The sequence below is a fragment of the Danio aesculapii genome, chromosome 3 (assembly GCF_903798145.1).
Source record: "Danio aesculapii chromosome 3, fDanAes4.1, whole genome shotgun sequence".
Classification (NCBI taxonomy): Eukaryota; Metazoa; Chordata; class Actinopteri; order Cypriniformes; family Danionidae; genus Danio; species Danio aesculapii.
The window spans coordinates 35,419,410-35,531,864 of NC_079437.1; the positions used below are offsets into that span (position 1 = coordinate 35,419,410).

At 35.9% G+C, this 112,455-nt stretch overlaps 7 protein-coding genes across 11 annotated transcripts; 4 read left to right on the forward strand and 3 right to left on the reverse strand.

Annotated features, from left to right (window-relative positions):
* Nucleotides 1–3,241: 3,241 nt before the first annotated feature.
* Nucleotides 3,242–17,136, forward strand: dus1l (dihydrouridine synthase 1-like (S. cerevisiae)). Its single transcript, XM_056451586.1, has 14 exons — nucleotides 3,242–3,298; nucleotides 3,650–3,891; nucleotides 4,246–4,354; nucleotides 7,141–7,191; nucleotides 7,270–7,382; nucleotides 7,570–7,652; nucleotides 9,131–9,234; nucleotides 9,339–9,486; nucleotides 10,114–10,210; nucleotides 10,317–10,402; nucleotides 10,793–10,959; nucleotides 12,357–12,394; nucleotides 12,512–12,587; nucleotides 15,937–17,136. Exons 2-14 carry the CDS (start codon nucleotides 3,655–3,657, stop codon nucleotides 16,065–16,067), a joined length of 1,440 nt encoding a protein of 479 aa, XP_056307561.1. The 5' UTR covers nucleotides 3,242–3,298; nucleotides 3,650–3,654; the 3' UTR covers nucleotides 16,068–17,136.
* A 1,326-nt stretch (nucleotides 17,137–18,462) lies between these two features.
* gps1 (G protein pathway suppressor 1) lies at nucleotides 18,463–30,353 on the reverse strand. Of its 2 annotated transcripts, none has more exons than XM_056453863.1 (14): nucleotides 30,255–30,353; nucleotides 27,871–27,963; nucleotides 26,075–26,256; nucleotides 25,804–25,968; nucleotides 25,575–25,710; nucleotides 24,405–24,482; nucleotides 24,270–24,330; nucleotides 23,703–23,788; nucleotides 23,474–23,568; nucleotides 23,259–23,364; nucleotides 23,097–23,177; nucleotides 22,183–22,320; nucleotides 21,139–21,273; nucleotides 18,463–18,879 (listed from the first exon to the last, which is right to left on the reverse strand). In XM_056453863.1, exons 1-14 carry the CDS (start codon nucleotides 30,285–30,287, stop codon nucleotides 18,805–18,807), a joined length of 1,464 nt encoding a protein of 487 aa, XP_056309838.1. In that variant the 5' UTR covers nucleotides 30,288–30,353; the 3' UTR covers nucleotides 18,463–18,804. The 2 variants fall into 2 exon arrangements, with proteins under 2 accessions (XP_056309838.1, XP_056309837.1); XM_056453862.1 differs by having other exon boundaries at nucleotides 21,122–21,273.
* A 2,223-nt stretch (nucleotides 30,354–32,576) lies between these two features.
* rac3a (Rac family small GTPase 3a) lies at nucleotides 32,577–44,377 on the reverse strand. The gene is made up of 6 exons (XM_056453864.1): nucleotides 44,086–44,377; nucleotides 40,387–40,458; nucleotides 40,158–40,275; nucleotides 36,752–36,814; nucleotides 36,497–36,656; nucleotides 32,577–33,686 (listed from the first exon to the last, which is right to left on the reverse strand). The coding sequence occupies exons 1-6, from the start codon at nucleotides 44,118–44,120 to the stop codon at nucleotides 33,556–33,558; spliced, it is 579 nt and encodes a 192-aa protein (XP_056309839.1). The 5' UTR covers nucleotides 44,121–44,377; the 3' UTR covers nucleotides 32,577–33,555.
* A 1,413-nt stretch (nucleotides 44,378–45,790) lies between these two features.
* prkar1aa (protein kinase, cAMP-dependent, regulatory, type I, alpha (tissue specific extinguisher 1) a) lies at nucleotides 45,791–55,998 on the reverse strand. 2 transcript variants are annotated; one of them, XM_056453865.1, is made up of 11 exons: nucleotides 55,900–55,998; nucleotides 52,144–52,323; nucleotides 51,868–52,035; nucleotides 50,791–50,882; nucleotides 50,632–50,693; nucleotides 50,502–50,548; nucleotides 49,953–50,111; nucleotides 49,522–49,582; nucleotides 49,234–49,355; nucleotides 48,967–49,048; nucleotides 45,791–48,677 (listed from the first exon to the last, which is right to left on the reverse strand). In XM_056453865.1, exons 2-11 carry the CDS (start codon nucleotides 52,315–52,317, stop codon nucleotides 48,505–48,507), a joined length of 1,140 nt encoding a protein of 379 aa, XP_056309840.1. In that variant the 5' UTR covers nucleotides 52,318–52,323; nucleotides 55,900–55,998; the 3' UTR covers nucleotides 45,791–48,504. The 2 variants fall into 2 exon arrangements, with proteins under 2 accessions (XP_056309840.1, XP_056309841.1); XM_056453866.1 differs by having other exon boundaries at nucleotides 52,144–52,326.
* A 3,212-nt stretch (nucleotides 55,999–59,210) lies between these two features.
* Nucleotides 59,211–66,985, forward strand: zgc:86896 (uncharacterized protein LOC415190 homolog). 2 transcript variants are annotated; one of them, XM_056453868.1, is made up of 10 exons: nucleotides 59,211–59,343; nucleotides 59,630–59,764; nucleotides 60,053–60,157; nucleotides 62,572–62,794; nucleotides 62,925–63,032; nucleotides 63,107–63,313; nucleotides 63,499–63,574; nucleotides 66,122–66,315; nucleotides 66,427–66,517; nucleotides 66,603–66,985. In XM_056453868.1, the coding sequence occupies exons 2-10, from the start codon at nucleotides 59,701–59,703 to the stop codon at nucleotides 66,606–66,608; spliced, it is 1,074 nt and encodes a 357-aa protein (XP_056309843.1). In that variant the 5' UTR covers nucleotides 59,211–59,343; nucleotides 59,630–59,700; the 3' UTR covers nucleotides 66,609–66,985. The 2 variants fall into 2 exon arrangements, with proteins under 2 accessions (XP_056309843.1, XP_056309842.1); XM_056453867.1 differs by having other exon boundaries at nucleotides 59,684–59,764.
* Nucleotides 66,986–67,675: 690 nt separating this feature from the next.
* Nucleotides 67,676–89,583, forward strand: wipi1 (WD repeat domain, phosphoinositide interacting 1). Of its 2 annotated transcripts, none has more exons than XM_056453869.1 (13): nucleotides 67,676–68,050; nucleotides 71,711–71,793; nucleotides 74,798–74,967; nucleotides 77,000–77,096; nucleotides 77,191–77,288; nucleotides 77,424–77,516; nucleotides 79,163–79,233; nucleotides 79,387–79,494; nucleotides 82,013–82,177; nucleotides 82,264–82,371; nucleotides 83,640–83,770; nucleotides 83,848–83,948; nucleotides 88,983–89,583. In XM_056453869.1, the coding sequence occupies exons 1-13, from the start codon at nucleotides 67,971–67,973 to the stop codon at nucleotides 89,031–89,033; spliced, it is 1,356 nt and encodes a 451-aa protein (XP_056309844.1). In that variant the 5' UTR covers nucleotides 67,676–67,970; the 3' UTR covers nucleotides 89,034–89,583. The 2 variants fall into 2 exon arrangements, with proteins under 2 accessions (XP_056309844.1, XP_056309845.1); XM_056453870.1 differs by having other exon boundaries at nucleotides 74,801–74,967.
* A 7,865-nt stretch (nucleotides 89,584–97,448) lies between these two features.
* On the forward strand, nucleotides 97,449–110,916 carry slc16a6b (solute carrier family 16 member 6b). Its single transcript, XM_056453871.1, has 6 exons — nucleotides 97,449–97,763; nucleotides 98,811–99,053; nucleotides 100,581–100,724; nucleotides 102,432–102,560; nucleotides 105,151–105,972; nucleotides 107,346–110,916. Exons 2-6 carry the CDS (start codon nucleotides 98,828–98,830, stop codon nucleotides 107,603–107,605), a joined length of 1,581 nt encoding a protein of 526 aa, XP_056309846.1. The 5' UTR covers nucleotides 97,449–97,763; nucleotides 98,811–98,827; the 3' UTR covers nucleotides 107,606–110,916.
* The last annotated feature ends 1,539 nt before the right edge of the window (nucleotides 110,917–112,455 follow it).

A 112,455-nucleotide genomic window follows, 5' to 3' on the forward strand; every position in this document is an offset into this window, starting at 1 on the left:
CAGCTGAACTTTATTAGCTCCATAAAATAAAATACTTATAATTTTTCCAAGGTGTTTTCATCTTAAGTTTAGTTTAACTAGTATTTTAACAAATAGACTCTTATTGTAAAATGTTGCCAAACATTAAATAAGCATATAAAGATTAACATGGGTTAATGTCATGTTTGATATGAAAAAATATATAATTCTGATGATATAATATAAATATTTTTGATCATTTAGTTTTTATTGCAGTTTCCACATTTACATACAAATGAACAGTATAATGAATTTTAAACAACCAAACTTCAGAATGCAGAAATTGTAGAAATAGATAAAATTGTAAAATACAAAAACATTTCCAAAAAAGGTTACATTAATGATTCAAGGACATTAAGAACGATCAAAACAATACGCTAATAACTGTTTTGTATATCGTCAAAAAGAAAACAAATGTAAACTGATTTGTTGTTTTTCAGTTCAATTATGTACTTAAAAAAAAACATATTGTGGCACCCAGTCTACCTTATATATATATATATATATATATATATATATATATATATATATATATATATATATATATATATATATATATATATATATACATTTTTTTTTTTTTTTTTAAATAGGTATTGTTATTCTCACTATCTTTCTTTTACGTTTTCTCTCATTACAACAAATAATACACAAAATAAACAATTCACATCTTTCTGACTATTTATTCTATATTAAATCTGGTCTTAATGGAAGAATATATTCTACCCATTTTCTCCATGTCTCATTAAATAATAATATGATTAATTTAATATTGAATATCGACACTTGGTAACATTAATAATGACATTTCAAATTAATAAGCATATCATACAAGCTGAATATATTGAAAACGTTACTTAATATTGTATCAATTTAGCACCTAAAGGCATGTAAACAATCACATGAAGCAGAATATTGACTCATATAAGCACGAATCATTTCAATAAGTGGAAAGAGTCAATAGTTACAGGAATGTATGGCTGCACATTTTCCCCCCTCATAAACATATTATATAAGCATTTAGTTAAATTACTTACATTATCTTTGATCAATAGCTAAACGTATTATATATTTTAGAGTCGTTTAAAGTCATGTAAAGAGGCATTTGTACAGTTTGATGCGATGCTAACTGTGTTAGCTTAAAGAACAGTGCTTTTTCATACCCCACATATAAACATGTGAAAAACAACTTTTCAGTGTGTTTTGAGGCCTCTTTCTGAAACATGATCACTTTGACTGATAACGCCTCCTGAAGCTGATCTGTATTCGGTGCGCTGTGATTGGCCAGAGCACAGCCAATGCTCGAGGCTGTATAGGTGAGAGTCACGTGACTGAATTACTCAGCTTTCAGTTGCATGTGCTCAGTCACGTTGAGAGCAATGCGCCAGGAAAGTCTGTGACCGCCCACTCTTAACAGCCCAGCAGATTGCTAAAAAAGCTCTGTAGCTCCACACACACATACACACACACACACTGCAGTGGTGCTGCTGTGACAACAACGCTCCTAAAGAGGAATACAATAAAACAAACTTTCAAAACAAAGAACTGACGAACAGACTGTGATCTTCATTCACAGCTACACTTAATTAATGGTGCTTAACTTTGTGGAACAAAAGTTTTCACCTGTGATCCGTCAACATGAAGGCCCTGAAAGATGAGGAAACTTTTGCAAGCTTGTTGATTTTATTCTTAATATAAAGAGAAGTGTCATTGTGCCATAGATTAAAGTGTCATAGATTAAAGGGGGTTTTAATATCAATCATGTTTGGTAAAGTGGGACAACAAAAATGTTTGAAAGAAAAAAATCTAAAAAACATTTTCAACACTTTAGTTGAATAGATCACAACAAACATAATTGGACAACAAATGGGAACAATTGTCTTATTCATGACAGGTTCATGTCCTTAACATTAATCTAGTCAGAATCCTATGTCATTGACCCTTTCCTCTAATTTTGATGAGAGCTTCCTGATTGACAATTGCCCTGTTACTTCCAGGGAAGTTTGTTGAAGGAAGTTCACCACTATCTATTAGTTTTACCAATATGTTAGCAAGACAACTGTAATAATTTAAAATGTAATCATACATATTTACATGATATATACTGATTACTCTGAATGATAATGGAACATTGTTTCCCCATATTTTGACATTTTCCACCACAAACATTAATGGCATTATACATGTATTTAATGTGTTTTCTTTATAAAATCCCTTTTTTGAATATTTAGTTTGAAGAGGACAACAAAAAAGGAGAAAAAAAATCTCGACATCGACCAATATTTAAAATGTAAAATTACGTGGTTTTCCTCATTTATTTAAACAATTTTAATATATATCATGTGTTTTATATTAGACTTTTTCTATAAATGTGTATCTATCTATCTATCTATCTATCTATCTATCTATCTATCTATCTATCTATCTATCTATCTATCTATCTATCTATCTATCTATCTATCTGTCTGTCTGTCTGTCTGTCTGTCTGTCTGTCTGTCTGTCTGTGTGTGTAACAATAAATGTGAACATGTTATCTAAGTTCTTAAATGTAACCTTTATTGTGATAATAATTATTAAAGTTAATTAAAATTTTTTATTTTAATAACAAACAGTTAATAAATTGTGTTTTGCAGTGTTACATTTGTTGCATTAGGTGTAAATACAGAATTTATTATTATTTATTAGTTGTGGTAGTAGTAGAGTTGTTATTTGAATCTATCGTAATTTCTTGGTAGAGAATTAATTAATTGCTAAAAACTGAAGTGCATTACAAAAAAAAAAGACATTGAAAATAATAAATGAAATAGGACCCACATAGGGTCCATCTCCACAATATGATTGAGTTTACAGTGACACCTAGTGGAACGTTATGAGTGCAGCACGATGGTGCATGTTTTAGTATACAGATATCTGTAAACAATAATAAAAAAAAAATACAAAAACATATAAAATAAAGGAAAAAAATATTTTCTAAATGCCTATTGCCAAATTTCTAATACTCTCTCCATTAAACTGATGCAAATATGGACATATACGAACATGATCATTAATAAAAAGAATACATCGGTACATTAGTAATATGACAAATGCGTCAGGTTTTACAAAGACACGTCATATTTACAGTCCACTGATTGACAAGTCTCACCAAAAGAGATGCGTGTTTGATCGCACCCGGAATAATTCAATCGGTGCATTGTTTCCTCACGGCTGTATTTCACCGCGACACATACAACAGTTCATGTGCCGCATATATCGCTGTCTGGCTGCTCCACAAGCTACTGTAAGTTCTTAGTTCTCATCTAAACACAGTGTAAATTAAAATAATGGCAGCTCATGGTAATATAAAAGCCAACTCAAGGGGTTGCCTTTCGTGTGCATTAAGGTTTATTTCTTTCTTTACATCTCATTCAGTGATTTCAAACTCTTCAGTTAATTTGCCGAAACACATTTTAAATTGTTACGTAAACAGTAACTCTGCAGATCTAAATGTAATGCTAATGTTATACTCTTTTAACTCGTATTATACACGTTTAGCTAATACGTTATGCTAATATATTAGACATGCAAGCAAATATTATCCACGACTGTGACCTCATTGTTTACAATAGTAATCATGTTTCACCCGATGTAGGCAGCATGACGAAACCCCTCGGGTTCGAGTTCTGGAGGTGCACTCTGAAGGGCGCGCGCTTCGTGGTCGCGCCCATGGTGGACCAGAGCGAGCTGGCGTGGAGGCTGCTGAGCCGCAGACATGGCGCTGAGCTCTGCTACACACCCATGCTACACGCCCAGGTCTTCGTCCGAGATGCCAACTACCGCCGGGAAAACCTCTACAGCGAGGTCAGCCAGGAGGACCGACCCCTCATCACACAGGTGGGTCTGTGGAAAGTAGAGCACGTGGAGAATTGAGGTGAAGTTGGTTTGATATTCATAGACTTTCTCCTTAATATAACAGAGAAGTGTTCTGTTCCAATTCTGCATAGTGAAATCATATTAGCAGCTAGTAACTATCAAAGTACAACATTGTTCATAGTCAAACAGATATTGCTGATGTTGTTTTGAATTCATACTCGCATGTGATTTCAGACTGAATATTCAAAGTACCATGGTAAACAAAATAGGGAGCATGTCACAATGTGTGAATATAAAACTATCTTCACCTCAATACAAGCCGATGGAGATTATGTGGTGCATGAGTGTCACTTTCGTGTTGGTGTCTCCATCCAGTTCTGTGCCAATGATCCTGAGGTGTTTATCCAAGCAGCTCTGCTCGCCCAGGATTACTGTGATGCTATCGATCTGAATTTGGGTTGCCCGCAGATGATTGCTAAAAGAGGTACTGAAACTTAGAAGGCAGATCAATTCTAATGTTGTATGTGATGTAGCACAGTTAAAGATAAAAGGGGATATTAAATTGATCAGATCTTTTGATGGTGGAAAAAGTATAATGTTCAAACAATAATTGCTGATTTTGGTTCTTTTTGGTATTTGTCTTTTACACTTGCGTTATTTAACACTGAGCATAAGAGTACAAAACAGAAAAAAACAATTACCTAAAACATCTGTTTGCTAAGCTGAACATGTGCATTAAACACTCACCAGCCACTTTATTGGGTACCTGGCTGGACCCCCTTTTGCTTTCAGAACTGCCTTAATCCTTTATGGTATTGATTCAACATGGTCCTGGACATGTTCCTCAGAGATTTTGGTCCATATTGACATGACATGATAGCATCACACAGTTGCTGCAGATTTGTCAGCTGCACATTCATGATGCAAATCTCCCATTCCACCACATCCCAAAGGTGCTCTATTGGATTGAGATCTGGTGACTGTGGAGGCCATTTGAGTACGGTGAACTCATTGTCATGTTCAAGAAATCAGTCTGAGATGATTCATCCTTTGACATTAAATTATCCTGCTGGAAGTAGCCATCAGAAGATGGGTACACTGTGGTCATAAAGGGATGAACATGGTCAGCAACAATACTCAGGTAGGCTGTGGCGTTGACATGATGCTCAATTGGTACTAATGGGCCCAAAGTGTGTCAAGAAAATATCCCCCACACCATTACGCCACCACCACCAGCCTGAATCATTGATGCAAGGCAGGATGGATCTATGCTTTTATGTTGTTGATACCAAACTCTGACCCTACCATCCGAATGTCGCAGCAGAAATTGAGACTCAGAACAGGCAACGTTGTTCCTATCTTTTATTGTCCAATTTTGGTGAGCCTGTGTGAATTGTAGCTTCAGTATCCTGATCTTAGCTGACAGGAGTGGCACCCGGTGTGGTCTTCTGCTGCTGTAGCACATCCGCCTCAAGGTTGGACGTGTTGTGCTTTCAGAGATTCTCTTCGGTTGAAACAAGTGGTTATTTGAGTTACTGTTGCCTTTCTGTCAGCTCGAAACAGTCTGGCCATACAGTCGGGCCAATTGCGCCCACAGACCTGCCATTTACTGGATATTTTCTTTTTTTTTTTACCATTTTCTATAAACCCTAGAGATGGTTGTGCTTGAAAATCCCAGTAGATCAGCAGATTCTGAAATACTCAGACCAGCTTGTCTGGCACCAACAACCATGCCACATTCTAAGTTACTTAAATCACCTTTCTTCCCCTATTCTGATGCTCGGTTTGAACTGCAGCAGATCGTCTTGACCATGGCAGTTTTTCAATTCCAAGAACGCAAAGAACGGACTTGCGTTCTTGTGGAGACTGGTCTTGCTAGGTGTCCTCGGAAGAACGAACTCGGGAGACCACGAGGGCAGAGAACGCGTCCTCTGAGAAATGAGATGCTGCGTTCTTCCTAATGGTCACATGACCTTCACGCGTTTTAAATGGTAAATTTAAACATTACAGCATTCACACACCAATTATTTTTTTACCCCCTTTTCAAAATATATACTATGCATAAAAACATGATAAATGAACAGTAAAAATAACAGATTTTAATACAAATTTTAACAAACAAACACCCTTAATGTGTTTATTCCTTTATTAAGATGTTCATGGTATTGTTTACTTTCGCCGTTTCATTTAGGGAAACTCCTGAGATAAATAAATGATATCTCTGAACTTTAATAAAAAATCTAAATAAAATGCTGCGCTTCCCACCTCCAGTCGCAATGACTTCTGGGACTTCCAGAGCAAGTTTGGTGCTCAAGTTTGTATTGGTGCGTCCTCGATATCAAGATCATATCCGGAAAGTTTCATGCGTCCTCTGTTCTTGCGGTCTTGAGTATTAGAACTGAACTTTGGCAGCTGATGATGACGTTACACAAGGACGTAAGACCGCTGAAGAACGCATATTGAGATACAGCCCATGTCGACATGCCTAAATACATTGAGTTGCTGCCATGTGATTGGCTTATTAGAAAATTACATTAACAAGCAGTTGGCCAGGTGTACCTAATAAAGTGGCTGGTGAGTGTATGAGGTACTACATTTAATAATATTGTTTAACATCAGAGAACTTGTGAAGAGCTTTCAAAATGTGTATAGAAATCTCAATACAACACTGGAACTTCCTTTGTCACAACAACATTTTTGTCAAAGAGGCGCCTTTCTGATGCCTGAATTAAAATGTAATGGGCAGAAACACAAGAAAACCCCTGCATGCTTGTGAAAAAACTGTGCTTTATATGGTCATATTGTGTAAATTCAGCAGCTGTTTTTGATTTGTATCATATTTAAATCATATTTCTGTCAGATATCACCAGAGTTGTCTCTTTGTCTACTTTATTTGTTGAATGCCGTATTTTAGAATGCACATTTCAAAATAAAAATAAAAAATAAACCACACTCACAGAGCAATCGCACCAGACAACAAAATCTACAAATGTGAACACACACACACTTATTTGAGGGATATTAGAAAATGAATTCATTATTTACTCTGCCTCAACGTTTTTGAGTTTTGAGATTTCTTTGAAGAAAGCTGAAAACTGACACCCATAGTAGGAAAACAAATGATACAGAAGTCAGTGGTTACAGGTATACAGCTGTCTTCAAAAAGTATTTTTTGGCTGAACTATTCCTTTAATTTTCCTCCATGAAATATTGAGTTTAAGGAAGTGCATAACTGTAATGGTTGATTTAATGTCTTTGACTCTCACCTAGGCCATTATGGAGTCTTTCTTCAAGACGAGTGGGACCTCCTTGAGAAGATGAGTAAGTCTTATTGCAATACCTCAATGTGGACATGAGTTCTGCCAACTGTATGTTTTATTCAGACGCTGTTATTTACAGTTAAACTGGCCAATGAAAAGCTCTCCGTGCCCATTACGTGCAAAATCCGGGTCTTCCCAGAGATTGAGAAAACAGTGAAGTACGCCAAAATGCTGGAAAAGGCTGGATGCCAGGTAAAGTGGTCTTGATACTTGTGTAGTAGATGCTTTTTGCCTGGAGTGATGTCATGAAGGGGTAGTTAGTTTGATATGGCTTATGTTACTTGCTATAACCAATTCATTGCGTCTAAACTGTAATGCAGTTTGTATATTCCTGAACCAGCTCCTGACAGTTTTGTATCTTCTGCTTTTTTTTGTACAGCTTCTCACAGTTCATGGCAGAACCAAAGATCAAAAGGGGGCTATGACTGGCATTGCCAGCTGGAAGCACATCAAAGCTGTAAGGTAGGGGATACACTTGCAGCTGTTGCTAATTGTTCCAAAAACATATTATTTTATTCACCTTAAGGCCATTTTTCTTTCTCTTATGTCTAAAAAGTATTTTTGGATGAAACTGATCCTTTACAGTCCATGAAATCGAAGTCAACGGCTACTGGCACTTTTGGGCTGCATGTCCACTGAACTGTTTTCTCAAGATGAGCATATTTTTTCAGTTGTTGGCACATATCTTTTTAGATTGCCAGCAGCATGGCGAGGAGCTGAGCTTTTCATTAACAACAATAAGCACTCACAGAGCATTTAAAAAAAACTATTCAGATTCGCAAAAGTACTTTGGTGGACACCAGTCCTTAGAGTTAAATGAACATTTACAAGCAGAAAAAAATGAACACTTGTGACTCCTGATGACACAATAATGTCTTCAGATGTGAAACTATCAGTCTATGCAAGAACATTACTGAATGATGGTGTCATAAGCTACGTTTCCATCCATCTATTTTTATGCGTATTTTGGAGTTGTGCATAAAAAATTGGTTGATGGAAATGCCAAGATGCGCACACAAACGATGTGCATAAAGTACGATGGGAACACTTTTAGCGAACAAATTCCAGTATGCGCATTAAAAAAGTAGTGTGATTTTGTTATAAGAGATCATGTGATGCTAAAAATGTGGGAATGGACAAACCAGCAGGCTGAGCACATTGTAAAACATCTAAAATCTTGTTTTGATCATTTTAAAACGCTTTAACCGTTTCAGTATTAGTGTTATTATATTATTAATTACCTTTAGAGCTGTCAAGAGCATCTGTGCTCAGCATCTGATGCCTTCAAATGTCACCTCGCGTTCATTGCCCGTCTGCGTTTGTCTTCTGAGGCGCAAATCATTTATTAAATAAAGAAAAGATTCTTGCAGCTTCTCCTACCACAGCAATGTCTGTTTTTACAGTTGATATTTGGCGCCAGTTAATCAGGAAGTGACGATTTTGTTCTGTTTGACTTATTTGAAGGAAACTCTGCTTTATTCACACATTTTTTTAAATCCAATAATCCAGTTTTTCACATCTTTGAATGGAAACATAGCTATAGACTGCTGATTGTGTCAATTCATGAGACCCCAGTTTATCACCAGGAGCCACGAGTGTTCTTTTTTTTTTGCTCGTGTATGTTTCTTTGAGCCTTGAATTGCCAGTATTGTTCACATTTTGTGAATCAACAAAAATCACAGTTTCAGCTTAATCTTTAATGTTCTGCTAAGGAACAAAGTGACTTCTTTGGAGATGGGCTTAGGGTGACTAAATAACAGGTGATGTAAATTTTTTGAGGATGGCTGCCTATCCTTTTAAAGTGTGGTCACTTTTGTGAAATAATGTGTTTAAATTTGGGTCCAGTTGTCAGTGTTCTGGAAATATGTTAATCAATGCTCACATTTTGAAGCCAAGTTAGTGTTTTTTTTTTTTTTTTACCTTTTATTTTTCTTGTATAGGGAGGGGGTAAACATACCTGTGTTCGCCAATGGAAACATCCAGCACCTGAGTGATATTCACCACTGCATGGAGGAGACTGGAGTACAAGGTGTAATGAGTGCAGGTAACGGCTTCAGTAAAACATCCGATTAAAAAAAAAACATGCATAAAATACAGGAAGACACTTTGAAATTTAGTCATAAAATTCTTAATGCATCACATTCACAGAGGGGAATCTCCACAATCCTGCACTGTTTGAAGGGCGCAGTCCTCCTGTGTGGGAAATGGCTGAGGAGTACCTGGATATCGTGGAGAAACACTCGCCCTGCAGTCTGTCTTTTGTCCGAGCTCACATCTTCAAGCTGTGGCACCACACGTATGTCTGCTCTCTTTTAAAGCTTTGGAGGAAATCTCTATTGATGACATTTCTTGACAATTTGCTATAAAACATAATTTAGAACAATTAAAGTAAAAACATTTTATCCTCAAAATGTCTTGTTTGCTTCAAAATGCTTTGTATTTCCCAGAAATTTTCTGGGTAAAGCATTGTGCATTTCTGAGTGTGCTTCACGCAGGTGAGAGGACTTGAAAAACCACCTGTAGAAGAAACACTCTTTCCTCTCCATATGCACCAGACACTTTATATAATATTTATTGATCTGTCTTTCTTTCTTTCTTTCTTTCTTTCTTTCTTTCTTTCTTTCTCTTTTTCAAATCCTCATTTGCAGGTCACTCTGGATAAAAGTGTCTGCTAAATGAATACATATAAATAAGTGGCATGACTGTTTTCCACTTTGAAAATAAATAATAAGATTATTTTTGCTGCATATTTATGATACATGGAAAAAGGAAAGAAAATGATTGCTATATGATTTCTGAAGGACTATGTGACTTTGAAGACTGGACTGGTGGCTGCTGAAAAATCAGCTTTGCAATTCTAGGAATAAAGAACACTTAGAAAAATATTAAAACTTAAGTTATTTTACATTTGAATACTTCACAGTCTCCAGATACATCAAGATCTGAGAGAAGAGTTGGCCAAAGCAAAAAATGTAGATGGCATTGCGGAGGTCAACAGACAGCTGAAACAACGTTGCCAGGTATTAGTCTATTGCAGTTCAATATTAGTCATTAATTGCAGTAATTAATTGCACGAGGGCTTCATTTAATGAATCACAGTGATTTCTTGCTTTTCCACTATTACAGGAGGAGATGGCAAAGGATAAATCTGAATGGACTCAGACTGGACTTCCCTTCCCACACTGGATTTGTCAGCCCTACGTCAGACCACCGTGGGTTTGATAATAATGTCACCATCACAATTATTTATTTATTGGTTTATTTGACAGGGACAGAGTGTACATTTCATTATCATTGCTGCAAATGCACCAGAATTAGCCAAAATGTTATTTTTTATTGGTTGTCTATGGACAGCTGTCTCACTAAAAACCATCTGTTTTATAATAGAGCACTAAAAATGGCATAGCTTTATAAGTCCTGATAAATATAGTGTACATTGACAAATTGTAGTACAGCAGTATAATAATTATAGTAGTGTTTGACACTTATAAAATTTGCCAAAGCCAATGTTCATTTATTTATTGTGTGTTGAAAAAGTAGTTTGAATGCTACTGAGCACATATTGGAACTGGTATGTGATACAAACCTAATATATTTTGCAGACCCAAGGATCCAAACACTGAAAATGGTCAGAAAGCACCAGAAACAAAGGCTGTAAGTGTGAAGAGGGCGCTGGAGGACAGTGACGGCCCCAATGATGCCATCTCTAAGAACAAGCAGAAGAAGAAGGCCCGCAACCCACACAAAAACTTCTGTCCTGAGCTGAAGCGTAAGAACTGATCTTTTAGCATTATTTCCTAAAGCCTGTGGACTTGATGGTGTCACGAGTGGATTATTTTCTTAACTATAATTCTGCACAATATATTAAGTTTCAAATATTTATTTTCATTTAGTTTTTTTATAAACTTTTAGAAAGAATATTCATGTGTTATCAAAGAGTAATTTTCAGCAATATTATTGTAGTGTTCAGTATCACATGATCCTTCAGAAATCAGTCTTTGGCATTGATATTTCTGCTCAAGAAACATTTTTTTATCGATTTCGAAAACAGTTGAGATAAATGAAGTAGGCATTATGAATCAAGACCAATGAGTTCAAATATATGCTGTCCTACACACCTCAACAAGATCAAGAATAGGGCGTGTGTTTTGTTGGAAAAATTAGACTAGATTTATTACTCCAGGAATTAAATCATTACAATCGGGGACTCCTCATCCTTGTTGGAGGAACTGTGGGATAGAAGAGGCACATCATGCGTATATATTCTGGCAGTGCTCAAGAATTCATAGTTTTTGGGAAACTGTGCACTCCGCCATCAATAATATTTTTGATCCAGAATATTCAAGGTACTTTATCTAGGAGATATTCCTATTAAACTTTTTAAAGAGGATAGACATCTATTTAATATATTACTAGCAACATGTGAAAAAAGCTATAACCCACAAATGGGATAAAGAAGACCCACCAACTAAAGATGAATTGTTCAATATAATAGCAGAAGTTGAGGAAATAGAAAAAATGACACATGCACTTTGATAACAAATGGAGATCTTTGAAAATAAATGGAGTAAATGTCTAGCTTTCTCAACAACGACAATATAATTGAACCTTTACATAGTTCTAGTGGTTAGGCATCATTAAGAGAATATGTTTGGCAACCTTTGATTATATTTTATATTTATTCTATTTATTTGTGTATTTTCTTGATTCGGTTAATGTAGTATATCTATGTTTGTATGTATATATGTGTGTGTGTGTGTGTGTGTGTGTGTGTATTTAAATATATTCAAATAGACACACACACACACACACACACACACACACACACACACACACACACACAATTTTATATATATAATATTTTTAAATCTATTATTATTTGTTTGTTTTGTTCCCACTGGTTATATGTTCTTTAAAAAATCGAGAAAAAAACTAAGTATAAAAAAGAAAACAGTTGAGTTGTGGATTCTGAATAAACAAAAATCTCTTTTTTCAACATAATAAGTGACTTCACTGTCATTTGTTGTTACTATTTGTTTTATCAACTCTGTAGCCTTTCAAAATACTTTTTTTGTGTGTAAATTTCTCAAACCTTTTCTCAGCGTCATTTCTAACATAATTTAAATACATTTTGGATGTTAACAATTGTCTTTTGTTGTTTTGCAGCAAAATACATAAAGTGTGAGCAATGTGGAAACCCTAAAGTAAGACTTCAAGATCTTTTCTTTCATTTGAACTGTTAATGAACTCATGTAAAAAATAGAACCACCATGTAAAAGCTTTTAATTGACCGATTTTGTTTTGTTGTACTACCTCAACAGGGAAACAAATGTGTCTTTAACTTGTGCCGTGGCTGCTGTAAGAGGAAGTCTTTCAAGGAAGTGGCTGATTGTCCTGGTTAGTTTATTTAGTTTTTTTCAGCTGTATGTTTCACTGTGCTTGAGCCACAAGTGAAGCTAATCTGAGAGTTTCTGAACTAATTGCATTGTGTACACTATGAAATTTTATTCAATTCACTTTTATCTGTATCACATATTTCATGAGTGTCCACTGGGTCTTAAAAAGTATAAAAAGTTGATAAACCAATTATGAGGAAAATGAGGGCCCTTAAAGGTATTTAAAAAGTCTTAATCGGGTTTTTACGAGGTCTTAAGTTTTGTTCAAGAGTTGTCCAAAGTGTTTGACTCCAAAAAAAGCATACATTTTTTAATTTTCCTCCTGATATTAACAACGGTGTGCTCAATTGGTTTGGACTGGGCGCGTTTGGCCAAGCTCCTCCGTCCTGGTAATGTCAATTAATTTGCGACAAACTTGGGAAGGTGATGCGACACTCTCCACATGTAGCGAAACCATAGAGCGAAACAGACAGCAAAATGGGGAAATGTAAGTTTGCATACTCCTGTTTGGAGAAAGAGGAGTTTAAACATGGGCTGAAGCCTGCTGCTGAAGTTCTGTTGCATGGTTGTGCTCCATTGATTTATTAAACTACAGCTGTTTATTAAGTTAAAGGTTTGATACTGATTAGAACTTGAAGTGGCCTTAAAATATTCTGAGATGGTCTTTAAAAAGTTTTAAAAAGGTAATGAAATTATCTTTAGGATTCCTGCATATACCCTGCATGATGTGTTTCAAATAGCAGTGAAAGTAATTTCTACTTTACAGTCGAGAGCAATGTGGTAAGTAAAGGTGACCGTTAATTGGCTGGTATGTACAATTTTAGGATAATGCAAATAGAGATAGTTTGGAGATGGTTATTTATTGAATTTATTTGTGTGAATGGTTAAAATATCGTTCAAACTAGGCATGCATGATATTGGAAAAAACTGACATTGCAATATATATGTTTTCTGGGATTTATACATTGCAATATGAATAATTTCAAGATGATTTGAGTAACTCTTTGGAAAGAATTCATCGTTTTACATTGATTGGGATGATTTTGTATGAGAGTGCATCTGCATATAATTATACAAAAACAACCAAATAAACAAAAGCTCAGAAGAAAACAATAGAACAAAGATAAAGCGTTAAACAAACATTTGTAGATTTCTATATCAATGCTGAAGCAATATATTGTGCTGCCCTATTTCAATAAGTTGCATCAACTAGTGATGTGACGTTGTGCGCCGAGGCTTCGAAGCATGTATCAAAAAAATGATACATCTCGCAGTGAAGCAGTGTGCCGGAGCTTGATTCGTTTTGCCATCATCACGTGATCAGTGACGTCCGAAGCTTCACTACTACACTACTACAACTACAGTAATTGAGTTATTTGTTTATATTACTCTTGTTGTATTACTACATGAATGAGTCGGGCAGTTGTGAACGTTTGACATTATTCCAACACAGTGCTTTCCCACACTTTAACCAGAAGAGGTCCTCATCGAGCTCTGATTTGGAACGCTTCGAGTAACGGATCTTTTTCCGATACAATTGAGTCGAGCGCTTCACTGGTTCAGAAAGCTTCATTTCACCATCACTAGCATCAACCAAAGTAGGAGTGGGCAATATTGACAAGGTTTTTTTTCATCAACGCGCTTTTGCCAATCTTCATTTAGTTTTAAATACTAATAAAACAAAATGAATGGTTTTTAATAGAAATTTACCACATGTTGAGTTTCCTCCAAATTTCCTAATGGGACGTTCTGAGATTGATTATTTTGACTGCTACAAATATCTTGAAATCTGGTTAGATCAGGGGTGTCCTAACTCAATCCTGGAGGGCCGGTGTCCTGCAAAGTTTTGTTCCAACCTCAATCAGACACACCTGGGCTAGCTAATCAAGCTAGGGCTTTCGAGAAACATCCTAGCAGGTGTGTTGAGGCAAGTTGGAGCTAAAATCTGCAGGACACCGGCCCTCCAGGACTGAGTTTGGACACCCCTGGGTTAGATGGTAAACTCATTTGAATCTCGTATAAATAAATTGCTCAAAATGATTAAAGCCCTTACTGGTTTTCTTTACAGAAACAAATCTTCCTTTACGCACTCTTCAAAGCAGCATTTGGTCAAATTACCAGTATTACCAATTCTGGATTATGGGGATTTCATTTACAGATCATCTTCAAAAACTCTCCTTCATAAACTGGATGTTATTTATCTTGCAACAATTCATTTTGTTACTGGTGCGCCATTTAATACTCATGACTATCAACTGTATTCTTTATTGAATTGGCCTTCTCTTTAATCACATCGACAAATTCATTAGTTTCTGTTCATTTACAAAACTCCTATTGGAAAAACTCTAAAACATGTGGAAATCTGCGCTCTAGTTGTTTTATTAATCTTTGCGTGCCCAAAGTTGGCACCTCATTTGGTCACTACTCTTCAGTTTTCTGCTGCTGATGCTTGGAATCATCTGCAGACATTAAAGCTCAACACTTTTACTCCACTATCATCCTTTCTAATTCTATCCAGTCAGTAGTACAAGTTCACGGTGCTTGTTTTTAGTTTTCCCTTGGTTTTATATGTTATTATCTGCATCTGTGAAATTGTATTGTGTCCCTGCTGCTTCGTATCTTTTTATGGTGCCTCTTGGCCAGGTTGTCATTGTAAATGAGAACTGGTTCTCAATTGACTTACCTGCTTAAATAAAGCTTATTATCATTATTCTTCTTCTTATTATTATTATTAATAAAGTGATGTCAAAACTGTAGGGATTTGCTGAACCCATTGGTTTAGGCCCATCGTTGATAAATATATGGCACTAAAACAGTCAGTCGGTGATTGATTGAATCAGTAATTCAAGTGATTCAGTCAAAATGGATGGATCCGTTTAGAAATTAAGCAAGTGACTATTAATAGAATATTGAATCATGAAGTCAAATAATTGGTTCAGGAATAAGAGTAGTGTTGCTCTGAGAAACAAATGCTCTGCCTCAACCTTTCTTTAGAACTACATTAGAACTGAAAAAGAAAATGCAACTTATTAATATTATCTTCTTTTTTTACTGATATTCTGGAAAGTGGCACCTGAGTTTGTGAATTTACTCTCATACTTATAAAAACCTCAGGGATTTATTAGTTTTGCAACTTGAATTATGGGTTCTAGTTCTAACAGGCTTTATCGCAGCTTCAGAATGCATGTGTTTGGTTTTTTTCAAAGAGAGTGATATACTCTACAAAGTCTGCTCTTACACTGGTAAAATAAGACAATCAATGTAACACATTCATTGTTCAAATATAAAACACCATTGTTCTGTTAATCTCTTTACCCAGCATCAATCTCTATGCATTTCCTCTTTGACAGGACACGGATTGAGGTTCAAAACCAAGGCTTTAAGACAGTGCAACTCTGATACGGGTGGAGGAGGCTTGACTAACGGAAAACCCAGCACTCAGACAGTTTCCACTGCAGTCCATGATCCATTACAAGCTTGAAGCAGACTTATGGAATGGACATGGGAGACGGCGACATCAAGACATGTTGATTGTCCATTAAAAAGCTGCTGCACTGAATTGAAAGTTGAAGAACGCAGTTGAGGTCCAAACTGTATTGAGATGGATTTGGCACATCTGAAATTGTGGATGCACACGACACCAAATGAAGAGAACATGTTATGCAGAGCGCTGGGTTTCTGTGAAGTACCATTTTCTGGACTGCTGTGACTTCCTCAGATTGCTTCTTATAGTTTTGTGTATTTTGATTATCACTGGGAATGCAGTCTGTGAAGCAGACGCACTGAACGCACAATCTTTAGCCCCCCAAAAAAGAGCTGGACTCTCTTGTGTATTTCTCTAGACCTTTGTGGAACTACACTGATGAACATCTTTATTCAAACATTCTGGACTTCTGCATTTTTATTATTTATTGTCTTCCTAAATGAAACAGGGTTTTGTTGCAACCAAAATCTCAATCTGACTTTAGGATTTTTACAGTCTTTATTTTTTCACACCTGTATAAACATTTACGAACACTGACTATGATTTCGTGCAGTCATGGATGATCACTGTAACAATTTCACACACTTACTGACGTTCATTTTGAGGATGGTTACACAACCCCAGGGGTGTCCCAACTCAGTCCTGGAGGGCCGGTGTCCTGCAAAGTTTAGTTTCAAACCCAATCAGACACACCTGGGCTAGCCAATCAAGCTCTTACTAAGCTTTCTAGAAACATCCTTGCTGGTGTGTTGAGGCAAGTTGGAGCTAAAATCTGCAGGACACCAGCCCTCCAGGACCGAGTTTGGACACCCCTACACTACACAGATTCCTTATCAAGTAAATATGGGTTTTTATATTCTGATGTTTTATCATTTATTGTGCCGTTTTAAAGTATGTATACATTTTAGAAAGTATGCTGGTGTAACAACTTCCGTTCAACAATTTCCACACATTACTTTTAAGCATCAGGACCCAGAACTCAGTGCCTTAATGTGTCAGTTACTTAAAACCAACACAATGAATCTGACTGTACCTAAAAACATTCAGCTTTTTGCTGCAAACTGGCTTCTTAGATTTAAACAGTTTGGATTTGTTTTTCAAATAAATTTAAGACAAAGAAAAGCAGGCCATCTTCAGTTTCTAATAATGCAGATTTTGCAGTTTATTAAAGGCCATAAATGCTGGTCTACTTGTCATTGACCAGATCATGATCATTTACTGGAGTGAAAATCTTACCATAGCTTAATTTAGCCACTTAGCAAAACAGGAACAAAAAGTTTACAAAAATGCAAGCATCAACTCTAATGCTTTAAATAGTTTATGGTAAGAATGGGCTACATGCACAGCTAATGTTCTTCAACCAATGATGAACTTCCGGTGAAAGTTTTGTGTGACTATTTTCATGTTCATATGGTTCTTTTTACAGCATCCATGTTGTAATGTAATTACTATACATTCAGTTAAATAGACATAGGGGCCGATCACACCGAACGCGCATTTACATTCCAAAAACGCGAGGCGCGCCTCACTGCATTTTTGTAGACAAGGAAAAAAATAGTCGCGGTGCACTTTTTGTAACTAGGCAGCGATTGAATCAGCTGGGTATTGTGTGTGTGTTGCTGTTGATATTAATATTTCATAATATTGTGATATTCTACATTTGTGAAGTCATATAGCTCCAGATAACTCAAAACGGCTACCACTAGTCTCCTCCATCTTCAAGTCTCGTTGTTGTCTTGACAACACAAACACTGCAGGCACTCAACGGAAAACCCGCCTCTGCTTTCATTTGATTGGAGAATGAAAATGACGAGTGACGTAAGGCGCTTGTCCTGCTCAGTTGACTTTTTTTCAACTGAGGGCACAGCGTGCGCGCGCACTCAAGCGGACGCGTCGAGTATAAACCTATGGTATAAACTAGGCTTTACGCGTGAGGAGTGCTGGGCGCATAAGCAGCGCGCAAAACGCTCGCGGCCGTTAGTAAAACATTAAAAAAGGCGCCTTTCAGCGCAAAAAGCGCGTTCGGTGTGATCGGCTCTTAAAGCATCCATTTGGTTGTTAAAAGAGTAAAAAAACTTACGAAAGACCGTTTAAACAGGCGCTGGAAAAATATAATTTAATCCAGTGCTTCTAGTTTGGTCCGATATCCACTTTTAAATCGTATCTCAGTCAGGCAGTGAAGATCACTGATTTGTAAAGAAATCAGATCTTAAACGGGGCCATTCTGTATGGGATGACAATTAACCGGGGTCTCTGGGGCTGGCTGACTGAAATCAAAACTCCGTTTGCATATACCCCTTTAAACAGCAAAACACAATCACGAGACTCGAGTAAGAAAAAACATGGGTGTTATAAATCTAACTGAAAACAAGGAGCTTTCTGAGCCGAAGCGTCTTTTTGAATGTATGTTTATTTTAAAAGCATGTTTTGTGATGAGGTTTCTCAATGTGTAATCAAGGTTTGTCACAAGATACAGAGGAAAGTGCATTCTTTACAAAGAACAACAGGCCAGTACAGCTTAAGTGCCGCGTTTCTCTTTTTTTTTTTCCTTTTCGTTTGAGCAACAGGGTGTGCTTGTCTTTAATACAGACAACAGAGATCTTCTTCCCAACTTAAAGTCTTTAGATTGTGATTTTTCTCTCTTCAGCAGGGAAATAATTGATTTCTAAACAGGGGGCCTAAGATGCGGCAATGGCCCCGTGTACTTTCCTAGGAGAGGCATCTGGTCGAGTCTTCACATGTTGGTGCTCATTCGTGTTTGGCTGTTGGCAGGTGTGAGCTCCCCTTGACTGCCTTCTCTTGGAGGGGACTGTGAAGGGAAGCAGAGGGTCAGTCGCTGGTGTAGCAAGAGAGTAAATAAATAAATCAACTAGACTGAGAAGGGAAACATGCTGGTGTTCATTAAGAATATCAGGGATGAAAAGGAATATTCCAGGCTCAATTCAGGTTAAGCTCAACTGGCACAATGTTGATAAAACAGGTTGCAGAAAAGGGAAGCTTATTTACAGTTTAGTAGGGTTGGGTGTCATTTGGGGTTATTTCGATACCGTTGATAAATCAATGATTTTTTTTTAAATACTTTTTAGCCACAAAATTATGGTGGATGACTCTAGAAAAGTCTTTTATTTGACATTTTTTTGTTATATTAATTGAATAATCAAAGTATGAAGTACACACCAATTCATATTTTATATAATTGAATTTATCTGGAGTTTCATCTGATTTCGAGTGCTTCATTTTTAATTTTTTGACCTTAACAGCAATTCAGTGGTTTCACATTCATTCAGCAACATATTGTTCCTGAGGGGAGTCGCTCACTGGATGTGCTGTACTGTGCGCATTGCATACATGTATGCCTTCCCTAGCAACAAGTACAAACGCCTAACATCGCAGACGGTGTCCATATCCCTCAAAGTTGTTTACAATTAAATGTTTAAAGATGGTGTAGCACAAGGTGTACCCATGTGTGCATTTGATGTACCCCTTGATGCTGCTTACGTCTTTGTCACAGCACCAGTGGCACAGAATTTCATATGCTTATTCGGTCTGGTGCATACCGGTTACATTGGTACCAGTGCCATTCAGTACCCAACCCTAGAATTTAGAGCGTTCTGTTTTCTTGCCAATTAAATGACTAAAATGAGCATTACCATTTTAAAAGCTTTTTTTCTTTATCATTTTAAACTTTCATACTCATTTATGCATTTATTTGTGATCCAGGACCACAAAACCAGTGTAAAGGTGCAGGAATAGTCAATTTTGACCAATGCTTCAGGCTACTTTTGGCCAAAAATACACTATATGGGCCACAATTATAGAAAATCATTATTATTAAGTTAAAGATCATAAAGAAAATAATGAAGAATTTTCTACTTTAAATAGATAAAAACTTAATTTTTGATAAGCACTTAATTTAGAGTGTTTTTTACAGTATTTAAATAAAAAACTTTAGATTCCAGATCTTTAAATAGTTTTTCCTCCTAAACTAACAAAGTGTACATCAATGGGGGAAAAAAGACTTATTACTGGCGTATTATTACAGGATTACATCCAATCAAATACAGTATAAACATTAATACTGCAACTTTAAAAACCTTTAAATTCTGATATAAAGCTGAATTTTAGGCATCATTATCCGTCTTCAATGTGAAATGACCCTTCAGAAATCAATATGCTGATTTGCTGCTCGAAAACATTAATTTTTTGTTTATGTCGACGCACTACCCACTACGCCATTAGCGCCGACCTCAAAAACATTTCTGATTTACAATGTTAAACCCTATTAAACTTCTAAGCATTGTGAAACTATTAAAAAGTTTTAAAGCTTCTCTGAAACGATCTAAAGTTTGTCTGAAACAGAACATCAAACATTATTAAATGCTTTTATTGTCACGTATGATAAATTGAATCCATCCTTTCAAAAATTAAAAGGTTTTTAAGATGCAAAAAAGCACTTTAGTAACAAATAAGTTACTAAAATCATGTTAAAGCACAGTATATACTTCCACATCATTTCTGCCCCAAAGTGCCTCAACTGTAGCCTAGATTTTTGCCTCAAAAAGACAATTTAATGCCTACTAAACTTCGCAAATCTAAAGCTGAAAGAGAGGACAGCTTTTGTTTACAACTGTATTCATGATGCAGCTGAACTAAAGGTTTTCTGGTTCTAAATAAAATAAAATCAGAGTTGATAAGTAATCACTGCACTGCAGAACGCTTTGTAACTCTGACTACTTGCTATAAAGCTGCTTAAAAACGATCTCTCTTGTATAAAGCGCTATAAAAATGAAGGAGACTTAACACTTGTGCTGTTGAGCCTTAAACTTAAATTGAGCCAGTACTTTAGCATTCACTTAATACACAACAAAACTCATGCAGATTGTGATGTACACATTAAAACAATGGAGACTCCATAAGATAAATCCTATATAAATAAATCAGATGTGATTACTGCTTCAACAGATAACGAAACACAGAGGAGTGTATGGTGCTCATGCTGATGGGACGGGATGGGAGATGGTTAGGTGAAGAGCAGAGCGAGGACACGTTACCCTGGAGACCCTGTTACCTTGACGTGTATCTGGTTACGAAGCACAGCCGCTCGCAGGATCATGGCTTTCGCTCGTCTCTGAAACTCTTTGCCCATCTGTAGAGACTTCTCGAATGTTGTGCTTCTCTGATCCACATCCCTGGCGTACAAGATCTACAAACGTGAAGAGAATGGCTTTCAGTTCACAGGCATGGTAAGTTTCATTCCAGGTCAAGGTATTGTCATTGCCTGCATGATCCTAGAACTGATCATTTCTCTGTACATGACCTCTGATAACCACATTACTCTCAATTGTAAAGCAGAAATCATGCTTGAAATAGATTTGTAATTGTATGCATCATAAAGTACTTTCCACCTTTTTCCGCATATAACTACTGCGTTCCAAATTATGGCATGCACTTCCCTTTTGAGACATTTCCTTTCAAAAGTGGGGAAATGAATCATTTTGAATATGGTTGTGATCAAAATAATTGATATAGTGTGCTTTATTTTGTTATCCACCATTAAAATAATAATACGTTTTGGTATTTTAAAATGACATTAAAAATCGCAACATTGTCACATATCAGTGGCCAAAACTGTTGAGCTCACTGTGTTTTGTTTCTAAATACGATTTTCTCCTTGTTTCCCTACCGTTTTACCTACAGTTCACAACAATTTAACCCATCCGTAACACTGCAGTGGAAAGATTTAGGGGTTATTCTTGGTCTGCTGAATGCAAGTTATTCATTACTTTGTGTACTTTACTACATCAAACTTGGTTTTAAATATTTAAAGGGATAGTTCAAACAAAAATGATGAAAGAATGTTGGAAAGTGGCAGCTACTGACTTCCATAGTTTTTTTGGTACTACTACGAGTGTGAATGACTGTTTTTCAAACATTCTTCACATAACAAGATCTATTTTTTGTGCCAAAAAAATAAAAAAGTAATTGAAGTTTACAACCACTTGAGTGGGACTAAATGATGAGTAAAAGTTTCACCTTCTCAATTTGAGAAGAGGAAGTATCAGGATGACAGGAGAGAGTGAGAGAGCGAGAAAGAGACAGAGCACAGGCTTGCCTTGCTGTGGGAGTCGATGCGAGCATTGATCAGGCCCTCCAGGATCAGCTGGGTCAGTTCGTCCTCCAGAGCTGCCACTGTGGTGTTAAAGGCCACGGCCATTTTGTTCATGTCTGCTGACACATAGGGGCTAAAGTACTGCCCGTGGGAGATAAAAGACTCAATTCAATCAATCGGCCATATAAGCGCAACTCCAGAGCAAACGTCATCTTATGCCCATTCAGTTTTCAACTTTAACCCACATTCTGCATTTCATTTCAGCATAACTATGCCAAATGAGACTTGATGACAAAGCTGCCCTGACATTTATTGATCGTATACATGTGTCATGATGGCTTACAAAAACGTTTGGTGACATATTGAACACAGCAGTTACGAATCCTATTGATTTAAATATACAGGGTCATTCAATCTCAACTTAACCAGAGGTCTCCAGCTCAAATTTTTGGATTTTGTTAATATATTTTGTATATATATACATATATCCTAATATCCTTTTAGATTTGATTTCTCAAACTATATTTTAGGCATATTATGTTGTTTTTTTTAAACATTTGAAATGACCAATAAACATGACAAACCAAAGATATATTATATATTAAGACACAACAACAACCAAAAAGACTAAAACTAACCAAAATCATTTTACAATTAAAAGCCCATTCAAAATTATTTAGAAAAACAATACTAAAGAAATAAATAATAAAACTGCATTACTTTTTTGTAAGTTCTTTTGTGTTTAAATAATTTTATAAATATAGTAATTGCTAATAATAATAATAATAATAATTATAATAATAATAATAACAACCTCTTACTATAAATGCAACAAAAATCTAAATCATGTTAACCTGAAGTTGAGGTCAACATGTAAATCAAGATCACAAATAAACACAAAATATCCTTTTACGTACCTGTATGAGGGCTCTGTTCCTGATTTGTGTGTACAGTGTTCTTACATGAGGAGCCAGATACATGTCTAGGAGGAGATTATCCTGAAATACAGAAATTAAACACTTAAGAATCACAATATTCCAACTACAAGAGACAGAAATCACTAGCTTAGTCAAACTTACCTTCATTTCATCCAGCATTTTCAGACAAGATGCATACTTTGACTCGTAAAACTTGAAGATAATATCACGGACTTGAGGTTCCAACTCTAAAAATAATTTAAAGGAGCTGAAACGAAAATGAAGGGAGAGTAAAAAACAATCAGTGAGGTTTGATCCACGAGCAAAAATATACCTCATATATAAAAAGACTAAAAACGCTAAACATATAAATTCACCTGCTTGAGATGACATTTCGCTGCAATTCCTGTCTGTCAAATGTCGCCAGGGCACAGAGCCCCCCGTACACTGCTACATTACTGGGAGAAAGTAACTGAAGAGAGCAGAAAATAATCATTACAAACTGTAGAAAAACAAGCACTGCATTCTATTCATCTTCATTTCAACTGGTAATATAATTCAAAATATGTGATACAGCATTAGAAGCGGGTCAGAAATGGCACAAACCTCAGGAAAGTCGCAGTGGTCAAAAGAGGCTTGCAGGAAGCACTTGGCAGCCGGTTTATACTTTCTTGATGCAAGTTCTGCCAATCCTAAAGCGACCAGAGAAAGATGTTGACATCATTTCATACTTCCACAATAGTTAATGCAATTTAAACACCAGTAAATTTATCCAGTGACATATTAAAATGCTATTTTACGATCACATTGCAGCCCCAAAATACAAAATTATCATCATTTTAAATCTTTATAATTTGTATCAATGCTTCAAACCAATTGGTTTTACCAATTTGAATCCAAGCAGATTTTAGTTTAATATAATAACATTATTTAAAGTAGAGCTCTCACATTAAGTCTGTTGTTTCATATTTGTATAATTATTTCAGTTACTCGATATAATGTCAAAGTGTTTCACATATTTCAAAAGTGAATTTTCATGCAAGTTATTTGAAACAAAGCAGACACTTTATTTACATTTAATGTGCTTTTATACAATTGTTTTCTATATTTATATGTACTTTTTTGTCTAAAAACAGATTCACAAAAGACTAGAAACACAAATAATGTACTTGCCTGCAGCACATTTGAGTTTGGTTAGAACAGCTTGGTTTTGACTATCTCGTTCTCCTCGTTGCTGGATTGCAAAAACATAAAATGAGTCAGACTGCTGAAATCTCACAGTAAACCAGAATGAGTGATGGCACTTACCTCTGCTATCTCTGGAGTGGATTCAGCCTTGCTGACATAGCTAAGTACATGGGACCAGTTTTGGAGGTAAACGCTAACCTATAAAAGAATTACATTTGTTTAAATAGTCGTTAAAAACAGTGAATCTTTAACGAGGTCTTTAAGAGAATTAATTCTTAAATCTTTATATTGCAGAGTTACCATGCTTTTATGAACAGCAGATTCAAAGACTTTTTTAAAGCACCATTAGTTTTAAATCACCTTAATGTAATATCCCAGCATATGTAGCGACCATGAAAGTCCTTACTGTACTTAAAAGTTTCACTCACACTTAAAGTTTACACAATTTTTTTTAATGTTCAGGTTATCTTTTAAGTCATGTTCAAAACATAACTTTGAATTCAATACTGGTGACAATACTGGTGCGGTTTCTGAAATATTATTTGTCAGTGTTATTGTACAAGATTTAAATGCAAGATTTTTAATTTAAGAATTTCTGTTTTTTTCAATTTTGTTTTTGACAATTAAGTACAACTGTTGAAATAAAACCATAAACAAACTTAATCTCAAATTTAATACAAGCACTTTCAAGAACCTATGTTTGTTTTAAAGTACTTACCAGGCCTTGAATCCATATGTCTGAAACTCAAGTACTTAAGTACTTTCAAGAAATGTGGCAACCCTGATATTAATAAATCATTTGCATACAAAAATATCCTACAAGTTTCAGAAGTCAAATCTTTCTAGATAGTCTACTCTGCAGAACTGTATGTGGTCACAAGTGCTTTGTTTTTAAAGATTGTTTGATATAACCTTTAAGCTAAAATTACAGCAGATATACGCGGTCATCTATACATGCAGAGGTTTACATGTGTGGTCCTTTCCAACATGTAAACATTTACACTAATGGACGTTTATTTCTGAGTCTACAATCAACAATCAATCCCTCCTATTCGAAGAGTGTGTTCTGATGAGGGGGTTAAAATAGGACAGAAAATCAGTCTATAATCTCAAATTATGATGTTTTTGATGTATAAAATTATAACATTGCAATTATAACATTGCACATTGACCAAAATGGTAGTTAATGAACCGTTCAAGAAAATTTAAAACTGCTAAAGAGTAATATCAAATAAAATGAACCAATAAACTAGATAATGACCAGGGAGGAAAATCAGTAGGTAATCATACCTTGATTACATTAAGACACATGTTGATGACATGCTTGGCGCTAGTGCAGTAGTCTCTGGCTCGGGAGTAGCATTTCAGGGCATTGCTGAGGTCACCGCAGTCAAGATAGTGATCTCCAAGGTCATCGTGACCCCTCCTGAACACACAGACATGTTCGGATATTCAGTATAACAGCTAAATAATAATTGTAATTAATACCAATGAGAAAGGGACAAGTAGTATGGCTTACCTTATGCTTTCTTTGATGGAGTTTCCCTTATAGTTCTTAAGGTCAGTATCCAGCTTCTCCAGTTTGAGCAGGGCTTTTTTCCTGGTAGATTCTGCCCAGGCTGTGTCGAGAGGAGGGGGTTCAACTGCCCCCTCCGGTACCGCATCTGGGACACCTTGCACTTCCCTGTGGTGAGACAGAGTTTAAAATTCAGATTTAGTAAAAATCATGCTTGCTTTTTCCCATCAGGAATCAATGTGATGCATGGAGGGGAAAATAAATCAGGAATTGCCTTGTGGCTTCAGTGAGTTTGCGATGGATTTCTTCATAGACATCAACATTAAAGGTTCTTTGGACAAAGGACAGGGCCATCTTCAGTGCTTCCACTCGTAGCTGAGGGCAATGGTCTGCAATAAACTGCAGCCTTTCGATCCTCATCAGTCCACTGTAACTGGACGCATACTGCTCTAGATCCTGTACAGAAAAAAAAAAAAAACGCTCTGAGTCACAGATAAGCAGGTAAGCATTTTATATTGGCAACTTATTCATTATCAAACTACTTAATTGACACTTCCATTGTTTCTAAACTAATCAGATTTTTTCGATTTTCTTATTCAACAGCTTGAATAAGTAATTCATTAAAACATTCATTAGGACAGGGGTTTGCCAGGCACCTACTGCAGGTTTTTGTGTCATTTATCCACGACAGTCCTAAATTCAACCCCGGTTCAGGCACAAAAACACACTCAGAAAAATATTGTTTATTTACTGGTCAAAGTTTTTTTGGTTTTCAATATTGCTCTACCCTACTTTACACAAATGAAAGTTTGACATGGTTTGGGAATATTAAATTACAAAGAGATTTAAATATAGGCACACTTTTGCTTGCTACACTATGGGTTTTAGCTGAGAAAAACTATGACCATATCATGTACTAGGGCTGCACAATATTGGAAAAATCTGTTATTGCAATATTTTTTTTTCTGCAATATTGTGAATACCGTTTCACAAGATAGTTTCAATTCAATAGTTTTCTGGAGAGTCTAACAGTATTCAAGCAGAGAAATTTAATAACCTCAATAGAAAAAAATGTGTTTCTTACTTTGTCTTGTTTCTCTTCCAAAAAAATAAAAATAATAATAAAAAAATCTTAGAGCAAGTAAAAATATTGTTTTGTTTTCACCATCAGAAGAAATAAGTCACAATTAAGAGATTTCCCTTAAAACCTGCTAAATTATCTGTCAGTGGGGTTCATGAAATAATCAGATTTTCACTTTGAAATGTTTATATTTGGACTAGAACCAAGACAAAAAAATATAAGTACGATTTTCTTTTACATCTATCAAATAAATTCCATACAAATACTGTAATCAAATACAATTCTGTAGCTCCTGGTCAACTGTAATTCAGACTCAACGTAGCACAGCTCTATCATGTACACACAGAAACTTCAAGACAACTCCTTAAATCAGAGGAAACTGCAAGAGTGCTCTAGAAATGCTGCCCTGACATCTTACTTGAACTAAATCGCTTTAAGCTGAAGTATTAGAATAAAAAAAATTTAAATCAAACAAGTAAAATAAAATATTGGAAATAAGCTCATTCAAAATGTTAAACACTCTAAGATGATAAATTATAATACTACTAATAATAACAACAACAACAACAACAACAGATAAGTTAAACCTATTAATAATTTAACGAGAAACTCAAAATAAAAATCTTTCTTATTTTAGCCTAAATTATAATACTGTGATGCCTAAACACATCTGTAGCAGTTGCATGGTTTTTAAGTGCATATTTTAAAACACTAAATAATATATCAATTATAAAACTGGCCATTTACTGGTTATTGGTCATAATTTGACAGATCAGTGCATCACTAAAATAAAAAAAAACATACAACTTTTCATTGACTCAGGATAATCTCGAAACATAAAGAGAAAGTTTAGTTAAAGGATATTTTAATTATTCTTTTCTCAAAGTGATTTATATATGTGGAAATTAAGTCAACACAGGAAGCTAAAACACAATTATATGAACCATTAAGGACATGACAGATATCTCAATCATAAACACTGAACATACCAATGTCGGGTTTTCCACAACATAGTTGGTGTCAGGCGCATTCTGCTGGTCTTCCTGAGGGTCAGCATCTATCTGCATGGGCTCTACAGACCCCTGTTAACACAAAAAGCATCATGTTAAAACAGAAGACGCATATGCAACACAAACCAAAGTGGGCTAAGCAAAAAAGTCCTAACATACTTAAGAAGCTCTAAGGAATATTTAGAGCAGCCCAAATCTCATGTGGAAAGAAAAACATCACAACACTGAACATCAGCTTGAGGGCTTTCAAGCGGCTTCACTTCCTATCTGCCTAAACTGTGCGTTTACCTCCAGAGAGTGTGACGAATAGCTGAAGCTGCACACACTGGATCTCACTGTAAACTCCATGTATTGGTCAGACATGCCTGTTTGAGAGTAGACGTTCAGCTCTACACCTGAGCTTTCCCTGATCCTACCCTGAACCTGCTCTTCAGCATCTCTCCACCCTGACTGAAGAAGACTCTCCTGCATGAAGGCGGATGCTTATCAAAATCACAGTGACAAAAACAAGTCAAAGTTTCTGAAATGAACGCATGAATATAAACCAGCCAAAAGGAAAAAGGTTTATACTTTTGAAGTGTTGGGTCATTATTTGTGAGGTCAGATGAAAGTAGCAGCAAACAACAAGTACTTTAGGTAAATATTGCTTCAATATTCAATTACTTTATCTTTTTAACGACTTTATTCTTTAAAATATTACTCAAATCAGATAACAAGGCATATGATGGTATGAAATGTTCTTTCAGTGACCAATTTTATATGGTATTATCATAATCTCCAAAAAAGGGTTACTTTAAGAGGCATAATAAAAAGACATACAATGTGGGTTATTCTTTATTATATACTAAAGTAAAATTAAGAGTAACATTAAAATCAACCTAAACATTAATAAATTTCATCGCCAGTTTAGTTTAATGAACTACTGTTAACAAATGCAACCTAATTTAAAAGTGTTGGTGAACAAGAGGCCTTTAAAGAATAAGATTTTAATAAATATCTTTGGCATTGTGTATGCCACATTAAAGGGATAGTTCCTCCAAAAATGAAAATGTAGTCACTATTTACCCTGCCTCAAGTGGTTTCAAATCTTTTGAAAGTTTCTTTCCTCTGCTGAACACAAAATAAGATATTGTGAAAATAGCTAAAAACCTGTACGCACTGACTCCCCTAGCAGAAAAAAACAAACACTATGGAAGTCAATGGTTACAGGTTTCCAGCTTTAATCAAAATATCTTCTTTATTGTTTAACAGAACTCATAAAGGTTTAAAACAAGCAAAGGGTGAGTAAATGACGACAGAATTATTTGTTTGGGTCAACTATCTACTTAATATCTGAACATGTTTATGTTAGGATATAAACAGCCGACTAGTAAGTGTTCAAGCATTTGGTGTTGTGATGAACACCACTACCAGTTAGTAGTAACTTTAGGAGCGGTACAACAATCTGAATATTCGTAAAAGCTTTATACACAGTATGTTGAAGAGCTCAAAATAAAACCATACATGTTCATCATCATGATATACTGCATTGGAGAATATCAGCATGTCTAGTGGTTAAACTAATGGCCATATCTCAATTTAACATTACATTTCACCAGAATTTCTCTGCAATAACTGATTGGGTTCATTATAATGTAACGTACAGTTTCATAAATGGCATTCTAATAACTCTTGTGTTTGTAATATGTAATATTAAAAACAGTTTAATAAAATTTGAAAAGCTCAACTGCATTTAACCATTTCTGTCATAAAAGCTAAATGTGTTTAAATCTGAAATATTCAATGCTCTGTGTATTCATCATCTCTGCAAGCAAATTATGAAGGCTGTTTCTCAACCTAGTGTGCTGCCTACATAGACAGTATTTTAAGCATTATATGTAGGTATGGAACATCTAAATGATGGCTTTCCGTGAAGGTGTTACAGTACGTTTAGAGACCCAACCTGAATTTCAAGCACACTGGCTAACTGATACAAAACAGACAGCTGGCTAACGAGATAGCTTTGCTAAATACACTTAGCCGGCTAAAGAAAGTTTCAACCCGAGTCTTTCACAAACAATCGCAAGTAAATCTACACGAGCCCTCCGGGTGGACACCAAAACAGCTCCGCGGGTCGTGTTCATTGTCGAAAGTGCAGCGGAGCGCCTCCGCGGGCGAATAAACGCGTCCCGCCGCTAAACTTGAGAAGTGCTGCCGCGTCCTGAGGGCCGCTGTGACTTACGAGCTCACGCTAGACGAGCCAACGGCTGCCGTACAGGAGCATTTAACACCGTAAACATCGGCGCTTCGGCTCGGTATGCTCCCTCTACCCGCTCTCGTGCTGCGGAGGGCGACGGAGAAGAATTAAAAAGGCGCTAATTTACCTGAAAGTTAAAGACCTGCACGGGTAGTGGCATCTCCTCCTCCTCTGCAGAAACAGAGCACACAAACACATCCGGGGCATCAGAGTGCGCGTGGTCGACGACAAGGCAGCGCGGAGACGTCACTACCTTGACACTTCGCGAGTCACTGCACGCGCATTTGGCAGCTATATTTTGCCGGTGAAAGGAATTACAAAGTAAAGGATAATGTAAAGGAAATATTGCATACAATTTATCCAGTGAAACATGTATCAGAACGTTTCAAATTAAATATCGACTACTCATGTGAATTTCATTGTGATGAAAAAAATAATAATTTATTTATTCAATACATGTATTGAGAATTTCATCACAAGAAACCTTAAAACAGCTGTTAATGATATATGTTAATGATAACAATATAGAGCTTATAGTATTCAACTAACGGTTATAATGGGAAAATATCATTTGCACAAAATGAAGTGGTCGGGTGGTAAACCATTTTTCAGGCCCGTAGCCAGGGGAGTTCCAGTGGTTTGAAAGACCCACTCCCCACTGACAGGTCCAGAATTTGCTTTATATAATTGAGCCAATAGCATGCCATCATACGTTTGAAAATGCCCTATTGAAGAATGCTTGGTAATCCTCTGTTGGCTACCGCTTCAGCGTGACTTCAGCTAATCAGTTTTGGCCAATGCAAACAATTATTTTTTACCAGCCCAACTGTGTAAGAGAACATTCAACACACATGTTTTAATTTGTTATTATTAAAATTGACAAATTCTGACTGAGGAAAGTGACAATAGTATGTGGATGCAGCCTTTATGATGCAAGCTGAGATTGCATCACTCAGTGATGCAGTGTTAGACACAATGCACTCAATGTGCTGGCAAGTTTGTCATTTGCCTTATAAATGACAGCAGGCTACAGTTTCTAATTTGAAGCTTTAACAGATTCTTAATAAAAATTATATATATATATATATATATATATATATATATATATATATATATATATATATATATATATATATATATATATATATATATATATATATATATATATATATATATATAACAGTAACTAAGCCAAAAGGAAAATGAATGAATGGATAGTAATATTTTATATATAATTAATTCATTACTCTCTTTTCGGCTTAGTCCCTTTATTAATCAGGGATATATAAAAATATATAAAAATTAGAATAGAAAATTTCTTTATTACAAATCTCTATGAAATGTTTTTGGTACATTAAAAAGTGTGGTAATGATGACAATTAATCCAGCAAAAAAGTGTTAAAATGTCACTATAAATGCAGTATTTAAACCTCATAATTAAATAGAAAATAAGGTATAACTGCAAAAAAATAATTTTTTTGAGAAAAAAACTCCCCACCCCTTTTACCGGGCTGGCTACTGAATTTTATTAACAAATTAACAATATTGCGATATGGTATATAAATGTAAATCAACAAAAGCTCTCAGGACCTCTAATATTATCTGAAAATTCCAAATTGACAAGTAAACCTTATCATAATAATTTTTTTGTCTCCATTTTAATTTATATTTATTCCTTTGGCTGTTGTTTGTACTTGTAATAGTATGTACTGTTGGCATATTGTGTGAATTGTATTTCTCTTGTTGTAATATGTTGTTGATGTGCAATAATAATAAAACAATGCAAGTGAAATGTGTTGGTTTGGAATATTAGGTTTGGTTGGTTTGGCAGATTATTGCATTTCGTATACATCAGTGATCAGAAACAACTTTAGTTTTATGTGTTATCCAGTAATGAAAAATGACCACTCACACACATGCACATTTTACATTACACTAAACAAGATATACTCTAATACATAGACACAACAGTAAACTCTCTCATAGGCTGCCATGAGCTAACAATCAAAAGCTGATACTAAGATTAATGCTTTATTGCTCTTTGAAAGTCAATGTCATTTCATGCAATAAATATTGGAGCATAAAAGGCTGTCATAATAATATATGGAGCCGATATCAATATAAAAACCAAACAAACAAAAATATGTGGTGCAAGAGGTTCCAATCAAATGCTCGCGTTTTCTAAAAATGTATGGTTTAAGTTTTCAAGATAGTCCATATAGTGTCAAACAAATGCTCCTGGTTCATATTTAAAAAAAATCTTCATCTAATTTATGTTCAGGTCAAGTTTAAGTGGTTTAGATTATAAATTGCTGTCATTTAGGTAGGTTTTGGATTTATTTTCACATTGTTAATCGTGAAATGAATCAAATACCACCACAACCATACCTTCACAGTGTCTCACACATCCTAGTTTATCTTTAGGCAAGAATTGAAACAGCGACAGTGATTCTATACCTGCCATTAGTTTAATTTCAGTCTTTACATAAAGTCCTGAAAACATAAATCCTCAGAGCAGACACATTTTATCTCTTTAAAACTGAAACATTAATCGTGTAATCATATCAAAGGAATATAAGAACACTTCCCAAAAAAAACAACAACAACCGGGCATTATTTTAGCCCTAAGCATAAATCAGTAATGGCACATTTCATTGTCCTTCAAACATATCAAAATAAATAGGAAATTAAAATTATAAAGACAAAACTAGTTTTAGTGTAACATACAGTCCACACTAAATTACTTTCATTTGCAACTTGCAGTATATGCAGTCCAATTGTGATTACAGTTTATTTTGTATAGTTTTTTGTTAATTATCTTATGGCATTTCATAGGAGTATGATATTTCTGTCACTGACATACAGTACATTCACAGATAAACGCAAGTACAGTATGAAATGTTGAACAGGCAAAAAGTAAAATACTAAAAAGTTAAAGAAGAAGTTTTTTACAATAACCCCTCAAGTGAGAGTACCGACTATGGCCACGCATTTAACTCGCAAAAGCAATTATTTACACAATCTTCTGACACATTCACCATCCCCAAATGGAAAGGTATCGGCTGCAGTTAAATATATACAGCAACAATTTCCACACAATAAGCTCTGAAGAAATGTAACTTTTGTTGGAACGGGGAAGAAAACTTGCTATGCCTGATTTTCAGAAACTAATAACTCATCCTGACACACACACAAATGCAGTGGCCTTACGTCACTCCCTTCACTCCTAAGGCAAATCTGAATAAAAATGCAAACAAAGCAAATTCGGCGTTTTTATGTTGATGTTGATCTGTTGCATCAGACATTAGACAGAAATATGCAGTTTGACACCTCATAAAGTGGACTGATCGGTTCATAACAGCAGAACTGAACAGTAAGAGCTTGCTGTTTGCATGGCATATCGATGAAGGAAATGGCTGGGATGTTCCTCAAAACACAGTACACTTCTTGCCCCGCTTCTTCACAGGAGGAGGACACAAAACAGCACGGATGGCCTCGTCAAAGACGGTTTTTAAACCCCGCTGCGTGAGAGCAGAACACTCCAGATACTTCACAGCACCTACAAAGACAGTGAATCCAAAAAGAGAGAGAAACTAAGTGGCTATACTGTATACAGTTGCAGTCAGAATTATTAGCCTTCCTGAATAATTAACCCACTGTATATTTTTTCTCCAATTTCTTCATAACGTGAAGAAGTTTTTTTAACACATTTCTAAACATAATACTTTAAATAACTCATTTCTAATAACTGATTTCTTTTATCTTTGTCATGATGACAGTAAATAATATTTTACTAGATATTTTTCAAGGTACTAGTATTCAGCTTAAAGTGACATTTGGGCCCCGGTCAGATCTCATGATTTTGGCACAATTTTGGCACGATTTCCTTGACGTAGTGTATCATTATAAAAATGAAAAGTTTAATGTAAATATCTCTGAAACTGTGAAAAAGTCACTTTCATTTTATTTGGGCTAGATTTTATTTTATTTAACAAACCAGTTTGTGTTTTGGCGCTGAAGCATGGCTGGTTTTGAAGCACTTCACCTCAGATGTTATTCTTGTTTATCTAGTAGATAACTGCCGAACGAAAAATACATTAAAATTAAGATACAAATTATACCAAATTCTATTTTTGATATTTTTCTAAGAAAAATATAATTCAATTCAATTCACCTTTATTTGTATAGCGCTTATACATCATAGATTGTGTCAAAGCAGCTTCACATAAAAGGTCACAGTAAATAGGAACAGTGTAGTTCAGTTTGTAGTGTTTAAGTTCAGTTCAGTTTAGCTCAGTTCAGTGTGGTTTAATAATCACTACTGAGAGTCCAAATACTGAAGAGCAAATCCAACGATGCGCAGCTCTACAGATCCCGAACCATGCAAGCTAGTGGCAACAGCGGAGAGGGAAAAAAAACTTCACTAAAAGGCGAAAGTGAAGAAAAAAAACCTTGAGAGAAACCAGGCTCAGTTGGGCACGACCATTTTAATTTCTCCGCTGGCCAAACGTCTTGTGCAGAGCTGCAGTCTCAGTGGCGGAGGCTGGAAGCTGGCCTCAGCGAAGACTCGTCTGTCTCTGGAGCGTCACAGGAATCAGTCTCATGTTCTCCACTCCTCCATGACCATCACAGTAGCTGCTCAGGATACGGCCTGGTCCAGGATATGGAAACCTTGGGATCATCTCGTCGTTGGTCTTGGATCGAATTAGTGACTCAGTGATATATAAATTATATTTTTGTTTGAGCCCGTCCATTACTCAGCTGTGAGGGTGGATTTGTTTTGCTCCATGGAAAATAAGGATTTAATTACTGCTTCACTGTAATTGTTGCATCACAAACCTCTGTCATACTGTATATTTGCAAATGTTTTAATATGTCATTATTTTAAAGATTTTGTCTTTATTTTCTTGGTGCTGATGTGCTTTCATTTTCTCCGTCTCACTCGTAGCAAGTTCAGTCGAGGAGTGTTTAATAAGCAACCCATTGCTGAAAATGTATGGTTTAAAAGAAAATATCTTAATATTAAAATGGAAATATACGTTTGTTCCTATCAATGTCATAACGAGTGCCCTTAAATAATGTAGCCTAGTTGTCAGCAAGCATCAGTGTTTATTGAGGCTGACATAAAATAAAAACATTGAAATTAAGATAAGAAATATTGTTATAGCAACACTTGCGACTGCTTTGGGAAATAACGCTCATTGTAGATGTCACAGAATGACAGATCGTGAAGCAATGTGTAGTCTGGCACATTTTTTACCCACGACAAGTCAAGATTTTATCAAAACAAAAATCACATAAACGGACATAGTGACTTTTGTAATCAAAAATAAAAACTGTGATTTGATTGGAGCTTTAAAAGTGTAACTAGGTTAATAATGTTATTTAGGCAAGGTAGTGTAATTAGGCAAGTCATTGTATAACGATGGTTTGCATTGTAGACCTTTTTAAAATATATAGCTTAAACAGGCTAATAATATTGACCTTAAAATGGTTTTAACAATTTTAAAACTGCATTTATTCTAAAAAAATGCACTTTACTAAAACAACTAAAACAATTAAGACTTTGTCCAGAAGAAAAAATATTAAAGGAAATACTGTGAAAATTTCCTTGCTCTGTTAAACATAATTTGGGAAATATTTAAAAAATCAAAGGAGGACTAATAATTTTGACTTCAACTGTATAAGCTTTCTTGTGTCAAGTGTATCCAGCTTGCAATGAAATAAATTAAGAGACCTTCTCTGACCTCTTGGGTTGTCTATGACTGGGGTTTTGGGGGTCAGTGGAAACATTTAAAGAAAAAAAAAGTAATAATAATAATAATAAAAATAGATAAATATTGTTTTAAAAGTTATACAGATAAGCGCACATTTCTGTAAAAACGAGCAAGCAAGGAAATCAACACAAATTGGATAATTATGATTAAGCTTCAAATAAACAGACCACTTTTTCACACAGGGCTATGTAGTTTTGGAATATGTTTTCCCTTAATAATAAAAACCTTTATTTTAAATACTAAAAACTTCATGTTGTAAGCTAAATTGGCCGCAGTGTATGAGTGTGTGTGAATGGGAGAGTGTATGGGTGTTTCCCAGTACTGGGTTGTGGCTGAAAGGGCATCTGCTGCATAAAACATTTGCTGGAATAGTTGGTGGTTCATTCCGCTGTGACAACCCCTGATAAATTAGGGGCTAAGCCGAAGAAAAATAAATGAATGAACTTCATGATGTGTTTAGTAGCGTTATCTTTGACTAATATTTCAATTAGTTTGATGATCTGAAACAGTAAAGTGTGACAAACATGCAAAAAAAAGAGAAATCAGCAAGGGGGCAAATGCTTTTTCACACCACTGCACAAACCATTCTTACCGATTTCTCTAGCCATAGCAAGACCTTGTGGGTAAGTGATAGGAGCTAGTTTCTTATCCCGTAGACGTTCAATAGTGTCCTTGTCATCCCGCAGGTCGAGTTTGGTGCCCACAAGTATGATGGGGGTGTTTGGACAGTGATGGCGAACCTCAGGGTACCACTATGAAGAGATGAAATGTGTTAAAACAAGGCCACCTATTTAAGCCATCCTAGTGTACAGGAAATATTGTAATGTTATTCTTAATGGATACGAACCTTTGCCCTGACGTTCTCAAAGGATGCAGGGCTCACCAGTGAGAAGCAAATTAAAAACACATCCTGTAGAAAGCAAAAGGAGAGTCTTTGTAAAAAATCAATGCCATCAATTATTCATTTTAGATTACATTGCACTATATAAAGCAGAGGACATTGGAAAACTGAAATATAGACCTCTGAAATTATATATGTACAGTTAAAGGCAAAAAAAATAGCCCTCCTGTGAAATTTGAAATCTTTTTCAAACATTTCCCAAGTGCTGTTTCACAGAGCAAAGATCTTTAACATATTTAAACATAAAAGTTTGAATTGCTCATTTGTAAGAACTAAGCAAAAATAATCTGACTAGTTATTTTGCTAGTATTCAACTTAAAGTCCAATTTAAAGGCTTAACTAGATTAATTAGAACAAATGTCATTGAACATATGTAATTCGTTATGTAGCCAATTGACAAAAATAAACTTAACAGGGCTATAAATATAATAGGACACACTATGAAAGATTTCCTTCTTCTGTTAAACATCACTAGGGAATATTGGAAAAAGATTTTTACAGGAGGACTAATAATTTTCTCTTCAAATGTACATCACTTTTATCATTTCAAAGAAAATGGGTATATACCATTCAGGGTATGGCTGCGCTGGTAAGACTTTTTTCTATTCGAATGAAATGTATTACAGTGATGGTTCAAACAAAGCACAAAAAGGAAGCTCAAGTTTTGAGCTTATGATCCATTTGATGCAGCTTTTTTCAATAAAAGTATTTTAAAAATCACATCGACCGCAAATGTTTTAATGCCGAAATACATTTTCATATTGACGAACAGAGGAAAAGTGGAGGAATACATACATTTTCCAAAACAATTGTAGGAAATAAACACACACACACAAACAATATATATATATATATATATATATATATATATATATATATATATATATATATATATATATATATATAATGTTTTTGCTATCTCTCTGATGGGTTTGTTTTGTTTTTTCAGCCTAATAATGGCTTGCTTGACTGATAGTGACAGCTACTTGGATTTCATCTTGAGAGTTGACAGCAACAGATTTCAAATGCAAATAGCACACTTGAAATGAACTCTAGACCTTTTATCTGCTCATTGCAATTGGGATAATAAGGGAATAACACACAACTGGCCATGGAACAACTAAGGAGCCATTTACAGTTTTTTTCAATTGTTTTGCCCCAAATTTCAGAACCCTGATGTCAATTTTCAAAACTCTAGACACAAAACTCTAAACAGTCACTACTTTTAACACAGACTCTCCAGTGTTCAAAACTCTGCATGCTGCGTTCTCTATCTTAAAGAAGTCTTGCATTTGCAGGATCATGGATTCATGTAATCCTTTTATCATATAAATACTGCAGGAACAGAACTTTAGATCACCAGCACACAAGATGCACATTGTTTCAATAAACAATCTTGTTGTTTAAATATTTGATACAGGTTTTCATTACGGTTTATACATAAGTGTAAAGGGAACAGTACAGACAGTGGATACAATGAACTAGTTTTATTCATTCCGTCATAATGTATGTTTACTGTTATTTGTTTTTCTCACTGCACATCCCCAAATAGAAAGCTGATATATGGCATGATATATGGCAACATATGCAAATTACAACTGGATTCCACACTGTATATAAAATGTCATAACAGTCAACAATTTGTCAAAATAGTGCAAAAATCACTGTTGTTCATATACAGGACATATACATATACATATATGGACACATATACAAATTATAGGTAATATATTTGTAGGGGTAAAATATACAACATAATAGATAATATATTTAGGTAACATATATGTACTTTAATAGTATTAGTTTAATGTATTTTAATAGTTGAAAAAAGGCAATATTTTGACATGCATGACATATTTTATATATGTACAATTCATATGAACTATTATGTCACATATGTAATTTGCATATATTTCTATATATCAGATTTCTATTTTGGGATCTGTGTTTCCATCAGTCTGGTCTTGTGGATTTGGTCACAGGTTCTCCTCTACATCACAGTGGTGTTTTCATTACTCAAAAATCTTGGAAAGAACCTTCAGTCAATGTAAATCCAGGCCTGACATTGGTCCGCTGGGATTGGGCTTTCTTACATACAGTACAGTAATGTCAAATATGAAAACATTGTCTGTACAAGTGGTACATGGATGGAACAAAGAAACCATAAATATGGAATAAGGATGAATAAAGATGAAATCTATAGATAATGTAGTCCAGTTGGGTGATCTTCTGTGGTAACTATCCTAAAACTTTCATCATCTAAAGATGAATATTGTAAATTAGTTTCTATGCATCAATAGTAATGCAACAGTTACTTATCATTTTGAGTGCTTGTATCAGTTGATAATAACATCATGTTAAGTAAATGAATATGCATTTATTTCAAATGTAATGTTTGAGATGTATTTTGAAATAGGATCAATTTGATTTTTAATTGTTTTATATTGAATAGGTGATCTTAGTTCAATGAACAAAGTATATTTCACTTGTGTGTGTTGTATACCAGCATTTGAAATAAGAGTTAAGAGTTCTGCAAAAACATACAATTTTGGCAATGGTTTTGAATTTTGTGTGTTGAGTTTTGAAAAATGACACCAGAGTTCTGAAATTTGTGGCAAAACAATTGTAAAAAAACTGTAAGAAGTCCCATTACTTTCGGTCCCTTAACAAGTGGGAGGCAAATATGCAAACTGTTGTAATTCCTACACCATTCACCTGATGTTGATGTTAATACCCTCAAATAAAAGCTGACAGTCTGCAGTTAAAGCACATCTTGTTTGTTTCATTTCATTGTGTTGGTGTGTAGAGCCAAAAATGTTAGAATTGTCGATGTGTCGATGTCCCAATATTTATGGACCTGACTGTACTATATTGACCAATGGCTACATTGCACCAAATCGGACAAATACTGCCCAATTGAAAGATACTTTCTTCTTTAAATGTCTAATTATGAATGCAGTCTCAGTAATGAATAAAATAAAACTACTTGATTGAAAAAAATGTTTTTGGTAAACAAAACTGCAAAAAAACAACAGCATTATTATCATTACTCAGTTAACTACCATATTATTACTAACTACTCAAAAAAACTTTACTACTAGCTAATCAAGACAAATATTTACGAGTGTTTCCCAACCCTGTTCCTGAACTACACATTTTCAACCTCTTCCTAATCAAACACACTTGAATCAACTCATCAGAACACAAGAAAAAAACTCCAAAACCTAAAGTTGATGGGTCAGATAAGGGATACATACAAAATATGTACTGTTCATGTGCCTTCAGGAACAGGGTTGGGAAACACTGATTTACAATCAGTCAAAATTAGCCAATAACATAGATGTTTCAGTACCGTTTGGGGGTATGAGAGTGGTCTAAGGCGATCATAGTCCTCTTGTCCTGCTGTGTCCCAAAGGCCTAAGTTGACAGGTTTGCCATCCACCATAACATTGGCAGAGTAGTTGTCGAACCTGAGGGTCAAAGGCAGATTTTTCAGAACATTTCACAAATGCGGTCATAAAGAGCTGACACAAAAGGACAGAACTGACACAGAAGTTCAAAACTAAACACACTGAACTCACACTGTGGGTATATATTCTCCTGGGAAGGCATTAGTGGTGTAGCTGATGAGCAGGCACGTCTTACCCACAGCACTGAAACACAAAAGACGCTGAGGTGTGAGTGTGACTGAAATACTAAGAGCTTTTGATCATTCAGGCAAAACACTGCAGGTCAATAGATTTTGTAACTGATTGCATTAAAATAAAGCAAACTTTTTTTTGTATTACAAGTTTCCCCGAAATGTTATGTTTGGATATGCAAATGAAACATCATATCATTAAATTTGCATTAATTTGAATATATTCAAGTTTTTTCCCAGAGATGGGTTGCAGTTGGAAGGGCATCCGCTGCATTAAACATATGCTGGATAAGCTGGCGGTTCATTCCGCTGTGGCAACCCCAGATTAATAAAGGGACTTTACACAGCAAGAAGGTCGCTGGTTCAAGCCTCGGCTGGGTCAGTAGGCGTTTCTGTGTGGAGTTTGCATGTTCTCCCATCTTTCGTGTGGGTTTCCTCCAGGTGCTCCGGTTTCCCTCACAAGTCTAAAGACATGCGTTACAGGTGAATAGGGTAAGCTAAATTGACCATAGTGAATGAGTGTGAGTTAGTGTGTATGGATGTTTCCCAGAGGTGGGTTGCAGATGGAAGGGCATCCGCTGCGTAAAACATGAGCTGGATAAGTTGGTGGCTCATTCCGCTGTGGCGACCCCAGATTAATAAAGGGACTAAGCCGACAAGAAAATGAAAGAATGAAAAATCAGCCAAATTATCAATTATCAAAACTGTAAAGTCTGATGGCTGTAATTACTGCTGAAGTGGAGATTTATGGCTAGCGCACATTGTTATTCTTTTTGCTAAGTTAATGCACTAAAAAAAATATTTGTTTTAGTACACTGCAAAACAAAATCCGTAGAATTGACGATAAAAAAGTGGCCTCTGTGGCTGCCGGAATAAAACCATGTAAAATATGGTAGGAACTAGGGCTGGGCATTATGTCTAAGATGCAATCTTGATAATTATTTTTATAAATTGAACGATAATGATATAGGCTGCACAGTGGCGCAGTGGAAAGCATGTTTGCCTCACAGCAAGAAGGTCGCTGGTTTGAGCCTCGGCTAAGTCAGTTGATGTTTCTGTGTGGAGTTTGCATGTTCTCCCATCTTTCATGTGGGTTTCCTCCGGGTGCTCCGGTTTCCCCTACAAGTCCAAAGGCATGCGGTATAGGTGAATTGGGTATAGGCTAAATCATGAAAGCAGGCACATTATGAAAGCCCACAATCTCTAAAATTGAAAGTTGTAGTGTCTCGTCTTCACGGCACATTAATAAAGGAATAAAGCAGGGAGAAAGGCTTTAGTATAGCATCCAGGCATCACATTGACCTCTCTCCAATAAACTGTCCCACCAGATGAGCCGTGAATACAGGCTGACAGCTTCTTGTCATCAAAAAAACACACACACTTCATTTAAAGTGGAGTAAAGAGCAGTAAAAGGAAATGAAGTAGCAGGGTGAAAGCAAACAAGGAAGAGAGATAAAAAGTTAGGAAAAGGGGAGGATAAGTGAGGATGTGTGATAATGAATGGGGTGTACAATGAAAAAAAAGAAACGAGAAGGCCAAAATAGCATGTTTGGCGGATTAAAATTAGGCTGTAAAATATGTTTGCAAATAATAGAAAGCATGTAGGATGGGAGAGGGGTTAAACCTTAAATGGTTACAAGATGAAATAGTCAGTGAAATATAGTAGATAATAATTCTCCAGAGTCTGAAACTATGAATTAAGAAAAGGAAAAAGATTTAAGTGACTTTGAATGTGGCATGTTTTTTGGTGCCAGCCAACCATCTCTAGGGTTTACAGAGAATGGTCCGAAATAGAGAAAATATCCAGTGAGCGGCAGTTTTATGAGGGCAAATGCCTTGGTCAGAGGAGAATGGGCAGACTGGTTCAAGCTGATAGAAAGGCAACAGTAACTCAAATAACCACTCGTTACAACCGAGGAATGCAGAAGAGCATCTCTGAAAGCACAACACGTCGAAACTTGAGGCAGATGTGCTACAGCAGCAGAAGACCACACCGGGTGCCTCTCCTGTCAGCTAAGAATAGGAAACTGAGGTTACAATTCACACAGGCTCACCAAAATTGGACAATAGAAGTTTGAAAAAGTGTTGCCTAGTCTGATGAGTCTCGATTTCTGCTGCAACATTCCGATGGCAGGGTCAGAATTTGGCATTAACAACATGAAAGCATGGATCCATCCTGCCTTGAATCAAAGGTTCAGGCTGGTGGTGGTGGTCGAATGGTGTGGGGGATATTTTCTTGGCGGACTTTGGGCCCATTAGTCCTAATTGAGCATTGTGTCAACGCCACAGCCTACCTGATTATTGTTGCTGACCATGTTCATCCCTTAATGACCTCAGTGTACCCATCTTCTGATGGCTACTTCCAGCAATATAATGCGCCATGTCATAAAGCATGAATCATCTCAGACTGATTTCTGGCATCCACAGTCACCAAATCTTAATCCAATAGAGCACCTTTGGGATGTGGTGGAACGATTTGCATCATGGATGTGCAGCCGACAAATCTGCAGCAACTGTGTGATGCTATCGTGTCAATATGGGCAAAAATCTCTTGAGTAAAATTTCCAGTACATTGTTGAATCTATACCATGAAAGATTAAGGTGGTTCTGAAGGCAAAAAGGGGTCCAACCCAGTATTAGTAAGATGTACCTAATAAACTGGCCAGTGAATGTATATGTTGTTATAACTGCATAGTGATTAATCAAAAGTTTTTGTCTAAGAATTATCAAGTAGTAATTGTTTCAAAAAGATACAAAATACTGTTAAAACATTTATGCTGAACAATGGTTGTGTTCCTATTCATATAGCGAGCCATGTACATGCAAATGTGTTGCAAAATTATTAAAATATTAACTTCAGTTTCGAGAATTATTTGATGAACACAAACATTTCCAGTACATAAACTAGATATATTTTTGGTCCACATTTCCAGAATCAGTAGTTATTAGGCTACTGAAGATCACTGGATATAATGAAGACATGGTAGCCTATATAACAGCCATACGTCATATGTAATCAATAAAAATGAACTGATTTTGAAAAGTAATATATTTTAATTTAATTATACATGATTAAATAATCGAGATTACGCTCTGATTTAAAAAGAGAAAGGATTAATTATGAAAATATCAATGCTAAAGTTGATTCTGGCGATCGCGGCGTGATTTTTGGGAGTGGATCATTTCCACTGGAGCTGATGAAGGTGTGAAAACATGACATCATTACATAGCGATTCCGCCGTACACGCGCATCTCATTTCTTTACTGCACGAGATTTAATATTCGCATGCTTTACATATTACATTGTCACGCTACTTTAAAGGAAAGAGATTATTTTGGGGAAAATGAAAAAAAAAAACTGAACAAACACACAAATTATAAAAGCCGGAGAATGCATTTAATAAAACAGCCAGCCATCGGACAGAATATCCACATCTACCAGTCATTTAAAACGATAATAATACGAAAAACGAGACAGAAACATTTAGATATTTTTAATAATTATGAAAGGATCAATTCTGTCTAAGCAAACCCCACTCATTCGCCGATCCAGCCCACAAACCCTCGCAACAATTGCTTTCCATCCAAAAGAAAGCTCCGTACAAACGCATGCAGTGAAAGCTTTTATTCATCATCTTACCCGTCGCCGACAACAACACACTTGATGGCTTGCATTTGCAGTTCACGAGTGGTGTCCTAAGACGAGGAATCTGAAGGAATAGCCTGAAATGAGATGTGGAGGTACCCGTGGGCTGGTACAAATACTGTTCGGCTGCAGCAGCACCAGCGGTGAGTGGCAGTCGGGGGTATTTCACGATAATTCCGAAAAAACACGAACAGATGCTTCGAGCTTTTCCGGGAGTCTTGTGAGGCGCCGTCTGCTGGTTTCTCTGTCACTATACGACGCACTTGTGAAAAGATTTTATAATGAGTTATTGATTATACACCGAATATTACATTTAACTTCTTAAGAACACGTTTATATTTTTAAAGCAGTAACTCTAGTGGTCGTAAAGGAGATTTACAGAACAGTCGGTTTAGAGAACAACTGTCATTCCGCTGCCATTTGGTTGACAGTTGTTGTGTTGGGTGTGGAGGGGTGAGGCAGAATTACCCAGATATATCAGTTTAAAATTACATTACTTCGAGATTACAAATAGTTAGGACTTTTTGTCATTTAGACACACACACAAAAAAAAAAAACTCTATATAGACTCAAATAAAAATCTACTTAATACGTACAAAGCAATTTGTCAAAGGGTCTGCGGTGTAATAGGTATACAAAGTCTTTTATTAGACGAATATACAAGTAAACCAGCAAATACAAGTAAATCTAGCCGGTATCTAGATCTATGTGACTCTCACATGGTCACCCACTGAAGCTAAGCAGGGCTGCACCTGGTCAGAGACAACATGGGAAAGATAGGTTGCTGCCAGAAGTAGTGTTAGTGAGACCAGCCGGGGGTGCTCAACCTGCGCTCTGTGTGGGTCCTAACGCCCCAGTATAGTGAAGGGGACACTATACTGCTCACTGAGTGACATTAAACCGAGGTCCTGAGTCTCTGTGGTTGTTAAAAATCCCGAATTTTAAAAAAAAAAAAAAAAGAGTAGAGGTTTAACCCTTCTCTGTCCATTATGGCCTCCTAACTATCCCCACATCATAATTGGCTTCATCACTCTGTCTCCTCTCTGTTTGATTTGAGGTCTGGCACAATATGGCTGCCATCGTGTCATTCATGTGGATGAAGAGATTTCACCCAAAAATGTGTAAATCGATTTGAGTGTCCAGAAAACCGCCATATAAATGTAAGGAATTATTATTATAGGTGTAAGTGAATTATTATTTTGACCTAAAACAGGCAAGGGTGGAAAATTATTAGCAAAAAACACTATATATTTCATATAGCCTATTTTGCTTTATGATTTTTTTCTCCCAGGACATTAGCCTATTAGCATATAAAATCATGAATATATGATAAATAAATATGTCAACTGTCAATAAGCATAATAATATCAGTTTGGGTCTTTATCTGGTTATTTATGATGATGACAGCAGTTTGCTGGAGGTCGACAGAACATTTCACCATAGAGGAACAGAGAAAGTGAAGGTTTTGGAAAGTGATGTTTGCTTTGTTGTGTGTGCACAAGGCATCACTCATTTGTTGTTTATCTTCCCCATATTACTTACAGTAAAGAGAAATTGAGATTAGTTTATGGAGAGAAAAGTGGAAAAGATCCATAGGTCACAGGTCACATTAGAAGTGAAAGTAACGTTCATATTTCCACATGTAGCAGCCCTCGAGAGAAATGAAGTCCACACAGTAAAAACACAAAATGCAGACATATTGAAGAATTAATCATTTTATTGCTTGACCTGCCATTGGGACAATCTATACCAAAAGGTTTACAAGTTGAGCACATCCAATGAAATCAAACCGGATACAGTTATAGAAAAAGAATAATAGAAAATGGTCCTCTGACATTTTACAACTCTGTATTGAGGGTTTAATGTACTGAAGAATGGGTGAACAGGAGTCTCTAAGCCCTGACGACAAAGCTTATAAGCAAATATATATCAATCCTCTGTACATACTAGAACACAGATTTACTGAAAGCTCCAGAAGAAAACACCACCGGCAGTCACAACCAGGGCAAGAAACGCAAGCTACTGAAAACAATTTAAAACAAAGGTTGCTAATACAAACACATTTCCAGTGTACCGCTGAATGTTCTTCAAGAAACAGGGTGTAGCAAGCGGAAAATGTGGTGGAACTAAATCATATTCATGAAGGGATTTTTATTGATGCATTTTAAAGAAACCAGCACAATATTTATGCTTCCTTTATCAATTCCGCACTGCCAAACGAAGTTAAACATAAATGAGCGATAACATGTAGAGTATTTAGCCTATCAAAGGGGTTCACAGTTCATCACTAAGGACTCATGCTGTAGTAATATCAATTTGAACATGTTTAATTCAACCCCATTATAAGGCATAATCCACTCATCGAAAAGACAGTAGAACGGTTAATCAAAAGGCTATTTGAAAAGTCACATCCCATAAAATTAAGGGTGCAAAATCTGTTGTGAAAGCTACAGCACCATTATTTGACTGATTTTAAATTCCAATCCAGTCTGGGGCAGAATTTTGTGAATGTCAGAAACATTTTCATACACGGCTGCATCGACAGTCCCTAAAAACAAGTGTCAGAAAATTAAAAAAACAACTGTCTCATGAAGAGGAGACAAATAAAAATACACTAAATAAAGTTCAGTTCACGTGCAACTTTCTTTAATTAACAGCAATTGTGAGACAGTTCTGTGCAAACTTTTTATTTACTGGAGCTTTAAGTCTGAATAAAATACACTGCGAAGGAGATCTGGATATATCAATGAAATAAAATATTATAGTTTATAAATAATACAGGACACAAGTATGATGTATGAATATATCAGAGGGAAAATTACTACAAGATGCAGTATGAGAGTAAAGAAATCAGGCACTTTTCAAAACCTAAACTTGCTTCCAATATCATGAGTCTGTGTGGTATAAAGGAACCGGAAATCTGCATAATTACAGAACACAAGATGTGCAGGAAACAAATACACAAAATTAAAATTCACATCAATTATATTCAAATAATACAAGAGTATCTTTGTGTGACAACGTTTAAAATCTACCTTCAGCAACTGTTAACACTATTGAACCACCCGGTAAAACTCAGAGAACCCTAAGAACTATATTCTGATCAAGGATTAAAGTGGTGGCGATAGTGGATCGTGAATTTAATCCCAAACATTTGATGGATCCCTTCCCTAATGGCATACAGACACCATAAACGGTAAATACTGTCCCTGTTTTAAGACTTTCATTAAACTAGAAGCTGAAAAATCTAAATCTCCATCTAAACAGGACACTGATCATATGAAATCTATTCTTCATAGTCCTGCCAACATTATTCTGATTTAAAAATGTAAAACACCAAAGAAAGAAGAAACCAACGGGGGAAAAAAACAACAACAGACATTTGGGATTTCAGAGCAGTTCACACAAACTCACATTGAAAAAAATAAAACCTAATGGATCTCAGTTGGCCAAGGAGGTCACCAAACACTCACTTCCTGTCAAATTCTCTCTTAACAAAGATTCAGATTTCATTAACCATTACATTTCTGAACAATTAAACAAATATATATCCCCACCATAAAAACATTATGGGGGAAACCAACAAATATAAGCAGTTTTTAAGAGAAGAAAACGGGAAAGCAGATTGGAGTCATCTTGGTCTGCTCAACATAAGCGTCCATTGCAAGCCTGTGTGTAGCATGAATGAAAGCAGAACAAAACATCCAATGCAATGGGATCGAATGCCACAACGAAAAAAAGCAGGCGCATATAAAGTGTTTTCATATATATATATATATATATGAACTATAAACTGTGCAAAAAAATATGGTTATGGTCATTTACTTCTAATATATAATAATTTACATACACTATATATGTGCGGCTATAACAATAAAAGAGCAAAGCTGATCACCATGATAAACACGGTGATGTTTTAACTTCAGTACCCCCCAAAAAACAATATAACACACATGGATTTCTGCCTTTGGCTTCCCTATATTAAACGCTGGAAATAAATGAGGGAAAACTGAATGTGAAACGCGATGATTCAATTAACATCATCATATACTGAGTAGACACACTGCATCCTGCCACTATTTTCCTTCCAACACTGTTATGCAAAAACGTGAAACAATCTGGAGGCAAGAGGAACAAAAAACAAACATCCCGATAGACCTTGTTCACGTGACAGGCATCTGTGGCACAATGATTGGCTCGTTTCTCAGGCAAAACTAACAATCGGCCTTATGGTGAGTCTATGATGGATACGAACGCGACAGGGTACAGCACGAATCTAAAAACAGACAGAGAGAGAACACTGAAGTAAATGGGCACCTGGGTGTTGGAAAAAATGCATAAAGAAAAGTACGAAAATAAAGCGGATTTGCATTGGTGGACCCTGCAATAGAGGAGGAAAGAGCCTGGCGCGCCTCAGACCGACAGAGACACGAAGCTGTTGTACTGCTGTATGTTTCTCTTCAGGATATCTGAGCAGGGGCCGAGCACGCGCTCGAACCGGGGACGGTCGAGTTTTACACACTTCAGCGGGCCGCGAGCAACCACGGTGGCAGCACGAGGACGGTTCATGAGCAGAGCGATCTCTCCTGTGGAAACATACAGAAGCAAATCAGAAAAGAGTCTCAGAGAAATGATGAACTTAGGACTACATCAAAACTTCTGAGGATGATCAGAAACAAATATAAAAGAAAAACCCTGTGAAGTCCTTTTCATAATCAACATTACAAACTACAGGAGGATAAAAATGTACAAAGAATAGCAGGACCCCTTTGAGGAGCACCAATGGACACATTTGTCAATGCATTAACAATGGCATCACTGGGATATGTTTAGCAATGAGGCTAAATGATTTTCCAGAAAAATAAGCACACATACCGAAGTAGTCAGATGGTGCGAGTCTTCCAACCTCCACAAATTCTTCATTCTCCGACCGCCGTTGCAAGACTGCAGCAGAGCCCTGAGGACAAAAATCTAAATCAATACTTCTGATCTCCTATGACATCTCTCGGAGACACTTTCTACAACTATTTCCTAATTACTTACTAGTGTTTTAACTATGCGTAATTGTTAAGATTGCCAAAGTTTATAAAACCATGTGACAGGAAAAGCGTAAAAATGAGTGAACTTAACAAGAAAGTCTACCTCAAGAATTATGAAGAACTCGTCTCCTGGTTGACCCTGCACCACAATCTTCTGGCCGTCTTCAAACTGGACTGTCTCAAGTGCATCAGCGACTGTCAATCGTTCCCATTTATCTAGAGACTCTGTTCCCAGAAGGTTAGCATGTTATCTGTGTGCACTTCACTTCATGCTATCATACATGTGTTTATAATGGCATTACATGACAAAAAAACTGCTGTTTTCAGTCAGTCATACATCATTTACATACAGCAATTACAGACTTATAAATACATAAATAAATAAACTCACCCAAAATGGACACCTTGCTAAGGAATTCCTCATACATTTTTCTCTTTCTCAAAGTACTTCCCTAAACACAGAGTAAAAACAAGATTAAGCAAGTGTGGAAAAGGTGAACATCTATATATATATATATATATATATATATATATATATATATATATATATATATATATATATATAAATATAAATATAAATATAAATATAAATATAAATATAAATAAATATATATATATATATATATATATATATATATATATATATATATATATATATATATATATATATATATATATATATATATATATATATATAAAAATAACAAAACACTTTAAAAAAATAAGAATGTAAATCAATATTAATTAATGAGAACACAAATATAGTTTGCGTAACAATACCATACAAAAACCTGAAATAATGTGCACAAATGGTGTACCAACCATGAGTATTCTCCTGTAGCTGTCTCTGTCAATCCCCCACAGTTTGACATTGGTCTTTGCTCTGACAGTGGCTGCTCTGGGAGTGCCGTAGATTAAAGCCAGTTCACCAAAACTGCCTCCTTCTCCAATACTGGTCACCCACTCATTGTTCACATACACCTATTCGAAACAACAACAGACCAAAAATATTTATGCATTATAAGATTGTAGAACTGCAGATTCGCTCACGTCAGACATGATGCATAAAAACAATTACAAAAATCTTTCATTAAATATTTGGAGCGGGATGGGGAATGGTTTTGGGGAGCTATTATACTGTCTATCATTACTATTAATTTAAAAAATGTTAATTCACACGCGGTCTACATTTTTTTTTTCTAAAATAAGCATTTTTCTCAGGCTCCATTTATCACCATAGAAGTGAAACTACTAAACCTACACACACAAGCTTTCAGAAAAAAAAACCTACTTTAGAAGAAAATGAACAAATATTTCAGTAAACAGATCATTTATTTGAAGAACTATATCGTAATTATCATTTGCACTTACATCCATTTCACCTTGATCAATAACGTAAAAATTATCTCCTTCATCCCCTGAAATGAGAAGCACAACACATTAGTTTAACTACATTCCACGTTTTATTACAACCCCATTGTTTCCACAAAAGAAGTCTCACCTTGTTGAATGACAGTCTCCCCTGCAATGTAGGTGACTGAGAACATGGCGTCAAATATGTCACTGCGAAGAGCAAAATATGCTGTGCTTAATAAATAAACTCCTCCAATAGATTAACTCTATAATTAAACCAAAAAAATCAAAACCAAAAATGTTTTACCTTCTTTCATTGTCGTCAAGATGAGCAAAAAGAACATTCTTTTCAATTGCTTTAGCAAGGGCAGCCATAGTTTTATAGTCTTTAGGAATAACCTGGAAATAAACACCAAACAAATGCTTTCAACATAAAAAGCAACTGTACAGAAATAAATGTTTTGAAATATTAAAATTAGGGCTGCATGATATTAGAAAAATCTGACATTGCAATATTTTATCTTATATATATATCATATATATATTATCTTATATATATTACAATTCAAATTTCACCAGATGACTTTGATAGCTTTATTTGGAATCAATTCATTAGTTTAGATTGATCATGCATAAAATATAATAACACATTAAAAGCAGTAAGTAGTTAAGCAGAAAAGTAACTCATGAATACGGCCAGACAGAATCTGCAGACATTTTTTGCTATTTCTGTGCACAATTTTGTAAAAAAAATCTGTGGATTTATGTGGAATTATTTTAGGAGTATCAGAATTTAAAAGTTAATTTATGAAATAAAAAATAAGATTTTTTTAACTTTAATTGAATGTTTACAATGCAAATCCAATTTGATTCACTTATTTGGTAAACAAAGCAAGTCTCTCGTATATTATATCTACTAAAAGAACATATTACTGTACTAAATGTATCGTAAATAAATCATAGGAAAATTGGAATATTACTATTATATCCTAATAATATTAGTGAAACTGATTTAAATAAATGGGCTAAAAACTGTGGAAATCTGCAGATTTCTGCGCACGCAGATTCTGTGTGGGCCTACTCATGGTTAAGGTAAGATTAAAAGCATAGATAAAAACAACAGAGCCAAAAGTCACACACATTAAAACACAGGCAGATGATAAACTTTCACTCTATTATGGTTAAACTCTTCAGCAAACCCACAAATCTAATGTGTTTTGAACTGTGGCTCCTGCTCAATTAGAATCACAACATATAAAATCAACATTGAACTGTGCAATGTGACAATTGTGAACCTACACATTGAGTTACAGATGCTGAAATGATATATTGTGCAGCCCTTATTTGAGCGATGATTTCTTTTAGAAAATAAGAAGTCATTTACCTTTCTAACATAAGAAGTGGCGTCCTCCTCAGTGTAGACCTCTGCGCTGATGGCACCGCGGCGCCGTCGGCCTTTAACCACAGGGTTCATAGGAGGAGAGACCTCATCTTCACGAGAATCTGAGCGAGAGCTGGACTTCTGCTGGCTCACTATCTGTTTAGCTTCCTCCTGATTGGCATAAACACCATTTATGGAAGTGAGACTTACATTTTTATGAGTTCAGAAAACGTGTTAAGTCTAAGCCCATGCGGTTTTCCTCTAAAGAACACAACTGACCAACTCAAGCTTCTCGAAGTAGTCTCTGAGGTAAGCCATGGGTCTTTCAGGCCTGGCGGTGCACAGCTGCACAATGCAGTCCTTCAGGAGCTGCTGGATGTTGTGCTTCTGCACGTAGCGCTCACACTCCCGCAAGCTCCTCTCTTCTTCACTGCTCGTACTGCTGGACGCCATGATGACCTGCTGACCCGACACATGCAATTCACATCAGTTCATGACGCCCAAAGAATCTGAACCAAGTACAGAATGAAGATCTGACAAAAGTAGATGTTTTGGAAGTTTTTTCTTTTCTTGGGACCACTTGAGGCGAAGTAAATGGTGAGTAAATGTTCATGTTTGGATGAACTTTCCCTTTTATTCTCCTTCAGGACACAAGTGGAAGATATTTTTAATGAAATTTAAGAGGTTTCGGTTCTTCCATTGACAGTTCACACAACGGCCACTTTCAAGAACCAAAAATGTTGTAAAAACATAATTGAAGCATACGACTCTAATAGTCCAACCTTATGTTTTCCCCTATTTAAAGGGTTAAATTGACGTGTCAAAAGAGGAAACTAAAATCGTGATGAACGGCAGCCTCAGAATCATTTACTGGGGAATGTGTTACATTAAAGCTTTCATCTGGTGGTGTCAGTGATGCACTTTCACATGCTCGCACAGGTTTCTCTTGGTTTGGCATTGAGGAAATGCAAAACAACAGGACAGACAGAAAGTTTTATACAGTATCATCTTTCCACAGTAAACAGCATTAACTGGATGCACTGTATTGCTAAAATATCTCACAGAGCACATTTCTCATGGAGCTCAACATGTGTCAGATGTGGACATGAAGAAACTGAATGAAGTTATTTTGTTTTGACCACAAAAAAGCATTGCATCACCTCATTAGAATATGAATATAGTCTATTGTTAACCTTACTAAAGTTTTTATATGAAAGATTTGGCACTTGAAAGTGGTTGTTGCTTAGCCTGTCAATAGAAGTACAAAAAACTTCTGATCTTATCAAACATGTCCTGGGGATGATAGGAATTATGAGTTTTACAAAGGCGTTTTCTGTGTATTTGCAGTTCAGTCACACATGCTCTTTGAATGGAAGAAAGAAAAGAAAATCTTTTGATGCAATGAGTTTTATTTCACTGTAAATTATAATATATAATTTAATAACTTTACATAATTTAACTGTTTGAGTAAAACTAATTATTCCATAAAGGTTTAGGGCTTTATTTATGTGCACCTTCTTAACATCTTGACTGACAGCCGGAAGGAAGTGGTTAAAGGATGTTCTCGCCAAGCCATCAAACATTGTTCTTGAGTGAAAGACTATTTCAGATTTTAACTGAAGACTTTAAAAACAAATGATATTTTTCTCTGGACTGGGACATATGAAATGTCCACCACAAGATTAATAATGTGCTTTAATAAAGTAAACATGGTGCGTTTTCATTGCATAAAGAATTTAAATACAAAAATACTCAAAACATTTTTTTGTACTGTTGAGGCTTTCAGAGAAAACAGTTTAAGACACTAATAAAATCAGGCATCTGGAGTCAGCAGCTTCACTGGCAGCGCTCCAACCCAAGTCATGGCTCGGGGAACTTTCCTAATCCCACACCCCCTTTCTCGTACTTCACTTCCTGTCCAAATATAAATATTGTGTCTTATATCCAGTATACAGGAATAAATATGTATTATAGTGACATCTTTTAAAACACTTACGCGCATTTTGTTTTTATGTTTTTGCCTTTACTTTGAAAAGCATGTAATTTGCATAAGAAATCATATTTTATATTCTCTTACCCTCACATAAACCTTTCTGCAATTTTATAAAAAAATTGGTGGTATTACCAGTTTGGGTCTTAAATGTTCATTTAAGAAAACTGAAACACATTATTTCAAATAATGAGGTTGCATTTCAGTTTCATATCTGTATTAAAAAATTGAATGAGAGGTATTTATTCTGTTGCACTTTATATTTAACTCTCATAAAAATAACATTAATGCACTTGGTATTTTAATACAATATTACTCTCACAATGGTATCTATGGCAAGAGCTCTTTTCAGTTCAATGCAATTTGTTCCTCCAGATTATTTACCTTCTCTTTATTTTCTGCACAGTACAGTAATTTTTCACATGCCCATAATATTACTGCAGAGAAACTTGTCTCATGATTTGCCGTAAGCAATTTGCTAATTATAATAACTTTCCTTTTAATAGTCAGTGGTCGAACTCAAATATTTTTGTGAGGATAATTAAATCATGGGTTTCAGTGTCAAGTTCCCATTTCAATTTTTTCCAGTGATCTGCCATTGTGGGATATCAGAACATACATTAAAAGTTTGTATTTTTTTATTTTTCCAGTAGTCCTTGTTGAGTTTAGTTTAATCCATTTTGTACGTTGTAGGCATGGGACAATAACTGTTTTCATGGTATACCATGGTTTGGAAAAGTCAAGGTTTTAAAACTGTCATATTTTTCTCCTATACCGTTCCTAAGGTATGAGTAAGACTTCTTTATTTACCTTTTAAAAAGTGTTTTTTTATATCTCCAGCAGAAAAGATAGCCAAAGTGGTGTTTTAAATTGTAAGGAAATCTGTGTTTTTGAAATAAATGAAGACAGCAGAAGTCAGGGATTGATTTGAATTATTAATCCTGACAAGTTTACAGCTCCAGTCCAAAATACTTTAAAAGTTTCTTAAAATAAAATATATTGTGTTCAAAGGGGGGAAGTCTTTAGTTTTTTACCCAAACATTTAAAAAGAATATATTTTAACAGCAGTAATCACAATACCATGAAAGAGTGATATTTTTATCATCCCGTCAGAATCTTATACCGGCCCATGACTAGTATGTTGACTGTGCAGCACTTTGGTACATGTGTAGCTGTAAAGCGCTTTCAAGATTAAATAAATGAGTGAAAGATATGGACTTCAATTAATTATGAGAATTTTGGACTTTTTCCCCCATCTAACAAATTTCTACCTGCACATAAACGTGACATGTGTAACTAAATATGTGTGAAAAAAGAAGAAAAGCTAAGTGTAAAACTTTCAAAATTTGCTTTATAGATATGCCTGCATCTTTCTGGTTTTAAAATTACTATTTCAAAACTTCCAGGTCTTTCATTACAGTGGAAATCCTTTAGCCCCACGTGAAACATCCAGGTCATAACCAAATCAATCATGAATCCAGGCTCAGATAGTGATGTTGCTGTAAAAACTAAATGTTACAAGCTTCCAAACGTGTTGTCAAACTGAAACAAACTAACATAAATCTTACATTGCATACCAAGTATAAAATCTCTGCTTTAACCTGCAATGTCATCACGCAAAACAGATGTTTTACTGAACTTTCATCTAACTGTTGATTTTTGACAGGCATGCTGTGGCTCCTGGTGCCTGTCGGGGCCCCTGAGCTCATAAAATTCGCAGTTCGCATCCCCACAGGCATTTCTCAATATCACGCCATTCGATAATGCGAAAACAATCATTTTAGTCTAGAAAACACATGCCAATATAACTACACTTCATCGATCCAATGTTAAAGTGTTGATCGGCGTAATCTTGCAGCTTCTTCTAGCTCTGTGTTTTTTTTGGAACCAGTTTTGTCAAGCAGCAAAATACGCCATCTTGCAAACTACATTATCACAACAACGGAAGCCGACGGCATTACATTAACGTCTCTACGAGGTTGTCAGCTCGCGTATCGACATCACCAATCGTTACAGAAACAGCCGCTGTCTTTAAATATTCATACCTGAGTCGCTTCGAGGAGTTTGTCGACGTGCTTTACTCCGTTTACACTAATTTTCTCACAGTCCTTGGATGGATGGACGCCTCACCGGAAAAGGTTATGACCAATCACAAACAACGATTGACGTCAATGCGCCTCGATCTGGGAAGCCCGTTGCCCCTGACAACCTTAAAGGGCAAGGGCTTGTTTTTGTATTTAGAGAGGAGATCGAGGTTATCAACCAGAAAATTCAGAACATCGGCCGCACATGATGTAAGGGTATAAATCACATTTTACACTCCTCCGGGAGTGACATTTAAATACAGAAGGACAGTATTGCTTGCCCACGTGTTTAGCACTGAGATTGAATCTGTTGACAGCTGAAAAGGTTAATGGCTCTGTACATAAACCCAAGCCTAAATTGTCCTCATTCAACCAGGGTCACAACATTGCGAAGAGACGACCCCCCAAATTTAATGTGTGATTGGCTGTTACTACAGTACTTCCTCAATATAAGTTGTCTTTTGACCTCACCTATGAAAACCCTGAAAAATTGTTTATTTCCTGAACATTTACTCACAACTAGGCCATGTAAAATGTGTCAGGGTGAAAGAGGGCCTGTTTTAGTGTCTGCATTAAGTTAAGTTTACAAAACGGGTTTTGGTTTAAATGTTTTTTATTCAATTGAGATATTCAATTGTAAATACACTTTTTAAAAATATAAGCATTCATTTATTTTCCTTTATTAATCAGGGATTGCCACAGCGGAGTGAATCGCCAACTTATCCAGCATATGTTTTACGCAGCAGATGCCCTTCCTGCTGCAACCCATCACTCGAAACCACCCATACACACTCTTTCACACACATACACTACGAACAATTTAGCTTATTCAGTTCAGAACATCCAAAGTCTACACAGAAATGCCAACTGGTCCAGCTGGGGCTCGAACTAGCGACCTTCTTGCTGTTAGGCGATCGTGCTACCCACTGCACCACTGTGACACCCTAAAATATAAGCATACAGCTTACATTTTAACAATTAGACATTAAAAAATAAAAACCCAATTTAAAACCAATTAAAAAGACTATAAAAATAAACATGCATTCCTCCAACCAACCACCCACCTGTGCTATCTAATAATAAAAGTAGGTACTAAAGGCATAGTAATGATATTAATCACAAGTTTGTATTAAGAAAATAAAATGGGACCAGTTTTTTTTTCTAAATAACAAAACCTTGTCAATTAGGGTAAACCTTATTTTTTACAGATGCAATGTGCCCGTTAACTCAGCCATATTTTAAGAGTTGGAACTTCTTTTTTCTTCCAAACCAAAAGGATACATTTTTTGCCAGAGATATATTAACAAAAAAAACTGTTGTTGAACCTGTGTAAGTTTCAAAAATTCATCGTAAACTCCAAATATAATTAATATAGGATCTGGTTCAATCGGAATGTCTAATGTACCTGAAAAAAACTTGAAGTATTTTGTTCCAAAACTCTGTAATTTGGGACACATAACATAGGAATGAGACAGATTGGAATCTAAAAACAGACATTTGTCACACAATGGTGACTCTTCTGGAAATATTTTATTCAAGTTACACTTGGAATAATGAAGCCTATGCAGCACTTTAAACTGAATGAGACAATGTCTTGCGTTAATGGAACATCTGTGAACCAGTTCAAGACTGTTCCCAAATTTCACTTGGAATTTCTACTACAAAAATGATTTATATGCATACAAATATGTACAATATTATAAAACAGCTGACGATACCCTTTGAATTTTATAGAAGTATTAGTGATATAGTAATTGTTCTTTGTATATATAACATATCTATAATGGTATGTGTGTGAGTGCGAGTGTGTGTTCAGCAGAAGAAAGATGCTCATAAATGCTTGTACCCTCTTAAGATTGAATAAAAGGTTAATAAATATATATATATTTGGAATATTTGGAACTGTGCGACTTTAAAGGGCACCTATTTTACCCCCTTTTCAAGATTTGAGATACGTCTTTTGTGTCCCCAGAATGTGTCTGTGAAGTTTCAGCTCAAAACACCCATCAGATTATTTATCATACCTTTTAGAAGTTTGTAATTCAGCTTGAAGCTGTTTTTGTGCCAGTGCCTTTAATGCTGATTCTCCCCACCCACCGTTCCCAGGTGCCTGTCAGAGTGTGCCTCAATCTCCGCCTTGGCTGCATCAGATAAACAGCACAGTGACAGACATGAAGGAAGCAGATCTCACGTAACGTTTGTGAGAAATACTACAGTAAGAACTTTCCCAGTGATTATTAGATGTATTTGTTGTGGAGTTAACTCAAGCCTTTCTGCAATGATGAGTCACACACACACACACACACACACACACACACTCACACACACACACACACACACACGCACACAGTGCGCGTGTTTAACTTTTTGCATGGCAAATGTGACATGATACACATTAATATCCACTGTTGTATGGATATCCATTATGTTAATGTACACAATAAACCTGATTTAACGTCCACAAACCAGGATTGAAGCATCTTCTTTTAAAATTTTACTGACATGCGGCTGTGGGGATGAAGTAAAGATGGTAAAATCGCTCTAATTCATTACAAACATGCACTGTTTTAGGCACGTTTTAAACTTGTAAAACTCATTCTTGATCACTTTTGATGATGATTGATGATCACAGAGAACTGAACAGATCTTTTAATACCAGTTGCTTTGCGCACGTCCTGTCTTGTTGATATGACTATAAGCATTACTATGGAGACATGTTAATACACGGCTGTCAATCAATTCCGCACTTCTACATCTCGTTGCGGTGGGAATCAAAATGGGTGGCATATGGATCCTATTTTAACGTTAAGAAATTAAAAAAAAAACAGAGACTTCTAGTCTTTATATCAGCCCAATATGACTGTGGACACACTATACCAACACACAGTTCTGTCCAAACAGCTTTAAAACGAAGATTTTCATAATAGATGCCCTTTAAGTTCAACTTAATTCTTCCATGAGTGAAAATTTCTCCTTTCCTCCGAACAGTGAGCTTTTAATTTTTGGTTTCATCTTCTTATCAGCTTACTGAGCATCCCTTCATAGACTGTAGCGTTCCTCTCGCAAGATCATCACCTTACAAACAGCATAATGGTGATACAATTTATTAAAAGCGCAAAACACATTCTCAATTAGGCTTTAACATATAACCCAGTACCTATAAAACAAATGATTTTGCCCTTAGATAATGATGAGCACAAGACTGTACAGGACAGGTGTCAAAATCAGAACATAAAGACACACCCTCTCTTATCTTCTCCTCCCTGCTGCCTCTGCAGCCCTCCTTGCCACTGCTCAACCTCATTCGTGTCGACTGCCCAGAGTCCACGAACATAGCCTTTTAAAAGCTCCAGCACAAGGATTCAGGACATTTCACCACCTAGCTAAAGAGAGGAAGAAATAAAGGTGAGGGCATAGTCAATTTTCCATTATCAGATTGTTTTATATGCAAATCTGCAATCACTTCTTAGTCACATCAAAGTATCATGACTTTACGCACATTTTTAATGGCAAACTAATATAGAAGATAAACAAGTTTGTAAAATTCAATCTTATATATGATCTCATGTCAATGAAAATGCTGCAGATATCTGGGCTTGATGACTAGAAATGCTTTCGTATTGAAACATTGCAATCAAGTAGATTTGGGTGGAGTTTTACAAGCTTGCAACAATCTGTCTTCCTTTTTCAGTCACACTCCTTTTCATGATTGCATACCCTTCCTAACATCTGTGGTGCATTCCAGGATCTCCTTGTCGAAACATGTCTCTCTATAGCTTTGGACTGGAGCCTCTGTCCTGTCATGCCTGGAACAAAGACCGGACTCGTAAGAGCAAACTAGTTGAGCTACATTTCAATATAAATTACATCCCTTCAGGCTCCTAATGCTGCTGCCTGCAGTTCCATTTTCATCCATTAAAATCTACTCAGAGGAAGATCAGATTGTCTTTAGGAGAAAAGCTGCACTTCTACATTCATATGGATGATTACTGTCAAACTGCAGCTCTGTTTTAGATGCTTGTTTAGAAGAAATTCCAATATAAGAAGTTTATCAGGCTTATATTATGTGTATGACAACTTGAAATCTTGATGTTATGCTTTTTTTTATTATTAGAAATCGCCATTAGTCCCAATAGCAGTGATGTGCACATTTACCAAATGAAAGGAAAGGAATGGATTAAGATTCATGAACTGACAGAACACAGCGGTCGAATCACAGGTGAGACAAAAAAGAATCGCAGCCACATTAGTCATTAACCCACTGATACTGTGAGCTTGACCCATAAAACAAACATTATCTCAGCGTTCCATTGAAGGGCATGAACTGAATTACTGTAAACACTGCATGTCTGTCTGATTTCTATGCCAACTGTATTTTACACTTGTTAGTTGCAATATCAAATAGATTACATGTAATACGATTTTTCCCCCAAAAATGTAGCTGTATTAGACTTTATTACATTTTAAAATGCTCATAATCACATTATGGTTACTTTGTTTTGGATTATCGGATTACAAATGATTTACACATTCACACAATACTTTTTTATTCACTCATTAATTCTCTGCATATTATTTTAATTGTTTAGTTTTAAATATTCACAAAATAAAATCCCTGTATAAATTATCATGTAAATTCTTTTATGATACATGCAAATTAAATGTAAAAAATTGCTGCGTGAGGTCAGAAGTAATCCAAAAGTAGACCCAATATAATACTGATATTCCCCCCAAAAATATTTAGCTGTAATTAGACTTTATAACATTTATATGCTTATAATGAGACTATAGTTACTTACATTTGGTTTATCGGATTAAATGATTTACACAATAATTTATTCTTACTCATTAATTATCTGTAAACTATTTTTATTGTTTCGTTTTAAAATAGCATGTAAATTATTGTATGATATATGCAAATAAACAAAATAAAAACAAAAATAAATCCAAAAGTAGACCAAATACAATACACAAAATAAGTAATGTAAAACACAGTACTGGCGACAATTTTTATCATGTAACTTGTATTTATTCGGTCAAAATCCCTTTTGATTTTTATAACGGTTTGATATATATTTCTAACTGAAACAGAATATTGAGTAGAGGTGGGGTTTTATTTTTGCACACCTCCTTTCATCTTTCAGTTGCAGCAAACTAACGGTTGTAGGCAATAATATCCAGCTGCAGGCCCCACACACAATTCAGCACATGCAATACAGCACACACGATTTAGGCAGGGGGGAACCATATATGGTTAAGACGGATGTTATTGTTATTAATGTCTTCTCGGACATCGTCATCAATATATTTTGATATATATTGTTAATAAATAGTGTGCACAATAGACAATATTGTATAGGGGAACGTTGTTTCTGATCACCATTTAATATAATACACGGAACAGTTTTCTATCAGTCATCATAAATGATCAGTCATTATGTATCAGTAGCAGATACTCGTTTGCTGGCTTTGCTGAAACATTTTTCAGAGATATATAAACGATGTAAATTGGACAGGTTTATTTTATGTAATGGATTCATTATAATATTTGATGTATAATAATGTATAATTTGATATATTATAATAAATAATATTTTTTTACATTTAGTAAATGTGTAACACTATATTAATATTTTACTCCAGTGATTGAATAGTATTTATTTGCTTAAATAATAGTCATTACTGTTGTAATTTATTTTTATTTATACAATATGAGTATCAAATCGCGGGCCCTTTATTATGTCTCTGGGGGCCCCCTTAATGTATGGGCCCTTAGAATCGTCCTAACTCGCCCCATCCATTTTGGATATTTATGGATATCTAAATGCATTAGCTTCCACCAATTAATTTTCTACCTTAAGACCATCAGTGTGTGCTGGCAAGATAAACATTGTAAATGTTAACTTTATGTGGACTTTGAGGCATCTACTCAGCACTGTTGATGTGTGAATGAATAGTTCATCATAGTGACATCAATAAAATGCATTATAAAACATGAATTTTCATTTCCTGCAAGCTTTTGATCATTTTTAATGTGTCATTACTTAAAGGGGACATATTATGTAAAGATTGTTTTTAAGGTGCTTAAACACCATCGTGTGGCAACAGTGTATAAATATAGTCAGCCTCAAATGGTCGAAATTCATTATTTTATTTTTTTACAATCACACTTCATAAAAAGAGTCTGCAGAAACACTTTGATTGACTTCCGTTGCACGTGTCATCAGAGGGAGAAAGTCCTGCCAATTAGTGACGATCTCCCCCTCATTAGCACAGACAGCCCTGAGTAAGAAGCAGCTTTTTGAATCTGTTAGTATGTTAATGCATATGGATTTTTAAAATAGATCTAGGAGCACAATCTCATTTGAATTTAAAGCGACCCTCACTAAAATGCAACAATTTGGATCAAAGCATAAAAGGGGCAGTTCCAAAGACTTATAAAACATTATTTATGGAGTATTTTGAGCTGAAACTTCACATACACACTCTAGGGACATTAGAGACTTATTTTACATCCTGTAAAAAGGGACATAATAGGTCCTCGTTAAAATGCCAAACATAATATATTGCACCTGACAGAAATCTGCCATTATATATATTCAAATGATAAATAAACTACTGATTTAATTTCAGGGATTGACTGGGCCCCAGAGTCTAACCGTATAGTGACATGTGCCTCGGACAGAAATGCCTATGTATGGACACTCAAGGATGGGGTGTGGAAGCCAACACTGGTGCTGGTTCGCATCAATCGAGCTGCCACATGTGTCAAGTGGTCGCCTCTTGAAAACAAGTTTGCTCTTGGAAGCGGGGCCAAACTTATTTCCATCTGCTACTTCGAAAAAGAAAACGACTGGTGAGACTTGCTTGCATAATGTCTTGTAACCTAATTTTGCGAAATTGATTCGTCTGGTGACTGAGAGACACATTACATTATCTCGAGTGTAGCTGTGCCACAGTTCTTATGTGCTTAATTGATCCCATAGGTGGCTGAGTAAGCATATCAAGAAACCCATTAACTCCACGGTTCTGAGTCTAGACTGGCATCCCAACAACATGCTGCTGGCGGCCGGCTCTGCTGATCTGCACTGCAGGTTTCAATATTCAGATCGTGCACAATATTCCTGTTCATAACATTTTTGGGTCACTTTTCTGTTGTTGTTGACAGAATTTTTTCAGCATATATCAAGGATATCGAGGACAGGCCTGGACCAACACCATGGGGCTCCAAAATGCCCTTTGGGGAGCTGCTTCTGGAGTATAAAGAGTGTGGTGGCTGGGTGCACAGTGTCTGTTTCTCTCCATCTGGTGATTCTCTGGCCTGGGTTAGCCATAACAGCGCCATCAATGTAGCTGACGCCTCACAGGGGAAAGAGTAATACCAGCATTTACAATGACAAAATGGCTTCATTTTCATGTAGAGTGACAGAAAATCTGTTATTAACTATCCTTGAATTTGATGCATCTATTGAAAACACTGCCTGACAGCAATAATATGCACAGAACAACCTTTTCCAGTCATGTTTAGATTGCCTACATATGAAATTGTGTGCATTGCAGGGTCACTCAGTTGACTACAAGACATCTTCCATTGCTGAGCGTGCTGTATGTCAGTGAGACTGAGATTGTAGCTGCGGTAAGGAATTGTTCATCACTTGTAGCTGTATGTAGGATGAATTACAAATGGAAGTGAGCAACCCTAATGCCCTACTCCCTTTGAAAGGCAGATCCCTTGAAGTCTGTTCTGGCATTACTGTTTCACTTTAAGGTCTGAAACTCCACTGGCGATGGGACTGACTGTCCAGCCACATTTAAACAGCATAGCAGCTTTCCTTTTCCCATTCAGTTTTTTTTCCACTTTTGTTTTGATCGTTTCTACAAATAGCACCCTTTTCTGAATTACCCTGCAGGGGAAAGGGGGAAAAACACTGTCTATGAAAAAATTTGAGAGGGATGCAGACTTGGTGCAGATGCAATCTGAGCTGCATGCAATGCTTTTTAATGGGTTCACCTAACTCCACTCCCACCCTTACAGTGACGTCACTAGCTCCATTAAGTGCATTGTGTCTCACATTGCATCGCTGAGAGATGCAATCTCAGCTTGCATCATAAAAGCTGCATTCAGATACTATTGAAACATTTGCATTTGGTTGAGAATAGGTGACCATGGACCATAAAAGCTGTTATGTTTGAGATATATCATTTGAAAGCTGAATAAATAAGCAATACATAAATAATAGTATGCAGATTCTAACTCGTGATGCACATACCTTTCAACATTGGGATGTTAAAAATAAGGGAAAGGCCATTATTATTATTATTATTATTATTATTATTATTATTATTATTTATTTATTTATTTACAAAGTATAGAATAAATAATATATATTAGGAAAAACTGCAAATAAATTACAGTTTAGCCTATTAAAATGAATTTATATAACGTTTTCATCACTGTATAATTCAAACATTCTGATTAAAGAGCAGTGAGGGAATCTCTCAATTAGATTTTTAATCTGATCACATTAAATAACAGAGGTGTCACTTTAAAAATGCCTCCCTAACTTTTATGCTCATTTAAGACAAATTTTGTTGTGTTTAAAAGAATGTTTAATGTTATTATTATGTGTATATGTCTGTTCAAACACGCACTCAAAACCCAGAGTTCCAACTTTTTCTCCGCTTCAAATCTCATGTACAGAATCCTTTTGGTAAACAGCATCTATTTATCACTATGGAGCGCGTCTGACAGTCACGCACCGCTACATGAACTGACTGTTTTGAGGATTGTATAAGAGTTATGCCTGTAATGGAAAGGAAGGGAATCTCATGCCTAAATAAAATGATAGCACAGATATGATTCACATTTAAGAGCAAGGGGCATTCCCTGGTGGTTTGGCGGAATAAGATGAGTATAGGGAGGATCAGCTTTTGATGTTTATTGCCCCCTTCATAGAAAGATTAAAAATATGGGGGAAATACGGGAAAATACCTTCACAGGATAAAAGCAGCATAGAATTGTAAAATACGGTAGAATCCCGGGAAAAACGGGAGGGTTGACAGGTATGGATGCAAGTATAGGGCTTGGTTCTGGGGACTTTTTTGTTACACATTTTCTTCATTATCACAGCAGAATGAGAATAGTTCATTCATTCATTCATTCATTCATTTTCCTTTTGGTTTAGTCCCTTTATTAATCTGGGGTCACAACAGCGGAATGAACCGCCAACTTATCCAGCATATGTTTTACGCAGCGGATGGCCTTCCAGCCGCAACCCATCACTGGGAAACACATACACACTCATTCACACACATACATACACTATGGACAATTTAACCTACCCAATTCACCTGTACCGCATGTCTTTGGACTGTGGGGGAAACCGGAGCACCCGGAGGAAACCCACGCAAACGCAGGGAGAACATGCAAACTCCACACAGAAATGCCAACCGGCCCAGCCGAGGCTCGAACCAGCGACCTTCTTGCTGTGAGGTGACAGCACTACCTACTGTTTTTGAGCAAGATGATAATGGTCTAATCCAGTGCTTCTGAACCACATTCCTGAAGACCACCATCTCTGCACATTTTGCCATGTCTCCTTAACCAAACACACCTGATTCAGATCATCAGCTCATTAGCAGGGACTGAAAGACCTGTAATGGGTGTAACAGATTAACGAGACATACAAAACATGCAGTGTTGGTGGTCCTCCAGGAACGTGGTTGAGAAACACATGTCTAATCCAATTCAATGATATATGCTAAGCTGAAAGTGCTCCTATCAGATCCGGAGATTGGCTGAATAGATGAATAAATGGTAAAAAAATGGAGCTGTAAAACTCTAGGGTAGTTGTAAATTGAGTATTATATGTATAATATTTTAGTTTTTTTAAAAAGTGGAGCATTCCTTTGATCAACAGATTTATTTTAACACACACATCACAAAAACAGACCAAATATTTTGCTGCTCACGCCAGCAAAGCACATCCGGCAGCACATAAACTTTTATTAATAATATAGGTTTGTTACAAAATCTCTGCAGAATATTTCTCAGCAATGAGTGAGTAAAAGCAAGTGGGTTTTGAAGTAACTACATTCACAGCTTCTTAGTTAGTTGAGAGAAATGTAAAAATGCAGTCAGGTGATCTTTCTCTCACATATACTCTATTTCTTTGTATTTTAGGGCCATGACTGTTGCCCTTATCAGTTCTCATACAAGGGTCCTGGAAGCTTGGAGTTTGTGAAGAAAGTAGACATTCCTAAGCAGAGCTCCAAGGGCAACATGTCTGCCATGCAGCATTTTCGAAATCTGGACAAAAAGGCGACAACTGAAGAGGAAGACACTGAGTTGGGCAGTTTGCACCAGAACAGCATCACGTAATGAACAGCTTTACAGTCTGCCATACAATATCAAATACTTCAAACTTCCATATGCATCTTTTGCATTATGTTAACTTTTCTAATATACTGTTAATATTTCTGCTGTAGCCAGCTGTGTATTCTGGAAGGGTTAAAGGCCAAGGTGGAGAAATTCAGTAGTGTGGGCTTGGATGGTGCCATGGTTGTCTGGGATTTTAAGGTGTTTTCATTATTCAGGATTTTAAGTCTCAATAAACAACTGTCTGTGCTGTGATAATGACTTATTTTTGTTTTCTTCTTTTTAGCACTGAAAATCCAAGTGATCTGGAGCGAGCAGAAAACAATTATAATCTGGATCAACTTTTTATGTTTGTTTTCCTCACATACTTTTTACGTTTTAACTAATAGCTCCCATTCAAAGCTATATTTACCTATTGATATTAGATGATTGCATATCCCTACATTTGGAAATATGCAGTTTTTTTCACTTACAGTATTAAATAATCAAAACAGTGTCAATATTTTAAACTATTTAATTCAAGCTAAAGTAAATGAAAGGACCATTAACAATGTTTGCGATGACTTTCATAAATGCAAATGGCTTATTCCAACTGTGCTGCTAGTGTGGAAAGCACACACACTCAATCCCATTTTATGCACAGATAATTAAACAAAATATTCCTGAAAATCTTTGTATGGTTTCATCTTTTCTTCTGAGTGTTGAAACACTAGCAGCACCTCACAACCACTGCAGAAGTGTGTTACATGCAAATAACTGTTATGGAAATGACTGAGAAACTGTTGAACTGAACAATTTGACTGATGAAACGACATGTAAGCAGAAATATTATTACATACTATCATTTACCTGAAAGATTACTAAACCTGAAATATTTGAATTAAGGTCATCATGTTTATGTCAGCATGTAGCCTATTTTTTAAAGCTATAATTGCTTTTACAAATTGAACTGGTACATATTTGAATAAACAAATTTTGAATAAACTTAGACAAAAGCAACAAATAGACTAAATGTAAGTTTGTTATGTTTAGGGTTTACTGAAAGGTAACGTTGCAGGCTAGGATGTCACGTGATGACGTTAAAATTTACAGTCTGTTTAAAAGCAGTCCATGAACTGTTCAAAAGAATCCAGTCAGAGTTATAAACATGAATAAGTTCTGCAGAAAATAAGGATGCCTTTGAGTGGCTCTGTCATATCTGTATTCGTGGACATTTTATATGGTTTAAACTCTCTGAATATGTAAACCTAACCACGCCCCTGTTTTGACTTAATTCCGCACTTCCCTCCAATCAGCGTCTTGTATGCTTTCCTCGACCAATCAGCGCTCAGCCGGACGACAACACGGCGCATATTCTGCAACCACTAGTATGTGTTGTTGACGTGACGCAACAACTATCAGCTGGTTTTGTTTTGCTTCATTCTCTCTGCTTCGCCTGAAGTCGTAAATGTACACTAAACTGGCGATTTAATTCATTAACGCGAGGCTGAACGGTAGTTGAAGAGTTCGGGTGTCTTTTGTCTTCCACTTAATTCGGACCGTCCAGTTTTTCTCCAGTAGGTCTCCGCTTCGCCACTATCTTTCCAAGAGGTCCAACCGATCCCAGGCCTCCGATCCAGGGCGGAGGGAGGGAAGGAGGTCGTTGGGAATCGGGATGGAGACCGGGGAGGGAGCCGACGGTCCTGGCGGGCCGGGGCCGGGGCTGTGCTGCGCCTCCTTCAACCAGGACTCCACGTAAGCGCTGCTGCACATCTGCAGATCAGTCTTGCATCATCTGCCGAATCGGATATTTCTAAGATGCTATTAACCGCGATTTACCTTACAAGAGGGAATGTCACCTCTGCTTAAAGGATTGCCTGCTGCTTGCTGTCTGTTTTGATTATTATATATCCATAAAAAGCAAGTAATAACGTTGTTATGACGGTGGAACAGGACCGGTGTTGTTTCAGCACTGTTTTATTAATAGCTGTACGTTGTGTTTATAGTCAGTAGTACTTTTAACAAGGATTCTGTGCTGCTCATAAAGTCTTCAATTCAATTCATCCTTCCAGAATTTAAGGCCTTTAAATGTGTTTAATTCGAGTAAACGTAAATTCATGAAGGCGTTATGCCCTACATAAATGTTTTGTAATGGAATTCTGTATGTTTTTAGTTTGGTTGTTTAACGCAAATGTCCTTAAATTGATTTTATTTGGAATTAAGTTGATTTATATTGAGCCCACTGACAGATATCTGTCCATGTTGTAATCCAAAATCTCATTAGCTTCATAAAATCTATAAAAGCCATCTTCAAATGGAACTAAACAAACAAACAAAAAATACTTATCATCATATAAATATTTTGTATATAAAAGAAACCTAAATGGAGACCCTAGATTTTTCATTTCCCTCACAAATAGAACTGAATTTGCATTATTGTATGATCCTATTGATTCGTCCAGAGTCCTGACAAGCTGACCCCACTTGTGTCCTCTCTTCTGGCTGATAAACACTGGTTTCTTGTCTTAAAAAGTCAAGCACAGCAAATCATATATGCAGAACACGATTTAGAGTCAGGTTATTTGATAATTGGCTCTTCTGAGATTGAAGCTGGGCCAGAACATCTCAGTTTGAGAAACATCTGAATCTAGTTGTTTTAGGTATTGTTGATTTGTCTGTCAGGTATTGTGTACAGCTGTAATTGCCAACACATGTCAGTCGCGGTAAACACTAGGTTTTATTTAGGCATTTTAGCAATGTGGTCGGTGAGACATACTTATGCTCTCCAATAAAAGTAGGAATTAGCCATGCTAATGCTAAGCACAGGATCTGACACAAACAGCTTCGTCTGGAGTAATGGTGGGGCCTGCAAACCAGATGTGGGCATTTTTTCTACTCAAAAATAAGACCTGGTACATCCAACAAATCTAGATCCAGCTTTGTTAAGAACAATACAGCTTGGCTTGCCTCTTAAAAAGATAGTTCAGACAAATACTCAAATTGTAAATTCACTGTTCGTTTACACACCTTCAGGCGATCCAAGATGTGAGTGATTTTTGTCTTCAGTAAAACAAGATTTTTAGCTGAAATTCTGGTCCGTGGTGGTCATAAAATGGCTTTTAACGATACACTGAGGTGTTGTGAAGTAAAATCATTAGTCTGGAGCATCAGGCACGTAGCCATTGTCTTGCATTTTATGAATCACCAAGGGCCACAATTTCAGCTGAAAATCATCTTTAATGTTCTCATGAAGATAAAAAAACATATTGGATAGAATGAGTAAATTAGCAGCAAATAAACGTTTATTGCTGATCATTATTAAAAATTATTATTTTATTTAGAAATAATTATTATTATTAATATTATTTCTATCACTTTTTTGGAAAAAATGAAAATGTCCACATTATTTACTCATCCTCAGATGGATTAAAACATTTAGGAATTTATTTATTCTGTTAAACTCTAAAGAAGATATTCTGGAAATGCTGACACCTGTAACTATTGACATACAAGGAATGAAAAACAAATAGAATCAGAATCAGAATCAGAAAGAGCTTTATTGCCAGGTATGTTCACACATACTGGGAATTTGTTTTCGTGACAGAGCTTCTACAGTGCAACAGGATTACAGAGACAGGGCAAAAAACAGATAATAAATATATTTTTAAAAAAAATAGAAGTAGTGAGTGCAAATATACAGATTGACAAGTGTATGTACATGTTTATTACTATATACAACGTTATATGTGCAGCTGTTATGTGCAAATTGGCATGTAAAGTGTGTTGTTAAATAAGTGTATATGTGTATAAAAGTGTATAGCAAGTAGTGATGTTGGTTTCGCAATTATTATCATCAAGTGTTCATGAGATGGATTGCCTGAGGGAAGAAACTGTTTCTGTGTCGGGCTGTTCTGGTGCGCAGTGCTCTGTAGCGTCGACCAGAAGGTAAAAGTTCAAAGAGGCAGTGTGCTGGGTGTGAGGGGTCCAGAGTGATTTTGGCAGCCCTTCTGCTCGCTCTGGACTATGGAAGTCAAATGGACTATGGAAGTGAAATACTATGGAAGTCAGTGGCTACAGGTTTCCAACGTTCCTCGTAATCTCAGTATAACTGCTACAGTATACCGTATAACTAATATAAACCTCAATGTTGTAAATAAGCAATATTACACACGTAGCAGTGCGATATGGCTCTATATCGGCACTGGTGGGAGGTGCGGTCTCATGCCTTAGTGTCCCACCAGTGATGATATACAGTCAAATCATACTGCTATGAGTGTGATATTGCGCTTATACAACAGTTCGACGGCATAATCGTGTATAGAAAAAAGAAACTCAAACACAAGAGTCTAAAAGCCCTTTTATATGAGGAACTATTTTCTTCCGCCATTCATTCACATCTGCAGCTGACGTCAGAACAGCAGAAACTGTTACTACTTTACCAACGTCACTTTAAAGCTAATATTTAAATGATTCTCTAGCGTAATGTCTAAAGTGATCACAATACAGGTGATTTTGCTCGCATTTTAAGATTATAAGGCTGAACGGCATGAAATGCCATCAGTCTAAAGACATTTCCCAGTATTTCTCTGTTGCAATTGGGAGATCACGATAATTAACCCCCCAAAAAGCTAAAGCAGTGCAATCAATACCAGATTACAGTTATGTTTGCGATAAGGAAAAACGCTAAACACATGCGGACATTTCTTATTTTTTTCTGTTTACTTAACTAGTCTGCAGTAATGAAAACAGGAGACTCGTTAAAAACAGACAGATGGCCAACCAAAAAGTAACTCAGGGTTATACAAAGAGTGGCCAACACAAAATACATACATTCCTGATATGCGAGTCCCATCTCACACTCAACACACTACAATTACTATGGGATAAATACAGCACTACAACATACAAGAGAGAGAATTCAACTTAGAGTGTCACTCACCAGTTTAAAAATGGTTTGATCAGCTGTTGTTAAAAACAATGAGTTTTATCCTCCAAGGGCTTATTATGCGGTCTCTGTCGCCATCTTGTGAAAGGACACCATCAACCATCTTTGCTCTGCTCAATGTCAGGCTGATGGAGATTTATATAAATATTTAAAATAGGCACTATCCTTATAAATAAACTGCATAGTTGCAATCTAAACAGCTACATTCCTGCCTGAAAAGCCTCAAAGGTACATTATGTTGTCCAACAGCAGCAATATTTGTCAAACTGTGGTGAGTTTATTGATCTGCTGTCACTCTTTGTAGGTGGAGTAATAAACAAGAGTGAAGAGGCTGTACGAGTTCTGATATTGCAGTATATCGCACAGCTATCAGCCAATCAGATTCGAGAACCAGACAGAACTGTTGTATAAAGTGAAATAATGATACATAATGATAGTTGATACATCAGGAGATTGTGTTGTTTCTACAGGTCTTTGGCTGTGGGCACCAAAACTGGATACAGGCTTTTCTCTGTGACCTCGGTGGACAAACTGGACTGCATTCATGAGAGCGGTGAGACATCTTGCCATTCTTTGTAAATGTAATCTAAAACAGAAGCTTGGTTGTCTGCCAACCTATCATGCAATAGGAGGAAATATCATGCACCCTGTAATGTGGACATCATCATAGGGTGTAGCCACTTTCTATTCTAATGGGTTACTTCACCAAAAAAAAATTGCCATGTCATTTTCTTTTTATTTTGTTGAGAACTTTTATTATACTGTCTCTCAGAACAAGTTATGTGACTTGTGGTTGTGCTGTCAGGATCTGTGCTAATCTTACCCTAGAGTACAGTTCAAAATAGCCCACTGATTCACTTTACATGTTGGCTTTTGACCCTGCGGCTGAGGTTGTTTCTGTAGTCTGCTACAAATGTATACAAAACAGAAATTACACTCGGAAAATCAATGTGTCAGTAATGTAATTTGACATAAAAATGAACTTGAATATGTAAATTTTTTATATTTTATTTAAGCTTTTTTTTCTTTTTTAAATACAAAAACTACAAAGACAATAAAAAAAACTACAATTTATTTTAAAAAATCATTAATAATTGAAAACAAGGGTAAAAACACAGCAAGCCCAGCGATAAAATAAAATTAAATCAATTAAAGTAGGTAGTGCTGTCGCCTTACAGCAAAAAGGTCGCTGGTTCGAGCCCCGGCTGGGTCAGTTGGCATTTCTGTGTTTCCATGTTCTCCCCGTATTTGCATGGGTTTCCTCCGGGTGCTCCGGTTTCCCCCACAGTCCAAAGACATGCGGTACAGGTGAGTTGGGTAAGCTAAAAAAATGTCCATAGTGTATGTGTGTGAATGAGTGTATGAGTGTTTCCCAGTGATGGGTTGCAGCTGGAAGGGCATCCGCTGCAATAAACATGTGCTGGATAAATTGGCGGTTCATTCCGCTGTGGCGACCCCAGATTAATAAAGGGACTGAGCCGAAAAGAAAATGAATGAATGAATTAATTAATTAATGAATGAATGAATTAAAGTGAATAAATTACAAACAAATGGGGGTATTTACCAATTAAAGCTATCATAATTGAGATTTTGGTTTCAAGGAGCGTATTCTCTTGTGCTGAATGACTTTGATACAATTCACCCATCCACTTTTTGAAACATGGAGGGTCAGAAGTTTTCCAGTTGAAAAGCATCCCTTTTTTCGCAAGACTGAGACCCATCAAAACGGAAGTTGCTGGTACTATGGAAAAGTGTCTAATGTTTCATAATATCCAAGAATTGCAATCTATTCTAGTGGCTTTACCTCATTTTGAAAAAACTTTGAGAAGAAATCAAAAACTATCAGTCACACTTTGTTTTGATGGTCCGTTTGTTGAATTTAAGTTACATTGCATCTACATGCCACCAATTTTCATTAGATTATAAGTAGACTGTTAGGTTGGGGTTAGGGTTAGTGTAAGTTGACATGTACTTGCAAAGTGTCTTATAGTCAGTTAAATGTCTGTTGAAGGAGCAGTATCAACAGATATTAAGCAGACAGTCTACTCAAATGGACCATCAAAATACAGTGTAACCAAAATATATTTCCAGAAATGAAAGAGTTTAGGACAAAAACAAAACATGTGGGATAAAGAACCCTCTTCTATTTTACATCTGTCACAGATAGGGGAAATAGAATTACATATTTTACTTAGTTTAGTTTTTGAATAATACGTCCAATGAATTATTTTAAATAAAAAAAATTAAAATATTAAATTAATAAATACATTTGAATATTAAGTATTTTTTCTAATGTGTAGCAAAACATTCATGCCATTCTTATTCAAACATCAAAAGGTGGATTTAGTTTTTTTATCAAGCTCCTAAAATAATTTAAACTCATCATCAAGAACCTCTAGATGTTGGATAATTAAAACCTGGTAAAACCAGCAGGTGAAATATAACAATGCACATGTCTACAGTTTTGATACAGCAAAACAACATTATTTTACTGCATTATGCCACTGTCTTCACAATATAATGTCATGAAATTATTATTTTTTTTATTTTTATCTATTTTAGCTAAGCTGACCCAGGACACATGATATCTCCCCACCATAAGATTCAGCATCATTCATGCCATTTAGGGCCTTGGATCTTTTATCCATGGACACTGATTATCATTACACTCAAAAAATTGTTAGATTAATTGAGTTTTTTTTTTTTGGACAACTCAATTGTTTTATGTTTAGTCCACTTAAATTTGCAAAAAACAATTAACTTAATCAATTTGTGTTGGGACAACATGAAGGAATTGTGTGAAACCCAGCATTTTTACAGTACACACTCAAAAAATTACTTTTGCTGTTTGTTCGACCAACTTATTCAAAATGAGCTGAAACAACACAATTCTTGAGTATTTTTTTGGGGGGAGGCAATTTAATTGTTTTACGTTAAATCCACTTATAATTGTAAAAACTAAAATGTTAACTTAATTCCTTCATGTTGTCTCAACAAAAATAGATTGTGTGGAACCCAGCACTTTTTACAGTGTCACACAATTTTAGTAAAAGGCAAAAACCGGGAGAGTTTATATATTTAGATGGATATTTGATTGAAAATCTGTTGTGTACATTTGATAGACTGTACACTTGTGGTGGTTCTAATGTTAACGGTATTGTTCACCCCTAGTTCATCTAACACTAAATGAGAACTGTTCTTCATATAAATGTATCATATCTATTCAAACTAAACTGCTTAGTTCTTATGAAAACTTTTTATAGCAACTTTATTTCTTTTCGGGGATCGTCTAAGAAATAAATCCATTAAGTTTCATTAAACATGGTAACGTCTTTGAAAACAGAAAGGGCTTTGAGGATTACCCAAATTCTCATGGGTTTGGAGTTGATGAAAATAATGACACTTGAGTTTAAATCTTAAATCTGAACAACGATTCAGCTCAATAATGGCAGAAAGTTACTTTTGGTTGTTATCACAAAGTGCTTGTGCCTATGTTTGTACGTGGTCTGTTTAGCTTATATGGCGACTAATGTGTTGTTTTCTCCGCTCGCCTTCAGCAGAAACTCCAGAAGTGTACATCGTGGAAAGGCTTTTCTCCAGCAGCCTGGTTGTGGTGGTGAGTCAGTCCATGCCACGTCGCATGAACGTCTACCACTTCAAAAAGGGCACCGAGATCTGCAACTACAGCTACTCGAACAACATTCTTGCAGTGCGTCTCAACAGACAGGTAAACAACACAGCTGCGCCACTGCAAACCTGCCAATTATCACTTATTAAGCTCTCGGTGAAGATGAACGCTTGGTTCGGCAGGCAGAAAAGCATTTGGATTCGTAGTAATTTATGCGTCAGAGAATGAGTGGAGAACTACAAATATCTGGGTACCATCATTGACTGTGCTTTAAACTTTTAAAGGCAAATTGTGAGGCTTTGTGCAAAGAGCATCAGTGCTTTTATCTCTCAGAAAACATATTTAAATTGGCCCCAACAGTCTTTCTCTTTTTTTTATTGTGCCTTTTTTTTGTTATGGAATTTTTATTCTTGCAATTAGCATTTTACATTTTACAACAACCCACACACCAAATACAATCCTATCCAACACTGACAAAACAACCCCCAAATAAAACAATCAAAATCTAAAAAAGGAACAAATAATAACAAACATATATTCACACACATACAGTTCAAGTCAGAATTATTAGCCCCCCTTTGATTTGTTTTTTCTTTTTTAAATATTTCCCAAATGATGTTTAACAGATCAAGTAAATTTTCACAGTATGTCTGATAATAGTTTTTCTTCTAGAGAAAGTCTTATTTGTTTTATTTCGGCTAGAATAAAAGCAGTTTTCAATTTTTTAAACACCATTTTAAGACAAAATTATTAGCCCCTTTAAGCTATTTTTTTTCAGTAGTCTACAGAACAAACCATCGTTATACAATAACTTGTCTAATTACCCTAACCTGCCTAGTTAACCTAATTAACCTAGTTAAGCCTTTAAATGTCACTTTAAGCTGTATAGAAGTGTCTTGAAAAATATCTAGTCCAATATTATTTACTGTCATCATGGTAAAGATAAAATAAATCTGTTATTAGAGCTGAGTTATTAAAACTATTATGTTTAGAAATGTGTTGAGAAAATCAGCTCTCTGTTAAACAGAAATTGGGGAAAAATAAACAGGGGGGCTAATAATTCTGACTTCAACTGTATACCTTCACTCAATCCACATCTAAGGTTTTTAAATCACTAAATAATGCAATAAATTGTTTAGATTTTTCAAAAAACTGTACTTCCCTACCACTGATATTGTATTTAATTTAGTTTTAAAAAAGACCAAACCTTTTAGCCATAATGAAATAGAGTGGGGTGGTGGGGAGGTCCAAGGCAATTGTATTCTGTGCCTTGCGAGAAGAGATGCAAAAGCCACAATGTGAGCCTGTCTCCAGCTTAAAGGCTGATACTGAGAGGGAACACCAAAGATTGCGATTAAAGGGCAAGCAGCTAACTTGACCCCCAGAATATCAGAAACTATTTTATAGAAAGTGGAACTCACAATAGTTTTGCCACTTTGGACAAAATACGAACATATGACTCAGGTTACTTGGTGAAAGTTTACATTTATCACACATATCTGAAACATTGGGATATAATTGAAAAAAAGTTTGGCCTTTGAGAGATGATCTCTGTCAATCGTTTTAAATTGTGTAAAGCTAAGTCTAGAGCACAAGGGGAGGTAGGTACATTGTCTAATTATTGTGCTTTTATAGAGTCTATCTTATCCTTTGCTCTGGTGGCATGGTTCGGAAGTCTGACCCTTAGAGACAGGAATAGACTGAGTCAGATTATTAGGTGGTCTAGCAGGATGGTTGTGGAATCACAGCTGAGTATTGAATCCCTGTATAGTAGACAGCTTTTAAGGATTGCCCAGATCATCACCCTCACTGTCTTTCTGAGGAGTTTAACCTTCTTCCTTCAGATGCTTTTAGCAGGACAAAATGTTGCAGAATTAGCTTTATTCCATCAATTGTCTCTCTTAATCAACTGTAATTAGGATTAATTAGGATATTAGGATTCATAAAGTATTAGATTACTTTTTAACCTGATGAGATTTCTGTGGGAACCTGTGTGTCTGTGATGATGTGATTTGATTGTTGTAATTGTTTTCATCAAATGTCAACCTCTGCTACAATAACAACTCTACTTATGTGTACTAATAAAGTCAACTGAACTGAACAATTGTTTTTGCATGCATTTTCGCAACAGAGACTGGTTGTCTGTCTGGAGGAATCCATCTATATCCACAATATAAAGGACATGAAACTCCTGAAGACCCTTCTCAACACACCATCCAACCCATCAGGTTAAAAACAATGAATTAGAATTAAAAATACCCACTCCAAATCTAAATATAAATCTGTTTACTGTGTTGACGCATGAACCATGTGCCTCTGTAGGTCTCTGTGCTCTCTCCATCAACCATTCCAACTCTTTCCTGGCATATCCAGGCAGCGACACCATCGGAGAAATTATTGTCTATGATGCCAACAATCTGGTAAAAAAATACAGGCCAACGAACAGTTTAGCTGCTCATTTTTGCAGTCCCTTTGGTTGAAAAAGCTGCTATACATGAGAGAAATGTCCTGATGTGACATATAAATATGTGTGTGTGCGCGTTTTGTCTGTTTAGAGCACTGTGACTATGATTCCAGCTCATGACAGTCCACTGGCTGCCATCACCTTCAGCGCCTCTGGCACCAAACTGGCCAGTGCTTCTGAAAGGGTAAAGAGCCACTGTTTATACAGAAACAGCCTTGCGAATTGAACAAATCTGCTCTAGAACATATCTGGGTCATGTTTTACTCTTAGACTTTTTGTTTTAAGTTATTCTAAGGCTTTATCAGAGATTTACAGATCCTCAGTTGGCTCTATTTTCTCTGTGGAAAACCACTGATCTAGAATGTAATTAAGATCAGCAACATACAATGTATAGACATATAACAGGACTTGTGACAAGAATGCTGAATCATGAAATAAAATGAAGAGATATTCGAATGTTCTGCAAATAGGCTTGTATTCATTAGGATTTTTAAAGTGATATATATATATATATATATATATATATATATATATATATATATATATATATATATATATATTTTTTTTTTTTTTTTTTTAGTTCAGTTTTGGTGTGAAAAGCGACTCAGATGTGTTTTGGTGATACTGACATATTTATACCCAGGTCCAGACAGAATCTGCTGACATTTTTGCTATTTCTGTGCAGAACTTAGCTAAAATTTGCGGATTTATGCGGAATGATTTTGGGAGTATCATAACTAGAAACTTAGTTTCTGAAATGAAAAATAATACTTTTTTAACTCCAAAGTTTAAGTTTACAATGCAAATCCAGTTAGATCCATTTATTTGGTAAGCTAAGCAAGTTTCTTAAATAATATATCTACTAAAAGACAGAAAATATTACTTCACAAACTGTATTGTAAATAAATTAGAACAACATCATCATATTAGTCAATATTATTACTGAAAATAATAAAAAAACTGAATAAATATAAATTTACGCACAATTACACAAGTAAATAAATACTCAATGGGCTAAATATTTGTGGATTTCTGCGCACACAGATTCCGTGTGGGCCTAGTTATACCCTATACCAGGGGTGCTCAACCCTGTTCCTGGAGATCTACCTTTCTGCAGAGTTTAGCTCCAACAGTTATCAAACTTAACTAAACCAACTAAATAGGATCTGAAGGAGCACTTGGTAGTTAAAGACAGGTGTGTTTGATCAAGGTTGCTGGTGAGCTCTGCAGGAAGGTAGATCTCCAGGAACAGGGTTGAGCACCTCTGCCCTATACAGTTGAAGTCAGAAGTATTTCCCAAATGATGTTTAACAGAGCAAGAAAATCTTCCAGTATGTCTGATAATATTTTTTTCTTCTGGAGAAAGTCTTATTTGTTTTATTTCGGCTAGAATAAAAGCAGTTTTTAATTTTTTAAACACCATTTTAAGGTCAAAATTATTAGCCCTTTAAGCACATTTTTTTGACTGTCTACAGAACAAACCATCGTTATACAATAACTTGTCTAATTATCCTAACCTGCCTAGTTAACCTAATTAACCTAGTTAAGCCTTTAAATGTCACTTTAAGCTGTATAGAAGTGTCTTGAAAAACATCTAGTAAAATATTATTTACTGTCATCATGGTAAAGATAAAATAAATCAGTTATTAGAGATGAGTTATTAAAACTATTATGTTCAGAAATGTGTTGAAAAAATCTGCTCTCCTCTAAACAGAAATTGGGGGAAAAAATAAACAAGGGGGGCTGGAGGCTAATAATTCTGACTTCAACTGTATATAAACATTGGTGCACCTTTTTGAGCATCTGCCATCTTCTTTTCTGCTATCTCAGGGCACAGTGATTCGAGTCTTCTCCATCCCAGAGGGACTGCGCCTGTTTGAGTTCAGAAGAGGGATGAAAAGGTAAAATGAGGATAATGTAAAGCACATAAAATACAGTAAAGACACTTCGATCATATGCAAGAGATGCATCTGCATAAAAATGTTGTATATATGTGTGTGTGTTAGTATTTTTTGTGTTCGCTGTTGACCTTTTGTGTCTCTGTGTCACTAAAGGTATGTCAACATCAGCTCCCTTTCCTTCAGCCCGGATGCTCAGTTCCTGTGTGCCTCAAGCAATACAGAGACGGTGCACATTTTCAAGCTTGAACAACACAGCCCAAGGTAATGAAGATGCTTTTTTGCAGCCAGTGCAGTTCGGGGTTCATTTAAAGTGCTCCTATTGTGCCTTTTCAGATACTGTAATTCAGTGTAGCTGTTTCAACATGCATCGTTTCAAAGATTAAAATGCACTAGAAAGAGTTCTAGTCTCCCAAAAGAAAGAAATTATTCTGACCTGACCAAAAAACAAAAGAGTTGTCAGTAATTTCACTAATTCCAGAAGATGCTGTTATTTTTTTGTGATGCAAAAGAAAAAGACTTTGCATAAACCTTCAATGAATGAGGATCTGGCTGGCATTGATATGGTAAAATTGACTGTTTGTCTCACCATGTTTACAAGTGCTGAGGAAACACCAGGAGCTGAAATTCAGATGGGATAATGGTTTCTGGCACACACAATAGATGGGACAAAAGATAAAGAAGACCCAGGGATTAGATAGAAAGACCTAATTCTTGAAATAAACAGTTTAGAAACTGTGAGAAGGGCAGCACGGTGGCCCAGTGGTTAGCACTGTCGCCTCACATCAAGAAGGTCACTGGTTCAAGTCCTGGCTGGGCCAGTTGGCATTTCTGTGTGCAGTTTGTATCTTTTCCATGTGTTTGCGTGGGTTTCCTCTGGGTGCTCCGGTTTCCCCCACAGTCCAAAGACATGAGCTATAGGTGAATTGAATGAGTTGTGAATGAATGTATGTGAATGTGAGAGTGTGTGTGGGTGTTTACTAGTTCTAGGTTGTGGCTTTAAGGGGATTCACTGTGTAAAACATATGCTGGAATAGTTGGCGGTTCATTCCGCTGTGGTGACCTCTGATAAATAAGGGACTAAGCAAAAGGAAAATGAATGAATGAAACTGTGAGAAAAGAGCTGACACTCAAGCTGTGCAGTAATGCCACCGTCTTCACAATGTAATGTCGTGAAATAAAACTTTTAGTCAAAAAAATGTAAGTGGAATTTGACCTTCGATCTGTGCAAACCTGCTGTAGGAAACCTCTAAAATAATATTTATGTGTCACCCTGTGAGTATGTAAGATCCTCAATTTTTGTGATTTCAGCTTCAAATCTAATACATAAAGTTGAAGGCAAAATTAGCTGTGTCCCATTTCAGAGGCTGCATCCTCCGAAGGATGCGTTTGAAGGGTGCTGCGTTCGTCTCATTTCAAAAAAGTTGAGGCTCCTTCAAATACAGCCTCTAAATGCGTCTTTCAGTTCCCAGGTAATGAAGGACACAACCGGTGGATCCTTTGCGACCTCGAATATCCCAAGATTCATTGAGCGCAGTGATGACAGTTTTAAATGTATTCATTAGGTTTTATTTTACTTGGATATCTAAACACATGTTGAAAAACAAAAAGATTATGACATATATGAATCAAAAGTAATAAAGTTCCAGTTTTTGTAAACCCTGTTTTGCCTTCAGATCGCTTAAAATAAGTTTTAAATTCACTATAAGTTATTACAAATTGTATTACTGCTTATTAACAGCAGCTGTTACTGTTGATAGATGACAAGATCAGTACTCTGTGGGCTAGATCGTCTCATTTCAACACACTTGGTTCAGCCTGTATGGACTTTGAAGGACTCCCCTTACAAATTTACATCCTTTGGAGGATGCAGCTTCTGAAATGTGAAATTCAAGTGAAATTTGTATTATTTGTGTTATTATAATTTGTATTATTATAAGTGATGTTTAATGGTACAAGGACTTTTTTTACAGTATTTCCTATAGTTTATGAGTTTTAGTTTGGCGGGAATAAAAGCAGTTTTAAATTTTTAAGGTCAACATTATTAGCTCCATTAAGAAATTATAAAAACATTTTAATCAGCGACAGAATAACCCACTGTTGTCCAATAACTTGAAAAAAAAGAAAAAAGTTGTCCAATTACTAAAATAGCTACATGTAAAATCAGGCCTGAGGTATTTATTAATGATTTTATCGTTTTCTTTTGACTTTATAAGAGTTGTAATTTATTGAACCATACTTGAAACACTCAAACCATAGGATAGTATTAAGATTTGGCTCAAGAGAGTAAAAGATTTAATAACACAGCAGTTTTATAACAAGACATCTATGGATAACAAAGAAACATTCAACTATTTACTGCTTTTTATATGATCGCAATACTGATTGTATTCATTTTTGTCATGTGTGACAGTAAAAAATGCAATGTCACGTCACAAAAAACAATTCTCTCATCCTTTACTCACCCTCAAATGGTTCCAAATCTGTTGAACACAAAAGAAGATATTTTAAGAATGTTAGAAACCTGCAGCCATTGACATTCATAATGGGGAAAAAATACAATGAAAGTCAATGGCTGCCGGTTTACGACATTCTAGAGATTCTAAAATATCAAAATATGAAGAAAGAAGCTGGTTTGGAAGCAAGTGGAGCTTGAGAAACGATTTTTGAGTGAACTATCCCTTTAATAGGAGCACGTTTATAGACAACTGGATAAATAAATCCAGATTTCTACTTCCAAATCTGTACATTGTGTGTGTTTGTGTTCCTCTGTGTCTGGCAGTGGGGAGGAGGAAGCTCCCTCTTGGTCCGCATATGTAGGTAAGATGTTCACCGCCGCCAGCAGCTACCTCCCCGCACAGGTGTCAGGCATGATGAGTCAAGACCGAGCCTTCGCTACCGTCCGTCTCCAGATGGCCGGTCAGAGAAATGTCTGCGCCCTGGCAACGTGAGTCCTGCAGTCTTTACACAGCGGTCTAAAATAATTACTGTGACAAAAAAACTCATTCAAGGGTTTGACTTTTGACCAACCAGAATCCAGAAGCTTCCACGTTTACTTGTGGCCTCCTCTGATGGGCAGCTATTCATTTATAACATTGATCCGCAAGATGGGGGTGAGTGCATGATGGTGCAGAAGCACAGGTAAGTCTTCACTCTTTTTATAAACAAATTGATTGATATGATCAACTGTTCACAATTAAACACAGCAAATTGAAATCTGTTTGGTTCACTAATATTTTCAATGACTTTTTATACATCATGATCAGTGTTGTAGTCCTTGCTATACGCATGTATACTCAGTATACTTCCTTTTTTCCACGAGCTGTTTGGGTATACACTTCTGAGGATCAATAATTGCATATACCCTCTATATACTCACTTATTCTTCTGATTAAACTTCCCTAGTTTTAGTGTATTATTTTAAATTCTTACTTAAAAATGTATATGTGTGTAAATGTACATACATTTTTCTTTGTTTACCTCCTGATCCACCCTAAAATGAAAGTCCTAAAATCGCCACTGTAAAACAGTAATTTACATTTGTCTTAATCGTGTCTACACGACACTATATATAACACTAAAAACGATGAGGCAAAGACTACTCATAAATCTCATAACAATAAGCGATTTAAAAGGGTAACTACTAGTATAAAATAGCGACAACAGAAGACAGACTCCTAATAGTTTGGTTTAAAACAAGCATGCGCGAATGTGACAATCAAAAATAATGGCTAATTGATGTTTAAAGGAACCTATTAAATGTAAAGTAATAAGCCAGTAAAGAAAGTAAGTTAAAAAGCTGTCTGCAGCTAAGTTTCTCACCCTGCTCTGCTGTGATCTTGAACAGCTTTTCTTCAGTCTTTACAACAAAGGATTTTATAGAGATTTTCATTCAGGTGTAGGTCAGGACTCTGGCCATTTCATTTTTTTTAGCGTTTTCAGCTTCAAGGAACTGCTTTATCTGTTTAGCTGTGTGACGGAGCTCATTGCCAATCCTAAACTTAAACATTATTCATATGCTAAATAAAATGCTAGTCCAGCTGGTGGCTAACAGCGGGAATAACAGTGTTGCCTTGGTTACTGCAGTAAACAAAGTAGCGTGATGTCAAATCTAGCAGGATTTTTTAATCAATAAACTACACAGCATCCTAATATTCACAGATTAAATTCAGGCAAACTTTAGCATACAACAACACATTGTATAATCAATGATGATACAAAATGTAATACCTTGTAACAGTATTTAATAATTTTAATACTTTTAAGGGTCTTAAATTTCTCTAAATTGATTTATTAACTTTTATAAATACTTTATAAAACCCACAGACACACTGTAAAGTCTCTTTTTTTGGAGAATAAACAATACTATTAATCTACTTAAACATAATTACTTCACCTTTATCCCCCAGGTTGTTTGGATCAGATAAAGAGTGGGAAGAGACTAGTCAATCTGACATGACAGAGGCTCCACAAGCGTGTCAGTCCTATGCTGCGACTGTGGCTATTCCCACATCTGGACCGGTCACAGCCACTCTCACAGGTGCCACGACACACTCAAACACACACACACTCACATCCAGAATCATACTCAGCATCGCTCATCTGTGCTCCTCTCAGGTTACTCGGAGGACGGCGGAGCTAAGAAGGGCGAGGTGATTCCTGAACACGAGTTTGCAGCAGGGCCCGTTTGCCTGGACGACGAGACCGAATTTCCTCCCGTGAGCATTCGCTAACCTCCCCAAATCCAAGCGTCGCTGTTGCATCCCAGTGATTGTCCCAGGGGTTGTCTTGTCCCTCTGTCCACAAGCACTCAAACTAAGTGTGATTTAGTTTTTTTAACCGAACCTACACCAGCCTGTTTGGGTCTGACGGTAGAGATCATTCAGAATAGTGCTTTTTTTTCACCTGGACCAAATGTTGCTGTTGGATCAGCACAATTTAAATGACAAATATCACTCCTTTGGTATATGAAGCCATTTAGTATATATTTCAGTGGTATTATTCTGTATTTAGACTGAAATAATGCTACAATAATGTATTTAAAATTATATCAAATTAAAAAAGCTGTTAAGTTTAAGGTGAATACAGGCAAAATGAGACACTTAAGCTTAATCAATAGAAATATTACACAGTTAGAGACAATTACAAATGTTTGGGGTCATTAAGTCCAAATGCATTAAATAATAGTAATAATAATGATAATAATTATAAAATTCTAATAATAATTATATATATATATATATATATATATATATATATATATATATATATATATATATATATATGATAATTAAGTGATAATAAAATAATTATTAAATGTATATGTGCTGTCAAATGATTAATTGCAGGCAAAATAAAAGTTATTTTTTTTACAAAATATACTTGTGCGTACGGTATATATGACTATAAGCATAGCCATATTGTATAAAATGCTTGTTTATATTCGTATAGAAAAAAATTTATATAATACAAATGATATATAAATATAAATATACATGTAAATGTTTCTTTTGTATACTTTTCGTATTTTATGTCCTCTAAGTTTGTGTATTTATAAATGTATACATTATTAGGCTAAATTGTTCGAAGTGTATGTGTGTGAATGAGAGTGTATGGGTGTTTCCCAGTGATGGGTTGCAGCTGGAAAGGCATCTGCTGCATAAAACATATGCTGGATATGTAGTGACTTCTGATTAATAAAGGGACTAAGCCGAAAAGAAAATGAATGAATATATATATATATATATATATATATATATATATATATATATATATATATATATATATATATATATATATATATATATATATATAGCACACACATGTATATTATGTAACTACAATCTTTTATCATGGATGCGATTAATCATTTGACTGACATATAGATATATATATATATATATATATATATGTATGGCAAATAATTTGAATTTCACTTGAAGGCTTATAATTTTGTCTTCCACTATATATATATATATATATATATATATATATATATATATATATATATATATATATATATATATATATATAAACATATATACATATACATATATACATAAACATGTGCAATCAAACACAAAATATGTATGTGTATATATATGGCAAATAATTTGAATTTTACTTGAAGGCTAGTAATTTTATATATATATAAATATACATAAACACGTGCAATCAAACACAAAACTATAAATCATAAATCGTTGAAAAATATATCCAAAAATATATATGATATATGATAGAATATATCAAATATTAATATAAATTAATATCAATATTCAATATATTTTTTTAAATGTATCGAATAGCCATTTTGTAGAAAAATAGCAAGTAGGCACCTGTCAAAAACATTTGCAGTAACAAACCATCTGAAAGTGTTTCACTTCATCTGTATCCATCTTAGGTGTGTTGAAATACATTTCAAACTGTAGCTATTGCTGTTTTAGGCTAATAATATTTCTGATCTTGTATACATGGACACGAGCACAAGACATGCTGACTGATTTGTTTGTTTGTGCACAGACAGGACAAAGATGAGAAAGCATTGCAGTCATTCGTCACTTTCATTCTGTTGGCTGTTTTGATCAGTTTCATTCATCATCATTGCTACATGAAACGTCGATGTGACTATGAAGCTCTTTTTCTAGTGCAGTCTCAAAGGCCTGATGTCAAATGCATTTCGTCTATGCACACACACAGTTTAAAGACACTACACCTTATACAGTCCAAAAGATCTCAAGAACGCGCAGTGCTCTCTTTACTCCAGATGGTGGCACACTTGTTGTCCAGCAGGCCTTGTTATTACCACTAATACTTCCTGGTGTGTTTTGATATAGCTAAAACGATAGAGTTTGGGATAGATTAACTCAACCCAAAACACACATTTGCTGTTCATTTACTCACCCTCAGGCTATCCCAGATGACTACAGATGTAGAGGATTAAAGATTTTTGAAGCTCAACTCTTGTGTTTCATAAAATGCCAATGGGTGCTGTCACTCTGAGTCAAAAAAGCATATACAGGCAACACAAAATGAATCCCTAATTATCTAGTGATGTATCATGAAGCAAAGCAATTGGTCGGTTTAGGAAAAGGAAACTTTTTAAAAAAATATTATTACCTTTAATATTCAAGACATTGATGTTTGTGCAGTAGCAGAACTGAATTGATGTTATTGTGCCCACTTATTCTCACTCGTTTTCCTAGACATTTTTTCGTTTTTTCTTTAGGTTTTTGTTAAAGGGTTTAAGCTATGAGCCAAACCAACCAACTATGAGGAGAATCACAATATTAAACCATTACATTTAAAGTGGAAATCAGACAAAATCATAAATGTGCAAGGCTTTGTAGAGTTAAAGACAAAATAAGTCCTCCTGTAAGATTGTCATTGTTTTTTTTAAAATATATTTTCCAAAGGCTGATTAATGGAGCACATGAACACATTTCTAATCATAATTGTTTGAATAAATCATTTTAATAACTCATTTTTTTTGTTTTTGTTATTATAACAGTTTACTAGTTATTTTACAAGATGCTAGAATTTATTTTAAATATAATTTAAAAAGTTTATTAAGTTTACTAGGCAGGTTAAATTATGTAGGCAAGTCATTGGACAACAGTGATTTTATATATATATATATATATATATATATATATATATATATATATATATATATATATATATATATATATATATATATATATATATATATATATGTAAACATACATACATATCTATATCTATATATACGTATGTATGTATGTATGTATGTATGTATGTTAAGAGGGCTAATAATATTTACCCTAAAATCTATTTTGTATTTAAGCATTAACAGCTTTTATTCCAGCCAAATTAACAAAAAAAAACAAGACATTCTTCAGAACAAAAATATATAGTAGGAAAAAAAATCCTTGCTCTGTTAAAATGTTACTTATTTGAAAATAAATAGAAATTTCACAGGAGGACTTTAAACAGAAAAAGAACTACAATCCCATGAAACATTTTGAATGATGCAATCAAATAAAAACGTATTTTTTTCAGCTTAATGATGATGTATTTATAAACAATATTTGAAACAATATTTTTCCTAATGAAATGTGTGTTTATTCACAAATTCTGAGAGTCCAGTGAAATCTACTTTGCTCACTGTGACTCTCTGATTGGCGGATTGTTCTGTCAATTTTTAGAAAAAGGGTACAAAAATCGGTCACTGGGGCGATACCTTTCAAAAAGGTTCATTTTTGTTTCTAACAGGTCCTTAAAGGTATATATTAATACATAAAAGTACAAATGTGTACCTTAAAAGTGCAAAAGTGTACCCTAAAGGTACTAATGTCCACCTGTTCAGTACAAAAATGTACCTTTTGAAAAGGTACCACCTCAGTGACAGATTCTGTACATTTATTTATGAGATCCAGCATCTTGGGTAGTTTAAACCGTCATTTAAACAGTTGTCTTTATGACGTTTTAGAAATAAGCAATTGGTTTTGCTTTTTTACTTGTATATAATACTTGTTTTTAGTACATCATCGCATAAACGTATCTTTAGAGTGATGGCACACGTCGTCTTAATTAAAGAGCACCTATGATTAAAATCAACTTTTGTAAGCTGTTTGGACAGAACTGTGTGTATGTATAGTGTGTCCACAGTCATGTTGGGGTGATATAAACACAACAATGCTCTTTTTTTTACATTTCATGACATTAAAATAGGATCTAAATCCCAGTGATTGTGAGGCCCACCGCAATGCGACGAAGCCAGGAGTGCAGTTGTCCCCGCCCACCAAATTGTTTGACAGGCACCATGTTTTTATAATAACATGCACACACATCTCCATGCAACATTTGTTTTTTGCAAATAAACTGGGATTAAAATATTTGTTACAACTCTTTGAGATGTTTATAAGTTTAAAACGTTTTTAAAACAGAGCATGTTTATAAAAAAGACAGTAAAATCGATATCTAATTCTTAACGGCTATAATCACTGGCCGCATGATCAGTAAACGCACGTGCGTATACTGCTAACAGCATTTGTGTAAGGCATTTCAGAAAGGCTTGAATTATCTCCACCACAAATATATCAAATAAACTTACTTGGTATTTTTGACTAATGAGCTGTACTTCAGCTTCATCTGAGCCTGTCTCTGTCACTGACTGCTGTTTATCTGACGTAACGCATCAGAAGCAGACACACACGTGGGAACGATGGGCAGGGAGAAGCAGCTCATTTAGATTTAAAGCCCCAGGCTACAAAAACACCTACAATATATTCAGACACCAAAATGGGCAGATTCTGGAGGCAATAATAAATAATCTGATGGGTATTTTGAGCTGAAACTTTACAGACACATTATGGAGACACAAAAGACTTCTCTTAAACTTAAAAAAAAGGGGGTAAAATAGGTGTCCTTTAAACAAACATTGATAAATTCAGCTAAATATGTCATGAGGGTGAGGAAATGAACATTAAATGATCAATTCTGTGTGATTTATCCCTGTAGTGGAGCTCAGGTCTCCAACATAGGAAGGATTTGATGATGTCTAAGATATCAGTTTGAACTAACATACTCGGATGCCATTGCTATTGCTTTTATATACTTTCCAAGTGTCACTGTAGTGTATTAAAACATGTCCTAGTGGCCAGCTGATAGAGTTCGGACATGTTCTCAGCTAGATCCTGTGGAGATCTGTATCTGTCTATAACACACCCATGGCTGAGGGAACAATAAAGCTGTGTTCTGGTTTCCGGTAGATAAATTGGTGCCGTGACGGATCTGGCCGAGGCAAAGGGCGACGACCGTGAGAGGGTAGAGAACAGGCGGAGACCGCAAGCGTCACAGGAGGATCCTCAGTGCATGAGCAAGGACAAAACAAACAAACAAAACTTCAGGGTGCTAAATTATTAACGGAACGGTTGAAATGCAAATCTCCTAATATGAGTTGATCAGGGGTGTTGGGTCGTTGTTACTCAATCCCCTGAAAGGGTGTGTTATAAATGAGGTGCATGACTGAACGTTTAACCACATATTGTTCCAGTTACGTAACACATTGTATTAATTCAGTCGTAATACTGTAGCATTTTATCCTTTTAATTTATAACACCATCATACGGAATCATACGAGAAGAGGAATTACTTTTTTATATATGTGTTTTGCTGTATTGATACTTAATATGTTTACATGTTACCATCCTGAATACTAATACAACGGGATGTTTTGTATGTACGTGCCTATGATATTACTTGTAAGAGTGCAAAGTATTTTGCTGGATTGCTCAAGACCAAAAGATTAAAAAGAAGAGAGAGAGAAATGGATATGTAGGAAATATATTAGGAATGAAATTATGCAAAGCACTTCCTGTCTCCTGTGGTCTTTTCTGATGCAGATTATTTGTTCTAAAAGGGGAAAAACAGACACTTGCGCTAATTCTTTTAGCAATTAAATTAAATTTGATGAATTCAATTCATTATAATGTCAATTTCTGTTTTGTTGGAATATTAAATCAATTTTATCTGTGTTCAATAAAAAAGGTCAGGAGAGAGTTTCCTTCAATGGAAAAAATCATAACAATTTATTGGATCCAAATGAATAATTGGATTCACAGAATTCTGTCATCCTCAATGCAATGCAAGAGTTACATTCAGGAGGTGTGCAACAACTTTCATTTCCTGACTTCAACTTATATAGGCAGCTGATATTAACAGGTGGAGTTTAATGAAATTCGTCACTTGTCATTCATTCTCGATTGACCGCAGACATAAGTCCTCTTTTTTCTACGAATGTTCTGCACAACAATAATAGCACAAGACTTCTCAACTGCACATATTCTGTTCAGTTTTAACACCTTTCTGCTGACAGGAAGTTTCTGCAGAGCTCAATTTAATTTTGGACCAGCATTTATCTACGTCTGCTATAATGCTTCAGTAATATGCAAAACAGATGAGACTCGAGAAAAACTTCAGTTAATATATGACCTTTAAATGACCAATACAAATAACTGTTTAATGAAAAGAAAAAGAGACAATAAATAATAAAAAAATATTCCTTTTTTTACAACAGTTTCAAAAAATACTGTTCTTATGAAACGTTACATTAGCATCACAATTATGTAATCAAATAGTCAACAAAAATATCAACATTTCAACAAAATTATTTTGGATCATATTATATATACAGAATATCTTATTTTCAAATATTTCGCAACTGCTGAGATTTTTCCAACACATTTTTTTAACATTTTTATTACAAATTTCTTATAACTAGTTTCTTTTGTCTTGATGACAGTACATAATATTTTACTAGTTATTTTGCAAGATACTAGTATTCAGCTTGAAATGCAATTTAAAGGTTTATCTACACTGTAAAAATATTCGTAAATTAGCCTTTTTTTTGTCTTTAGTGATTCATTTTTTCCCCTGTTTATTTATGCTTTTTGAATTGCATTATGGGACTTTAATCTTTCTTCCAACATTTTTTTTACCTTGAAGAAAAAAAAGTGACTTACAGTATTAACACCTAATAGTTTAAAGTCATCTATTTTCTGGGTTGGTTCAATTCAACTAATGTTTATTTATTTAGCGCTATTAGATTGTAGCTTGTGTCAAAGCAGCTTAACTTAGAAGTTCTAATGAATTGAAACTGTGTCAGTCCAGTTGTCAGAGTTGAAGTTCAGTTTAGTTCAGTTCAGTGTGCTTTAAATTTCACTGCTGGAAGTCCAAACACTGAAGAGCAAATCCAACGATGCGCAAGCCAGCGGCGAGGAACAAACTTCACCAATTGATGAAAGTGAAGGGGAAAAAAAACCTTGATAGAAACCAGGCTCTGTTGGGCATGACCATTTCTCCTCTGGCCAAACTTCCTGTTCAGAGCTAGAGTCTAGGTGCCGGGGGCTGGAGAACACTGGACGTCCATCGTGGAGAACTGGAGGTATGAGTAGGTCATACCTACCAAGTGTTCAGGCTGGCCGACGGGATCAATGTGGAGTCTGATCTGTCACGGTGTCTTTCAGGAATGAGTCTCATGCTTTCCGCTCCTACATGACTGCTGCAGCATCAGCTCAGGATACGGGCTGGTCCAGGATTATGGAGACCTTGGCATCATCTCTTCACAGGTCTTGGATCGCATCAATGGCGCAGCATAATCTCTAGAGGCCTCAGGATGACTATTCCCACACTGTAAAACCAAATGAAATGAGTGGAGTTAACTCAAAATTGACTGAAAGTTAATTCTACTCATTTGAAAAGAGTTTTGAACTCAGTGTTGAAGGTAATGAGTTAATTAAATACCTCATTACTTCAACTTAAATGGAGTAAGTTCACAGTACTCATATAGAATAGTTTCTTAACAAATGATTTGTTGCAATTGGTTTCCTCAAACGGTTTGAGTTGCCTTAACTTATTGGGTTTTACAGTACTCAGTTGGTTTGAGTTCTCTTCATTTATTGGCTTTCACTGTGCTCAAATTGCTTCATTTACTCAAATAGATTTAGTTCACAGTACTCATTAGGATTCATTTTTGAACTTAAATGGTTTGTTGCAATCAGTTTCCTCAAATGGTTGGAGTTATACTATTTTAAAGAAAATAATTAGCGTAGCTGCTGTTCATAGTGTGTTTAAACATGAGATGCAAAATGAGGTATTATAAATGAAAATAGTCGTTATATAAACAAACATTTGTCTGTTATTTATTGTATGTTATTTCAAACTTCTAAAATGTCAATAAAAGTCACTTTGTTAAACTGTAGAGTGGAATTTTCAACATCTAAAGTTGACAGAGCAGAGATCAAGATCCTATAATGCAATTCACAACCATAAATAAATAGAGAACACTTGTGAATCCCAAAATTGGGATTAAGAGATGTTTGTGGTTCAGTGTAGGCTCATTACATTAACTAGGCAAGTTAGGTGAATTACACTGTAAAAAATCCTGGGTTCCACTCAATTCCTTCATGTTGTCCCAACACAAATTGATTAAGTTAACTTAATTGTTTTTACAAATTTAAGTGGAGTGAACTTAAAACAATTAAGTGCTCCTCAAAAAACCTTAAGAATTGTGTTGCCTCAACCTGACAAGCAGCAAAAGTCATGTTTGAGTGTAGGCTAGTCACTGGACACCAGAGGTGTGTTCTGTAGCCAGTCAGGGAAAAAATCTTAAGGGGACTAATAATATTGACTTTAAAAGTTGTTTTAAAATTGTTAAAAACTGCTGCAAAATGCATCTGAAGGGATGAGGATAAAAACAAGAAACATAAAGTCATCTTATTATAAAAAATGCCTTTAAGATATGAGACATTTTGATGCCACTTAAAGAAATATAATGGTGTATTAATGATAAACTTAAAATGAACATGCTTTAGAGTTTTTAAGTATCTGCATGTAACTTTAAATTTAAAATAAAACTCTGATGTGTGTTATAAATGAGCTGTCCAAGCCACTGAAGAATATTTCGTTACAAAAAGACTGACACTTACTGTAGGTATGTAGGGTTTAGTCACAATAAATCCCTGTTTTACATCTCTTGAAATCATAATCATTACTAATAAATAGTTACTTGCAAGCTGTGTTACTTACAAACTTACCAAGCACACTTTAAGTAATCCATTATCTCTCCGCCCATAATCAATGAATCAGACTTGTGTGTTTAATGGTCGTGTATTTAACTCAGTGCTTTACTTTCATGCTTGCCTGCACACTGTAGTAAAGTAACAATGCCATGACCGTCAGCAGTTCATTTGGAGCAGTTGCACTGTAACCTTGTTTGTTGAGGTCTGTCGGGACACTGCTATATTTTAACCAGACAATCCTAGTCAGCATGTAATCATCCTATGAATGTCTTGTTATGGTTAAATCTAGTGCACGACAACAACTTGTTGATCATTTTTTTTATCCTGCCAAGTGTAGAAAAATGAATAAATAAATAAATAGAAATGGAGAAACATTTATACCAACATTAGCCTGTAATATCTGGGGTCATCAAGGTTTCATTTTTTGGTAACGGTTTAGTAATTTTGACACACTTAACACCAGATGATACATATAAAATATTCAGGCAGCATTAAGCCCAAAATGTGTCGAAATAAGTATCAGTTTTTTGAAAGTGAGATGTATAGATCATCTGAAAGCTGATTAAATGTGTTTTCTATTGATACGTTGTTAGGGTGGTAATATTTGGCTGATATCACTTGTGCACTGTACAAATTTACTACCCTTTTGTTATGTTCAGGATGAAAACATCCACTGAATTAAACTGCTGTAAAACTGCATCAGATTAATATTTTTTAAAATGTTTTTAGCTTAAATCTGTTAATCAACCCCAGTCCTGATCAAAACTACTAAATGTTTTTAAAAATTACAGGATTTTGACTCTTTAATTGCCAAGTTCACAAATGATGTCTCTGATTTTATGAAAAACACACAAAATGACGTATTTTCAATATTAAAAGTAATTGTGGACTGGATTTTTTTACCTTTTATCACAGTCTTGGACATGTGAATGATTAGTAACAACATTGGCTTTGATGCATTGTTAGATTTTTAAATTTTCTTCCTAATTTACTGTTGGTGGCTGTTTTGCCCCATTGACCTCCATTATAACCACATTTGAGGTGCATAAATACACAGTCTTTGTTTTTGTTTACTCCATGCAGTTCTGAGAGCTGAGATGCATATTTTGATTTTCTCAGACACATAAAGGTAAGTGTGTAAATTTTAGTTTCACACTCTCACACACATGCACACACTTCAATTTGCTGTTATACTCCATATAAAATCCAGAAACTAAGCTTTTTTTGCACAGGCCTATCTAAAGGTTTAATAGTGCCAACTGATGATCAACAGTAAAAATAACCAATTTGACCTCTTCCGAACAGGGGAAACCACCAACAATCAAAACTGCATAATTATATGGTGTCATCAAAAAAATAACGGAAGTCAATGGGGGAAAAACAGCCATCAGCAGTAAATAAGGGAGAAACAAAATGAAATGAATTGAAAACAGTGCATCAAAGGTAATGTTGTTTCACATGTCCAAGACTTTGATAAAAGCGAAAAATAAATCCAGTCCACGATTACTTTTTGTATTGAAAATACGTCAGTTTGAGTGATTTTTTTAAACAAATCAGGGACATCGTTTATTAAAGGGGTAAAATCCTGCAATTTTTAAAAACATTTAGAAGTTTTGATCAAGACTGAGGTTGATTAACATGGTTGATGTTTTCATCCAGAACATAACAAAAGGCTAGTACATTTGCCCAGAGTGTATCGTTGAGTTTCTTTTTAAAATATGTCAAAATCAGACACCACCAAAAATCATTCTGCTAGCTGATACAGAGAAAACATTATGGCCAAATTAAGACTCAAAATCAGCCCAGAGTGGATGAAAACATCCCCAACAGCACATGAGGGATATAGACCTATTGGAAAATCTAGAATAATGGTCCAAAAAATCGAAATATTAAGAAAATCACCTTAAAGTTGTGCAAGTTAAGTTAGTGATGCAGATCAAATAATGAGTTTTTATATGTTTACAGTAGGAATTTAATATATTTACAGAAGAAAATGACTAAATGATTTTTACCTGATATTCTAATGATATTTGGCTTAAAAGAAAGATCTGTAAACATGACTCAAACAATATACTTTTGGCTACTGCAAAAAACTGACCCACGCAAGAAAGACAAAACCTGTTTTGTGGTCCAGTGACATATATACAGTAGGTTAACTGATAATAGGGCTGAATTCTGGACACCGCAGACTTAACCTTTACTCACTCATTTACTCACGCCTAAATTTCCCTCAATCTAGCACAAGCTTTTTCTTCTTCTGAACACACAAAAGATTTGTGCTCAAAAACTGTTTGTAAGCAGGCAGTTGACAGCAGCCAACATCCCCATATTTCATCCTACTATGGAAGTGGATGGATTTCCTTTTCATAAGAGAAAATGATCCTTCATTTAATTTGTCTGCCATAAAAACCTTAATGATGCCAACAGACTGATTTAGTTCTGTCATTTCTGATAATGTGCGTCCATTAAAAAGGATTAGACTGACTGTTCTGTGTTTATCTTCATCAGTTAAGGAATCTGATATACACTTTGTTTTGTCCGCCTCTCTGTACTTATGACGCAAGCCATTCTTGGGTAACAGTTAGCTTGTTACTTATCTCTCACCATAAAAGACAGGCCTTTTGTACGGCCTAGATATTAATGAATAATCTGGTGACTTCTAGTGAGAAATGATTGAAAAGACCTCTTGAAATTCGAAACATTGTTTAACTTATTTTGCTCAATGTAATGTGTGTATTTATGTAGCGCATTTTTTGTGTATAGCCATACACCCAAAGCACTTCACAATCATGGGGGGGGGGGTCTCTCCACACCACCACCAGTGTGCAGTATCCACTTGACAATGGTACCAGTGCGCTCACCACACACCAGCAATAGATGGAGTAAAGAGACATTCAGGGGATGGGGATGATTGGGGGGCCATGATGGGTAAGGGCCTACACTTTATGAGAAATGCCACAGGATTTTTAATGACTACAGAGAGTCAGGACCTCAGTTTAATGTCTCATCTGAAAGACGGCGCTCACTGTGTCCCCTTCACTATACTAGGGCATTATAGGACCCAAGACAGAAGGCTTCACTAACACCACTGCCAACAGCAACCTAGTTTTCCCATGTGGTCTCCCATCTGACCAGGCTCAGCCCTGCTTAGCTTCAGTGAGTAACTCGTCTTTGGCTGCAGGGGGATATGGCTGTTGTTTAAGTTGAAATTGTTTTGAAAATAAACCTTTAAGATGTGAAAGGAGTATTAACTACCTATTTCATTCATTACTTCTAAATTACTACTAAATATGCTAATTATTTTGAGACACTGATCATCTCAAATCAAAATGTGATCATCAGGTTTTAGATTGGTGGGTGAACTAATTTTTCTATTACTTCATAAACTTTGATGGAAGTAATTTGTTGTGCAAAAATAAGTATATTACATTCAAATAAATTAAGTAGGCTAATACAAAAAAGGCTTTTAATTCAGCACTAAACACAGATAGATAAGTGTGTGGAACTAGGCTATCTCTTTAAAAGAAAGTGCACACTCAACTGTTCCTAAGCTATCCGTTTCTCTTTCGTAACACCGGTGAGCCCGTTTTAAATGTGGAGATGGCGGTGTGGTTTGTGGATTTACATTAGGAACTCAACGTTTGCATTATCACCGCTAGAGGTTTTTATTTAATTTTATTATACTTTAAACAACAGATACATGCCAATAGAGCAAACAATATAATGCCAAGGTGATAGGAAGTAAATAACAGTACAAAAAAATTAAAAAAAGAACCAAAACAAACACACAAAAACAAGAGCATAAATAATTTAAGAAAATTCTTACCATTACAAACAAGCAGGACCTTTACATTAATCTAAAACCTTGAAAATAAAGCACAAATTGACACTTTTAATGGTCTTTCTATTAGTATAATAAATTAAATGTTCAGTTCCTTTTTTCGTTGAAAAATTTACACAAGAATATGACACTTAATCAACAAAATAAATAGATTATAATAAAAACAACATTCCGCTTTTTCTGTACTAGCTCTGCTGCCGCTGAGTCACGTCTGTGATAAAAGGGGGCACGTGACGTCACAGCCGGCAACATTAAAAAACATAAAACAAAATAGTTGAGGGATTTCTCTAAAATGTTAATAAATGATGATGCTATTTTTTATTATCTGTATTTACATGGTGCCCACGCTCTGAGTGTACAATCTTATAAGACAAAATGTGTTGGAGAGAGAACTGGAATAAACCTGTTTTACCCGGTAGGTTCCCATCGTGGATCACGTGCACGAGATTTGCTTCCCCACAGCTTTTGCCGGCGCGCGCACGCACACTCGTGGCGTTAGTGTTAAAGAAGACGTCTTGTGGTGATCCTCACATGAAAAAATCCCATGTTTTCCTCCACTGTGGCTCATAATAAAAGTGCAGTTGTTCATGACTAAAATTCGTTTTAAAATAATTGTTTTCCTCAGACGGTCAATGATATCGCAGCTAAATGATATGATTCAGTGCTGTGATATGTTGATTCTTCATACATATTATCTCTAAGTCTAGTGTGAGTGTTTTCTGTGCAAACACACAGGTGAGATTTGAGGAGTGGTGTGCGCGTGCACGAGTACAACAGCAGACAGCGCTCGCGCCCGCACTCGCATACCGGCTTCAGCCGGTATAAAATCTGCCAAGCTTCTGTGACAGGAAACCGACAGAGAGAGCTGCTGGATAATACGTGATCCAGCTACAATATCGGTATTAATGAATTGTTAATGTAGTCAAACATAAACTAGGTAGCGATATATTTTTGAACGGGATCCTTTGCCCGTGACTCGGTGAAGACTCGCGCTCTCTCGTGACAGCGGATGCTGAAAGCAGAAGTGATGTACTTGTACTCTACTTGACACTTCAACACAGAAGACAGCCAGCGCTGTTGGTTTTTGTTTTCTTTCAATAACTCGTTCTCTATTTTTCGTCAACGGTTCGGTAAGTTAAACAGTTTATCTTCTCAAAATATATTGTATTGGGACTTTTTCCGAATGCACGATGTAATCATTTATATGTTTAAGTTATAATATGACATAAATATTCTCTTAGAGGATGAGTGACGGTACTTTCTCTGGAATTTTAGTCGCTTTTGCGTACAGTAACCATGATAGACTTAAAATATAGAGCGCGTTGGTTGCACAGAAACCTTACCGGTAAATGTTCAGATGTAGTTAACGTCAACTACAAATGTACCCTAATTATATAAACTTTAAGTTATTAACAATACCAGTGTCAAGTATCCCCATTATTAGGCAGTCTATTCTTCAAAGATAAACATTTCACCTTTTCAGCTGCTCTGTAGAGCCAAAAAGAAGATAATTTGTTCAATGTTTAGAGAACTTTTTGTTCTAAACAACTAGACCACGGTTGGACTTTTCAAAGGCCTGTCAGGTTAAAACATCAGTCAGAGGCTTTAACTAAGTTTAAACTATTTAATTAATTAGATGAATAAAGCATTACAGAGCTCTGGGTGTCAAAGAACGAGATATATCCAGCGGCAGACCCGCAAAACCACACACGTTTCAGGTACACACAATCTAGGCAAACCATACATGGTAACTGACTAACTAACTCTAACTAATTGAATTTCACGCACACACACACACACACACACACACGCACACGCACACGCACACACACACACATATATATATATATATATATATATATACACACACATATACATACATACAAACAGCTAATAGCTCAGGAGGGCTAATAATTCTGACTTCAACTGTATATGTTCAAATTTTTCAATTTGACTAAAGTTAGCTCTGACATTTCTGCTGTCCCAACAGCAGTTACATAATCATTTATGCATTATGGACATGTAACACCTTGAAAGTAAATAATCCATCAGGCAGGGCAGATTTAAGACAAGGGCAGCCTGCTGTCGAGCTGACAAAAGCACACCTTCAGAGCAAGTGTGGAACTGCAGCATCACATCTGAAACTCTCTGTTCTCTTGCTCTGCTTGTATTTTTAGAAACATCAGTGTTCATCATGTCCGGCTTAAAGGGCTGCATGAGCCCCAATGTGTACTCTGAGGTGCCAGATGGAGGCTGGGGCTGGATGGTGGCTGCCGCCTTCTTCCTCGTGGAGGTTTTCACCTACGGCATCATCAAGACTTTTGGAATCTTCCTCCATGACCTCATGACAGATTTTAACGAAACCAACAGCAGAGTTTCTTGGGTCGTGTCCATCTGCGTCTTTGTCATGGCCTTCACAGGTAAATCAGTCTAAACATTGTTTACATTATACAAATGCTGTAAACACTAACGGACAGCAGTATGAGAGTAAAATTCCTCAGTATAAGATTAGGGAATGTTCTCTGATAAAGACATGTGCTGCCTTCTTTAGTTTTGCAACACTTTAATGAGGTTATAGGGCAACACTTTAGAATAATGGTCCATAATTTAATGCATTTATTAACATTACATATGAATAATCTTGTAAAGCATTTATTAATCTTAGTTCAACATTAACCAATGCATTATTATTAAAATCCAAAGTTGTGCTTGTTAGCATTAGTTAATACATTGAACGAACTAACTTTATTTAACCTAAATAACATTAACTAATGTTAACAAAGATAAATAAATACCATAATAAATGTATTATTAATTGTTTATTAATGTTAGTAAATACATTAATTAATGGACCATTATTTTACAGAATTGTTTACTATTTTATCTTTGCTCCCCCTATCATTGTGGGTTTTATTTAACACTGAACACAACTTTAAAGCTTCACACAACTTTAAAACATCACACACAAGCTCAGTTTTAGTTCAAGAAGTCGATAGAGAATTAGGGCATTATAAAAAGCCTGGGGATATGCCAGAAGAAGCAGGTACAGACTGTGAAATTAAGAGCTGTGTCATCAGATGTGTGATTGTTCTGTATTTCTCTCAGGGCTTAAAGAGAAAGGCCTCCCAAAAAGAAACTCATCCTATTGTTGTTAAAAATTTATATATATTTGAGAAGATATTTTAGGAAATGTCATTCCAACCACATGATGTTTGACAAAACTATGTTTTTTGGATGTGCATCAGTGCAATAATGATTAAAAATAATGACAATTAAAAATAGCCAGTAGGTGGCAACACGTGCTTCACTGAATCATTCATTAAGTCAAATGATTTATTCAAAATGTCTGATTCATTTAGAAATAAAAGTAGTGGCTATTTCTATGAATGGATCATTGAATAACTGAATTGATTCATTCAAGAAGGAAACTGCATTGTTGCTGTGAGACGCACAAATGTACTGATGCTTTTAAAATGTGCAGAAACCAGCAGTAATAACCTGTCAGATGGCCTTCATAACTGCTTTCTTTCATTATATCATTTGTGCTGAGAGTGAGCGATGCCCCATTTAGTACATGTGCTGACTTTTGCTGTGTAAGGACTGCCGGCTGACTGGGAAATCTCACTCTCTTTGGCCAGCTACAAAGCAGCTCCCGCGTTTCATGACTCAATGGATGGATTCAGCTTTTTCCAGCTGACAGGGCTTCAAACGATCATACTTGTTTAAACAGAGGCAGTCAGTCACTCAAAAGTAATTACCTAAAGCAAAACTTGCCAGCGATACAGTCTTCATGTCCTGTTTGGAGAAACAAAACCACTAAAAATGTATGATTTAAGACCGTTCTGAAAAGGGAGTGAATAGATTTACTTGATTTTGAGCTGTGAAGCTGCAATCATATGAGTGTTATTATTATAAGTGTTTGTAATTGGCACCATCTTTCCCCTCAGCTCCTCTTTCCACGCTGTTGAGTAACCGTTTCGGCCATCGGCCTGTGGTCATGCTCGGGGGATTCCTGATCAGCCTGGGCACAATCACAACAGCCCTCACCCAGTCCATCGTTGAGATGTACATCACCATGGGTATTGTTGCAGGTAAACCATGCTTAAATGTGTAATACATGTGTTGCGTGTCCCATAACAAAACATTTAAGTTAAATGGTGGTACATTTATATTGTCTTTTAAGTAATATTTTCACTTTCACTCTTTCCACTTTCACTTCTTCACATTGTATTTCCAGATTCAAATTATTTGATCAGTGCAAGATTTAACAAAATATTTTTTCCACTTTTTTACTTTACATTTTTTACATTTTACAAACGATTAGCGCTCTTTTTATTTAAATAAAGAAAGAGAATTTCCATCCATTACATGTAATTAATTTTCTTTCTTTTTTTGTTTGAAAACGATGTTTGGAATTCATAAGTTCATTCATGTATAACATTAATGTTTTAATATCATGGGAATAAATTTAATTATATATATCATTTCAATGTGGTCATGTCATTGGCCCTTAAACATTTCCTGCTTGTTATCAATCTATTTTATAATTGTAACAAGAGGCAATTCAATCCTAACTTCATGTTAAAACCGCGATCATAACATTATTTATCAATATGTGGCTCTTTTTGGATTCTCAAAAGCTATAGAAATTAAAAATGGAAAACAGGAAATACACTGTTTACATCCCTCAAAATGGTCTATAATATATTGAGATTGAAAACATTATAGATATTAAACAGAACCTTTTTCACTGTATTTTGATTATATAAATCCAGCTTTTGAGAGTCTCCTTTCAAAAACATGTTTAAACATTCAAAACTTCAGGAAATCTTACCAGCCCCAACAAGAGACAGAAAGTATTCAAGCAGTGCTATGAATGGTATATCGCTGGAAACCCGTAGTAACACACACCCTTAACATCATAACTTTCTTTTGGGTGGACTGTTTTATCATACAGTTACAGTAACTCAAAAATATTAGTCCAAATGGTCATGAGACCTTTCAAATGTCCCTTTTATGATTGTTTGGATTCATGGAAGCAAATACTTAATAGCCTGTCACTGCACTGAATATGTCTCTGGCTTATTAATTATTTTAGCCATGTCAGAGGATGTATATTTATTATTTTTGCTGCTAAAAATAAAACGCATTAATCACATCAATAAATATCAAATCATAGACATTTAAGTACTTACTGATAAACCATAAATGATAAAAAAAAAAAACTCACATTGGCACCAATAGCATCGTCGGTGAGCTGACATGTAGTGTAGATGTGCTGTGGGTGTCATGAATTCGAGTCCCAACTTGTGGACCTTTCCAAATCCCATCGTTTTGCTCTCTCTTTCTTTAACTTCACTTCCCGTCAATATAAACTGTCCTATTATAATAAAGGCAAAAAAGTTCAAAATTAAATCATAAAAAATACAAAGATTCACTCCTACTGAAAGACTTCTTCACACTTTACATGATCAGCCCACACTGATTTACTGTGGATGTGCTGCTCTCTCAGATAAACTGACACTCAATACTGACCACATGAATAAATCTCAACGGATGCACTTCTAGATATCTCCAATTATCCAACCACGTCCTTCCATCTACCATTAGTTGGTGCTAATCTGACAAATCTTTGTTTCTCCTTGTCTCTTTGTCTCTTGTAAATGCAGTTTTCTTTCAGCCCTCTGTCCTGTTTGTCCGATGGAAGAGGGCAGTGCTTGAGCCCCTCAGACTGACCTGAGTCCTTGTGTTGAAGGGACCAGTGGCTGTCATCATCCCTCTTTGCTGTTTATTTACAGGCCTGGGCTATTGTCTGACCTTCCTGCCTACCGTCACCATCCTGTCGCAGTATTTCAGCAAGCGCCGCTCACTCGTCACCTCAATAGCCTCCACAGGAGAGTGTTTCTCCTTGCTCGCCCTGGCACCAGGTATAAATATGTCATATCATTTTCTCATGCTCTGCAGAACAAAAAAGAAGATCTTTTGAACATTGTTTCAGCGATTACAGCCATTATTCTGCCCTTCATACACCAGAATAGACTATTTTATAATGTTTGGAAAAGATAAAGATAAGACACACACTTGTGTAAGTATGATGTAAGTGACCATGCACCTATATATTTATCCATTGATTTTGACCTACAACCAAGAACACTACATGGACACTAAACATGGTATTAAACATTGTCCTACAGTGCACCTGAATTGTGGAATGCTCTTCCTACAAACATCAGGAACGCCAGTTCCCTGGACTGTATTAAGAAACTTCTTAAAACTCATCATTTTATTATTGCTTATAACTTATGAGGATTTCTTTTAATCTGTATTTATTATTATTTTTTTTTGTACATATGTTTTGTTTGTTTTTGTACGTTATTTTTTTATCATGTTCCACTGTGTTCTGATGCTCTTGTTAGGGCTTTGAATCTGAGAAAAGGTCAATTTAAATACTATTTGATATTATTATTATTATTATTATTATTATTAAACACAAGTTTATTTAATGACCCCTGTTTTAAGGAACAAGTTTAAAAGTAAATTAGTGCCTATCTGGAATTTAATGATAATGGTGAGCTCTCACCTTCTATTTTTTGGAATACTCTGAAGGCCGTCCTAAGAGGTAAACTTATAGTAAAATTTTGATACAAGAAAAAAAAAAAAAGAGAAATAAAATGTTAGATCAGGGATTCTCAACTGGTGGGTCTCAGTGATTCTGCAGGTGGGCCACGAGATGGCTTAAAATGAACTTAAATATTATACTATAATTATAGAAAGAATAACTGAAGTAATGAAATCAAGAGCTTTGAATCTGTGTTAATAAATAAATACAACAATAAAAATAAGAGAATAATAGTAGAAGACAAATAAATGTTTTGCTAATGAATAAAGCTTTAAAATGAGCATTTTCTACAGACAATCAGTTTGGGCCTTCAAATATTTTCTGAGAAGAAGGTGGGCCTCGAAGTGAAAAGGTTGAGAAACCCTGTGTTAGATTACCTACATATTAAGTTAAAAAAGTTAGAAAAAAGACACAAAGTGAGCTCAGCTGAAGACATATTAGATGAAATTAAGAAAAATAGAGGCAAAATGAATGATTTGGCTACACAAGAAGTAAAGAAGAGTTTAATGTTCTTAAAACAGAGGTACTATAAATGTGGATCTGGTGCTATGAAAATATTGGCTTGGAAATTGAAGAAGAAAACAGCAAAAAATACAATTCACAGAATTAGAGACCCAAAAATCTAAATAATAAGAAACAAACAAAATAAATTCAGGACGTTTTAAAAGAATTCTATAACCCTATTTCGTGAGAGGTTCAAGGGGAGATGTGACTCAAACTGACACACTTGAAGTCGCTTAAGAATTACAGTATAATTACCTCATTAATTGAACAATGCGACTTTTTACTGTTCGGACAAAATGCTGAGACATTTTGAAATGATGTCTTCTCATACAGTATGTTCCTCATAATAGTGAAAATAATAATAATAACAAAGTAAAATTCACACTTGTCAAAATTGGCTTAAGTTGCGGACTAACTAAATTTTGATCATGCAAAATTCTTTCTAATGTTTTACTAAAAGGGGCAGGATGTCGCCGCAGTGTTACAGTAAGTGATTTCTCCGTAGTTAAATTTCTGTACCAAGGGGTCACATTTTGAATTCTACTGGTCTCAAGCATTCATGTGGCATGAATTTGCAGTTCAGACTCAGAGTTCTCCAAACTTTACCTTTGCTACGCTACAAAAAAAGATAAAACTTTCAACAAGTTTGTTTCTGGTCTGACGCATTCATGTGAATGGAAGTCAATGGGGTGAAAAGTCTATTGACCGCGGCAGTCAAAGTCGGTGTGATGTGAAATTGAATCACTTGTCAGTTGTTTGGTAATTCTAACAGTGTCTGAGAAAACAATGGTTTAGCACTATCATCACCTTGCAAAGACTACAGTCTGATTGCATAAAAAATTGTGAACTGATGCAATGTGATGCTCTGATAAACGCTACTCCACACAAACTCTTATCTCTACCAGTGCTCTGAGTTTGAGTAGCTTATAACATGCATTTTAAATTTTCAACAGTCTCCAGATTGTAAGGGAGGAAATGGTTTATAAATCAGTCAACTAAATAGCTTTTCAAATAAAAAGTTTGACTTTATGGTCCTTCATAGTTTAAAACCAAGTAAAAATATCAGTATTTAAATAATTTTAAATAGTAAATAAATTACTGTTCTTCAGTGTTACAAAATGCTAGTTTGCTAGGCATAATGTCAGTTTTTTCCTGGTCATACTGGTTGTTTAAGACACAAGGTTATGTAGCTAAATGATCCATTTTTCTTTTTTGTTGAACCTAATCTTTGTAAGCAGAATATGCTTAACTTGATAAAATAACAAGATTTGAAAATCAAATATATTTGCATAGTCATATAAGTTCTTGGCACGACTATAATTTATTTGATTTGTTTTTCACACACTGAAAAGCAGGTCTTTCTATAATGCATTTGTTTTGACTCCCCCCTGCAGCCATGAATGCCCTGAAGGAGCAGATCGGCTGGCGTTACTGCTTGATGGTGATTGGGGTCCTGCAGGCCTCCATCATTGTCTGCGGGGCTCTACTAAAGCCAATCGTCATCAAACCCAAACCCGCCACCCAGGAGGCATCCACATCACCCCTTAAAGTCCTCGACTCCAAATACGACGTAGAGAATGAATTCACATGCACCTCTATTGACTCGGTGGACTCGGTTGCCAGTCCCACTATCCTCCTCCAGGTCAACCTGGCCAGAGAGCAGGAAAAGAAAGAGGAAGGAGAATCGCCAGAGACGCCTCTGAAACAGAAGCAGGAGGACTCCAGTGTGTCCAGAACCAAACTCTTGGACTTCTCTGTGCTCAGAGACGCCAGTTTTAATTGCTACGCATTGTTTGGTCTGTTCGCAACGCTGGGCTTCTTCGCACCGCAGCTCTACATCATTCAGCTGAGTGTGAGTCGAGGAGTATCCCGGGACAGCGCCACCTACATGCTGTCTGCTATGGCCGTGGCTGAGATTGTGGGTCGTTTGTCCATGGGCTGGGTCCTCAATCGCAAGCCCATCCGCAAAATCTACATCCTGCTGATCTGCACAGTGCTGCTGTGTCCGGTGCTGGTGGTCTTCACCTTCGTCTCAGAGTTTTGGGGGCTCATGTCCTGCTCTTGTTTGTACGGGTTTCTGCTGGGCACCGTGGCCTCCAGTCACATCCCCATGTTGGCTGAAGATGATGTGATCGGGATTCAGAGAATGTCATCGGCTGTCGGCGTTTACGTCTGCATTCAGAGCTTCGCAGGACTCGCAGGTCCACCTCTAGGAGGTACAAAATGCTTCTGTAATTACAGACCAATCAAAACACCCTAGCAACCACTTGGCAACCAATCAGAAGAGGGATATTCAATAGATGCCTAAGGGGCCGATCACACTGAATGCGATTTTTGCGTTGAGAGTCGCCTTTTTTGAATGATTTACTAACGACCGCATGGGTTTTGTGCGCTGCTTATGTGCCCTGCGCACCTCACATTTTAACCGCCTGCTGCGCCTTGTTTTTGCCATTGCTTGCTGTGCACTCGCAGTTGAAAAAAGCCAACTTTGAGCAGAAAAATCACGTTACGTCAGTCGCCTCTTTCATTCTCCAATCAAATAAAAGCAGAGGCGGAGTTACTGTTGACGTGACAGCAGTGTTTGTGTTGTCAAGGCAACAATGGAGACTTTTGAAGATGGAGAGACTTGTGGTTGCTGTTTTGCGTTATCCGGTGCTCCATGACTCACAAATGTTAAATATCACAATATTATTAAATATTTAAATTATAACAATATCAACAGCAACACTCTAGCACTATTCCCAGCCGATTCAGTTGTTGTCCAGCGACATAAAAAGCGCACAGCACTTCTTTTTTCTTGTCAACGAAAAGGCATTGTGGTGTGCCTCGCTTTTTTGGAACGTAAAATCACGTCCGGTGTGATCAGCCCTTAAGTATGATGATCCTTTTTTATTTATTTTTGGCCTTTATTAGATAAGACAGTAATCAGACAGGAAGCGAAGCAGGAGAGGGGGGTGGGGGCTGCTTAGAGCGGGAAATGTCCTCAAGCCAGGATTCATACGTCAGTGAGGGAGTTTGATGCATAAAAATTAAGGTACAACATTTGAGAGAAATAAAAGTGTTTAGTAAATAAATTATGTTAAACACTTATTTTAAATAAAATATAACAATTAATATTAGATTAATAATATTAGACATTTAATCAAGTTAAATTGTTAGAGGAAATTATTTTATGATGAAAGCAAAGTTGTGAAAACCACAAGTGTGAATTTATCTGCTCAAACTTTGTTAAAACGTTTAAAAAGACTTCAATAATAAAGAAATTAATGATCTATTTTTGAGTGACCTCTTACAGAGTATAAGAGTAGCTACATATTTCCCTAAATATAAAATGCTTTGTGATAATTCTAGAAAAATGTCAAATAAATAAACAGAATTAAATATTACTTAAAATATAATATATATAATTAGATGAAGTAGCATTCAAATTCTAAATATTAAATTCACAATATTAAATATACAATAAACTAATGCCATTATGCTAATGTTAAAGCACTTGTTCAGAAGATTATCTCTGTTATCTCTGTTATTTAATTTAATATCTTGTTTTGTGAAAGTAAAAAAGCTAATTGATGATCTTCTGTTTCAGGTTTTCTGGTAGACCAGACTAATAATTATGGATCTGCCTTTTACTCCTGTGCGGCTGGGATGGGAGTCGGTGCTCTGTTTCTAGGACTGGTGCGTCCAGCGAAAACCGGCCTCTGTTTTGGGAAGAGGAGGAGAAACGACCAGCAAAGAGCAGACAGAGATGCTTCTTCACAGGGCAGTGATGACAGCCCTGCTGACTTTGTAGAAATGGACATGGAGACTGACAACAGTCCCGCTAAGAGCAAACCATGGCCAGTATGAACCTGAAATCCTTCACTTGAACCATCAGATCCAAAGGCTGCCAAACACTATCCCCATCCCAACAGGGTGAATTCCACATAAATCAAACCTTACGTCAATTAAAGTAGTTTAATCATTCTTCAATAGCACTTTTGCTGAACATCCAATCATCCGGAATACGTTTACATCTCTATTTGTTACTACACGTTATTTATTGAAGATTCAAAGCTCCTTGTTTACCAAAGTCTCCAGCTTTTTCTATTTATTTTATTTTATTTTAAAAATCGAGCACAAACCATCAAAAATATCTCAGCTTTACTTTTTAAAAAAGAAACCTCAGGCTGTTTTGCTGCTAACATTGAGGCCATGATGTGTATTTAGGTTTCACAAGCCTCATTCAGAGTTAAAGATGACACTCCATCGAGCGCTCTCTCCAGGGTCTCTTCTTTAATTATTAACTAGTTTTGCAGATGGAAATGAAAGTCATGATACAGGATGTTTTTGACCAAAACACATGCCTGCATGAGACTTAACAGTGGGAAAGTCTTCCATCAAGAGAAACTGACGTTGAATGAAAGGTTTCCGTCTTCAGAGATGTACTGTAGGTCATCTAGAGTTTCCAATGGCCACAGAATGTCCTGTTACTGCTGTCGTTTGGAGTGAGCTGTCGGTGCCTTGCAGAATCACAAAAAGCTTGACTTGAAGGAAGAAACTACTACAGGGGCTGTTCACTTAGAACACAGCTTTGCAGTGTTTTTTGACATAGCATTTTAAATATATGGCACTCAGGTGGAAGATGTTGGGAAACAGAATAAGATGTCAAACCATTGCACGTATAGTTTGATTTATATAGAAAAACATTTACAAGTGACGCAGAGAAATATAAAAGAAAATAAGACCCCAAAAGTTGAATCCAAAACGATGTAGCGTAGGATTTGAAATTAATAAAAAAAAAGCAACTGACATTGTGGATGGGAGGCCAAACAAATTCCTCTGCACAATGAAATAAAACTATTAAAGCTCTGTGTGATAAAAGTGGAAATTTAGTGTTATGCTAAAGCCTTAAAACCAGTCACAAACAATTCTGTTGAGTTTACAGACGCTTCAGTGTTAGACTGGTTAGTAATGAAAACGTTGAGAGTTTTGTAAATTTCCTGCGAACAAATACTCAAATCAGAATCAGAAAGAGCTGAAATGATTAGACTTGTTTTGCAGTTTCAGTTTTTGCATATATTGTGCTGAATTAACATCGTGGACCAACATGACTGCAACACGTTGTTTCTCCTATTGTTTTTATGTGAAGTTTATTTAGAAACTAAAGCTACGGTCACACCGGGCTTTGTGTGTGCGAAATTCTGTCGTGCGGCGCTGCGAAAAGAGGCGGGATTAAACAAGATGATTAGACATTAAAAAAAGCAAGCGATTGCTCCATGCTTTAAATTTCTGTCCAGAGAGGTCCTGTTTTGATTGATCTCACGCAGTCAAGTGATGCGATTTCGCTGGTCAGAGTTCACCAAGCTTGAACTTTGCACCGCAGCAACTTGCGAAACTTGACGCATGACCCTGTGTTTTCATTCTGACGCATTCACGTGCGTTTGAATTGAAGTCTATGGGAAGAAAAGCCCAGTGTGACCGCAGCTTAATTTTGAGAGGATAACGTGCTTATGATTGAACACAGCTGGTCATGCATTAGCCAATTCATGATCCACCAATCAGACGATTCCTTAGTCACAATAAATACCCTAGGTTCCATATCACAGCCATCTTCATTTTGAAGAACCCCCCCCCCCCCTCCACCCCTACTCCTCCTTTCCTAGATGGGTGGCACGGTGGCCCAGTGGTTAGCACTGTTGCCTCACAGCAAGAACATCTGTGGTTCTATTCCTTACTAATCCAGCCGACGTTTCGGTGCGAGTTTATACGTTTTCCCCATGCTCATGATTCCCCCAGTTTCCTTCCATCATCCAAAAACATGCAACTTAAGTTAATTGACTAATCCAAATAGGCATCATAGACATGCTCCTAGTAAGTAGTTATCTCTTGAGCAATCACTATCTGTTCATTATCTACTACAGCAGGGGAGTTCTCCAGATCTACCTGAGCTCAAACTCCCCTCTCGCCTTGCAAACGGGAGGGAGCCCCGGGCTCGAGGATCTTATGAGCTCAGGGCTCTCTCTCGGGACAGCATGCCCAACACTCTTTATAATCAATCATCAGCTAAGTGTGAACTCTTGAAATGAATTTTATTCATCGAGATCAAAATCATTACGATATCAAGAGCAACAAAATCAACAATTTTTTAATTGATGATTTGCTTTTGTCACACTAATGAATTACTTTTTAATCCTTATGTAATAAATAACTTACATTCCGTTCTTAAACTAAGTTTGGGTGCCCGATTCTAGTATTCTGATTCTAGTTTAGAGTTTAGGAGTTAAAAAAAAACGTTGACATCATTCTAGAAAGCAGACAGTCGCTTAATGGGAAAATCAGTTTTCAGTGATGCAGTGCAATAGACAGAGTAGAAAAGCCCATCAAGCATGGCCAAAGAATGAAAAAGAAAGAGGAAAGGAAAATAAAACAAAGCAACAAGAAGCATAAAAATGTCTGGAAAACTGACAAAGATATCGGTTTAGTGCGTTACAAGCAGTGTTGTAAAAAGACTGCCACTAAAAATGTTAAGTGTTGACCAAAATGTATTTCTAAACAACAGTCAGTCATAAAAACACAACAGCAGAGTGTGTTCTCTGAGAAGCAGCTCCTAATTTACTGCAAAGATGATGAAGTGGTGTTTATGCATCTTTAACACTGGCTGTTTAATGCTGCTCACAAGTGGCATGAATGCATTTACACAGCAGCTACAAAGGTATACTTACCATGGATGTTATGCAGCAGTCTTTGAATTATGAGCATGCACAGAGCAGCATTAACCTGACTGTGTGGAGATAAAAACGTCAGACTGTAGGATTGTTCTGTTAAACACTACATGAATGGGAGAGGAATGTAGGGTTTGATGAAAACAAGACAGGTTGAGCAACAGAGTGACCAAAATCCAAAAAGATGCCTAAGAGATGAGCCTGTTGGTGAATTCTATAAGAAAAAAGAAGCACTTACCTTTTGACTTGAACTCTTATGGACCTCCTATTATGTTCTGTAAGCATGTTTAATTTGTCATATTTAAACAGTTTATTTTGTACATTTATTGACACTTTTCCCCTTTTGATTTGTATTATTTGTGATGTACTATAGATTCTGCCGGAGACATGCTGCACTTCTGAATAATGCATTGAGAGAATGTTTAAATGTAGAATAAACTCAGTGATTTTTTATAACCGAGTTGTCCTCTTGATTTCTGTTTATTGACGTCATGTGACTGAGGAGTAATGCTGAGTCATCAGGAGAACAGAAGCCTCTCCCTCACTCTCTGCAGTCTAGTGTTTTGTGTGGTGCAGTGAAGTGAGTGGTGGAAAGAGACCTTATCTTATCTTGATAACAAGCTCAGTTTAGGACTACATTACCTAACAAAAGTCTTGTCGCCTATCCAAGTTTTAGGAACATCAAATAACTTGACTTCTAGTTGATCATTTGGTATCAGAAGTGGCTTATATGAAAGGCAAAGATTACACTTCTGTTACCAAAATAAAATATGATGTCTTGATTTTTAAATATTCAATTAGGACAGTAAGGTCTGACTTTGCTTAGACAAAAGTCTTGTGACTAAACAGTAATAATGTACAGTATAGAATATAAAGTCATGGTGCAGTGGAAAAAGAATTAATATTGTTTATGACTCCCATGAGCTTGGAGGACTGCATCTTTTCATCTCTGAATGACTCAACTAACTTATTAATAAAGTCATCTGGAACGGCAAAGAAAGCATTCTTGCAGGACTCCCAGAGTTCATCGAGATTCTTTGGATTCATCTTCAATGCCTCCTCTATCTTTCCCAGACATGCTTTATAATGTTCATGTTTGGTGTCTGGGCTGGCCAATCCTGGAGCACCTTGACCTACTTTGCTTTCAGGAACTTTGATGTGGAGGCTGAAGTATGAGAAGGAGTGCTATCCTGCTGAAGAATTTGCCTTCTCCTGTGGTTTGTAATGTAATGGGCAGCACAAATGTCTTGATACCTCAGACTGTTGATGTTTCCATCCACTCTGCAGATTTCTCACACGTCCTCATACTGAATGTAACCCCAAACCATGATTTTTCCTTCACTAAACTTGACAGACTTCTGTGAGAATCTTGAGTCCATGCGGGTTCCAGTAAGTCTTCTGATGATTGGGATGCAGGTCAACAGATGATTTATCAGAAAAATCAACCTGCCACTTTTCCAAATGATCCAACGAGAAGTCAAGTTACCATTTGTGGCTCTAACAACTGGGATCGACGACAAGACTTTTGTCAGGCAGTGTAGATTATAGTCACTAAACTATTTTTTTGATGCTGTACTTGGCTATACTGGTCACAAAATAGATGCTATTTAAGACACTTATGTACAAACAGGGCTCAAAACTAACATCTTGCCACACCTGCCAATGGCTGCTGACTTTACCACCATAGGGATAGTAAACCAAAAAATCCAAATGTACTTACTATTTACACACCCTCAAGCGGACCATTGACTTCTATAGTAGGAATAACAAATACTATAAAAGTCAAAGACCTCAGGTTTCCAGCATTTTTCAAAATATCCTCTTTTCTGTTCAACAGAAGAATGAAACATAAACAGGTTTAAAAAAATGAATGATTTTTGGGTGAACTATCCCTTTAATACTTGACTGCTCCAAACTGCATGTTATTTAATTGTAAAATGATACAAATCAATAGCACTGACCTGTGAAGTTTCACATTAGTCCATTTTCATTTTT

Coding starts and splice junctions, on each gene's coding strand:
- gps1 (XM_056453862.1), bottom strand. CDS start 30,287: ATGCCACTACCCGTGCAGGTCTTTAACTTTCAG. Junction 25,711..25,803: donor TCCATCAAAGAAAGCATAAG/GTAAGCCATACT, acceptor CTGTGTGTTCAG/GAGGGGTCACGATGACCTTG. Junction 23,569..23,702: donor ACCACTGCGACTTTCCTGAG/GTTTGTGCCATT, acceptor TGCTCTCTTCAG/TTACTTTCTCCCAGTAATGT.
- wipi1 (XM_056453869.1), top strand. CDS start 67,971: ATGGAGACCGGGGAGGGAGCCGACGGTCCTGGCGGGCCGGGGCCGGGG. Junction 68,051..71,710: donor TCCTTCAACCAGGACTCCAC/GTAAGCGCTGCT, acceptor TTGTTTCTACAG/GTCTTTGGCTGTGGGCACCA. Junction 77,517..79,162: donor TGGCCAGTGCTTCTGAAAGG/GTAAAGAGCCAC, acceptor CTGCTATCTCAG/GGCACAGTGATTCGAGTCTT.
- rac3a (XM_056453864.1), bottom strand. CDS start 44,120: ATGCAAGCCATCAAGTGTGTTGTTGTCGGCGACGG. Junction 40,459..44,085: donor TGTGTTGTTGTCGGCGACGG/GTAAGATGATGA, acceptor TTTGTGTTTCAG/TGCTGTGGGTAAGACGTGCC. Junction 36,815..40,157: donor CACTCTCATACCCCCAAACG/GTACTGAAACAT, acceptor TGCTTTCTACAG/GATGTGTTTTTAATTTGCTT.
- dus1l (XM_056451586.1), top strand. CDS start 3,655: ATGACGAAACCCCTCGGGTTCGAGTTCTGGAGGTGCACTCTGAAGGGC. Junction 7,653..9,130: donor AAGCACATCAAAGCTGTAAG/GTAGGGGATACA, acceptor TTTCTTGTATAG/GGAGGGGGTAAACATACCTG. Junction 9,487..10,113: donor TTCAAGCTGTGGCACCACAC/GTATGTCTGCTC, acceptor AATACTTCACAG/TCTCCAGATACATCAAGATC.
- zgc:86896 (XM_056453868.1), top strand. CDS start 59,701: ATGTCTCTCTATAGCTTTGGACTGGAGCCTCTGTCCTGTCATGCCTGG. Junction 59,765..60,052: donor CTGGAACAAAGACCGGACTC/GTAAGAGCAAAC, acceptor TTTTATTATTAG/AAATCGCCATTAGTCCCAAT. Junction 63,033..63,106: donor TCTGCTGATCTGCACTGCAG/GTTTCAATATTC, acceptor TGTTGTTGACAG/AATTTTTTCAGCATATATCA.
- slc16a6b (XM_056453871.1), top strand. CDS start 98,828: ATGTCCGGCTTAAAGGGCTGCATGAGCCCCAATGTGTACTCTGAGGTG. Junction 100,725..102,431: donor CACCATGGGTATTGTTGCAG/GTAAACCATGCT, acceptor GTTTATTTACAG/GCCTGGGCTATTGTCTGACC. Junction 102,561..105,150: donor CTTGCTCGCCCTGGCACCAG/GTATAAATATGT, acceptor TCCCCCCTGCAG/CCATGAATGCCCTGAAGGAG.
- prkar1aa (XM_056453865.1), bottom strand. CDS start 52,317: ATGGCGTCCAGCAGTACGAGCAGTGAAGAAGAGAGGAGCTTGCGGGAG. Junction 50,694..50,790: donor CTTGACGACAATGAAAGAAG/GTAAAACATTTT, acceptor TGCTCTTCGCAG/TGACATATTTGACGCCATGT. Junction 49,356..49,521: donor TAGCAAGGTGTCCATTTTGG/GTGAGTTTATTT, acceptor TTCTGGGAACAG/AGTCTCTAGATAAATGGGAA.